The following is a 144,179-nucleotide window of genomic DNA, read 5'->3' on the forward strand; positions in this document are numbered from 1 at the left end:
TTCATTTCACTTCATGCCATTTAGAAGTTTCCAATGATCATTTCTGATATTTTCCAGTGTCATATAATAAGTGATAAGATTTCTTTTTCTACTTTTTTCTTCTTCCCTCCCTTTTACTGAAACTTATGTAATTTTTATATGACTTTTCTTGCTAATTCTATATAAGAGCTACAAAGAGAAAACTTTGTTCAAACACGAAATTTTTTGTTACACTCAGAGCTGTTTGTTCTTTTGGCATTTTCTGAATACAGCTGAAGAGACAGTGTGTCTACCAGCATGTGATCTGTAGCAGACTGCCAGACTACAATGTTATTCCAAGCATTTGGAGATTTGAGTAAATGAAAGAGTTTTCCCTTTTTAGTTTCATGTATTACCTTAATTATTTGGATGGAAGAATGCAGTTGCCATATGCCAGTCACTTTCACATGCAATAAGATTCTCTTTATCACCTTTGTCTGCTGCTTGGCTATTTATATGCTCTTGCTTTGAGAACTGAAAACTGATTTGTAAAAGCCAAATATTATTAAATTATTTCAAGCTTCCAAAGTTATCCTATTTAAACTATAATACCCCTAAATATAATCACAAAAACCTTTTCTCTCACCCACAATTTTGAGACTCATTCTGTATATGCTGATAACAAAAACATCCCTTAAGTGTCCAGCTTTAGACAGGGAGACGTGTTTCATTTTATAGGTATGAGGAGCCAGGGGCGGGAGGGCTTTGTGTACAGAGTGCATATCCCATCAAAGGAAATCAGTTTGTTGAGGCTCAAAGAATGCAGACCAGTGGTCAACAGATTTAGGTTCTAGGCTGGACTCTGCCGCTCTCTTACTATGTGATGTTGGGCAAGTAAATTCCCTCGCCAAGTTTCACTTGTTTCATCATATATTAAAGCTCTTAGATCTACAGTAGTTTTGTAAATTTCTGTTTGTATTCATTCAAAATTTTGTTGTAAACATTCATTGAATGTCATTTAGTTCATAAAGACCAATGACTAAATCTTCACTGAGGAAATTACATATGATCAAGATAAAAGTATTCAGTGGTTTTTTTTTTACCATTTATTGCATTTTCTCTTGAATTCTACATTAGTATTACAATCACTTCTTTCTTTTTCTTAAACATTTTGATTGAGGTTTTTGACTCATTGAGGGTATAAACATGGAACAGCTTTATTATACAAATAACCATTATCGGCTAAGCTCAAGAGACTCTATAATATTTCAGTCTGATCTCATAACTTTCACTGTCTGTTAGGTTAATGAAGTTCCCCAATTATAATATTAATCTCTTCTCCTCCAGGCCCAGGCTAGAGTTGTGCTTGCAGTATGTTGGTGAGAAAGGGTCCATGAAAATGGAAGAAGGAGGAGCAGAGATCCACAAAACCAGAGTAACGCTCTCATGCCCTCTTCCTAATTCCTGTGCCTGTTCCTCAGCTGATTAAAAGGAAAATCATTCTTCCTTGAGTGACTGTGCAAGAGAAGGTGGAGGGCCTCTGATTTGTTGGCTGTAAATGTCATTCTTTTTTGAGAGCAACCATCAGTCAATGGTGACAAGGCAGCTGACTCTATTTTTTCTCATCCTGGCTGAACCAGCTCATTAACTATTGACTTGCTGAGTGTGCCCAGTGATGATAGTTGAAATCCCAAGAACCTCCCCTGAACACAGGTGAGCCCTTATAGATTCAAATGAACTTTCCCCTGGGCCCCAAACAGTATCCCACATCCTGTGACATGCATCAGATGCATGTCCAAGCTATCCAGTCTCTAGCAAGCTGCAGCTCCCAGCCTCTTCCACAGTCTTCACCTTCAACTCTGAGAACAAGTGGATATATATTCTGGATTCTCAGGAACTCAAGGGGCAGCCTTCCAGAAGTCTCTTGTCCCTTCTCAGTTTGGCTCTTTTATCACTTAAGGTAGGTCAGTCATCACTACAGATTTCTGGACTTTCAATTAGAGAGCAAGATATGTCTCCTTTTTATGCAAAAAAACAAATCTGAAACCTTATAAATAATTCCATCTTGGGTTTCTCTTCTTTGTCCTTGGAAAGAGGAATTAGTTGAGTACTCCCTGCCTTTACAAACACCCAGGCTTTCCTAAAAGTAAAGCTTCTAATACCCCTTCTCTACCTTACAGCCCTCTTTGTTGAGGGGATAGGGGATGGGAAGGCTGGAGTGTCAGTTCTACTGAAATGAAATTTCTCAGCAAGCCTTGTTGGGAGATGGCTAGCACATGAACTGGTGGTGCTCTTATACAGAGATGAGGAGCTGTGGGTGCTAGACTGAATTACAAAAAAAAAAAAAAAAAAACAAAACAGGAATTGTTGTAAAATCATGTTTTTGGGTTTTTTTTTTTTTGTAAATATTTTATTTATTTATTTGACACAGAGAGAGAGAGCACAAGTAGACAAATCAGCAGAAAGAGGGAGAGGGAGAAGCAGACTCCTTGCTGAGCCGGGAGCCAGATGAGGGGTTCTATCCCAGGACCCCAGGATCATGACCTGAGCCAAAGGCAGATGCTTAACCAACTAAGCCACCCAGAGCCCCCACGTTTCTTTTAAATTCTTTTTTTAAATTTTGTTTTAGAACTGCCTCTAATAATTGCATATATATTTTTTAGTTCATCTGAGAGTGTTTACTATTTAACAAGAGAATTTAACTCTCTTACACCTATTATCATAATTGGCATGCTTGGTCTCACTTTCACTGTCTTTTTAGAATGCTTCCTTACTATTTCCTCTATGTATTCTATGATTTATTTTTGGTTGTTCCACCACCCCCTTTCTCTTGTGATCTGAAAGACAGATATCATGTGCTTTATTTTTTAATTTTTTACTAGTGACTGCCACTGTAATAATACAAGTATTTAAGCCCATATAAAAATTTGAACTATTGATTTGAAACAACAAAATAAAAAGCACCAATCAATAGAAATATTTGGAGGGGGATCCCTGGGTGGCGCAGCGGTTTGGCGCCTGCCTTTGGCCCAGGGCGTGGTCCTGGAGTCCCAGGATCGAGTCCCACATCGGACTCCCGGCATGGAGCCTACTTCTCCCTCTGCCTGTGTCTCTGCCTCTCTCTCTCTCTCTGTGTGTATGACTATCATAAAAAAATTTAAAAAGAAAATATTTGGAGGAATCTAAGATAACTCTATTTTTTTTTTTTTTTTACTGTGCCTGGTAAACTGTTTTGTTGTTTTGCCTAGAGAAGTATTGAATTCTTTCTTTATATTTAAATTTTTTTAAATGTCACCAGCCTTCAACAAGTGAACCTTTAAACAAACTGTGGTACATACATACCAGAGAATATTACTTAGTAACAAAGAAGGATGGGATCCCTGGGTGGCGCAGCGGTTTGGCGCCTGCCTTTGGCCCAGGGCGCAATCCTGGAAACCCGGGATCAAATCCCACATCGGGCTCCCGGTGCATGGAGCCTGCTTCTCCCTCTACCTGTGTCTCTGCCTCTCTCTCTCTCTCTCTCTCTGTATGACTATCATAAATAAATAATAATAAAAAAAAAAGAAGGATGAAATTATTGATACACAACAACAACTTGGAAGAACCTCTAAGGAATTATGCTGAGTGAATAAAGGAACTTCCAAGAGATTACATACTGTATGATTCCATTTATACAACATGCTTAAAAATTTATTTTATTTTATTTATTTAAAGATTTTCTTTATTTATTCATGATAGACGGAGAGGAGAGAGAGAGAGAGAGAGAGAGAGAGAGAGAGAGAGAGAGAGAGAAGCAGACACAGGCAGAGGGAGAAGTAGGCTCCATGCCCGGAGTCCGATGTGGGACTCGATCCTGGGACTCCAGGACCACGCCCTGGGCCAAAGGCAGGCGCTAAACCGCTGAGCCTCTCAGGGATCCCTTTTGTTTTTATTTTTTAAAAAAGATTGTATTTGTTTACTTGAGAGAGAAGATAGTGAGAGAGAGCGCGCAAGCGGGGTGGGGCGGGGTGGGGGGTGGGTGGGGGGAGAAGGAGGTTCCCCACTGAGCAGGGAGCCTGACACAGAGCTCAATCCCAGGACCCTGAGACCACAACCTGAGCCAAATGCAGATGCTTAACAACCAACTGAGCCTTGTAGGCGCCCCTTGAAAAAATTTAGACCTGGAGAAGGGATTCGTGGTTTCCAGGAGTTAGAGATAGAAGGCAGGGTGTAGGGGTGGGAAGGATGTTATTGTGGTTATAATAGGGCAATATAAGGGATACTTGAGGTGATGGAAATGTTCAGCATCTTTACTGTGGCAATAGATATACAAACCTGCACGTGTGATAAAATTGTACAAAATATATACACATACAAATTGAGCAAAACACACATACAAATGAGTACAAGTAAAACTGAAGGAATCTGAATACGATTGGTGGATTGTATCAATGTCAATATACTGGTTACAGTATTATACTACAATTTTGCAATTTGTTACCATTGCAAAAGCTGGGCAAAGGTATATGGGATCTCTCTGGCTTACTTATTACAACTGCATATGAATTTACAGTTTTCTCAGTAAAATTTTTAGTTAAAAAAGATTCACTAGGATTTGTATAGGTCTTGGTAACTTTATAAAAACATTTCCTTTATACCACTATGAATGAATCACTTTCATTTGCAAACTTTAGTCAAGCTTCAAATCATATATTTTTGAAACTGCTGTTTCAGTTCCACTAGCTTTTTTTTTTCTTTTCTGTATCTTCAGATCTCTCTTCTTTACTCTCCACACCTGACATTCTTTTTTATCGCATTCTCTGAGTACTTTTCCTCTGTATCCTAAAAGACTTTGACATTGGCTCTCTAGTGTCTACATATGGATTTGATTTCCTGTAGTGTTAATTCTTTAGTATGGATTCTGATTATTTTGTATCTTATATTTACATTTTTACTTCATTTGGACATTTTTCTTAATCCAAGGCCTTTTCTGTTTATTATTCAATAAGCTCCTTTTCCATTTTAGTGTTTTAACTTCCCATCTTTGATCTTTTGCTTTGTGTAGTCCACAGTTTTCACACTTTTAAGCATATAAGTGATTCCTAAAATTAACTAGCTCCTGGTAGTAAATCTTTATCCAAAGTAAGTTCTTTTTCAGACAGTAGTGCATTATGTTATCATCTTTAATGCTAGAGACACATTTAGTTTTGTTTCATATTATTTTAACCTTACTCATCCCTGAAAGAGGAGAGTTTCTTTTGAGTCCCACATTTGTCCATAAACCAAGTATGTAGTTTCTCTTAGTCTCTTTTTATTATTCACCTAGCTACCATCAAAATCTTTCTCTTTGCTCATAACCTAAAAGGCCATTTCTAGATAACTTTCTAGATTTTTGTGCCTTTTACTTGGTATAAATTTGCAATCCTTAGGAAATGTTTTTTGATCTTTTTGCCTGATTATCTTTCCATGAGGAGTGGCGTTCATTCCAGAATTCTTTGACATCTTTTATGCTTTGTTCCCTTCCAGAAATCATTCTTTCAGATTCAGTCCCTTGCCACTACCAAATTCACAACCCACATGTCAGTGCTCCTGGCCACTTTACATTACCCAGAGCCCTATTCCAAATAATATTAGTTAATAAGCTGGGGTACCTGGGTGGCTCCGTTGGTTAAGCATCTGTCTTTGAGCCTTAGGCTCGGGTCATGATCTCAGGATCCTGGGATTGAGCCCCACATGGGGCTCTCTGCTCAGCAGGGAGCTTGCTTCTCCCTCTCTCTCTGCCTGCTGCTCCCCCTACTTGTGTTCTCTCTCTCTCCATCAAATAAATAAAATCTTTTTAAAAAAATACATTAGTTGATAAATTTATAGTGCTATTAATTTATCTGGATTACTTTCTATGTTTTTCAAAACAGTGGTGAATAATCCAGAAATACCCACTATGCATTGTAAGCAAGGGAATAACATGACTTGATTAATGTTTTTAAAAGACCACTCATCGGAGAAGGACAAACATTATATGGTCTCATTCATTTGGGGAATATAAAAAATAGTGAAAGGGAATAAAGGAGAAAGGAGAGAAAATGAGCGGGAAATATCAGTGAGGGTGACAGACCGTGAGAGATACCTAACTCTGGGAAACGAAGAAGGGGTAGTGGAAGGGGAGGTGGGTGGGGGATCGGGGTGACTGGGTGATGGGCACTGAGGGGGGCACTTGGCGGGATGAGCACTGGGTGTTATGCTATATGTTGGCAAATCGAACTCCAATAAAAAAAATATATACAAAAAAAAAAAAAAGACCACTCAGACAACATTGTGGGAAAAAAGTTTGAAATTAGGAGGGTATTGTAAGAGTGCGAGAAAGCAATGTTAAGACTTGGACCAGGGAAGCAGGAGTGGAGACTGAGGAAGCAGAGATCCATAGAGGTTTATAAGGTAGAATTGACCTGAATGACTCCCCTGTGGTAAACAGGTTAGTTCAAGATAAACAGTGGTAACTGTTCTAAATGGAGAAATCGGAAGCTCCTATGTGACTTCTGGTGAGTATGTTAAAATGTTAAACTATTTAATTTATTGGGGAAAGGATGCTAATACCAACAACCCTTCCTAAAGGTGTATACAGGGTTTTTTTCTCCCCTGTTTGTTATCAATTCTAGAATATTATGTTTATTTAATTCTGTCTTAGCCAGGTAACTTTTTAGGAAATTCTCTTATTTTGTGATACAGAGTCAATATCATTAGCTTGTTCTATGGGTAATCAAACCTGAAGAAATCACAGGATCTTTTGGTGCTGTTGTCTGGGGTGCCATCTAGTGACCAAAATTCTGCACAGCAGACAAGGAGGCCCGAGAATGTCCCAGCAAGGAATAATCCTGCTACTTGAAATTCATGTAGATTGATAGCCTCACATAGCCAGTCCAGAAGGTGAATGCTTGCCAAATACAATTCAATTAACCATCTGTGAGATTTTAAGTCACTTTATCTCAATTGGTCTGTTTCCAAATCCATAAAATGTAAGGTAAATGCTAGCTCATTTCTAAGGCACTAAAAAAGTTTAATACTTCTAGGTCTTGTCTTTTTTTTTTTTTTTTTTCAAACAGGTCAAAACAAAAATCCAGGATGACACATATATATTTTTGCTTTAATTTATTCACCAAAATCACGTATTGTATAGCTAGCTTAAGGTCCCCTGAATGGTCTCAAATTTTAAGAGTTCATATTCAGCCATTTCATCTCATTTCAGGTCCTTCATTGCCTCAAGTAATTGTCCATATTGCTAACCCTAGTGATTTTTCTAAGAGCCAAATCAAATAATAAAATAATATCATATCACCATTTGAAACACTCCAATTGATCTTAATATGCCACAGCAATCATCTCCAAGATTTTAAGCATTCATCCTTATCTGAAAAAAATGTGAGCATGCAACTCCTATATATAATATATAATAGTGAAGTATTATTACCTTTTCATATTATACATGCCTACTACACTAACATAAAACCAGAGGTGTTCAAAGGATAAGATAAAGATGAAATAAAATGTTATTTTTGATTTCAGGGGGAAAAAACTGTTTTCATTAAAATATCCTGACACTTTTATTTTATTTTATTTTAAAGATTTTATTTATTTATTTGTGAAAGACACACACAGAGAGGCAGAAACATAGGCAGAAGGAGAAGCAGGTTCCCCCTGGGGAACCCCCAGGCTTCCCATGGGAAGCCTGATGCAGAACTTGATCCTAGGACCCTGGGATCACACCCTGAGCCAAAGGCAGATGCTCAACCACAAAACCACTCAGGTGCCCCCATCCTGGCACTTTTAAAAGGTTTTTTTTTTTAAGATTTATTTATTTATTCATGAGAGACACAGAGAGAAAGAGAGAGACAGAGACACAGGCAGAGGGAGAAGCAGACTCTTCTCAGGAGCCCAATGCAGTATTCAATCCTGGTACTCTGGGATCACAACCTGAGCCACCCAAACACTCAGCAACCAGGGTCCCAAAAGATATTTTAAAATAAGAAGAAAAAAAAAAAAAGAGTCTTTTGTATTAGCTAACATATTTCCCATTTTAAGTGCTCTTCATTCCTTTATAAAAACCCAGATTTCTATCTAGTTCTATTTTCATTTTACATTAAAGTCTATCTTTGAGATTTCTTGTAGTAATGGTCTGCAGTCAGTGAATTTCTTCAGCTTTCATATGCCTGGAAAAAAAATCTTTGTGTTGGTTTCATTTATTGAAGGATATTTTTGCTGGGTATAGAATTCTAAATCCACACAGGTTTTTTTCTTTCAATACAGATGTTGCTCCACTCTCTTTTTTGTTGTTGTTTTTTTACTCACATTGTTTCCAACGAAAAGTCTGCTGTCCTTCATATTTTTGTTCCCCTGTGTTTGTGTTTTTACTCTAGTTTCTTTAAAAAAATTTTTCTCTTTATCACTTATTTTAATCAATTTGATTAGAATGTGCCTTGGTGTAGTATTCATTTTTCATCTGCTTGTAGTTCATTGAGATTCTTGAATCTGTAGATACATAGTTTTCATCACATTTGGAATCTTTTCAGACATAATTTCTTCAAAAATCTTTACCCCCAACATTTCCACTCCTTTTGAAACTCCAGTTGTGGACATATTTCCAAAGCTTTCTGATAATCTTTAGTATTTTAATGGAAAAATTTCCATACTGTATTCAAGTTCACTAATTGTTTTCTTCTGAAGTATCCAATCTATTATTACTCTAATTCAGTGTATTTTTTATCTTAGACATTGTGTTTTTTATTTTCAGAAGTTCAATATGAGTCTTTTTGATATCATTTCGATCTCTCCGAAAACTGCTGTTTCCATGTACATGCTTGAACATATGGAATATATTAATCATAGCTATTTTAACATTCTTCTCTCTTAATTTTATCATCTGTGCTGTTCCTGAATCTGTTTCTAATTGATCATTTTCCTCCTCACTGAAGTTTATCTTTTCTGCTTTTTTGCATGTCTGGAATTTTTTGATCGGATGTCAGACATGGTGAATTTTATATTTTGGCACACTAGATTGTTTGTGTTTTCAATATGCCTCAACTTTGTTCTAGAGTGCAGCAGAGTTCCTTAGAAATAATGTAATTCTTTTGCAACTTGCTTTTAAGCTCCATTAGGCAGAACCAGAGCCACTTTTCATCTCAGCAACTAATCTCAACCAGGGACAATTCTGACTCTAAGGAAGGGTGCATTGGCAATGTATGGAGATACTTTCAGTTGTCACAACTAGTGGAGTAGGTAGGCAACTGGCATCTAGCAGATAAAGGCTAGGGATGCTGCTAAACATCCTATGACACATAGGCAGCACTCCATGATAAAGAACTATTTGGCCCAAAATATCAATAGTATCAAGATTGAGAAACTATTGTCTAGACTATTTGGGCTCCACTATTGAAATAGTACCCTTCTCTCTTTTTTTTAAGTTTTTAATTTATTCATTCATGAGAGACTCAGAGAGAGAGGCAGAGACATAGGTAGAGGGAGAAGCAAGCTCCCTTTGGGGAGCCCAATGTGGGACTCAATTCCAGGACCCTGGGATCACGACCTGAGCCAAAGGCAGATGCTCAACCAATGAGCCAGCCAGATGCCCCTGAAGTAGTACCCTCCTGAGTGCTCTATGTGATGTCCCCATTTATTAAGAGATTTCTCCATTCTGGTTGTTGGGAAGGCAAACTATTCCAAGTTCTTTGGGATATCTGGGAATTGTTTTCCCTACTCCTTTCTGTTGGCTTTGGGTCATTTCTTCATATATACAGGCCAATCAGTTTTTTAGTTGAATAGTGAAAGAGGACCCCTGTCTCTGTGATGCTTCTCTTCTCCAGTACTTTGCATGGTAGATTCACTTTGGCCTCTCCAAATTCTCAACTCTTTGTCCTAAACACAGAGGCCTGCAAGCATTGGTTTGGGATTTCCTTCCCTGTGTTTTGGCCTGGAAACTCTCTGTGAGTAGTAAACTGGGGTAACTGTCGGGCTCAATTCATTCATTTACCTCTTTTCAGGGATCACTGTTCCACACCAGCTGCCATCCAATGTCTGAAAGCCACTCTTTCATATGTTCTGGCTGTTTTTTTAGTCAAATGATTTTTAAAACAGGTGAATTATATGAAGCAGTGGCTTTGATCCTTGAGTAGTGGTTAATATCCTAAGGCACAATATGCAGTTAGATCAGGATTCATCTTTAAACATATTTCAAATAGTCCTGGTAAATGAGATTTTTCCCAGCTTCACATCAGCTCTAATTAGATTATCATTGTTTTTATCTCATTAGATGGCTGATAAAAGGCTTACAGTAGGAGGAATATGTCAGCTCTGCTATTTTGTTGTTGGTATGCGCAGTATTTGTATTCTCTTCAATCTGTCTTATCTGTAAAAATCTATTTTATTTTTATGATAGAAAAATTCAATCAGATACAAAGGTAAAGAGGATAGGATAATGAATCTTGATCTGCCCTTCAGTCAGCTTCAACAATTATCAACTCACAGCCAATCTTGTTTCATCTACATTCCCACCCACTTCTCAGAGCATTCTCCTAACCCTGGATTACTCTGAAATAAATCCCAGGTATCATATCATTTTATCTATAATTATTTCAGTGTGTATATATAAAAAAGCAAAGCATAGTTCTATTGCCATACTTAAAAATGTAACAATAACTCTTTAATACCACAAATATATAATCCAGACTCAAACTTCTCTGATTATTTCAAACTTCTTGTTTGTGTGTGTGTGTGTTTATTTATTTGAATTGTCATCCAAATAACACTCATACATTGTGATTGGTTATATGTCTCTAAAGTTGCTTTTAATTTAGTTTCTGCTCCATCTTTACCCATCCCCTCCAAGTTATATGTTAAAGAAATAGAGTCATTTGTCCTGTAGGGTGTCAGGTATCATTTAACAAATTCCTCAGTTCCCTGTATTTCCCACAATTGGTAATTATATGTAGAGATTTTATCAAATTCAGGTTCAATTTATTTGGGTAAACTACTTCATAGATGGTGTGTGATTCTGTCAGAAAGCACATTTGGGGATGCTAGCAGCTCTGGATAATCATTGTATAAATCCACTAATTCATTAGGGATATAGTGTCTAATATTATCATTCTTTCTTCATTATTAGCTGGAATAAATATATAAAGGCAATCTTTTCTTCATGGTTATTTCTAATTCTATCATGCCTTCTTCACTTAGTAAATTGAATACTGCTACAAAGTTAATACTTCTTAACTTCAACCATTTCTTTTCCCAAGGGATAGAAATTGTATAGGAAAAGAATAAATGCTAATCCTTTCCCTTTAGTCACTAGTTTGTTAAATAATAATTATTTTCCTATCGTTCTCCAAAGGTAACCAAAGCTTTCTGCATCATTATGAGCTCATTGATTTAAATATATTTGATGTATATCAATCCATTGCAGTTTATTCTTGTTAATGCTTGATTTGTCCCATCTTTCACCACTGGGAGCCTATTTAAGTTAACTCTTGTGGCCTTTGATGACCTCAGTAGTCTCATGGCTTCCTTGCTAATTGGTTTCACAAGATATTTCAGGCATATGTGATTTTGCTAAATAGTATCAAGTTCTCTTCATTGGAACGGTACCATATTGCATCCCCACTCCCCTCCAACCCCTACAATGTGATAGCACTGGTTTCCCCACAGCCTCACCAATTGAGTATTAAGTCAAACTTGAATATTTGCAAATCTGATAGGTGACAAATAATATCCTTGTGTGGTTTTAATTTCCATTTATTGCCCATGAGTTAGACTGATCATCTTTACCATGGTTAAAAGCCATTTGCTGTAAGCTGTCTGTATTTCAGCCCATTACACAAAAAGCTCCTTAGTAATCTATAGTTTCTTTGTAAGACTATCTCAAGCCATGTGTCTGTCCATCTTGTAAATTCACCTTAATCAAAATGTAATAAAATCTATCAGTCCATTTAACCAGGCAATATAAATTTGAATATGTGGTGTATGCTAAGAGGAAACAAAAACTGAAGGCCCAAGTGATAGACACTGAACTATAAAGCTCCCATCTAGCTCCGTCCTCCTGATACTTCATGCTCCATCTGTGATACACTGGACAGCTGGACCAAGTGAAGGGGCCATGGTCAATCTACACAGTATAGTTGAGAACCATCTCTTTTTAAATTTTTAGATTAAAAATATAATACAATTACCCCAATAAGGTTAATTTTTTTAGTGAATATAAGTAGCTCTAGATTTTCTTTCCACCCTCCAGTAGCTCACTTTGTACATCCCCAATGCATAGACAGAGCCCACTTTGGATAGCACTGACTACGAGATAAAGTTTAAGCCTTCTGGCTTGGCAAAACAGAAAGACTATCAGAAGGTGGCCCCTGCCCATGTTCCAGCCTGTCCCATGCCTCTAGTCCCCTTGCTCTAGCTCTGTCTACGTTTTTGTAGTTCTCCCTAAACTGTTATTCTCTGTTTCAGACACACTACATCCTTCTCTCCTCTAACTAGCAAGCTCCTACTATGAGCTGCCACATAACCTGCACAAATATGCCAAGAGCTCTACTCCTATTCCACCAGGGACAGACAGTTCCTCTGGGAAACCATTCTGACTTTTTCAGTCTGACTTAGGTCTTATCTTCCTCTAGATTCACCATGAACACTGTGGCAAAACCACTGACATCTTTGTGGAGAAGCTAGCAAGCAAGCACTATTGGGTCTCTTCCCTTGACTTGAGAATCACTCTCCAACTCTCCTCGACTGGGAAGGCAACTTCAGAGGAGGCATAAGAAGAGGTGCCTGAGAATGAGATCCAGCCTGCTCCTGACTTTCTCGCAACTCCCCCCATTGATAGTGATCTGCCCAGAGAAATGCCTGAGGGGTCAGAACCTGGGTATGGTTACTCGAAGGCAGGCCATAGGCAGAATTCCTCACTGAATACAGTGGGAGAGACTTAGCTGAAAGAAAGAACTAAGCCAAAAACTGGGCTTGATAAGTGAGGTCAAAATTCATGGAAAAGCCTGGTGGAGTCCAACTGAGAGTAGCTCAAGGAAACAGAATAGCAAGCTATTCAAACATTGAATAGCAATGTAATTCTAGAAGGGAACTCTTCTGTCAGTACCTGCCTTCTCAGGGATAGTTGAGAAGAAAGAGGGCCTCACTATTCACATCTGTCTACCAGGCAGAGTTACCATTTTCCAGCAGAGCCCTAATGTATCTCTTGATTCCTCTGAACCTGCCCAAATGTACCAGAACCTGTCCCCATTCTCCATGTACAAAGGTCTCCTTGTCAGGGCCTCCCTGCCATTCTCCATTTCAGACTTCTAAAAGCCCCCAAATCTAAGATCTAATAGAGAGCTGGGAGGTCCCAGCCCATCTGTCCACCTAAGCCTGACCAGAGAGGACAAAATAAAACCAGCACTTAGATCCCCATTTGACTTCTTAAACTGATTATTCAATGAATAAGAACCCAGAGAGGAGGAGAGATGAGCTCCTGGCTTCCTAGACATCACACAATAAGTTTAACTGAGCAAACCCAATCAACCAAGTGGACTTCACTTAAAGACTGAAAAGAAAGTGAATGATCAACGTAAAACTATGTTTAGGTTTTATACATCCTATGGAGAATTGATCAAATGCAGATTGCAAGGTCCTTCCCTTCAGATTTTGATTGAGAAGTCTCAGTTGATACCTGAGAATCTGAATATTTAAGTTCCCTGGTGAATTTGGATGCAGGTATTTTCAGACCAGACCCTGAGAAACAGTGGTCCAGATGATAAAACAGGGAAATTTAAAGCATCTAAAGCAGCTAGGGTCATCGAAGTCACTGCCCAGGGGCTAGTCATTCTGTGTCGCTGCATCCTGGTTGTGAATTACATAGCAAACTACCCTTGTTCTGGTTGCAGGCTCATCTGCAACCTTTTGGCCACCATTTGACTTCCCTAGTCCCTTGCCTGCGGGAAGATAACCTACAGATCTGCACGCATGAACATTCTGCTCCGTCCACAGCTGTCTTTCTCATTACAAATCGATACATTGGCATTTGCTTCTATTTTCATTTCTGTGGCTTTGCTCACTACGGGTCCCTCCTGAAAAGCAGAGCTTCTCTCCCGGTACAGATGGAAACCATTTTCCGCCAGTGCAGACACGGAGCCTCACCATGAGCTAGCTGATGAGTCTCGCACCCTGACACGTCCAGAAGAACGTGCAGAACACTAACTTGCTGCTGGAACCATCTGCTCCGATTCCGACAGCGAGGACCGCGCGCAGAGCTCCGCCCCCGCCCGGCCTTTGTTCTCTCCTGCGGGGCCACCCACACCGTCGCTCCTGTCCCAGGGCCCGGGGGAGCCCCCGCCCTTACCGAGCGCTTCTAGTTCCCCACCACCTCCTGTCTTAAATTCCTTGGTCCCTGGCTCTCTGATCTTATCTCTTCCCCGCCTGGGCTTTTTGGTCTGTGTTGTCAATCATTCCTTTCCTTCTGCTTTTTGTTCTTTTCTTCCCCGAGGATGGAGCTACGGAGTTTCCCCATCCCTGCTGGCGGCGGAAGTTCTGGCACAACAAAAGAACCCTCTCGGCCGTCCTGGCCCAGCGCGCGCCCGGGCCCAGGGCCCAGTGGGGTGTGTGCCAGGCCCGGGGCACAGGGGAGGGGGAACTCGTCTGCCAATCGGATTCAACCAGGCCCCTGGCTGTGTTCAATTCACTACAGTGAATGTCACCCTGCGCTGTGTCTTGGCAGCCAGCTGGCTTTCCTGGGCCATTCCCCCTGCGAAGTGCCTGAACTGCAGCATTAGCATTCACACTGCATCACCATTCAAGGAAAAGAACCAATGAAAAGCTCAACTAGATTAGACCAATCTTCCTTCCCAGGCGCTCCTGGGCTCCTGACAGAGGCCCTGAAGGACAGGCTGCCCTCCAAGCTATTTACCTCAATAGAGGAGGGACAGCCTCACACAGCTTCTCTCCTTTGGTAACTTGTTATTTAAGCCTCTCCTTTATTCCCTCTGTCAAATTTGTCATCATGCCCTGCCAATTTCTGTTGCCACCATCGTCGTTCTCTCATATCCTGGCTCCAGCGAGGGTCTGATTTCTGTGATGTCTTCCCACACCGCCCACTGAAGCCATCTTCAGGACTTTCATCATCTCACTTGGTGGCAGAGTCCTACTGGGAATAGGGGGATCAGACTCCCCTTCCCAGATCTCAACTGCCTGGCTCTACCTAATTGGCCCCTCTTCCCAGCACACAATCCCCTCTTCGTTCCAGGCCATGCTGGCCCAGTGTCCCCAAGACTTCACATTCCTGTCTGCCCGCAGTGCCCCCACCTGTGTTTTCTTTGAAATCTACCACTTTTGAAAATGCCCACCTCAACCCTTGCTATTTCAAGTGGGCAAAGGGGCTACGATGAGGTGGCACTGGGCCTGTGAGCTTGGGATGGGGGCCGGAGGCTAGGGCGGTGAAAGGACTCACCCAAGGCAGAGCAAAAGAGAAAGAAATTTATTGAATACACCCGCAAGGGAGTGGTGAGCAAGATGGCAAAGGAGAGAATGTCTGTGGTCAGAAGGGGTGGTGAGAGGCCACAGTTCCTGGGCCAGTGAGGGAGTATGGGGAAGGTATGGAGTTCTCCCTTTTTGGTAATCTTAGGAACTGTGCCTGGGTGTAATTGGTCAGTTAGGGCCTATGGCTATTTTGAGGTGGGTTGCTTCATGAACCTGTTTGCATTAAGCTCCGTGGTGTCTTGGTCGCTGTGACCCCTTTAGCCTTGATCAGGTTTCCATTGCTCAAGCCTGTTGCCTAAAAGCAGCCTCCACAGGCTGGTAACTTAATGTCTCTGAACAGCATTGTTATTAGACAATAATCATACTGCACAGGAGTTCTATACTCTCTGTTAACCACCTGAACTTGATGAAGGATACATAGGACCTGGTTTTCCTCCAGGTTCTTGCCTTCTGCCAGGTTATATAATTCTCCTCTCCTGGTCCTTGACCAACAGGTTTCTGGAAACTTTGGGTTGTAAGAGCAGATCTCACTTCCAAATATTAAAAAAGTCCAGTCCAACCCAAACACAAACCTAAAAGCTTCCCCTATGCCCTCACTCTTTCCCCTCCCCATCAACTCAGCTTGACTCATGGCTCAGGGACCTGATGGCATCTACCATTTTTTCATGCTCTTCTACTCCTTTTCTGCCTGCTTCTGGATCTTCCAGAGTCAGAAACAAAAGAAAAATGGTAGTCTTTTTACTTTGCTGGTGCTGCCTCAACCAACGATGCCCTCTGTTGTGATGGACAGCTGAAGCCTGGCTCTCCCCGTGGCAGATGTGTGTGTTCTTTGAGGCCCCCCAGGGACCTCTGCACTGCACAGCTCTATGACCATTTAGATGGACCTTCTAGGCATTTTCTTCTGTTGTAGCAAGCACAGTGTTACACATCATCAGCACAGGACGTTGGAGGGACTGGAGAAGAAAGAAGCTTCTCATCCTACTTCCAAGATACTTTCATTTGCTTCTTTTTGATCCTACTGCAAAGCCATAGGTGCTGTGGGGTGTAGAACATCCAGTGGTGCTCCAACCCCAGCCAAGTGCCCCGACATGCAACGCCTTGGCATATTTGTACCCCTGGCCTGGTGACCACCTCATTGTGGCCCTCCTGATGGAGTACATGGGGTATGTTTTACTCATACAACATATATCCACATGCGGAGGATGTGTGCACCTGTTAGCAATCACCATCTCTGTGCTGTGGGTGTATGGGTAATTTTTATTTAATTGCTATGTATACATCAGGAAGCAAGGCCAAAGAAAAGATATACAAATTCTCAAATTTTAAAATATAACTGACTTTCTCCTGTCTTTTAGAAAGAAAAATTCTCTAAGCTAAACTGGTATATATCAGTAGGTTAGTTTTCCTTATGTAAGTGCACAGAACTATTACCTTGAGCTCTTTTATTGGTTTGGGCTCCATAGAAATATACAAAAATAGAGCAATCACTCCAAGTCTATTCACCTGCTACCAAGGACAATGGCAGCGCACCTGGGAAGGATATTTTACCTAGAAAAATACATCTTGTATTTCTTTCTTTAAACTCGGGAAGTAGGAGAAATTAAAAGGAATAAGGAATGCAATCAAATATGAGTAATTACATGTGCAAATGTGTAGTCACCTGTTCATTTTGGGTGTTTCGTTTTGCCCTGGCAGCAAATATATATTCTGAAACCTACAGGATGAGTATTATATACCCTGAACTTCTACCTTAATTGCTGTATTGATTTGGGGGTTCCAGGAAGGAAAGCCCAGGAAAGACAGAGGGGTAGTATGCTGGGGGCGGGGAGGTGGTTGCATTTGCAACGATAATTCTGTTATAATACTTGAGAAGCCCAAACTGTCTGTCCTCTTCTCTGTGGGTTAAAAATGTTTGTCTCTAATATCAAAATAAATCTATTCCTTGGCATTTAGAAGAAACACTCAAGTAACATAATCTCAATGTGTTAAATCAATTTCAATTTCTGGGAGGTGAAGGAGTGTGTGTGTGTGTGTGTGTGTGTGTGTGTGTAAATTCTTTTCCAAGTCTCTTGGATTGTGCTGACACCATTGTTATTTCTTGAAAATAGATCCTTCCGAAGTCACCCACTCATATTTTGAAACTTGCCAGGATTTGAAATAATTTGATGCATTTTCAGTGCTAAAATTATCCTTGGAGGAAAAGTTCTACACACCAAACGTTCACCCAGAAAAAGGACTTCTAAAAATGCTAATGGCGCGGTGGGGGGGGGGGGTTCATGCCAAGAAACAAGGCAGGAGAAGTGAATTCATCCCTGCACAAGTTAGGGAGGGGGAAAAAAATATCTGCTGTGCCTCTCGAAACACAACTCCTTCACCATCACGGCTTGGAAGCCTGCTCACCATGCTGCTGCGTGTGCTCCTTTACCTCACTATTGGCATTCTGATTTTTTTTAACTCAGCAAGATGAGGAGTGTATCCAAGATGTCCACATTTGGTGAGTAGCTGGGGTACAGGGGTGGAATGCACAGAGTGAATAAATCATGTTGTTGGCTAAGAAAATTTTCCTTCTTTTTAAGGCGGTTGTTGTAGTCTAGAAAATCCAGGAGTTTCTTTGAGGAAAAAATACATCACACGAATATTCGTGTTTATGAAATAGTACTGGCACCATGATTTCGTGAATAATTATTGCTACTCTGACTAGGATTAGAGACACTGCGGTGTAACTAATAGCTTTGATCTGGTGTCAACTAGCCCATGGAGGAGTTATTTCAGGTACAGGAACCTGTTTTTCCAAGAAGCTTCAGTTACCTGGGCTAACAAAACCCATTCATTTCACCATATCACATTCACCAGGCACATAAATAGATGACCAAAATACAATGATCTAGAGGGTTCATTTGATCACAAATATGGATTTTGTTCTTCTAGCCTCAATAATCTGTGCTTTCTCTTTCTGGAAAAGTCCTCTCTCTCCATCTTCACCACTTTCTGTCCTCTCCCCCATCTTCTTACCCACCCACCCATCCCCCATGCATACTTCCTTTCATTTCCCACAGGAGAAACTATTATCCTTCCTGATTCACTTCAAGTGGAGAGCCCACTTCAATCCAAACACCAGCTTAAATTAGATGCTCTTCCTCTGGGCTCATTTAGCACCCCCACCCAGATCACCCACAGCACTTACTAAGCTGAATTGTAGCTGATTTTCTCATCTGCCTCCTTGCACCTGACTAAAGGGCCTCTGCAGGGTAGCAATGGATGCTTTCATCCCAACGTTTTATTTGGCATAGAGTAGACCTTCAATAAATGATGGGCAAGAGATGTTACAATGCTGTGCTTCACAGGGTTGGCTGCCGATCCAATGAAGTGACGCAAAGGAGATTGAGTTTCAAATGGCAAGGCCCTTTTTAAATGTTAGGTAGTTTTGACAAAATGCAATACACAAAAAGTGTTGTTCTACTGTGCTCATATTTATGTGGAAGTTTGGAACAGCTTACACTTGTTCCAATGAATAAAGGGAGTTAGGAAGAGAACAAATCTTCACTGATCATTTTCTCTGTGCTGCATACTTTTCACACATTCTTGTTAATCCCTCCAGCAATCCTGGAGGTAGAAACTAATATCTCCATTTCATAGAGGAGGAAACTACAGCTCAGAAAGGCCAAAACATGTGCCAGCATCACATAGCTAATAAGCAAGAGAGCCAGGATTGGACCCAATCTATCTGCCTTCAGAACCCATGTTTGCTTCTCTACAGGATCTTGCTTTTGTAGAGGAAAGTATCTTGTGTCATAGATTATATTACCTTAGTCATACCTATTTTGCTCATCCCATTCCACAGATCTGACAAAAGAGGAGGGAATGGTGGGCACCAGGAGAAATTGCCTAAGGCATGCAGCCCAGTGGTGGCTAAGCTGGGGATGGCCCATGAATCTATGCTAGTGTTGACTGGATGCACACCCAGAAGCCAGGAAGGTGTTGCATTTTTTGCACAGCCAAAGGAGAAGAAGCCCACAGAGCAGGTCAGCAAATCCACAAACCACTGGAGTCTGATAGTTAAATAAATGTATTTTTCAAGCTCTGTTTTTATCCCACAAATTAAGGAATACAGGAATTTTAAAAGGGATGGTAAAACAAAGTATTTACATACACCCAAGAAGGGGAGGGTGAGAACCATAGCATGTTTTATAAAGTAGTCTGGATTATTATTAAGAACACAATCATTTATATATAATTATGTAAAATACATACATATATAATCATAATAGATAGAATCATGGTAGAACAAATTCTTGGCTATGATATAAAGGCCTATTTAAGTAGTTTGTCCCTATCTTTCCAATATAAAACCTGCAGGAACTTTATGCAGTGTTTTGTGCGTACCACATGGAGAGGTAGGATTATATTATCAGGCTGAAGCACATTTGAATCTCACATGGAAGGCACCTAGCCATCACCGGAACACACTGTGTTTTTTAATGATGAAAGACTAGCTTCTTTTATTCAGACTGCTCCTTCAATCATAAAAGCAATACACACACACACACTGCTGGAAAACTATGCATTTTTCAAGATGCTTCTCAAGTGTCTGGAAAATCCCTTCCAGACACACTTAGGGAGAATTAATTATTTTTTCTTCTGCATGCTCATAGATCTTTGTACATACTTCTGCTGTAGTTCCTACACTGTGCTGTAGTTAATGCCTCAACTGCTGGACCAAGAAATCAGCAAGAGTGAGAACCAGCTCTTAACATCTCACTATTCTCAGAAGCTGTCTCAGTGCTATACAGTAGATGCTCAATAAATGTTAAGACTACCTGAAAGGAAATGTTTACTGTACTTTATACCCTCTTGACACCACTAGAGGGCAACGTAGTCAAGATTACTGAACACCACTGCTATAGTTCGGGATGAATAGCTTGAAAAAAAATATCCTTTTTGAGATGTTCTTTGGTTTTTGCTTTTTTGTTGTTTTGTTTTGTTGTTTTTGCCATACCTTTTGACAAATTCTGTACCTCAGTTTAAGCAAACATTCCACAAATGTAAAAAGAACACTTGAAATAGAGGCTAAGTGCCTGAGTGCCAAGGCATCTAGGAATTAAGTCCCTGGCCTAGAGAGAAGAAACCAGTCACTGCAAATGCGATTAAATGCTCCTTGTTCCTCTCAGACATGAAACAGGGATCTGAAACACTGGTGCTCCATCTTTTCATATTTAAAAATGCTTGATCCTGGGGCACCTGGGTGGCTCAGCAGTTTGGCGCCTGCCTTCAGCCCAGGGCGTGATCCTGGAGACCCGGGATGGAGTCCTGCATCGGGCTCCCTGCATGGAGCCTGCTTCTCTCTCTCTGCCTCTCTCTCTGCCTGTGTCTCTGCCTCTCTCTCTCTCTCTCTCTCTGTATCTCTCATTAATAAAAAATAAATAAAATCTTAAAAAAAAAAAAAAAAAGCTTGATACTCCACATTAATCCCAAGTGAAGTCAAGCATCACTTCACTTCAGGAAAATCTACAGGACATGGGAATTACATCTGTGGGGTGTATGTTGAGGGGATAGAGCACAATTCTCCATCTAAATAGTTTCAGTGTATCTATTTCGAAGGAACAGCAATTCCACAGCTGGTTTTCCTTCTGTTCACATTTCAGGCCCTTGACAGGACAAGCATTCAAGGGGGAAGTTTCTAATGAGACATTTCCTCTGTCTAATGTAATGAACTTTGGAGGAAACCACTCAGTGACCATCGTCATGGTGCCAGAGGACACCTCCATGAAGCCTTTCCAGCCCTTCCAGCCACAGGGAAGCTCTCCACCCTGTTAGCTCCCATAGTCCTTTATTTACACCCAACAACCCCCACAGACATTCTACCCTGTATGCATTTATGTGGGTATGTGCCTCTTTGCTCCCCTCCTAGGCTGTTACACCTGTAGGGTCAAGGCAGGTTTCTGCATCCTCATAATCCAAAGAGTGTCTACCAATACCTTATGTATAGTAGGTGTTCTGTAAATTTAGTTTCATGAAACTGAATGGAAATGAGTGTTTCACTATGAATCTAAAGCCTGCTTTTTAAATTTTTCTATTTATTATTTTTTTAAAGCCTACTCTTTCTTTCAGTCTATTTCCACTTTCTTTTCATACAACTGATCGAGCAGCAGCACTTACTAGTTTTAAACTTGGATTGTTTCTTGTTTGATTAGAAAATTTTCTATCATAAACATTTAGAACTGGTGCCATGGTTTAGCTAACAGTTACATACTAATTTAGCATAACTAGTTCCCTCATCTGTATCTTTAAGGGTGGGATATGGACAAAAATAATAGTTGTTTTTTTAGACAAATTAATAACTAATGTCCCTTTATTGCTATCCCCTGCCCAACAAGCCTGTGTTTTGAATGATTTGACCAATCTAACTGCATTTCTACACAAGCAAGTTTATTATTATCTTTCTAATGAATTAAAAAGTATAATTGGCAACAGTTGAATAATTGTGGTTATAATACAGACTTGATATAATTCTAACTGAAATCTTTTATCATTTATTTATTTATCATTTATTTGTCCTAGGTTCTGTTCTTAATATTGAGCATAATGGGAATAACTTCTATTCCAGTAGGGCTGAAATCAGAAACTTGGTGGTTACCAAGATAAGTAAATCTGTGTGGAAGTATTTAATAATAAATGCATGGCTTAATGTAGGCTTTTTCAAGTTGGAAACTGCTTGTAGTTGCACAGTTTCCTGTGTCTAGAGACCCTCTTTGTCTAGGAAACCAGTGGCCTAAAAGCATTCTGAGGTCCCTTCTACCTTAAATATTCTGCTTGTATTTTTCTTGACCATATCAGTTTTCTATTACAATGTAAAAAATTGCCACAAACTTAGCTGCTATGATAACACCCATTTATGATCTTACAGTTCTATAGGTCAGAAGTCTAGGAGGCTAGGGTGGGTTCTCTCCTTAGGGTCTCACAAGGCTGGGGTCAAAGTGTTGGCCAGCTGGCTCGTGTCGTGGAAGCTCTGGGAAGAATCCACTTAGAAGCTCATTCAAGCTGTTGGTAGAATCCAGTTACTTGAGTTATAAGACTGAGGTCCTGCTGCCTGGCTGGCAGTCACTGAGGCCTCTCTCTCGGCTCCTCAAGGCCACTTACATTCCCTCTTAGGCCTCCCTCATCGTCAAAGCTATTGTGGCACATGAAGTCCCTCTCACACTTTGAATCTTTCTGATTTCCGCTGCCAGCCAGGAAAAGCACACCACTTTTCAAGACCCATGTGATTAGAGGAGATCCACCTGAATAATTGCCTTATCTTTTTTTTTTTTTTTTATTCATGAGAGACACAGAGAGAGAGAAAGAGAGAGAGAGAGAGAGGCAGAGACAAAGGCAGAGGGAGAAGCAGGCTCTATACAGGGAGCCCGATGTGGGACTTGATCCTGGGACTCCAGGATCACATCCTGGGCTGAAGGCAGGCGCCAAACCGCTGAGCCACCCAGAGATCCCCAATAATCACCCTATCGTAAGGTCAGCTGTGTCCCGAAACACACAAGAGAGATGTCATCACATCCATGGGAGCTGGATCGTAGGGCAGGACATCTTTAAGGATCATTTCAGAAATTCTGCCTACCATACTGACCAGCAGAATTTCTGCCTCAAGCAATCAGTCATTTGGAGACCTCTGCTGCCAAACAGGAAGATTTCACCCAAGCCACAGATAAGGTTTTTAGAATCATATAAGATTATCTTATGGGACACCTGAGTGGCTCAGTGGTTGAGCATCTGCCTTTGGCTCAGATTGTGATGCTAGAGTCCTGGGATTGAGTCCCACACCGGGCTCCCTGCATGGAGCCTGCTTCTCCCTCTGCCTATGTCTCTGCCTCTCTTTCTCTCTCTCTCTGTGACTATCATAAATAAATAAAAATTAAAAATAAATAAATAAATAAAGCAGCCGTTCCCAACTTCTTCCTTTTGTCTATAAAGATGCTCTCCTTTGATCTCCAGACTTGCTTGTTTTTCCATAGCTTGCATGTCCTGAGTTGCAATTCCTCTGCTATTTCCAAATAAACTCATCTGGTGTTTTACTTTTTTTTTTTTTTTTTAAGAAGGCTCCACACCCAGCATGGAGCACAACATGAGGCTTGAACTCATGACCTGAGGTCAAGATCTGAGCTGAAATTAAAAGTCGAGTGATTAACCAACTGAGCCACCCAGGCACTCCTGCTGTTTAACTTTTAAGGTCAACAGTCCCTACTCTATATAACAATATTAAAAGTAAGATTCCTGAGAAGAATACATGAACCAATCCTTGGAAAGTTCTTAGCACAGACTCTGGTACCCAGTAAGTAGTCATCAAATTAGATTTATTAAAATGCATCACAATTCACGGGGTGCCTGAGTGGCTTAGTCAGTTAAATGTCTGACTTCAGCTCAGGTCATGATCTCTGGGTCCTGGGATCAAACCCCACACTGAGCCCCACATTGAGTCCTGCATTGAGCCCCATGTTGTGCTCTGTGCTAAGCTAGGAGTCTGTTTCCCCCGTCTCCATCTGCCCCTCCCCTCACTTATGCTGTCTCTCTCTCTTTCTCTCAAATAAATAAATAAATAAATAAATAAATAAATAAATAAATAATAGTTTTAAAATGCATCGCAATTCACAAACCATTTTGTATAGTTTTCTCATTTTGCTTCACAATACCCATGTAAGGATAAGGAAACTAACTCAAAGACGGAATGATTTTGCCAACACCACATAATTAGCTAAAAATTGGAAGAACCAGAACTAAAAGCCAATGCTCAAAAACTCCTAATTTTACTCTCTCCAATACCTTGAGTTGAAACACAGAGGCATCTTCTAACTCTGAAGGGAAATGTTCATGCTTGTACAAAGGTTATTGTAATTTCCAAAGTATTATTCTTAAATTAAGATGACACAGTTTACTTGATTAGGATTGTTTTCAGGGACACCTGGGTGGCTCAGTGCTTCAGCATCTGCCTTTGGCTCAGAGCATGATACCAGGATCCTGGGATCAAGTCCCACATCGGGCTCTCTGCAGGGAACCTGCTTCTCCCTCTGTCTATGTCTCTGCCTCTCTGTGTCTCTCAGTAATAAATAAATAATATCTTTAAGAAAAAAACAAAGTAGCAAAAGTTTGCCTAAAATACTCAGCTTACACCTCATTGGCTAGAATTGTCACTTTGCCATGTATAGCTAGCTACAAGGAAGTCCAGAAAAGCAACCACCTTTAACTGGACATCATGCCATCTCAATTGAATCAGGGTTCTGTTAGCAAGACAAAGCCGAAGAATGAAGAGCAACATTTGCCATTTTGACTTGTTTTGATATCTTCAGCAACCTTAGAACATACAATTTTTTTTAATTTTTAATTTACTTTTAAAATTTTATTTATTTAGGGGCACCTGGGTGGCTCAGTCGGTTAAGCGTCTACCTTAGGCTCAGTCATGATCCCAGAATTCCGGGATCAAGCATCATGTTGGGCTACCTGCTCAGCAGGAAATCTACTTCTCCCTCTCTCTCTCTCACACACACACACACTCTTTCTCTCAAGAAAATAAATAAAATATTTTTTTAAGTTTTATTTAAATAATCTCTACACCCTACATGGGGCTCAAACTCATGACTACCAAGATCAAGAGTTGCATGCTCTTCCAACTGAGCCAGCAAGGTGCCCCGACAAAGTTTCTTTTAACTTAGATATGAAAATTTGAAATGAGTGCATCATGCATGAGATGTTTTTGTTGTGCCATTGTTTTATTGTTGTTTTTGTCTCACATGAGTAGAAAACAAATATAAAATTGGGGTTAAGACTTAAAAGCAACATTTATGTACCTATATTGAGGTATCTAGGCATATACACCCATATATGTGTGTGTATTGATACATTGATATTTCTTTGGAAATATTTTAAAAAGACATCCAAAACCAACTTAAAACCACATAGAGACATTTTTATTTTACTGCCATTAATACTTTCTTCTACATTGCACTGGGCTAAGACAAGATGTTTGTTTCATCCATAAGTGTAAACTCCTATGAAAACAGAATAAAAAAGGAACTTAAAAAAGGAAGAAATTATTGAGGCTGTTAAGCTTGTTATCAGAACTCTTTTAGATCTGCCTTCATTATTTGGGGAAGATTTGCTTGCCATATCTTCTAAAGAATGAGGTTAAGATGAAATAAAGCTCATTAATAAAGATGCCACTAATTTGGGGGTACTTCAAGAAGACTTCCGAAGAGTTGAGATGTGACTCTAGAGCACTGCTGTGCACTAAGGTCACCACTAGTTACATTGACTACTCAAAAATAACTAGGGCAGCTCAGGTGGCTCAGTGGTTTAGTGCCGCCTTCAGCCTAGGGCATGACTCTGGAGACCTGGGATCGAGTCCCAATCGGGCTCCCTGCGAGGAGCCTGCTTCTGTCTCTGCCTCTCTCTCTGTCTCTCATGAATAAATAAATAAAATATTTTTTAAAAATAATAAAGTAACTAAAATTAACAATTCAGTTCCTCAGTCACAATAGCCGTATGTGGCTAGTGGCTATTGCATAGGACAGTACAGATATAGATATAGAACACTTTCACCATTGCAGGAAGTTTTATCAGACGGCACTGCTCTAGAAGATCAAGACTTTTAAGAAGCGATACAAGACCAAATTATCTGAATGAGTGCAGCCCATCACTCAGAGCATTTTTGTAACTCCTCTTTGGAAACTGTCTTCAGAACCTTTACAAGCCATAGTAAGAAAATATCTTATTTCATTTATTCTGAGCATATCAAGTGCCTTCTTAACAGCACACTCCAGAGAGTGTGCTGAATGTAGGGATTCAAGGAGTAATGAGAAATGCCCTTTCCTCTTTATGCCATGACCTACTGGGGGAAGAAAAAGCTAAGATGTAAAGTAATAGGTGTAGATGGAAGTGTGTTAGTAGGGCACGTGATGTGATGAGCACTGGGTGTTATACACAACTGATGAATTACTGAACACTACCTCTGAAACTAGTCATGTATTATATGTTGGTTAATTGAATTTAAATTTAAAAAATTTTAAATTAATTAAAAAATCAAAAAGTGTGTACCATATGCTCTTGGAGCAGAAAGAAAGAAACAATTGATTCTAATTAAGAAAATACCTTCTTTATAAAGAATTCAGGTAAAAGCTAAATAAGGGGTTTCAAAGTTTTGCCTTGACAGATCACTGAAGTATTTTTTAAACAAAAGACTGACAAGAAGTTGTGTATTTTTGAAAAGGTTATTCTTATAGGAATTGGAGCAGGTAAAACACTGAAGGCAAGACCAAGTGGCAAGCTAAGGAAATAATTTGGGTTAGAGATGCTGAAGGCCCGAGTAGGTCAATGGCCATGAGAATCCAGAAAGAAAGAACAGATTCAATAGCGATCTGATTCAGAATTCAAAGATTGGTAATTATCCACTCCATTCTTCAGTTTTGCCTCTACATAATGTTGTGCAATTTTTTTAAAAAGTCATCCTGGGGGTATTCTAAAGAATAAGTTGCACAGATTCAAAACAGCATTTTAGCATCTTCTGTTTTTATAAAAACAAATCAAGAAACAGTGTGTGTGTGTGTGTGTGTGTGTGTAGATAGAAGATTTTGTGAAGATACAGACGAAGTTCTTGGCAATTATCTGAACCTGGGCAGGATCCAGAGTTTATTTTTTTCATTTTGCTAATTTGTATTTTCTATCTTTTTCTGTAATGACAATGTATTGTTTATGTAATAAAGAAAAGTTTTTTTTTTTTTTTTTATTTGCATTTATTCTATGCAGAATTTACTCCCGGGCCATAAGGTTTTTTTTCTTCAGTTTCTTCTGGAATATCTTTTTCTTCTGTGAAACCTCCTCTTCTGGTTTAGGAACAATCTGTTCTTTTTCAGTCAGAATCATCTCGATGTGGCAGGGAGAGCTCATATATGGGTTAATCCGGCCATGAACTCTGTAAGTTCTATGTCGCATCTTGGGGGCTTTGTTCACATGGATGTGCTCAATGACCAGAGAATCTACATCTAAATCCTTAAGTTCAGTATTACTCTCTGCATTTTTAAGCACGTGCAGTAAAAATTCGCACTCTTCTTGGGCCACTGACCCTGTGTCCAGCCCCACTGTTTGGCCTGCACACACCTACCAACTCCACCATTGTAGCAACGGAATGGCACACACTGCTTCTGCAAAGTGACATCTTTCGGATACTTGGTGGCTTTTCAGAAATGCATACCCTTGATGGCCTCGGCAGCTTCAAGCGTGTTCTTAAAGTGAACACAAAGATCTGAACCTCTCGATTTGCAGGATTTTGTAGGGTATTCTGGGTCCAGTGAGTAGCAAACAATTTTCAGAGGTCACCTCAGGCCGCTCGGGGAAAGAGCGGAAAAGCTATTTTTTAAATAGTAATTTTTAAAAGCCATAGTCATTAAACCTAAGGAAGCGTTCTAACAATGTTTTTAACAATGTCAACATGGCTAAAATCGTGTCTTTTTCCAAGTTTACTACTACGTTAGGATAACAGTCAGTTGAAATGTGAAAGGACATTTTCTTTAACAAAACAAGCTTACTATTTCATAGCTATAAGTCACTCGTAAATGACCTGCCAAAACTTTGCTATTATTCACTAGATTAGTATTATTCACTAGATTAGTATTATTCTATGTGATAATAGAATTTTGTCTATAATTAGACTTTCCATTACCTTGTAATTTGGTCCTTCCTTTTCTCCCATGGAAATAACCAATTCTCTGACCTACCCTGCCCCCCCCCCCCCCCCCCCCCCCCGCCGCCTCAAACTCCTATTCTGCATAGATATAGTTAATGAGCTTGGTTTTCCACCTGGATTCAGGAAGGTGAAATGTTTCTCCAGTTTCACTGCCAGTCTTCCGGAGGCTAATGAGTTTATACTCGGAAGCCATCACTGTTGCACTTCCGGCTGACACTTACATAGCTGAAAAGCATCTCCGCACCTTTGCACAGAACGGCTGGAGCTCTCAGCACGTCCTGCTCTACAAGCCTTGTGGGGCCTGGAGGCACATTGGTGGTGGTTGGGAATGTGCCTCTCAAGCCCATTAGTTCCCCACGGGCCATCATTCTGCAGTGTTCTAGCAGCTCCATCTGGACTCCAACCCCCACCCTGGAGTTCATGTGCGTTAAAGAAGGATGGAGTGGTGCCTACAGAACAAAGTATTTGGTAGGAAGTAAAAGAAAACATCAGCAAAATATGATTTTTGGAACATAACTCACAGGTGAATTAATCAGTGGACTTGTTTAGAAACGGATTATCCATACTAATGCAGTAGCAGAAATTAAAATTTCTGACTTGCCTTGTTTTGCCAATATTTAGGCATTTTGTTCTATTGAATGTGACTACATGTACAGACACACTTTTATTTAGTCTTACACAGGAAAAGAGAAAGCATAAGGCATGTACTTTAAGTGGTTTCTCATCCAAGCATTTTTATCACAAATTACTCAATCTAGTTGAAAACAGTAAGAAGGAGAATACTTCTGCCCCTCCCCCCAGTATTTGTTCTACCAACCTAGCTTGGCAGCCCAGAATCTATTGAATTATAGTTAAAATAAAGGCTTCTCTTTCTAAAACAACATTTGAGTTGTTGCCATATCAAAAGATCAGCAAGCTGACCTGCTAAAAGTAGGATGTGATTGCATGTTCCTCTCTATAGGACGAGTATTTCAGAGGTTTAAAAAGGAAAGGAAATCCTGAGAGAGAATTCAAGAAAAATAGAAGAATGTTTCAAAGTAATGTCTGTATACATCATTTCCCTCCAAGGCTATTTGGCACATAAATACTTTTTCCTGACTATATGGCACTCACTCCATATTTTTAACTAATTAATATTTAAACAGGTGACGACAGCAACTATATTAAAACTAGAAAGCCTTTCAATAGATGAGTCAGAATTTATAACTTAGAAGTTAACTGAATAGGGACGCCTGGGTGGCTCAGGGGTTGAGCATCTGCCTTTGGCTCAGGGCGTGATTGGTCCTGGAGTTCTGGGATGAGTCCCACATCGGGCTCCCTGTGAGGAGCCTGCTTCTCCCTCTGCCTGTGTCTCTTCCTCTCTTTCTGTCTCTCATGAACAAATAAATAATCTTAAAAAAAAAAGAAATTAACTCAATACTAACTGCTATATTCATTCCATTGGTTGCTTCAGATGTGCTTGCTACAAATTCTGGGTTTGAAAAACATGCAACCTCATCCAACGATGCACTTTAACTAGTACTTAGTTATGCTAATAATTCTGAATTATGTAAAACAACAGGTAATTCAAACATTATCTTTGGCTTTGTTTCAGATATACTTTTGTTTTTGTTTTTTTTTTTTGGATTTTATCTATTCATGAGAGAGAGAGAGAGAAAGGGGGGGAGCAGAGACACAAGCAGAGGGAGAAGCAGACTCTACGCAGTGAGCCCCACGTGGGACTCGATCCCGGGACTCCAGGATCACACCCCCGGCTGCAGGCGGCGCTAAACCACTGCGCCACCGGGGCTGCCCCTAGTTGTCACATTTGGATCTGGGTATCCTCGATCTGAAATTCACTCAACCTCAAATAAAATAGCAAAGCCTAAAAACCTGAAGACTTGAATGTCGAGAAATTGCCTATTTTTAATAGGCGATACAGCGCATTCTCACTCTCCCTCCTCTTAGAGCTGCAGGTGTCTCCGCGGCTCCAGTAGACAGAGAAAAGGGAAAGGAGGGGGAGACCAGAAAGGAAAGGAAATCGTCTGTGTGGCTCGGCGGGCGGGGAGGGGGAGGTGTTAATATTATGATTAAAAGCTTTCCTCTTCAGTTTGGAAGTTCTTACCCATATTAATGTTCTGACATTAAGGAATAGGAGACTGAGCAGCAGCGGAATTCGAGTCTGTCCATCTGTAACTTATAAAAGGAAAGGAACAAAGCAGGGATAGGAGGCAGGAAAGATGCAGGGAGAGAGCGAGATGTAGGCGCGTGGGGACGGGAAGGGAGAGGCGGATTTGGCAGCCGAAGGGGGGACGCAAGGAACAGGAATGGAAAGTGTGGCCTGGCCGTCCAGCCCTGTGGTGGAGAAGGGGGAGCCCACGCCGTCTCACTTCCCGCCGCCCCCAGATCTTTCTTCCGTAGGTGGAGGCGCTCAGGGCCTCTGGAAAGAATCGGTGGGCTAAGAAAGGAAAGGCTGTCGCCCGAGGATGCGCAGGCCGCGGGGCGCTCCCCGGGGGCGGGGGGCCGGGGGGCGGGGCCGGGTCGTGACCCCAAGGCGCGCGGCGCTGCGGCCGCCGGGGGAGAAGGCCGCCGGCCCACGCCCGCCCGCCGGAGCCCCAGGCCGCGGCCGCCCCGCGCTGACCCCGCCCCGCCCCCCGCGCGCTCTCGCTCCCGGCGCGACCCTCGGCGGGCCTCGCCTCGCCCCCCGCGCAGACCCCCCAGCGCACGCCCCCGCCGGCCGGGTCGGCGGCAGGCGGCGAACAACATGGCCGCCGGCGTCGGCCGCAGGGCCTCGGGTCCCAGCCCTCGGGGGCGGCCCGGCGCGCGGCGGCGGCGGGACCCGCGGCCCGCGAGCCCGGGGCGGGGCGGGGGCGGCGGCCGCGGCGGGCGGGGGCGCGGGCCGGCGCGCGGGGGCGACGGCAGGGCGGGGCATCCGGGCTCGCGCGCGGGGCCGGACGCGGGCGCGGGCGCGGGCGCGGGCGCGGGCGCGGCGCGGGGGCGGCGCGGCGGCGGCGGCGGCGGCGGCGGCGGTTGGAAGCGGCGGCCCAGAGCCCTCTCGCGGCCGCGGCGGCAGCGGCAGCAGCGCCAGCCCCACAGCCTCCCGGCCGCCGCCGCCGCCGCCGCCGCCGCCTCGCGCTCCCGCCGCCCGGCCCGACATGAGTGAAGCGGGCCGGGTGCCCTCGCCCGCCGCGCCGCCCGAGCTGGCGGCGGCCGCTCCGGAGGACAGGAAGGGAAAGGAGCCGGAGCGCGAGAAGCTGCCGCCCATCGCGTCGGCGGGCGCCGGAGCGGCTGCGGCGGTAGGTGCGGGCGGGGGCAGCGGGGCGCCCCGACGGCTGGCGTCGGGGGGGGCGGGGGCGCCCGGCGACCCCAGGCCGGACCGGAGCTGCTCCCAGCGGTCCTCCGCCGGCTGGCGCGGGCTGTGCCTCGTGGACAGCCGCCAGCGCTGCTCGAGCTGCACCTTCCACGAAAACTGGGAATGCTGGGGGGGGGGGGGGGGGGGGGTCGCGTCGGCTGCCCGTTCGCGGTTCTTGTCGGGGGGGGGGGGGCGCTTTCTCTAAGGAAGTGACCAGCGTCCTGGAGTCGACTTATCACATCTGTTGGGTGAGGACAACGTGTCAGGCAGGGGACAGTGGGTTTTCCGCGGAGGTGCCTGCCTGCCTGCCTGCCTGCCTGCCTTTGGGGCGCGGAGATTTCCCCCCGGAATCTCTTCGCTTTTCTTTCCCTTCCCCCTCTGATTGAACAGGCTGTGCGACGAGTTTCCACTTAATTGTGACCTTTCCGTTGCTGTCAGGATAGTGGGAGGTAGATAGATGCCTCAGTGATGGTTTTATTTTTCATAAGGCACAGACATGTGACGTAAGGTGGGGAGGCTTTTTTAACCTTTTATTTAAACTCAAGTTATCTAAGCTTCACAGGGATGATTTCCCAGCTGGATTTTCTTAAGGATTATTTGGAGAGGGCTCTGAGGCTTCAAACTACATATTGCCAGATGATGTAATGGGACAGCTCCCCCCCCCCCCCCTTCCCTGTTTCTACTGGTGGTTATGACTCTCGTTACTTTGGAGCACACACACACAAATTAATCTCTGATTTTTGAGATTTTTATTTGACTTATCATTTAAATACTTTTTGAAAGTTTGCTTTCGTACATTTAAAGGCCATGACTTGTCATGCATCTGTGCTTGACAAAATAGTAAAAGTTTAGAGAACATGATACATTTTTTTTTATTCCTACTTGCAATTCATTTCTTGAAACCTCCCTCTTAAATGACTAAGAAGTTACTAAAATAGCTCACTCTTTAAAGTGTTAGGAATAATGTTTTGATTCTGTAGGTTTTTCGAAAATGTCTAAGGACTGGAAATTGTTAGAACAAGCTCTGCTTATTAAATTAGCAAAGTGTGGACAATAATAAAAGGACATACGTATTAAAATATAGCTGCAATTGAGTGGTCTATTGGAGTTGTGCACGGTAAAGAATCACTTAGGGAAATGCGTTAAAGGAATTTGTCACCCAACTTCTGCAGACTTGGTTCCTGCATTTGTACCCTAGGCTTTCAGAGTTTATTCAGGACATTCCGAACATGCAAAAAAGGCAGTGTTTTAAAAGTTCATTTCTAAATCAGTTGTTTAAAACAATGAACGTATATGCTTATAAGAAACAGTTATATGAAATGGTTTAGGTCCCCAAGTTAGCACCCTTCCCAAAACGTATTTATCTCAGTGTAACTGAAAAATTGAAGGTTTGGAATAAAAACTTGGAAAATTTGACACAATATGGACCCAGGTCTACAGACTGTTTCCTGACGCCCTTGGAGTTTAGAGTTTTGGAATCCAGAGTTTTTCAGAGTTTAGAAAGGCAATTCGATGCATATGTTATATATAACATCCACAGTGAGGTCCTGGCCAACTAATTCTTTGTAGTCAAGCATGTCAGTAGCTCTGGAGTGAAGTGTATGTGTGTGTTCACACTAAGTGAGGTAAAGGCAGGCTTAAGTGTCAATAGCTTCATATCAGTTCACATCAGGTTGGATTGTCAGAGTTTAGGTCAGGTATATGTTTTGTCACCATATGAGTTATAAAAACCTTTCAGTTTTAAAAGCTTATAGGATTTCAGAAGTATGAATGAAGGTTTATGGATTTTTTACTACTAGCTAAACAAGAGTAGAGTTTTAAGTTTTTAAAACCTTGAATGGAAAATATGTGTTTAGCCCTCCAGAGGGCAGGAGAGTTGGGATGATGTCTGAGTTCAGCAGCAGGTGACTTGGAAGGCCTTGGTGTGGAGGAGCAGGAAAAGACAGTTTGTGGCCTGTTTGGTTGTTTTTCAGCCTATGGTGCGGATTAGATGAAGCTTCTGGAGGTTTGCTTAGGAACCTGATTACCATCAGTAACTTTGTCTTTGGGCCACTTTAGTGATTCTTTTTGCCCCAGGTGAACAGTTCTATGTAGACTAGGTTTATGACTCAATTAATGTGACCCTACATTATTGGCTTTTTCCAAAAATCATTCTATTACATTTTTATGGGAGTTTGGAAATAATTTAGAGTGACAACTCCCTAGCATAAGAAGAAAGCCAGGTTACGATGACCCAAATTAAGCTTGAAGAGCTGGGACTATATTCTAGAAGTATAAAGAAATGTGCAAGGGTGGGATTGAGGGTGCTGGAAAAAGCCGCCCTAAAGTGATTGATTCTAAGACCACTTTAGTGTGAGGGAAGTCCATTCTAGCCGGGAAGTGCCTAACAAAATGTTCTCAAACCTGACTGACCAGAGTTTCCCTGGTGGCACGTTAAAATCCTGATTCCTGATTCGAAGGTCTCACCTCAGAGCAACTGTTTTCAGCCTTTGATGCACAGTGGAACCACCTGGGGAACTTTTAGAGCCATCATTGCTCAGTTTCAATTGCAAACCAGTTGAATGAATTTCTGTGGATGGGGCTTAGACTTCTTTTTAATTCTCAGATGTAGCTAAGATTGAAAATTCATGCTTTATGTACTAAATTAAGTGCTCTAAGAAATCTGTATTTTATTTTATTTTTTTTTAATTAACTTTTATTGGTGTTCAATTTACCAACATACAGAAAAACACCCAGTGCTCATCCCGTCAAGTGTCCACCTCAGTGCCCATCACCCATTCCCCTCCAACACCCGCCCTCCTCCCCTTCCACCACCCCTAGTTCATTTCCCCGAGTTAGGAGTCTTTATGTTCTGTCTCCCTTCCTGATATTTCCCAACATTTCTTTTCCCTTCCTTTATATTCCCTTTCACTATTATTCATATTCCCCAAATGAATGAGAACATACACTGTTTGTCCTTCTCCGATTGATTTATTTCACTCAGCATAATACCCTCCAGTTCCATCCACGTTGAAGCAAATGGTGGGTATTTGTCGTTTCTAATTGCTGAGTAATATTCCATTGTATACATAAACCACATCTTCTTTATCCATTCATCTTTTGATGGACACCGAGGCTCCTTCCACAGTTTGGCTATTGTGGCCATTGCTGATAGAAACATCGGGGTGCAGGTGTCCCGACGTTTCATTGCATCTGAATCTTTGGGGTAAATCCCCAACTACATTTCTTCAAGTCTACTTAGTTTATGGAGCAACATTTGAAATGGACTGGTGAAAGGTATGGATTAAGTGAAAGGCACATCAGAAATCAAGGGGGTGGGGGAATGGAGAGAAATGGTGGTTCTAGCAGTTCTAGTTAAGAGATCCTCAAGAGGCTCAAGATAGAGACCTCAAAAAACCATCAGGGTGCATGGTTTGGCCTTGTTGCTGTGGAGAGGTGATGCAAGTCCAGAGAGTTGAGGAATTGGAAGCAGGACTTGGCTACAAAGGGATGGTGGTATGAACATTGAATCTACTGAGGTTGAGAGAGCGGAGGAGAATATTGTAAATTAGTTACTGATATAATCCAAAAGTTAGGGGGGAAATGGTGAATAAGGAAGAAGAAAATGGTCAAAGGAAGAGTAGAAATAATAATGGCTGGGTAGCTCAGTCGGTTAAGTGTTCGACTCTTGGTTTCGGCTCAGGGTTGTGAGCTCGAGCCCTGCATGGGGCTCTACATTCAGTGCTGACTCTGCTTAAGATTCTCTGTCACCCTCTCTCTCCCTTGGCATGAGCGAGGGCTCGTGCTCTCTCTCTCAAATAAAATAAATAAATAAAATCTTTAAAAAAGAAAAGAAATAATAGTGGCAAGTGAGGATGAGTTTGTCTACTTCAGCATTTAAACCAGGTGAACAAGAAGAGGGAGGAGGTTCTCCACAGGATAGGTTAGCAAGGAATGAAATGGGTTCAAGCAAGAGCCAGATTTAATTAAGTCAGGAAGGTGAAGGAAAATGGAGAAAATCAATTTAGGATTTCAAAGGGAAGTTTGCCCACAATGAAGGTCAGAGGACTTGTCAAGGAGGTGGAACAGAAGGTGAGCAGGAGGAGGTTTTGAGGGCAAGCATAAAGTTTGGAGAGGATTTGATAGGAAGTAGCAGGCATGAGAAGTTCATATACGTTGTGTCAGGTGTGTATACATGGGCTTGGTGAAGCCACTAGCCAAAACATTATTGAACATCTGTTATGTTTAGCTTTGGACTAGATGCTACAGAAAACACAAAAACATGGTTTAAGAGAATTCCAGCCTCAGAGGAGGCAGGGCTAACACATGGAAGCATAACAAAGGAAAGCAAGTCACAATGAGCTGTAGAAACAATTTGCACTCTAGGAGACCAGAGAAAGGAAACCATTGTGTGCAGAACTATGAAGAAAGGCCTTCAAGAAAAGGTAATTATTTAAGCCAGCTGGCCATTGGAGGATGATAGGATTTGGATGGGCAAAAGAAAGTGGGGTAAGTGATCCAGTGGGGAAAACAACATGAACAAGGCTTAAGGAAAAGCATTAGGGAGTAATACAGTGAGCCCAATGGAAGCGTGCTGGGAACTTGTGGGAGGTAAGTAAGATTGCATGGGGGCTGGAGCCAGATCACTAGGCACAGAAGTATGGACTTCTTTTTTCCCCCTGTGGTTAGTGGGAAGCCCCTGGAGTTGCCTAAAATAGAGGAACGACATAATGAAATCCACAGTAGTGATTAGCGGTAGTTGGCCTGGAGGGGGAGGAGGAAGGGCACAAAGGAAGGAGCTTTTAGCTTTGAAGTTGGTACCCAAGGTGACAGGTGCATCCACTCAGGTGGTGGCCATGTGATAATGGAAAGAGATGGAAGAACCCATGTGATGTGGAACCTTATTAGAGAACAGAATAGAAAAGAAGGAAGATTGATACGGAAAAAGATTCTATAGTTTCCAGACAAATTCTCTGAGAGAAAAATGTTTACATCAAAAGGCAATCCAGCCAACAGCATTCCAAGTACACATACGTGTGTGTGAACTCACATAAACACTGATCATGTAGGCATTTGGAACGATCTTATATATGAAGACTCTTGTGCCCTTTGTCCATTGTGTTTTAAATAAGAGGTGAGACAGGAAAGAGTGAAGGCTGTGATGCCGTAGGTGTTTTAGGCAATTTAATAAACCACAGATGTTATAAAAATACATCATATATGTATATGTTAAATATATATAAGTAATATACAAGCTAGTATTTGAGTACCTACTGTATGCTAAGCATCTTCCCTGTATCTCTTGCTTAGTCAGATTGCAATCAAAAACAATCACAACAACCACTGTGATGGTGTGGAAGCTATTCTCATGTCACAGAAAAGGAATCCAAGAGTCACAGAGATTACCTGTTACTTGCTGAAGGGTAAATGGCTAGTAAGGAGAAAAATTTGGTTTAAAATTGAGATGTTTCTGACTCAGAAACCCATGTTCTTTCTATATACCGTATCTATGGTCAGGGCAATGTGGTTCAAAGAGCCTGCACCTAAAGCAATATTTGTTATTTTTGAGAAGAGGATGTGGTCCAGGGACAAGTTTGTTCAAAATTTTGTTAACAGAGACAGAACTATTATGGAGGAGAAAGTGTGTTCTAGGATATCTGATAGTGTCAGTTTTAATGGTATGAATGAAAGAATTTTCTATGTAAAACAAAGCGATCTCTTTAAAGAAAAATAATCAGAGTTTTAAGACACAAAAAGGAGGGTGATAGCTATATTAATACATATCCAGGGTGTCTCTAATTTTGAGTGGGTTGTAAAATCTGTCAATTTTTTTTTAACTGCATGGCCATTATGTAGTTGCCTGCTTATTCTCTCAACTGTAACTAATTCAGGATGTTGGGACACAAGTGATTTGACTCTATTTAACAATTGGAGAAAAGTGGTCATTGTAACTTATGAACCAGGGAACCTCCAAGAGTACCCTGTAAGATACTGAACCATAGTGAGAAGATTAAATTAATATACATAGGCATTTTTTAGGACATAGTGAGCCCTTGACATAGTGAGCACTCAATAAATGTTGGATGATGATATTATTAGTGTTATATTCAAACCAACCTCTGTAGCTGGAAATCTGTTTGTAAACCAGCCAGCCCTTTCTAATTCTGTCCTGTGGCTTTGGTACTTTCCTTCCTACTGTTCTATATCAAGCCTCCAGTCCTGTACCACCCCCATCTTCCTTTCCCACTGTGGCGAGCACACACATACACACACTGAATTAGAGGACATCATGCATTTTCTGAACTCTTTGGGGCTGGTGTATGCCTGGGGTCATATACATTTCTTTTTGAAGAGGAAAACAAATAGCTTCAAAAGGGTAGAACTAGTGTTGCCAGAGTAGCAGCTTATTTTGGCAAAGAGTTTGGAAATTAACTTGCTTATTTTTTGTTTAAGTTGAGGAAGACAGAGTAGAGAAAGACCAACAGAAGACAAATAAGGAAGTGGGTGGAGCTGAGAAAACTCTGGGAAGATTTGATTTCCCTACTTTTTCTCCTGTTTTTGTTTTGTTTTGTTTCTAATATAAGTTTACTCTGTGGGTGAAGGATTCCTTCTTGCATTGCAAAAAGGTTAGACTAGTAAGCCTTATATGAGTAACTAGTTGTTCCTAAGTTGGTATTTGTAACTTAGTAACATTTTGGTAAGCAGTCAAAAAACATGTTTTGGGGAATGATTATAGTAAATGAATATGCCTTTTAAACATAGAAATTACTGAAATGTTACTAATTCAACTGAATTGAAAAGTCTGTCGGAAGTCTGAGCCTAGTCATTAAAGAAAGCTCTATTTCAAAAATCACTTGGTTTTGATCCACATGTTTTTATTAAAGAACAGCAGATTGGTTGAGGAATTGTGATTGCATCAAATCATACATTTTTAAAGTAGTATTTTACTATATAATGATAATCTATTGCTGCAATTTTTTCCTTTTCCGAGGTTGTAAAATAAGTGAATAGACTCTCCCCCATGCCACCTTGCCTTCTTGATGAGTGAATACTGAATTTTCTGAGCTTCGGGACTAACATTTCTTTTGTATTAAGTTTTCAGTTCTTTGTAAGATTAATTGCATTGTAACTTTCTTGGTGTCGAAATTTTGTTTCAGAATCCACATCCTTATTTCCTAGTCTCCTTTGAAAGAGGTGGTTTATATCACTTAAAGAAAAGCAATTCCACTTGGACTGGTGCTACTTAGTCTGAGAGGGAAGTTCACACCTTGCAAATAGCTAACTTTTCACATCTTAATAGAAGGCTGTCCAGCAGAGTTAGCACTTCTGATTTTATAACCCAGCACCCTAATAGGGAACTGTGAAAAAAACATACAAAAAAGAAAATGTATCTTTACCCAGTGACAGGGCCTAAAATAGTCCCCTTTGTAAACTAAATGTAGTTGAGCCCTCTCATCTGATATGACCCTACTTGGTCAGTTTCTATAAAAAGTTGGTAAAGCAGACTATCTTAAATATTTTTTATTTTAACTTAAAACATATAAATGTACTTTTTTTTCACCTTTTGACACACTAGCCTTCACTCAGTATCATAGGAAGCTACTCTCTGTACTTTTTCTGTGCATTATAGGTAGTCTCTGGATTCGTTGATACTGAATGACACATGCATTATGCATTATATTAGGAGTACTTAACCTGTTGCTGAAATATTTATCTTTAGATTTGAAAAAGAAATTTGGTGAGGTATGCCCCAAAGTATAGATTGCTATTGTCCCTATATCCATATCAGAGATTACCAAAGCAAGAAACTCAGTTTTTATTCATTTAGAGATCTCTTATGCTTTGTGGAGTATTTTTTACCATATTTAAATTCACTACCTTTCCAGCAAATCCCTTCTTCCAAAAATTATGTGGGGATATTCTGAATCAGAATAATTCTCTCCTTTTTCCTAAGTTTGTATGCTATATTGGATCTAATGTAGGAAAATATGTTTTCATCTGTCTAGATGAGCTCTGTCCAGGAGAAATACAATGCGAACCACATATGTAATTTAAAATTTTCTAATAGCTACATCAAAAAGAATGAAAAAGGAGGTAAAGTTACTTTTAATAATATATTTTATTTAGCCCAACATATCTGGAAATTTATCATTTCAGTATTTAATCAATATAGACACTGGTTGATCTACTTTACCTCTTTTTTTCATACAAAGCCTTTGAAAATTGTGTATTTTACACTTAATATCTGTTTGGATTAGCACATTACAAGTGCTGCATAGCCCCCTCTAGCAAATGGCATATTAGACAGTGTAGATCTAGATGATATCATCTTGTCCTCCCAAGATATCTTTAATTCATTCGTAGTTTTAATTATTGTTTATCCCTATTGTATCAGTCCTCAAAGTGTTGTCTTCCACATCCTTACAGAGGTCCATGAGGTCGAAACTACTTTTATATGAAGATGTCATTTGTCTTGTCTTATTGCTACTCATTCTCCTGGGTGTAGAGTGTAGTTTACTAAAGGATACCGTGACTTGGTATTGCAACAAATTGAACAAAGAAGCAGATAGAAAGATCCAGTTGTCTTCTGTGAAGTCAGATGTTAAAAAATTGATTTGCAAAATGTAAATGCCATTCTTCTCACTAAGATTTTTTTGTTGTTTGAGAAAATATATTTTCCATAAATGGGTTTATTGTTATCTTAAAAGGAATTAATACATGCAATAATTTTTAAGAGTGTAAAGGGATCCTGAGACCAGAAAGTTTGAGAGCCACTACCGTAACATATGTTGAATTTTCTTTGTTTGCTTTTTATTGGGCATTATTGATGACCAGTATTCTACATAAGTGTATTTTCCAACCAACCAAGTGTTATTGAACATTTTAGAATGCCTAATCATTATTTATTGTATGGAGCATTTTCTAAAATACTTTATGTACTTCTCAGAAGATACTAAGCACAATTTAACATGTCCTGTTAACTAGATTCCTGTGACAGCTTTGCATCCAGAGCTGACCTCATCACAGAGCTCTATGCAGAGTCCACCTATCTATATATATCTATATCTAGTGTTTGTCTCTTCAATAAGTAAAACTTCTGCCAATTGACCTTCTAAATAGCTGGAATGTAATATTAATTTTCACTTGATATGGTTTAAAATGCAAAGATTTCCCAGCTTGTTCACAAAACTAGTAATTTAAAACATGAATAATTAATTTTGTAGATATAGGAATTCAATTTAAAATATTTTAATTCAAAAACTCTAAGATAGTGAGATACTATGGTTTTAAAATGTGTTTCATGATGTAACAGAGAGCCAATGTATTCTTTTATCAGTGATTGGTTTAGAATGTGAACAGAAATGTTTTATCTTTTGCAGCAGCTTTTGGGGGATAGAGGATAAGCAAGGTAAATTTTACCAGAATCCTGAATATGATGGAACTTGGTATCCAGTACAAAAGTTATCACGGAAAACCATGAATATCTGTCTTTAGTAAGATACTAAAAGGCACCTGGTGAAAAATATGATAAAGGGGCGCCTGGGAGGCTCGGCTTAGTTGAGAAGGTATCTGCCTTCCACTTGGGTCATCATCCCAGGGTCCTGGGATTGAGCCCCCATCAGGCTCCCTGCTCAGTGAGGAGTCTGCTTCTCCTTCCCCCTCTCCCTCTGCCTTGCTTATACTCTCTAAATAAATAAATAAATAAATAAATAAATAAATAAATAAATAAATAAAATACATATTTTTAAGGTTTTATTTGTTCATGAAAGACACAGAAAGGCAGAGACATAGGCAGAGGGAGAAGCTGGCTCCCTGTAGGGAGCCTGATGTGGGACTCTATCCCAGGACAGTGGATTCACGACCTGAGCCAAAGGCAGATGCTCAACCATTGAGCCACCCAAGTGCCCCAAATAAAGTCTTTTTAAAAATATGATAAATCAGAAATATAACTCAGGTGTAGTTTGATCCTTAGTAAAGGTTGGAAATAGAAGTTTGTATTAAAATTTAAAATAAGATTGGCAATATTATATGTTAACAATAGCAGAACATACTCTTAAGTCTTTGTCTATATTTTTTTAAATTATTTATGATTATGAATAGTCAAAGAGACCACTGAGGTCCATTTTAAGTACTTGTGAAATATGATCTTTGATTAGTTACGTAATTAGTACATGAAAATTTTTCTGCTATTTGTTGAACCTTTGCCTAGAGAGTCAAGTCTATTATTTATTATGCCAGTTTTAAATATTTTTGAGGGTTTTTTTTTCTTCAATGAATTCTTGATTTTTTTTACCCCCTGTGTTCCCTATTTGTGCTTATCCTCAATCTGTAACAGCTGGTTAGGTATTCTGCTACTCTCTATTCTTCAACACATCCAGCCCACTGCTTGTAGGCTGGCCACATTCCAGGGCTTCATCCTTAGTGTTCTTCTGCTGTAGGACTCATAGATTGCATTTCCAAAACTCCTCAGGAAACCAGATGTAATAAACTGTGGTAGATCCGATTCTTAGAAGACTCAGTAATGTTCTCTAACCTTCAATTTAGTCTGATGTTTGATGTCAGTACCCAATAGCTTCTTGAGTTCATTCTCTATTTTTTAGTTTACCATGGCCAAACAATGCTGCCCTGTTTTTCTCTTGTGAAAGTATTAGGTTATGTGTAAGATTTCTCTTCTATGAGCTAGTCTGGGGCAACGGCAGTTTTGCAAGTTTGCTTTTATTAATCATCTGTAGTGTGCTGCCAGCCTCTGAAATTGTACATGATTTGTTTCATGTCATTTCAGATATAAAGTATCGGGAACATAACCATCTTAAAAGACTTACTAGACCAAGGATTTTTCCCCATTGTCTTGTAAGGTTTTTGTTTTTTAATACAAGAAACAGAAAGCCAGCCCATATATGCCTCCCTTAGGAAAAGGGGGTTTATTGGAATGATACACACACATAGATCAGAACCAGAGAGCAAACTGGAACAGAGATTGGCTGCTCTCTGTACCTCTGCTGTTCTCTCACTCTTGGGCGGGCACTCGTTTCCATATTCCTTCATTTAAAATCTGGAAAGACCTCTTTCTGATTACATACTAGAAAGCATCAATGCTCTTTATGCCAGGCCACCTAACATGTGGCCACCCAGGCTACAGATGGCTGCCTTCTGGTTGAGTGCCTATCTCTGCTCCCATCTGTGGCCATTCCTGCACAAAGAATAGCAGTAATGCTGTGGGGACCACAGAAGCAAACATTGGATTTGGCAGCCATGAAATATGCTCAGTGTTACCTTCCCTCAAATCTTTGTCCCCTTCCAGCCATTTAGCCTTTCTCCTCCTCTGTAAAACTTCTGGACAGAGCAATCCTTGCTCTTTGCCTGCATTTCCTAATTTCCCACTCATTCACTAGTCCAGTTCATATAGTTTCTGCCACCAGCATTCTACTGAATCTGTTGTCTCCAGTGTCCCCAAGATTTCACAGTTGATCATTCTAGTAGGCACATTTTAGACCTAACCAGTCTCCATTCTTTAACATCATCGACCCACTTCTCTTGAAACTTGGTCCTCCCTTCATTTGTAACACATCACCTTTTCTTGGATTGCACATCTCTTTGGCTATTGATTCTTTATCTTCTTTGTCAGCTCATATCATACATGCCTCAGAGATACTCCAGGTTCAATTCCAGACCACTGCGATAAAGCAAGTGTCACAATAAAGTGAGTCAAATGAAATTTTTTTCATTTCCCAATACATATAAAATTATGTTGGTACTATACTGTAGCTTGTTAAGTATAATAAAAGCATAATATCTTGAGAAAAATGTACATACCTTAATTTAAAAATGCTTTATTGCTTAAAAAAATGCTAACCATCATCGGAGCATTCAGTAAGTCATAATTTTTGTTTTGTTTTGTTTTTTGCTAGTGGAGGGCTTTGCCTTGATGTTGATTGCTGACTGATCAGGGTGGTGATTGGTGAAGGTTGGGGTGGCTATGGCAGTTTCTTAAAATAAGACAATGAAATTTGCTGTATCAATTGACTCTTCCTTTCACAAATGATTACTCTGTAGCATGTGATGTTGTTTGATAGCATTATATCCACAATAGTACTTCTTTCCAAATTGAAGACAGTTGTCTCAAACCCTGCCTCTGTTTTATCGACTAAGTTTATGTTGACTTTTCAACAGTCTTTACCAGGACTAGATTTCATCTCAAGAAACCACTTTCTTTGCTCATCCATAAGAAGCAACTCCACATCTGTTGAAGTTTTATCCTGAGATTGCAGCAGTTCAGGCATATCTTAGGCTCCACTTCTAAATCTAGTTTTCTTGCTATTCCTACCACATTAGCAGTAACTTCTCCACAGTAATCTTGAACCCCTTAAAAGTCATCCATGAGGGTTGGGATCCACTTCTTCCAAACACCTGTGAATATTGATATTTTGACCTCTTCCCCTGAGTCACAGATTTTCTTAATGTCATGTAGAATGGTGAATCCTTTCCAGAAGGTTTTCATTCCAGAAGGTTTTCATTGGACTTTGCCCAGATCCATCAAAGGAATTCCTATCTAGGGCAGCTACATCCTTATGAAATGTATTTTTTAAATATGACTTAGAAGTCAAAATGACTCCTTGATCCATGAGCTACAGAATGGATGTTGTGTTAGCTGTATGAAAACAGCATTCAGTTCATTGTACATCTCCATCAGCGTTCCCAGGTGACCAGGTGCATTGTCAGTAGCAGTAATATTTAGAAAGACGTCTTTTTTCTGAGCAGTAGGTCTCAACAGCAGACTTAAAATACTCAGTAAACTATGTTGTAAACAGATGTGCCGTCACCCAGGCTTTATTATTCCACTATTAAGAGTACAAGCAGAATAGATCTAGCATAATGTTTAAGGGCTCTAGAGTTTTTGGAATGGCCAGTGAGCATTGGCTTCAACTTAGAATCACCATCTGCATTAGCCCCTAGAAAGGGAATCAGCCTGTCTTTTGAAACCAGGTATTTATTAACTTCCCCTTTCTATGAAAGTTTTATAGTTTACGTGAATCTTCTTCCAATACGCTATTTGTCTACACTGAAGAACTTGTTTAGTGCAGTTGGCTTCATGAATTAGCTAAATCTTCTAACTTGCTACAGCTTCTGTATCAGCATTTGCTGCTTCCCTTGCACTTTTATGTTATGGAGATGGCTTTTTTCTTTACACCTCATGAAGCACCTTCTGCTGGCTTCCAACTTTTCTGTAGCTTCCGCACTTCTCGCAGCCTTCATAGAATTTCAGTTAGAGTCTTGCTCTGGATTAGGTTTTGTCTTAAGGGAAATGTTGTGGCTGGTTTGATCCTCTATGTGGACCACTAAAACTTTCTATGTATTAGCAATAAGGCTATTTTGTTTTCTTATAATTTGTGTGTTCACTGGAGTAGCACTTTTAATTTCCTTCAAGAACTTTTCCTTTGTATTCACAACTTGGCTGTTTGGAGCAAGAGGCCTAATTTTCACACATTTCATACATCATCATATCTTCTTCCCTAAGCTTGAATCACTTCTAGCTTTTGATATAAAGTGAGAGTATGCAACTCTTGCCTTCATTTGAATACTTTAGAGGCCATTGTAGGGTTTTTAGTTGGTCTAATTTCAATATTGTTGTGACTCAGGGAGTAGGGAAGTGGGAGAGGGAGAGAGATGGGAGAACAGCTGGTCATGAAGCAGTCAGAACACACACACTTAATCAAGTTTGCCATCTTATATGGGTGTGATTTGTGGAAACAATTACAATAGTAACATCAAAGATCATTGATTACAGATAATAATAATGAAAAAGTTTTTTTTTAATGAAAAAGTTTAAAATATTGCATGAATTATCAAAATGTGACACAGAGACCCGAAGTAAGTAAATGCTGCTGGAAAAGTGGTGCTGATAGATTTCTTGATCCAGGGTTTCCACAAAACTTCAATTTGTAAAAATGCAGTATCTGTGAAAAATAAAGTGTAATAAAAGGAAGTGTGTCCGTATTTCCCACAGTTCTGTCCTTATATTAGTTTTGTATAACAGTTGCTATGTGACAGTGGCATGATGATAACCTTGTCAATTAGGAAAAAAATCCATTATTTTGGCACAAGAAACATGATTTTACCTAGTGTGCATTGATTCCTTTTCCGGTCACTCGCAAATCATATTCTTATAAAACCCAGTCTAGAATTTTCGAGTTTTTACATATTCTTAAGTCATACACCCTCTTGTTTATCATGAGGTGTCAAAGAGTGCCTGTTCTCTTGAACTTTGAAATAAAGCATTTTATGTTATTTATTTTGTAATTGATGGAAACATTTTGTGATTCTTATTATGCTTCACATTTGGAACTGAAGTAACTGTTATATCATGCCATTTCTTTGGCCCAGCCTTTCATGACTCCTCATTCCTTATTCCTGTTGTCTTGGTTCTTCAGACTTTATGTTCTCTGATAGGCCTGGTTTAGCTTTTAGTATTACTTCCTTCTAGCCTCTTCCTTACACTGCTGACAGAATAATTTTGCTAGGTTACAGATATGATCATGTCACACCCTGCTTAGAAGTCCTCAGTGATTTTTCCCTTTTCTCCTTCTAGCACATCATTTCTACTCCATGGCTTGAGGGCTTCATGATGTGGTTTCTGCCTGTCTTTCAGTCTCATCTCACTGGGCCATTCTCCCTATCTGATTCTCTGTTTCAACTACACTGCTCCCTAAATCCTATTGTTGCTCAGTCCTAGATAGCAGTTAACTGTTTCTGACAGTTATCAATGAAAAAACAACACTGCCCTTGGTATATTAAATTATTGCAGATATTTAAGCTACATTACTGAGAGGTTATTCATTGATCTCATTTCACAAATTGGTTATTTTATTAATTACTATGTATAAATGAAATATAATTCATCAAATTTGGCTTTTGTTCCCACTAGTATTTAAGATGTTCTATAGAACAAAACATACAAGTAAGCAAACATGGCCCTAGTAGTTAACAAAATTTTTAAGTATCCTCATATTTATAGTAAGGAATGATTTACTTTTTCAAATGTATAGTTTATTTTGATTTTCTTTTTTAAGATTTATTTATTTATGAGAGAGAGAGAGAGAGAGAGGCAGAGACACAGGAGGAGGGAGAAGCAGGCTCCACGCCGGAAGCCTGATGCGGGACTCGATCCCGGGACTCCAGGATCGCACCCTGGGCCAAAGGCAGGTGCTAAACCGCTGAGCCACCCAGGGATCCCCCTGATTTTATTTTTCTAATCAACATACTTGTTCTGTGAATTTGAGTGTATTGCTATAATTTACCAAGAAAAATACTGGATATCACTGTCTTCTTATCGCATTCCCCAGTTTTCTCTTTCCTCAGGAATCTGTTAGAGATTAGAATTGATTGGCTGTTAAATGGATTTGTTGATTGAATTAGTTATTTTTTATTATTCAGAGAATCCACAAGTGAACTAAGCAATGTTCTTTAGGAACTTCTTTTATTGAGAAGGGGTAGAAGAAGCAGGAGGAAAATAAAATATTGAGTCTTTCCTGGATTGCTAGGACCTAATTTCCTTAAAATACATTTAAGTTTTTCTCCTTATGTTGATTTCCTCTGCTTACGTGAATTGCTTCTAAAGCTATAGAATTTTCATTCAGCATATATCTGTAAAAATCTAGAGTAGCCACAAAGTGTTGCGTAAACAGGCTGATACGTGTAACATACCTACTGTCACAGGATAAACTCTTAATAGTGATAGCTACTATGGAGAGATTGATATATGGTTATTTAAGGGTACAGACTTCAGGGTCATTCAGAGCTTGAATTCCCACTTACCAGCTCTGTGAACTTGGGCTTGGTCCTTCAATTTCCTTATTCGTATAGTGAGGTATAAATACATATCTCAGAGGAATGGTATATTAAGGTACTTAATACAACACCATGCCTATATAGCAAATAGTCAATAAGTGAATTATATATTATAGGCATTTGTTGAGCCACTCATCACGTTGTAGGTTTTGTACAGGACTCTAAATGATACTGTTTATGATTGTGGTACCAGATTCGTATATTACATCTATTAGAAGATTATTTTAGTTAGGCAACATGTCTAATATACTGGCTCATGTAGACTAATCCTAACACGTAAATACTAATGAATCTTCGCTGAACCTAAATCTAGTCAGTAGGCAAGCAAAATTTATACTTGTGGCCCTATGAAAATGAATCAGATGATCCCACATTATCTATAAGAGAGTCGGGAATGTGGGAGAGTCAATCCTTGGTAATCGTGAATGTTTTTGCTACATGGTATATGAGCTAATTCTGAAAAGGCAAATGGAAATCAGTGAATTAGGAAGGAGGAGAGGAAAAGGAAACTATTCTGAAAGCAAAGAAATTACCTTTAGAGTAAAGGAGTGAATATCAAGGAAGTAGTTATGTTCTATTAAGCATCTGTAAGCTAGAAAGATCTAGAGCTAGGAATAAACCCTGCGGTAGCTCCATAATTCAATATTGCCCTCATAATATTTTACTTATAATTATAAAGTACAGATGAATTACATGTTATGGACTATACAGTTACTGTTTTGTGGAAAGTACACTAATGGATAGATTCTGTGCTATAGAAAGATTGTGCTGTTATATGCACCTAAGGATCCCTAAGTGCTTTGCCTTATCTTTTTTCTTATCCCATCTCCTGTTTAACCCAACCCATCCCCCCATCCATCTCCCTTCTGGTAACTGTCAGTTAGTTCTCTATAGTTAAGAGTCTGTTTCTTTGTTTGCCCCCCCCCTTCTCTTTTTGCCCTTTGCTCAGTTGTTTTGTTTCTAAAATTCCACATATGAGTGAAATCAGTGGTATTTGTCATTTTCTAACTTCACTTAGCATAATGCTCTCAAGCTCTATCTACATTGTTGCAAATGGCAAGATTTCACTCTTTTATGGCTGAGTAATACTCCTGTGTGTGTGTATACCACATTTTCTTTATCCATTCATCAGTCAGTGGACATTCAAGCTCTTTCCATAATTGAATTAGTATTTTTGTATTCTTTGGGTAAATACCTAGTAGTGTGATTGCTGGATCATTGGGTAGTTCTGTTTAACTTTTTGAGGAACTTCTATACTGCTTTTCAGAGTGGCTGCACCAATTTGCATTCCCACCAGCAGTGCAAGAGGGTTCCGCTTTTTCCACATCCTCGCCAACACCTTGTTTCTTGTTTCGTAGATTTTAGCCATTCTGACCAGGTGTAAGGGAATAGCTCCATTGTAGTTTTGATTTGCATTTCCCTCATGATAAGTGATGTTGAACATCTTTTCGTGTGTCTGTTGGCTATCTGTATTCTCCTTTGGAAAAGTGTCTATTCATGTCTTGTGCCCATTTTTAGTTGGATTATTCATTTTTGGGGTGTTGAATTTTAAGAGTTCTTTATAGATAGATTTGGGTACTAACCCTTTTCAGGTATGTCATTTGCAGATATCTTCTCCCATTCTATAGATTGCTTCTTAGTTTTGTTGATTGTTTCCTTGCTGCACAGAAGCTTTTAATCTTGACGAAGTTCCAGTAGTTCAGTTTTGCTTTTGTTTCCCTTGCTTCCAGAGATGTGTGTAGTGATGGCAGCCCCAGTGGCTCAGTGGTTTAGCGCCGCCATCAGCCGAGGGCCTGATCCTGGAGACCCGGGATTGAGTCCCATGTCAGGCTCCCTGCATGGAGCCTGCTTCTCCCTCTGCCTATGTCTCTGCCTCTCTCTCTCTCTCCCTCTCTGTGTCTCTCATGGATAAATAAATAAAATCTTAAAAAAGAAAAGAAAAGAAAAGATGTGTGTAGTGAGAAGTTGATGCTGAGGCCAAATACGTTGCTGCCTGTGTTCTCCTCTAGGATTTTTATGGATTCCTGCCTCACAGTTATATCTTTCATCCATTTCAAATTTATTTTTGTGTATAGTGTAAGAAAGTGGTCCAGTTTCATTCATCTGTGTCTAGCTGTCCAATTCTTCTAACGCTATTTGTTGAAGAGACTTTTTTCCATTGGATATTCTTTCCTGCTTTGCTGAAAGTTAGTTGACTCTACAGTTGAGAGTCCATTTCTGGGTTCTCAGTTCTGTTCCATTGATCTATATGCATGTTATTGTGCCAGTACCATACTGTCTTGATCATTATAAGTTTGTAATATAACTTTAAGTCCGGAATTGTGATGCCTCCAGCTTTGCTTTTCTTTTTCTCAAGATTGCTCTGGGTATTCAGGGTCTTTTGTGTTTCTGTATGAATTTTAGGATTGTTTGTTCTAGCAGTATTATTGCTATTCCATTGGTATTTTGATAGGGATTGCATTAAATATGTAGGCTGCTTTGTGTAGTATAGACATTTTAGTGGTGTTTGTTGTTCCAGTCCATGAGCATCTTTCCCTTTCTTTGTGTCATCTTCAGTTTCTTCCATCAGTTTTTTCAGAGCACAGGCTTTCATATCTTTGGTTAGGTTTGTTCCTGGGTAGCTTATTATTTTCGGTATAATTGTAAATGGGATTGATTCCTTAATTTCTCTTTCTGCTGCTTCATTATTGGTGTAGGGAAATGTAACATCTCTGTATATTGATCTTGTATCCTATAACTTTACTGAATTTTTCGGTTCTAGCAGTTTTTTCCTGGAGTCTTTCATGTTTTTTATGTATAGTGTCATGTCGTCTGCAAAAGGTGAAAGTTTTACTTCTTCTTTGCTGAGTTGGATGCCTTCTACTTCTTTTTGTGGTCTGATTGCTGTAGGTAGAACTTCCAGGACTATGTTAAATAACCGTGGTGAGAGTGGACATCCCTGTCTTGTTCTTGACTATAGAGGAAAAGCTCTCAGTTTTTTCCTAATTAGCTATGGGTTTTTCATCTATGGCCTTTATTATGTTAGCATTACCTTTTTAAATCCTGGTACACCCAAAGTATAGTCACAGTGCTTAAAAAGAAATGAACTCTAAAAAGTTTATCTTTTTACCTGAACTGTTAAAGTTGCATCAAAATGCAAGAAAACCTTCAATGAATCAATGAAGTGTCTATCACATGTGTGTTAACTATAGAAAATAATATTTGTGGTGCTCATAAAAATACTGTTATCTAAATACAAAGTCAAAAGAGCCATTAACACGAATGGAGCATGTACGATGTATGAGGAGCTGTGCCAGTGATTTTATATGCATTATCTCAGTGAAACCTCACAGTAACCCTATAAGGAAGATACCATTAATATTTCTATTTCCAAACTTTATCAATTTGTAGCATGATACAACCATTTTCATTTTATATTTAAAATAATTTGGTCCTAGAAAAGGTAAGTCAGTGTTATATATTTTATTTATATATCATATCTATCATCAAATTAAAATCTCTGTTATAAGTGTCTATGATTCCTGCGATAAAATAATTTAAATATAGCTAGTGAGAATTATGCTGCAATGTTAACTTTTCTGTTTTTAGGGTTTGGACAGAGGATCCAAAGGTCAAACTTCCACTTTTAGCAGTTTTATTTCAACTGTTAACCAGAAGAAAGAAGCTGCTGAAAACAGAAGTTCACCTACACATCTCATTTTCCCTAACATCAAGAATGGTAAAATAATAATAATTATTATTATACACACAGTCTGTATATTTTGGCTGAAAATGTATTATCAAACTATTAAAAAGTAGTTTTTTGGTAGGTGAAGTTAATATATAGTATGAAAAAGAAATAAGCTGTATAAATATTTACAGAAAGGAGCAAAATTGTTATTTTTAGGTGATTGTTACCTGGGGTAAGGTATGAATGACATACAAAGCTCATGAATAACAGAATTTGGTTAGGCAGCCAGACACAATACAAATATATGAAAATTCAATAGCCTTTTTTTATTTGAGGAATAATCTATTAGAAGACTTGATGGAAAATAATGAAATACTTAGAAATAAACCTAAAAGAAGGTAAGCAAACCTGTATGAGGAAAACTGTAAGACTTTATCAAAATACTAAAAGGTCATGAGAGGGAAAAACAAGATGTCAAGTATATCCAGTTTACTCTCTGCATTTAATACATTCTTCAACAGTTTTGGGGTGGGGGGTGTGAATCGTAAGAAAGTGATGCCCTTTGTGCTCTATAAGAATTAGTGTCCAAGAAGATGCAAGTAAAAATAATGAAGGAACCTTTTCCTCCATAGTACGTATATTATAGAGCTATTGTAATTGCAGTACTGCCACAAAGACAGCCAAATAGAGATAAATGAGTAAAAAATATAGTACGTAAGTGGTATTCATTTATTCAAAAAAATAGAGTTAGGATGACTGAATAATTTATTGCTAATAATAACCTGAGATTTTTTTAAAACTACAAAGTACTAGAAGAAAACACAGGTGGTTATTTATATAAAAAAATCTCTTGGCACAATAACAATGTCAAGAGCCATAAAACAAAAAATTGACAAGTTTAGATACATAAAAAAATGTAAAACTTCCACAGGAATTCCTTAAAGTCATAAAGTATAAACATCTACAAATGTCATAGTCCTTGAAAAACATATCATTGATCATAAAGACTATTAATAAATCAGTAAAATGAACATTCCAATAAAGAAAAGGCAAGGGATCTGAACAGACCAATCAAAAGAGGAAATGTAAGCAATTACTACACATATGAAAGGATGCTCAATCCTTTTAAATACAATCTTATATAAAGTACAAATAACAATAAGTTAACATTTTCCTCTGTGGTTGCAGAGAATGAGAAGATTTGCATCTGTGATGTCTAGGGAGTGTGAAAATTGGCACTTTATGAATGAGTAGCTTGGAGTACTATGCCTGGCTATGAAAAATGTGATACGTGTATAAAGTGTCTAGGAGAAATGCCCACAGTACACTGTAAAATGAAAAACACAAGTTATACATAATAGGTGCAATATGACTCCAGGTTTTTAAGAGTAAGGAAACCTTTTATACATCTTTGAGCATATAAAGAGGTATGGAAGGATGCCCACTAATCAGTTTTATGGTTTCCTCAGGAAAGTAGAATTTAAATATGCTTTATTTCTTCATACAGCTCTGTATTGTTTTGTCTCAGGAAACATCCATTACTTGCATAATTTTAAGTTCCCCTAGCCTATAACAAAACAAATCTGCAAAGTTTTAAATGTCCCTGCATCCAAATGACACAAAACAAACCTAGAAATGTTTAAGGACATAGGTTTTGGTAAATTGCTTGTGTCCATAAGCTGCATGTGGCATAAATTACTCTCACACAGATTTTCAGGTGACACTCCATGCTAATGCTAGACTTATTCTGTGCTTTTGCAAGTTCATCTTTACATTATTTCATTTATCAACCTTTGCCTTTGATAACTTCTTTCTTCCTTTATTTGTACATTCACAGTGTGCACACACACACACACACACACACACATTCTATCACTTCAGTCTCCCTCCAAGGAGGCACTAGTGCCCTTTATTTCAGTCCCCCAACCCACAACTAAACAAAACAAGCCTGTAATTGTGGTACCTTTAAAGAAATAAAGAAAATGAGCCTATTTGATGAGTTGAGAGAAATGACATGTTCACTGAAAAACAGCTATAAATTATATTTATGTATATACATTTTTTTGAGTCTCGCAACAATCACGTAAAATAGAGTAGATATTAGAATCCCTGCTGTATTAGTTTTCTATTGCTGTCTAACAAAATCACCACAAACCTAATGGTTTATAAGCAATATCCACTCCTTAGCTGATAGTTCTTTAAGTCCGAGATCTTGGTGAGTGTGGCTGGGTTTTCTACTCAGATCTCACAAAGTGTTGGCTGGGCTGTACTCTGGGAAAGAATCCTCCTCCAAACATCTTCAGGTTGCTTAGGTTGCTTCAGGAACCTCTGCTGGCTATCAGGCAGGGCTGTTCTCCGCTCCTAACAAGACCACTTGGAGTCTGCCACGTCCACTCACAGACTGTATTTCTAATACAATACTCTTGGAGTATTGTCGCTTCCTGTTTTAAGGCTGGTTGCAGGAGCCCTTGTGTTGAATCCCCTTCATGCTTCTAGTCTCCCTGACTTTGTCTTTTGCAACCAATGGGAGAAAACTCTGCTTCTCAAGGTCTTGTGTCATTAGGTTTTGCCTACCTGGATAATCTCCCTGTTTTAAGGTCAACCAATTATTTATATCTGCACAGTCCTTTTGTCATGTAATGTAATGTAATCCTGATGGGACATGAAAAAGTTGAGACTCATGGGGGCCATCTTAGTTTCTGTTTACCACACTATTTTATAAGGAAACAAGTTCAGAGAGGGTAAATGACTTGGCTGAGGTCACTGCTAAATGTCCAATGTCCAAACCAATATTCAATCCACATTTTCTGACAAAACTTTTGTTCCTCTATCTGACAGAGGAAATTCCTGATTGACTTGTTTCTCTTGCCTGATTAATCATATCACATTAATCATACAACTCTAATTACATCATCTTCATACTCCCTAATGCTTCCAAAATTAAATAAAAAATTTTTACCTTGACACTCAAGGACATTCAAAATATGACAGCTTTTCAATGTTATCTCCCACTTTTCTCCTACATATAACTTATATTTCAGCTGTTCTCTTGGATGCCTCATACCTTACCTCAGAGATTTTGCCAGTTTATTCCCACTGCCTGGAATGCACTCTCTCCTCTTTTCTACCTGACAGATCCTGTCCTTCAACGCTACTTCTTTATTGAACCTTTGCTGATTCTCCCCAACCAGATATAGTTCTTCCCTTCTTTGACTTTCCATTTAGATTTTCCTTTGTTATTACTTCTTATCAGTCACCTAGTCTTACATATTATCATTTGAATACTATAATCTCTTAGACTGTATCCCATGAAGGAATAAATATCTTTATAATATTTGCAGGCCCTAAGCAGTTTTTACCTTGTCCATTAGAGGTTCTTAGCAAGTACAGTTGACCAGTTGACTCTTGAATGGCACAGATTTGAACTGCATAGGTCCACTTATATGCGGATTTTTTTTTCAATAAATACAGTATAGTAAATGTATTTTCCTTGTGATTTTCCTAATGTCTTATTTTCTCTAGCTTATTATAAGAATACAGTATATAATACACATAACATACAAAATACCAACTGTTTATATTATCATTAAGGCTTCCAGTCAATAGTAAGCTATTAGTTAAGTTTTGGTGTCAAAAGCTATACATGGATTATACCTCAACTGCACGAGAGGTTGGTACTCCTGACCCCCATATTGTTAAAGGGTCAACTATGTTTATTGCATAGAGTAAAAAAAGAGAGAACTCAAGGCAGAGGAAATAGCTGTCAGAGTGTTTGTGCCAAAGCAATAAAGGCAGCAGCCACAACAGCAACTTCATGTAGTTCTTACTATGTGCCATTCGTGTTATGAGCGCTGTGCATATATGAATTCATTTAGTCCTTATAGTAGCCAAAGGTTGGAATTAGTTTCTCATTTTAAAGGCAAGGAAACTTAGGCCATAGAGAGTTTTAAGTGACTTGTCCTGCAGGAACTTATATAGCTAATGAATGGCAGACAAAGAAAAAGGAAAAGTGAGCCAAAGGTAGTTTTGGATAGTGCCTTCATTAAAAGAGTTGGTAAAAGAAAAGAAAGTGAGTCCTTTAAGAGGGTAAAGAACCATGTTGTGCTGTGACTTGGAAATCAAGGGAAAAGAGGGGTGCCTGGGTGGCTTAGTCAGATAAGCATCTGACTCTTGGTTTTAGCTCAGGTGATGATCTCATGGGTCATGAGGTCAGGCACCATGTGGAGCCCTGCATTAGGCTCTGCACTTGATGGGGACTGTACTTGAAATTCTCTTCCTCTGTCCCTCCCCCAACTCATGCATCGTGCCTATACCCTTTTCTCTTCCTCTACATTAAATAAATAAATCTTAAAAAAAAAAATCGAGAAAATTTACAGAAGAGGATTTTGTCTACAGTGTCATTGCTAAGTGAGAACAAGATGAGTAACCACCGAGACAAAGCCAAGGATTTGTTGTTTAATGTGTATATTGGTGACTTTTAAGATAACAGTTTTAATAGGATGGTATGAGAAGAATTCAAGTTGTAGAAAGTTAGGGGAGAGATTAGTGGCAAGGATATAGGGACAATGTAGACTGCCTTTAGCTTAGCTTGAACTGAAAGAAAAGCGGGATCTTGCAGAGTAGGGTGGTCAAGGGAAAGGATCTAATACAGAGGGAGAGACTAAAGTTGCAGTGGGAAAATAGAATAATAAAACAAACTAGTAGAATAGAGAAGTGGTATGAGGATAGGATCAAAGAAAAAATGCAAACCACAGTGGTTAAGTTGTCAGCTCTAGCAAAGAGAGAAGAGCACTTCTTATACTATGGAATGAGAGGGAAGAGAGGAAGTAGGAAGAGGAAATGGAAATAGGAAACTTACTTCTTCTTGCCTTGAATTCACTAATCTCCTTGGAGGGTGTATTAATTTCCTCCTGTTGCTATAACATAGAACACAAACCTGATAGCTTAAAACAGCAGAATTTTATTCTCTCATGGTTCTGGAGGCTAGAGGTCTGAAATCCAGACATTGGTGGAATTGATTCCTTTTGAAGGTTCTTAGGGAGAATCTGTACCATGCCTCTGTCCTAGCCTCTGGTGATGACCAGCAATCCTTGGTGTCTCTTGGCTTATAGATGCCTCTCAACAATTGCTATCTCTGTCTTCAGGTGGCATTCTCTCCTGTATGTCTGTGTCCAATTTGTCCTCTTCTTGTAAGGACACCAATCATTGAATTAGGGCCCATCTGGAGGAGGGGCAAGATGGCAGAAGAGTGGGGTCCCCAAATCACCCGTCCCCACCAAATTATGTAGATAACCTTCAAATCACCCTAAAAATCTATGAATTCGGCCTGAGATTTAAAGAGAACACAGCTGAAACGCTACAGTGAGAAGAGTTTGGGCTTCTATCAAGGTAGGAAGACGGGGAAAAAGAAATAAACAAAAGGCCTCAGAGGGGGAGGGGCCCTGCGAGGAGCCGGGCTAAGGCCGGGGCGAGTGTCCCCAGGACAGGAAAGCCCCGTCCCGGAGAAGCAGGAGCTGCACCAACCTTCTCCGGCGGAAAGGCCTCGCAGGGAGTTAGAGCAGGACCCCAGGAGGGCGGGGATGCCCTCGGGCTCCCTGGGACACTAACAGGCACCTGTGCCCGGGGAGAGTGCGCCGAGCTCCCTAAGGGCTGCAGTGTGCACGGTGGGACCCGGAGCAGCTTGGAGGGCTCGGGCGGCGGCTCCGCGGAGGGGGCTGCACGGCTGGGAGCGCGAATCCAATAGCGCAGGCCAGGAGCATTGGGCGCCGGGACACAGCCCAGGATCCGGCCTCCCCCAGGACAGGCAGAGGCCAGGAGGGCCCAGGACAGCCAGGACGCTCCTGCCCCGAGCTGAGCAGATCAGCGGCCCCACCCTGGAGCCTCCAGGCCCTGCAGACGGAGAGCTCCGGAGTTACTGCGGGAGCTGACTCCAGGGCTCCAGAGCTGGCCACCGCCACTGTGGTTGTTCCTTCTGGGGCCTCACTGGGTAAACAACCCCCAATGAGACCTGCACTTGCGGCAGAGCAGCTCCCCCAAGTGCTAACACCTGAAAATCAGCACAACAGGCCCCTCCCCCAGAAGACCAGCTAGACGGACAAGTTCCAGGGGAAGTCAAGGGACTTAAAGTATACAGAAACAGAAGATACTCCCCCGTGATTTTTTTGTTTCTTTCTTTCTTTCTTTTTATTTTTTTTTTTGATTTCTGATTGCTTCCCCCACCCTTTTTTTCCCCTTTCTTTCTTTTTCTTTCGCTTTTTTCCTTCCTTTTTTCTTTTTTCTTTTTCTCTTTTCTTTCCTTCTTTTTCTCCTCTCTTTTTCTCCTTTTCCCAATACAACTTGTTTTTGGCCACTCTGCACTGAGCAAAATGACTAGAAGGAAAACCTCACCTCAAAAGAAAGAATCAGAAACAGTCCTTTCTCCCACAGAGTTACAAAATCTGGATTACAATTCAATGTCAGAAAGCCAATTCAGAAGCACTATTATACAGCTACTGGTGGCTCTAGAAAAAAGCATAAAGACTCAAGAGACTTCATGACTGCAGAATTTAGATCCAATCAGGCAGAAATTAAAAATCAATTGAATGAGATGCAATCCAAACTAGAAGTCCTAACGACGAGGGTTAACGAGGTGGAAGAACAAGTGAGTGACATAGAAGACAAGTTGACGGCAAAGAGGGAAACTGAGGAAAAAAGAAACAGACAATTAAGAGACCATGAAGACAGATTAAGGGAAATAAATGACGGCCTGAGGAAGAAAAACCTACATTTAATTGGGGTTCCCGAGGGCGCCGAAAGGGACAGAGGGCCAGAATATGTATTTGAACAAATCCTAGCTGAAAACCTTCCTAATCTGGGAAGGGAAACAGGCATTCAGATCCAGGAAATAGAGAGATCCCCCCCTAAAATCAATAAAAACCGTTCAACACCTCTACATCTAATAGTTAAGCTTGCAAATTCCAGAAGATAAAGAGAAGATCCTTACAGCAGCAAGAGACAAGAAATCCCTGACTTTTATGGGGAGGAGTATTAGGGTAACAGCAGACCTCTCCACAGAGACCTGGCCGGCCAGAAAGGGCTGGCAGGATATATTCAGGGTCCTAAATGAGAAGAACATGCAACCAAGAATACTTTATCCAGCAAGGCTCTCATTCAAAATGGAAGGAGAGATAAAGAGCTTCCAAGACAGGCAGGAACTGAAAGAATATGTGACCTCCAAACCAGCTCTGCAAGAAATTTTAAGGGGGACTCTTAAAATTCCCCTTTAAGAAGAAGTTCAGTGGAACAATCCACAAAAACAAGGACTGAATAGATATCATGATGACACTAAACTCATATCTGTCAATAGTAAATCTGAACGTGACTGGGCTTAATGAACCCATCAAAAGGCGCAAGGTTTCAGACTGGATAAAAAAGCAGGACCCATCTATTTACTGTCTACAAGAGACTCATTTTAGACAGAAGGACACCAACAGCCTGAAAATAAAAGGTTGGAGAACCATTTACCATTCAAATAGTCCTCAAAAGAAAGCAGGGGTAGCCATCCTTATATCAGATAAACTAAAATTTACCCTGAAGACTGTAGTGAGAGATGAAGAGGGATACTATCTCAAAGGATCAATCCAACAAGAGGACTTAACAATCCTCAATATATATGCCCCGAATGTGGGAGCTGCCAGATATTTAAGCCAATTAATAACTAAAGTGAAGAAATACTTAGATAATAATACACTTATACTTGGTGACTTCAGTCTAGCTCTTTCTACCCTCGATAGGTCTTCTAAGCACAACATCTCCAAAGAAACGAGAGCTGTAAATGATACACTGGACCAGATGGATTTCACAGATATCTACAGAACTTTAGATCCAAACTCAACTGAATACACATTCTTCTCAAGTGCACATGGAACTTTCTCCAGAATAGACCACATACTGGGTCACAAATCGGGTCTGAACCGATACCAAAAGATTGTGATCATCCCCTGCATATTCTCAGAGCATGATGCCTTGAAATTAGAACTAAATCACAACAAGAAGTTTGGAAGGACCTCAAACACGTGGAGGTTAAGGACCATCCTGCTAAAAGATGAAAGGGTCAACCAGGAAATTAAGGAAGAATTAAAAAGATTCATGGAAACTAATGAGAATGAAGATACAACCGTTCAAAATCTTTGGGATGCAGCAAAAGCAGTCCTAAGGGGGAAATGCATCGCAATACAAGCATCCATTCAAAAACTGGAAAGAACTCAAATACAAAAGCTAACCTTACACCTAAAGGAGCTAGAGAAAAAACAGCAGATAGATCCCACCCCCAGCAGAAGAAGAGAGTTAATTAAAATTCGAGCAGAACTCAACAAAATCGAGACCAGAAGAACTATGGAACAGATCAACAGAACCAGGAGTTGGATCTTTGAAAGAATTAATAAGATAGATAAACCATTAGCCAGCCTTATTAAAAAGAAGAGAGAGAAGACTCAATAAAATCATGAATGAGAAAGGAGAGATCACTACCAACACCAAGGAAATACAAACGATTTTAAAAACATATTATGAACAGCTATATGCCAATAAATTAGGCAATCTAGAAGAAATGGACACATTCCTGGAAAGCCACAAACTACCAAAACTGGAGCAGGAAGAAATAGAAAACCTGAACAGGCCAATAGCCAGGGAGGAAATTGAAGCAGTCATCAAAAACCTCCCAAGACACAAGAGTCCAGGGCCAGATGGCTTCCCAGGGGAATTCTATCAAACATTTAAAGAAGAAACCATACCTATTCTACTAAAGCTGTTTGGAAAGATAGAAAGAGATGGAGTACTTCCAAATTCGTTCTATGAGGCCAGTATCACCTTAATTCCAAAACCAAAGTCCCCACCAAAAAGGAGAATTACAGACCAATATCCCTGATGAACATGGATGCAAAAATTCTCAACAAGATACTAGCCAATAGGATCCAACAGTACATTTAGAAAATTATTCACCATGACCAAGTAGGATTTATCCCCGGGACACAAGGCTGGTTCAACACTCGTAAAACAATCAGTGTGATTCATCATATCAGCAAGAGAAAAACCAAGAACCATATGATCCTCTCATTAGATGCAGAGAAAGCATTTGACAAGATACAGCATCCATTCCTGATCAAAACTCTTCAGAGTGTAGGGATAGAGGGAACATTCATCGACATCTTAAAAGCCATCTATGAAAAGCCCACAGCAAATATCATTCTCAATGGGGAAGCACTGGGAGCCTTTCCCCTAAGATCAGGAACAAGACAGGGATGTCCACTCACCACTGCTATTCAACATAGTACTGGAAATCCTAGCCTCAGCAATCAGACAACAAAAAGACATTAAAGACTTTCAAATTGGCAAAGAAGAAGTCAAACTCTCCCTCTTCACCGATGACATGATACTCTACATAGAAAACCCAAAAGCCTCCACCCCAAGATTGCTAGAACTCATACAGCAATTTGGTAGCATGGCAGGATACAAAATCAATGCCCAGGAGTCAGTGGCATTTCTATACACTAACAATGAGACTGAAGAAAGAGAAATTAAGGAGTCAATCCCATTTACAATAGCACCCAAAAGCATAAGATACCTAGGAATAAACCTAACCAAAGAGGTAAAGGATCGATACCCTAAAAACTATAGAACACTTCTGAAAGAAATTGAGGAAGACACAAAGAGATGGAAAAATATTCTATGCTCATGGATTGGCAGAATTAATATTGTGAAAATGTCGATGTTACCCAGGGCAATGTACACGTTTAATGCAATCCCTATCAAAATAGCATGGACTTTCTTCAGAGAGTTAGAACAAATTATTTTAAGATTTGTGTGGAATCAGAAAAGACCCCGAATAGCCAGGGGAATTTTAAAAAAGAAAACAATAGCTGGGGGCATCACAGTGCCAGATTTCAGGTTGTACTACAAAGCTGTGGTCATCAAGACAGTGTGGTACTGGCACAAAAACGGACACATAGATCAATGGAACAGAACAGAGAACCCAGAAGTGGACCCTGAACTTTATGGTCAACTAATATTCAATAAAGGAGGAAAGACTATCCATTGGAAGAAAGACAGTCTCTTCAATAAATTGTGCTGGGAAAATGGGACATCCACATGCAGAAGAATGAAACTAGACCACTCTCTTTCACCATACACAAAGATAAACTCAAAATGTATGAAAGATCTAAATGTGAGACAAGATTCCATCAAAATCCTAGAGGAGAACACATCAACACCCTTTCTGAACTGGGCCACAGTAACTTCTTGCAAGATACATCCACATGGCAAAAGAAACAAAAGCAAAAATGAACTATTGGGACTTCATCAAGATAAGAAACTTTTGCACAGCAAAGGATACAGTCAACAAAACTAAAAGACACCTACAGAATGGGAAAAGATATTTGCAAATGACGTATCAGATAAAGGGCTAGTTTCCAAGATCTATAAAGAACTTCTTAAACTCAACACCCAAGAAACAAACAATCCAATCATGAAATGGGCAAAAGACATGAAGAGAAATCTCACAGAGGAAGACATAGACATGGCCAACACACACATGAGAAAATGCTCTGCATCACTTGCCATCAGGGAAATACAGATCAAAACCACAATGAGATACCACCTCACACCAGTGAGAATGGGGAAAATTAACAAGGCAGGAAACCACAAATGTTGGAGAGGATGCGGAGAAAAGGGAACCCTCTTACACTGTTGGTGGAAATGTGAACTGGTGCAGCCACTCTGGAAAACTGTGTGGAGGTTCCTCAAAGAGTTAAAAATAGACCTGCCCTATGACCCAGCAATTGCACTGCTGGGGATTTACCCCAAAGATTCAGATGCAATGAAACGCCGGGACACCTGCACCCCGATGTTTATAGCAGCAATGTCCACAATAGCCAAACTGTGGAAGGAGCCTCGTTGTCCATTGAAAGATGAATGGATAAAGAAGATGTGGTTTATGTATACAATGGAATATTACTCAGCCATTAGAAATGACAAATACCCACCATTTCCTTCAACGTGGATGGAACTGGAGGGCATTATGCTGAGTGAAGTAAGTCAATCGGAGAAGGACAAACATTATATGTTCTCATTCATTTGGGGAATATAAATAATAGTGAAAGGTAATATAAGGGAAGGGAGAAGAAATGTGTGGGAAATATCAGAAAGGGAGACAGAACATAAAGACTCCTATCTCTGGGAAACGAATCTGGGTGGTGGAAGGGGAGGAGGGCCGGGGGTGGGGGTGAATGGGTGACGGGCACTGAGGGGGGCACTTGACGGCATGAGCACTGGGTGTTATTCTGTATGTTGGTAAATTGAACACCAATAAAACAAATTATTAAAAAAAAAAAGAATTAAGGCCCACCCTAATCCAGTATGACCTTGTCTTAATTTGTTTGCATCTACAAAGACCCTTTTTCCAAATAAGGTCACATTCACAGGTCATAGAGTTTAGGACTTCAAAATAGCTTCAAACTTATTTATTTGACAGACACACAGTTCAGCGCACAACAGTGTTAAGAATCTTAAGAACATTGAAATGTCTGCTATGGAGAATGGTAGTCAAAAAGAAAGTCGTGAATAGGTATAACCTTTTGTTTGGACTGTTGTTCACATTCATTAGCCTTTGCTTCCACTCTGATCCCTATATTCTATTCTGTCTGTACTAAAATCCTGCTGTCTGAACCAACGTATTTGCCCACAACCTACCTGCCTCCTCCTTGGGTGGATGCACTGACTCTGAATATGGTCCGTCTGTTTGAGCTCCCACCACTTGTCTGTTTCCCTCTCATCTGTGCCAGTCCTGTGGAATCTGGACTCAGCCCCAGTCTGAACTTGGGAGTATGTGTTTACACCACTCTCAAGGAGCAGACTCTTAGCAAACTTCTTTTACTTCATTAGAACTCCTAGTGTTAACTTCTAGCTATTTCATCTGGATGCCACCTGGATTCAGGTGTGACTTGGAGTTCATACACTATGGAACTGTCAAGGCTGTTGCAGAAAGAATTCTTTATTGAATGGGAAATTAGACTCAGTCTTCTAAATGTAAGCATGGTTATACCTCCTTGATCTTTTGGAAAGCCTCTTTTACTTGCCAGTTAGATTGTTTCTTCAAAGATGTACCATCTTTGGCAGTTATTATCATTTCCTCCCTCTTCTCTGGTAGCAGGACCTATGCTGTGTATTCTCTAACAGCTTGTCTCCCCATCTGATCTTCAAGTGGTATTAGAGAAGCTGCAAAAGCCCAGCGTGGGTTTACCTAACAGCTGAGGGATGCCTTTCCTCCCTGTAGATCACATGACTAGGTATGCCTGTTGAGTTGGCTGTCCTTTTGAAGATCACAGAAGTGTAGGAGTTTTACCTACTACAACAGCTGCTAGGGATGATACATCTTCAGAAAAACAATATAAACTGGTAAGTAATGGTGGAAGAGGATTAGCATTACATTCTCTTATTCTTTTGTATCTTTTTTTCTAAACTGTTATGTATCCTGCATGGCTTAGCAGTTGGGAGCCTGCCTTCAGCTCAGGGCATGATCCTGGGATCCGGAATCGAGTCCCACATCGGGAACCTGCTCCTCTCTCTGCCTTTCTCTCTCAGTCTGTGTCTCTCATGAATAAATAAATATTTTTTAAATGTCTTTAAATAGCACAGAATATCTTTAAAAGAGGTGAAGCAGTTTCTCCCCATATCCTTTATAATGTCTTTGCAGTCCTGATAATTCAGAAAAGAGTAGACAGGAACTCTGACGCTTACCTCAGGGACACTGTTCCTCTCCCAGCTCAGTGCATTTCATGAGTTTGCTCTAGAGGAGCCCCAATGGGACATAGTGAGCACTGCAGTTTTCTGCGTAACTCTGGAGGAATGCAGATCATGATCTTTACCATTCTGAAATAGCTCAGGGAAAAACAAAGTGGTCTTTAGCTCAAATGGCAGTTGGATCTCTGCGTGGTGGGGTCCTGCAATTCTACACAGGTGAGGTACCCGAGAGTTTTCACAGTTCCTCCAAGAGCAACTTTAGAAGCAGACAGAGAAGCAAGCTGTTAGAAGAAACTCAGCGCAGGACTTGCCATCTGGGAAGATGAAAAGGTCTTGAAATAGCTGCTTTAGGAATCTTACCCTAGAAGAAGTATCAACAAAGCCTCAACTGACCCCATCTCCAGGTTTTTGTGGAGAATGAACTGATTTTAGACTCAATCTCCAAAATCCTTTCCCTGGGTCAGAGTAAGTACATTGGACTTGACTCTTGCTAACTATGCCTATGGGAGAAATGTATCAAGAACTTAGAGTACCCTGCTGCATTTATTTGTTTACTTACATGTCTCTACTAGTTTTTAGGCTTCTTAAACCTCTATTTTGGAGAGGGAAAGTCCTATCCTTTTTATTTTTTATATTGAAGTTAGTTTTTTGAATAGGTGACACACTTGTGTGTTTCCAAAGTCGAAACTGTTTTTAAAAATATGTTTCAGATGTCTCATCTTTACATTCTTCTCTGCTGTCTATTATTTCCTGTGTTTCTTTATGCAAGTGAAAACAAATATACATTCTCATTTTCCACCTCTTCTTAAAGAAAAGATAACTGTATATGCCTTGTCCAGCACCTTGTTGTTTTTAGTTAGTACATCTGGATTTTTTCTTTATTGGTATATAAAGAGATTCCCTTATTCTTTTTTATAATTCCACTGTATTAGATATACTATAACTTATTTAATAAGATCATATTAAAAGAGGGTTGCCAGGGTGGCTCGGCGGTTGGGTGTCTGTCTTTGGCCCAGGACATGATCCTCGAGTCCCAGGACCAAGTCCCGTTTCAGGCTCCCTACATAGAGCCTTCTTCTCTCTCTGTCTGTGTCTCTGCCTCTGTCTCTCTGTGTCTCTCATGAATAAATAAATAAAATCTTTTTAAAAAATCCTATTAAAAGAAATGAGTTGTGTCCATTCTTTTACTAAATGATGCCACAGTGAATGAATCTGTACATACATCTTTTTGTGTTTCTAAGATATTCCTAAAAGTGGAATTGTTGGGTCTGAGAGTAAATGCATCTACAGTCTCCTTGAGTTTTTAATTCATCTGTGTATCTCCAGGTTCTAGCCTCTATGGTACATAGGGTCTTTACTTGGTAAATAGTTTACTAAACGAGGAAATATATCTGGGTTTCTGGTCAGTTTTCCCTGTTGGAATGTTAGACCTTTCTCTATAATAAATTCTCTAAGATACATCCAGTATAAGGCATCTTTTCCACTAGAGGTAACCTTTTGTAAAAAGGACTTTTGAATATTTTTATAACTAGATCCGTAAAGAACATTTCACCTGTGTTTTTATTGCAGTTTTACAAACATAAACATCATTAAACTAAGTAAAAAGTACATCTTCAAAAAACTAATGAAAATATTGCAATATATTTGGCTCTGGTGACTAAAGTCCTATGAGTCAGAGGGGTTTTTTTTCTCCCTCTTTCTTCCTTTCTCTCTCCCACCTTCAATTTTATTTTTTGCCAAATGTTTAGAAAATCACCCTATAGACAATGATGTAAACACCACCTGTTATGACTAATCACTCTGGCCTCCCTGTTTTCAGTTTCCTCCCTGCCTGCCACTACTGACATAGTCAAAAGCAGTAAAAGTCCTCAGTTGATAGAGGGATCCTTCAGTTTGTAGCTCATTTATTACCTGTCTGATACCCACACATTGTAAATTATGATATTAAATAAGAACTGAGTATTTGAGCTAATTACTACCAGTAACCGTCAGTTGCGATCTTAGACATTACACTTAGCCCTCATAAGCCTCCATTTACTCATTTATAGAATGAGGAATTGGAGTATTATGAGTTGTAAAATATCCTCTACTTCAAAGTTTTGTGACTTAAAGGGTTCATTTTCTAACATAGTGATTTTGTTTGATCCTTGTTGAACTTTGTTTTGATATTTCATAGTTTACCAAGTCCTACTTCCATGTAAATTTAGGGTTCAGTTTTGCTACTTGTCCTTATACATGGTGGAAGATTTGGCATTATTTGATTGTGGAAAAAACATGGTGGTGTAACTTATCCAGATGGGTTTGAATCCTGACTCTGTAACTGATGATTCTGGAAAAGTTAGATCTCTGTGCTTGTTTTTCTGTCTGTAACAGAGCATAACAAAGAAGCTACCTCATAAAGCTGTAAGGATAAATGGAAAAAAAGCATTTAAAAGTATTCAGTTTCATGCCTTATGAAATTCAGTAAATGTGATAATATTATGGGCAGCTAAGTTGTAGGGAAGGGGCTGTGGTGGCAGGAGTTTTCTTTCTCTTGTTTCAGTTTTCTTTCTCTTATTTCATGAGTAATTGCACAAATGTTTAAAAATTTGAAACATCACAACATATAGAAGAATGTAATCAACAGTTGTATACGGTTTTAGAAATAAAAGGAAAGCACATGAACTTAGTGCTCGAATTAGGAAAAAGAACATCACAAGCTTCTGTGAACCCACCCAGTTGCATTGCCCTACCTTTTTGTCCAGGGGTAACTACTGTTCCTGTGATTTTTTAAAAAATAGCTTTGCTGTCTTTATACATTGCTATAAGCAATATACTGCTTAAATTATATATGTAATCACATACACTGCTTAGTTTTGAAAAATGGAATAACAAGCATAAACTTTGGGTGTTTAAGGGACAGTATTCCCATTATTAGGTGAAGAGATGATAGTCTGAACAGTCTCTTGAGTCAGATCTAGCTTCAGCTTCCATAAGAATGCATGACTCCTTTCTGGGGAAGTTAGTGAGCAAGGTCATGAGTGAGTCCGGAGGAACAAAGCATGTCTGACAGAGCTGTGATTTGTTGGACTATGTATGTATTAGATGTCAGACAGAAATACAGCCCCTCCATCTGTCAGGAGTACCAGGTTAAAGTGCCCTGAGGTGACCGGAGTGCCCTCAGCTGATTCAGATAGCACAGCAAGAAATGGAGAACAGGGATTTCATCACCCCACTGGCAAGACAAGCCAAAGTACAGATAACAGTCTGGGCTGGGCTCACCTCTTCCTTCTATCTTCAGTTTAAAAAGAAGAGTACAGAAGTAGTCAGGATCTTGGTGTTGGCAGGCATCAAAATTACTCACTCTTGGGTCATTCTATTTAAGTGTGTGCCGGGTACAGCTCTCACCTTCCAGGTCCTTTGTATAAGGACAAAAACAAAAACAAAAAACCCCTCAAGATTAAAATACATGCATACATACATAGAATGATCTTGTTGCCTTGGGGCTTTCCCTAAAATTGCACAGAGCTGTGACTTGGTGTGGGTCTAGTTTCATCCCTTGTGCAACATGTTTGGTAGGCCTTTTTCATCTAGCAGTTCATGTCCTTGGATTCCAAGAAATTTTCTAGAAACTTTTCATTGATGATTTCCTCTCATCTGCTGCTTCTCTTTTCTTGAGTAATGGGATCTTCTATTACTCAAAAGCCAGACTTTCTAATTTCCTAATTTCCGTATTTTTTTTCACTTCTATTTTCCATTTCTTTATCCTTTTGCTATACATTTAAGGACATTCCCTCAAAACCCTTCTATTAAATATTTTGTTTCTGCTAATATACTTTTAACAGATAGGAATTCTTTTTCCCCCTCTCTAAATATTTCGTTTTTTATAGAACCCTCTTGTTTCCTGATTGTACTGTGTTTTATCCCTCTAAGTTAGTGATAGGTTTTTATTTTATGTATTTATGCATGTATTTTAGTCTCAAGGGGTTTTTTGGGGGGGTTGTTGTTGTTCTTTACATTTATCCTGCCATTAATTCATAGGGAATGGGTTCCAGCAGCGGAGGTTCCTTTCCATTGGTTCTCACAAAATGTGCTTTGCTGGGTGGGGCAGGCTGGTGCTTCAGTTGAACCCAAATGCCTTCTTCTTCAGCTTCCTACTTTCTCTGATCATTTTCCTTCATGAACTTCAAGAAGCTATCTCGGCTCTTGAGTGCTTAATATGCTCCATATATACATTAATTCTCTTGGCAAGAATCTTGCCTTTAACTTGCTTGTTTACAGCAATACCAACAGCAAGCTGGGTAACGTTGTAGACTCTTCCAGTTTTGCCATGGTAACATCTATGGGGCATTCATTTTTTAACAGTGCCCATTCCTTTGGTGGCGATAATATTACTTTTCTTGTAGATTAGCATCTATGTGCCCAAAGGAACAACTCCATGTTTTCTAAAAGTCTTGGAGAACACATAGCAGGTGCCTTTCCCCTTTCCCTATGAGTTGATGATTTTGGCAAATTACTAGAAGATGGTAGTTCTGGCCGAAAGTCTAATGATAGGTTTCTACATTTTTTTCCCCTCCTTGCATGATTTCTGACTCTTCAAGGTTGCTCTTGTTTATTTGTTTTGGTTTCTACAATATTGAAATCCCATGAAGTCTGTTCACTCACATGCTGGTTGATTGATACTGGCTATAGGCCTTAAACTTAAATAGGTTCTAGCTGTAACACCTACAGCTGGCCTTTTCATGGACTGCTTGCCTTCTTCACAGCATGGTGACTGAATTCCAAGGCGGAGCACCCCAAAAAGAGGCAGCCAAGCAGAAATTTTATTACCTTTTATAACCTAGTCATACAGCATCACTCTGTCACATTTTTTTATTAGTAGGGATCCATTAAGGCTGACCCATATTCCAAGGGAGAAAAGTTAGACTCCATCTTTTCATGGAGGAATCTAAAAGAATTTATGGACTGACCTTAAAATGACTGCATCATGTCAACGTAAAATCCCAAAAGAGAACCCAGATCTTTTGACTCTTATTTTAGAACTTTTTCTTATACCCTGTTGTGGGGATAGGAAGTCGTAACTAAAATCAGGCGTTTAGATGACATTATGCATGGTAAGTTTCCATGCTGCTTCAGTTTCTCTATTATATGTCTTCACTCTAATAGAGAATTTTAACTTTTTTGATTGGTTTGTAAGCCCTACCCATTTTGTTCTTAAATAGTTGTAAAGATGGAAGTTAGAGATTATTAAACCAGTGGTTTTCAAACCTATTTTTATTTTTTACTTTCATAGCAAAACACTTTTGAAAAGTAAAATTTTTCTTAGAGCATCATTATATTAAACAGAGGAAAGCTGAACTGCTCTAAGTAAACATACCCGTCATTACCAGTCCCATGAGGTAGCCCTTGAAGTTCTCTGGAGTCTTGGGAACAACAGACTTAGGTCACCTCTTTCATTTTATAATGTCAAAATTGAGGTTTAAGGAATTTCAGTGACCTATCTAAGGTTATGAAGGTTAGTGACCTAGCCAACAACAGGACCAAGCCCCTTACTCCCAAGGCTGGTGCTTTTTTTGTTGTTGTTACTACTTATTTATTATTTACGTAATTATAACTTAATTCAGGATGAAACGTAGAGTATAGCATTTTGCAACAGTATGTTACCAGCCGCAAACCTTTTAAAACAATATTTCCTTCAGCAATAGAGGTATAAGGAACGAACACCTAACCTCCATAGAGACTCTTGTTTACCTGTGATGCTGTCATTGCCATCTGTGCTAGATGGCCAGGAACAATCTTCACTGTTCTAATCATGTGGCCAATTTAAAATGTCAGTCTTAATTTTGGTGGCTACAGTTGTGGAAAACCACATATTACTAGTTTTCAAGCAGAGTCAGCTTCTGATAGCTTCTTGAAAACAGTGAGTTGGCTGGCAAAATTTGACTGATAATCTCACACTCTTATACACAGTTGTATTATGATCTTCATGGTTTTTTTCTATATACTTTCAGCTTCTACCAGAACCCTTATTCTTCTTGCACTGGCTTCAAGTGTTTTACTTAATGTTTCTAAGCAACCAACTAAAATTGGCAGCACTATATTAAAAGCAAGGGAAAATGATTACTGCTTATCAATTTAGCACACAGTGTTCCCAAGTATTGGCTGAATGAAACCATAATGACAGGTTTTCGCTGATAAATATATTTTGGCTTTTTTCAGTGAATTTACGGTATTCTATGTTGCAGAAAAAAACCTGTATGTAATGGAACAAAGAATTGCCTGTTCCATTTATAATATCAGTTTGAGATTTAATTAATCTCACATCACTACATTTATTGATTTTCTCTTTTGAATTAGATTTTAATAACCATCTGTGAGAACAGACTGAAAGCTTGTCTCTGGAAACAATGCTTTGATATTTAGGGACATGAGAGCAGCTGTGAGCTGTTGTTCTTCCTTTCTTAATAGCTGAGTGTCACATCCTGTAGTTTGGCTTTCATTCACTAATGTGAGCAAATGATCTGCCTTTCTTTCTGACTCAAGTTCCATTTACATAGTACATTAGCATTCTGTGTTACTTTTCAGTCCAAGTTACCTTCTGACCTAAAAATAAATCCTGTCTGGGCCTCTGGTTCTAATCTCACCCTATAATCCTCTTGGCCTTACCATTACTATTTCTCTTACGTAAGAATCTTCCCACTCTCAGGCATTGCCAAAATCTAGTTCTCTTGCTAAAATTTCACTCTTCTTCCACCTCAGCATGGTATTAATAAAAATGAGTGGGTATAAAAATGTGTATATATGCTCTTGTGAGTGAATAAGTTAATTTATATTTGAATGAGTCTGTGTGTATCTAATAGTGGGTGTTTATAGCCAGGTTGGGAAAGGTGTGTGGGAAGGGATAGGAAAGGGTAAGCCTGGTGAAGAGGAAGAGAAACTGTAGAGGAGCCTCAAGACAATAGTAACAAGACTAGTGTTGGAGAGAAGAGACTATCATCTGTTTCTTTGCTGCTGAGATGCCCTTTCTTTCTTAATAAAGATTTCCAAACATAATAAATCATTTGTAGAGATATCTAATCTTACTTGCTAATGAATTGAACCTCTGTCTAATATGTGCCTTAAGTAAAAATTACTAGAAATTGGATATTTCCATACTTAATAAAGGATATAAAAATCAGTTATATAGAAGTGAATGAAAGAAACTTAATGTTTTTACTGTCAGCACCATGGTTCTTTCCTGTTACCACTGAACAATGTTTCTCAGTGTGACCCTCAGACTAGCAGCGTCAGCATCATCTGGTAACATGTTAGAAATACAAATTCTCAGGCCCCACCCCAGACCTACTGAATCACAAACTTTGGGGAAGGGCCTAGTAATCTGTGTTTTAACAAGCTCTCTATGTGATTCTGATATATTGTGAAATTTGAAAATCATTGCTTTTAATTATAAGAAATTGGCATCTCTGTAGTATCTTCTAATATGAAACATATTTTAGTATAAAATATACCCTAACATTAATGAAATTTATCTTAGTTCATTGAAGTTAGTGATAGATCCAGGAGTAGATATTTACTGGGAGAGTGGATAAGGAAATACCTTATAGCTGTGTTACTACTGTCATGATTGATATAGCTATGTTTGTTTAGTTCGAAAATGTATCTTGATTACATAAGAGTAGAATTAAATTCTACATATGTACATTCCACTGTTGTAGAATTTAGAATATGTAAAATATTCACCTATCCTATTGGTTTGAAAGTATTAATAATTAAGAAAATACAGGGACCAAAATAAAGTGCTTAGTAGATGGGCTCAGCAGCAGAATGGAGGAGACAGGAATAAATGAACTGGAATACAGAACAATGGAAATTACCCAATCTGAGCAATAGACAGAAAATAGACTAGAAAGCATGAATTATCTCAGGGACCTGCAGGACCATAACAGAAGTTACATTCTTGTCATTGGTGTCTTGGAAGTACAGTAGAAAGAGGGTAAGCTGAAAAAGTACTCAGAAATGACTGAAAGCTTTCTATATTTGGCAAGAGACCTAAACCTACAGGTTTGAGAAACTGAGCAAACCACATCCAGGATAAGCCCAAAGAAATCTATGTCAAGACATATGATAACTTAAATCTCTAAAAACTAAAGACCTTTGAAAAGCAGCCAGGGAGAAACACCCCCTTACTTACAGAATAAGGATAATCAATAATTATAAACTGAGAACTGAAGAAGAAACGTAATAGGTACAATTTCTACACTGATAAAATGATAACTCACCAGTAGGCTATGATAAGTTATGTATATATAATATATTTAGAGCAACAGATGAATCAAAATGGAATTCTAAAAAATGTTCAAGTCATCCACAAGACAATAGGAAAAAGAAAACCAATGTAAAATAAAAAATAAAATGACAAACTTAAGCCCTAATGGATCAATATAGCCAGGTTACATTAAATGTAAGTGGTCTAAAATACATCAACTAAAAGAGATTGGCAGAGTAGATTAAAAAACATGACCTAACTATATGCCGTCTATAAGAAACTCAATTCAAATATAATAATATAGGCAGGTTGAAAGTAAAAGGATGGGAAAAGATATATATAGTAATGGCTGTATTAATATCAGATAAGGTAGACTTAGCACAAAGAAATTACTGGAGAGAGAAAGGGATATTATATAGTGATAAAATCAAAATTACAAGGAAACAATTAGAAATATTTTTTAGAATTTAAAAATGAACCAGAAAGAACACAAAAGCAAACAAACACACATACCAGATAATGCCTTGAGAGAACTAGAAGATGAATGAAATGTTTAAAATTTAAAAAGAAATGAAGAAAGCTAAAAATTTGAGAGAAATTAAAATTGAAATAGGTAGAGTCTAACATCTGGATAATTGGAGCAGGGAGGAACTTGGTAAGACTCTATTCCTCAACTGGTTAATGGTTTCAGAGGTGTTTATCTTATAATAACTCATTAAGCCATAGGTTCCTTCTGTGAGATTTTTTTTGTATTTTCTTTTTTTTTTTTTTAAAGATTTTATTTATGCATGATAGACATAGAGAGAGAGAGAGAGAGAGAGAGAGAGGCAGAGACACAGGCAGAGGGAGAAGCAGGCTCCATGCCGGGAGCCCGATGTGGGACTTGATCCCAGGACTCCAGGACCGCGCCCTGGACCAAAGGCAGGCGTCAAACCACTGAGCCACCCAGGGATCCCCTGTATTTATTTTCTTTACAATTAAAAGATTATGAAATGCAACAAAAAGGCAAAGGGTAAACTGGCAAATATTTACCAAAAAATATATTAAAATGTCATACAAATTGATTTTTTTAAAGAGGCAAAAACTGCAATAAAGAGTTACAGAGAATGTAAATAAATGGTTTGCTTATATTCAGAAAGATAATAACACTAAAAACATTGAGTCTCACTAAAGTACTTCCTGGAAGACAACTTTTGGGAAAGGAAAAAGGGAAAGAAACTTTACATTACCTCTGGATAACTTTTAATATAAGATATGGCCTAATATCTGTTGTGGATGAAGTTGGGGTTAGGGAGGCCTGGTGGCAATAGAGCCTTCAGTAAGTACCCTTCCCTGTGGTAGGTTTTTTGTTACATGATCTCAAGGGGAATGCAATACCAAATAATTCATTTGCTTTCTGTTCATGTTGAGTTAGCCTGACATTTTATGATTTAGAAAAATTTTACTATTAATTACATTGAATGGGGGATCCCTGGGTGGCTCAGCGGTTTAGTGCCTGCCTTCCGCCCAAGGTGTGGTCCTGGAGTCCTGGGATCCAGTCCCACATCAGGCTCCCTGCATGGAGCCTGCTTCTTCCTCTGCCTGTGTCTCTGCCTCTCTCTCTGTGTGTCTCATGAATGAATCAATAAAAAAATTTTTAAAAATTACATTGAATGCTTTTTTTATACTTCCCAGTGAGAGACCTACCATCAATTTGCCTTGATGTTAGACAAAAACAGCGCATTTCTGTAGATCCATTATCATCTGAAATGAAGGCCCCAGTTCTTCCAGAACCTGTCCTTCCTCGCCAGCCCAAAACTATGAAAGACTTTCAGTAAGTTTCAGCTCACTGTTTTGTGTAAACGTACAGTCATCTGCATGCCAGTACTTTACATAATTTAATATTTTTGTGTGAGAAATTGATTGAACCTGCGGCTCTTTATAAGGCCTTGGTCAAGAGTGAAGATACAAAAGATTGGATATCTCAAGTTGAAAGTGAAAACAAATATATAAATAACCGGTAAGGGGTAGCTAATGCTGCAGCAAAAGAAGCAACACTAAATAAGAATATGAGTTAAAACAGACAAAAGGAGGTAAAGGTGGTGATAAAATAATGTTTCCTTTTTAAAAAATACAATTTCATCTACTATGTGACACATAAACTGTAAAAGCTATGTGACTACCAAAAATAATCCAAATGGGTACTTGAAGTACTAAGTGATAATAAGAAAGTAGAGACAGAGAATGTAAACAAAATCTCTCAAGAAGTTTGACTATGAAAAGTATTAATTGTAAGGAGCATGTCAAGAATGATCTTTTTAAAGAGCAAGTGAATGGAAAGCTGAATTAATATCATGATCTATTTAAGAATTATAAGTTCATAAACTATATTTACATTAACTGGAACATACTGTATTCAGCTTCAGTATTTCAGATTACATATTTGGTGACATTTATTTTTAAAGAAGTAATGCTATTTTATCTGAATAATATTTCTATCTGTTATAGTTAATGTATGTTTTCATTTTAGGGAAGATGTAGAAAAAGCTAAGTCAACAGGAGATTGGAAAGCAGTACATGATTTTTATCTAACAACATTTGATTCTTTCCCAGAACTAAATGCTGCATTTAAGGTAATAACACATAAAACACATTTTTCAGTTTTAGTTTTAAATTTTCCAAAGAAGATATAACTTAGTTCTTTTTCTACCTAATAATGACTTAAGCAGCTATTTAACAAACATATGTGTATATTAATTTCTGAAATTATACCCATCACAAATAAATACTACTTAAGTGTTATCTCAAAGATTGTGTTTGTACTAATGATGAAGTTTAACTCCATTCTTTTTGTTTTAAAAAACAAACTGATTAAAATAATTCTTATATATTCATTTTTATTTCTAGCTTTTTGCCTAAAAGTTCTTTTTCATCATCCTCGTAAAAAATATTAGAAATTGCGAAGGAATGGTTATGTTTCAAAATTACTAAGAACAGTCCTTAAATGCTATATACACTTAATTTATTAATTGCATTTGCAGAAAGATGCCACCGCCTCATTTAATACCATTGAAGACTCTGGGATTAATGCTAAATTTGTGAATGCTGTGTATGATGCCTTACTTAATACTGTAAGTATTATTTATGAACAGATGCAAATAGTATAGTTCTTTGTTTCTTTTGTATTTCAAAAGCAGCCACACAAATATTGTAATAATCACCTTGTAGCCTAATGATATAATTTTATAGTAAATTTAGTTGGAATTCTCAAAAGTTAGACTTTTTTGTTATTAAATGAGAATTAAGGAGAAAATACTTTTATGTCTAGTCCTTCTTTAGGAAAGCTTGCTGAAATAAAATCATGCTTCATTTAGTCAGCAAAAGGAGATAAATTATTTGATTGTATTGACATTGCACTGAATCCATAGTGGTTCTCAAATTTTAGTATGTATCAGAATACAGGAAGAGCTTCTTAAAATACAGAGTTTCAGATTCATTGGGTCTGGCATATAGCCCAAGCATTTATGTTTCTAACAAGTTCCCAGGGACCACATTTTGAGAACCACAGTGCTGTCGATGAATTTATGAGGAGTTGACATTTTTTTAATCCATGAGCATGGTACATCTCTCCAATTATACTTAGACCTTCTTTAGATTTTCTTGGTAATGCTTTGTAATTTTTGGATAAATACCTTATACATATCTTGTTACATTTAGTTCTAATACTTAATTTTTTATGCTATTGTAGTTTCATTTTCTAATTACTAGGATATAGAAATACTTTCATATATTATTTTTATTTATCATGCCAAATTCACTCATTAATTCTAATAGCTCATCAGTCATTTTATTTGGATTTTCTGTATTGACAGCCTTATCATTTGTGAAAAATAAGACTTTCACCTCTTCAGTCCTTCTGTCTTGCATATATGGATGGATAGATATAAGTATTTGCCTCATTGCACTGGCTAGAATCTCTTGTACCATTTTGCATGAAAGAAGTAATAGTATCTTTGTCTTATTTCTAATCTTTGTACTTATTATTAAATACGTGAAAAGCTACATAATAATAATTGTCATGAGAGAAATGTAAATAACATTACACATCCATTTAAAATGAGTAAAAGGTTTTTTAAGTACCATGAATTGTGGGACAGCTGGAACTTTCATACCGTGATGAAGTAAGTATAAACTAGTACAACCACTTTGGAGAATTGGCGTTATTTACTAACACTAAGCATGTATATATACTGTGACCCAAAATGTTCCATTCCTAGGACATTTGTCTGACTTCTTTTGGCTTGAAATGATATCAGTGTTTTATAGACACTAAAAAATTAAAGCTACAACACAAGGGGAAAACTCTCTAAAATGGAAATAAGATTTTTCTTTTAATATTTGAATTATTAAACTATAGAGGAATGTTATTTTATGCCTTTTCCAAGTCCAGTTATGAAAAAAATTGTATTTTTTATTGAACATAATTTTATTGCACTTAATAATGAACTGTGGATTTAACTGCTAATTGTAACTTGTTAATGGTAGTAATAAATTTATTTAAATATATGCAGTTGTGTTCTATTGTTAAACATGCTACTCTTTGACTTGTGTTCATGATTTTATCCTGCCAAGCCAGGGAAAGTGAAATTTTTTTCAGTTATATAAAACTGATTGGCCATCAGAGGGCCACCATATACATTTTGCAGGGTTTTTTTGTGCACAGCACATCCCAGGGAGCATTCTCATTGTACTCTTATGACATTGGTGCTCTAGTGCTTAGATGTGAAAATCATACTGCCATAAGTGGTAGTCCTCAGTCATCAAGCCTTATTTTAGTTATTAAAACAACTCTGTAAATACAAATAACATATAAAAGTCACCTAAGTACCTAATCCTGATTTTTTATTATTTTCTTTTGTCCGCAGCCTCAAGACATTCAGAAGACAGTATTAAAGGGAATCATTAACAGCTTATTACGAGAATGGAAAGGGTAATTTTACCTAATATTTAGTTAATCAATATAGATAATTTCTATGTCCCATACAATATATATATATATGTATTATAAATAAGTGTATACTTATTGGTATATATATAAATATATACCAATTTATATATATATAAATATATATTTATAATATATATATTTTTTTACTCTCAGATTTTAGTTGATTTAAAAACATAGATCAGAAAGAAACTATAAACCATTTATGACCAAAAAAACCCTACAAAACACTTATGACAAAACTTTTTAACTTGAGATTTGTGACTTCTCAGAAGGCTCCATAAAGGGTGGGCTTCACAGAATCTGTGAATTCTTTAAAATTGTATATAAAATTTGTTATGTACAGATATATGTGTGGTATAAAAATGGGATGGATAGTTACATCAGTAACCTAGAATTAAATTATATGGACATTAAATTTAGTCTTGGATTTCTTAGTAGAGCAAAATTTTTCTTCTTTCTAATATAAGGAAATATAAGTTTGGCTACTGAAATATTTTTTTTCTGGAACTAAATCTTGAATCATTATATAAGGAATGATGAGCAATGTAATTAATATTATTTAAGTAGCGTATAACTTAAATAATAGCTTCTACCAAAGCCAAAGAAATACCATTGTTATAATTCAAATGTTTATATTAAGTCCCATTTAAAAATAATAGTAAGCCCCATTTAAAAATTATTAAATGTTAAGGGGCACTTGGGTGGCTCAGTCAGTTGAGCATCTGAGTCTTGGTTTCAGCTCAAGTCATGATCTCATGGGTCATGGGATCTAGCCCCACATCAGGCTTCACACTCAGGTGGGGATCTGCTTGAGCTTTTCTCCCTCTGCCCATCCTCACTCACATGCGTGCACTTTCCCTCTCTTTCTCTCTCTCTCTCAAATAAATTTTTAAAATTATTACTAAATGTTAAATGTACCCTATTTTTTTAAGAGCATTGCTCTGATTTTCAAAGAAATTCATGGTTATTACAGAAAATTTAGAGAAGGCACTACTAGTATTATTTTTTTTTTAAAGTAAACATGTCAATATTTTGCCATCTTTTTTCTAGTCACCTTTTTAAAACAATTGAAACTATACTATGTAGTTTCATGTGATTTTATAACAGTATTTTTCCTAATTTGTCATTATTGTAATAAATTTGCATTTTCCTTAAATTGTATGGTTTTGAGGTGAACCATTTTTAATTCAAGAAGTTACTTCAGAGTATTTATGAAAGGGTATTCGGTAGATCCTGAGAGGGCAAGAAAGAAACACTCGGCAGCTTTGAGGATAACAAAAACTCTTGGTCAAATTTGATAATGTGAATATCCAGATTAATATGGAAAAAGATTACATATTAGTTACTTCCCAGAGGTATTCAAATACGAATTTAATTTCAAATTTAATTAGAAACATACTAGATGCATTTACAGTGTGTTTGTTTTGCAGACTTTTCTATATCATTTCAGAAATAGATGTATAAACACAAGCGTATTTTCTTTCTTCAATGCATCAATATTTTTAAGCTATCAACTATCCTCTATTAAAACAAAAATATAAATATTCTAAAATTGATTATTCTTCAGGCTTTCAACTCTTTCCTGAGTTAGTCTTACTATTTACCTTATAAAATGTTATAGCCCACTTAATTCATTTTTTTCTTTTAAGATTTTGTTTATTTGAGAGAAAGAGCATGTAAGAACATGAGCAGGGGGAGGGGCAGAGAGAGAGAATCTCAAGCAGACCCCATGCTGAGTGTGGAGCCCAACACAGGGCTCCATCTCACAACCCTGAGATCATGACCTGAGCTAAAATCGAGAATAAGATGCTTAACCGACTGGACCACCCAGGCGGCCCTACTTAATTCACTTTTTAGATGTCTTTAGAACCAGCCAAGAATAAGCACAGAAGAATCTATATATTTCTATGTCTCAGTAATTATACATATTAACTTAAGTCTCATTTTTGGCTTTTACCAACTGAATTCTCACAAAAACATGTGCTGATCATTTTTTGTTAGATGCCATAAGATTAAATACTAATCTGTAAGCAATTATTCTTGTTTCTTTTACAGTCCACGAACAAAAGATGATCTTAGAGCATATTTTATACTTTTACAGGTAAGAAAGCAAGAACTAAAGTTGTCTAATTCAGATCTCAATCTATGCATGTGTTAAGGGAAATGATACCAAGTACTAGGTATTATTTTTTTGCAACATTATTGATATTTTTTAGATTATAGTGTTACTAGAGCATGAAAGTTATAACAGATAAACAATGAGAAGCTAAATTATATTTGGGATTAAAATTTTAATGTAGTTCTTGCCTTTCTGCTGTGGTATTCAGGAATAAGCAGAATGAAAGCACCTTTTCTTCCTCTAATCACCCTCTTATAACTAGCTTTACTGGGCTCCAGAATTTTCTTTTATTTCCCAACTAGTAGGTTTCTAACTTCTCTAGGTATTTTTAATAATTGCTTACATTACATTTCAATGGAAAAATCAAGGTGGTTGCTTATGTTTGCTGAAGGAAAGGTGATGAACTTTCTCCTCTTGAACGATACAGATTTGTAGATACAAATAAAAAGGTCCAAACAAATGAAAAGCGATTTTTAGTTTGTATTATTTTTTTGAGAAAGAAGTATGTTATTACATAACTAGCATACTGCTTTTGTATTAGCCTTTACAATTTACAAAAGGTGTTTGCATATATTATTATCTCACTTAAAGGTAAGAAAAATAAGATACAGAGTTTAGTTAAATATTATGTCCAGTAAAAGGAAATATGCATGGTGAAAATAAAAGAAGGGGGAGAAAGGAGAAAAATAAAAGTGGAGAAAAAGGAGAAAAATAGACAAGAGGTAGTTGAGAGATATAAGAAGGAGAAATAGGAAGGACAAAGGCAACACTAAAAGGACAGACATCTATGTAGACAGTAAAAGCTAGAGAAATGACAGCTGAAGTTTGGATTTTGTGAGTGAGTCTGTGGGTCAGTGGTAAGCTCTGCCCATGATGCCTTCTCATGAGCACCACTAGGTGAGGCTATCAGCTGGAGGCACTCTGATTTTGAATTTGTCCTTGCCACTAAGTCAGTTTTGAAAAATAGATGGTGCTTAATTCCCACAGCTTATTTTTCAGTAATACTGATTTTTTCCAGGAAATTCTGAAATACACATTGTGATGAGAGTATAGGTTTTAGAGATGTAACTAGAGACTCCAAGCACTCCTTCAGTGTCCCTTTGACATTTGAAAGCTGCCAGAAGCTGTGATGTGGTTCTCTCCTTATTCTTTGTAAGACATGCACCGAATTCATTTCCAGTGGCAAAAGTTTCACAACCAGCTTTTATTTCATTTTTCTAGCATTCTTTTTTTTTTTTTTAATCAAGGAAGAACTAGGTTTTTTTGTTTGTTTGCTTAATTGGATCATAGTGACTACCATGGAACAAGGTGCCTTACATACACTTTATTTTTACTACTTAAAAGAAATAAGATAGATATTATCATTCCTATTTTACAGATGAGGACATTGAGAATCAAACTTTAAGGAATATGCCTGCAGTGGTAGAATCAGCCCTCAGACCCAGATCTGTCTTAATTTCAAAGCCCATGCTCTTTCTGCTATACCACAGCCAAAATCAAATCTCTGTTAATTAAATAATTAAACAAATAGATTATTGTTTTTTAGGATTTCACCCAGTATTTCATAGTCTCAAATTTAGTTTCCGAATTTACCACTTAGCTCATTAAGCTTAGTGTCTTTCCTTTTACATGTTAACAAAATTTTAACACAATTATCTTTAATATCTTTTTCAGAATCCTCAATTTAATAATACATCTACGTATGTCATCTATGCTCACTTGCTACGGCAGATAGCTACCTTAGTGGAAGCTGATCATCATTTCCTAGTTCACTGGTTTAAAAAGTAAATCATTCTATCATATTAATAAGAACTCTTATAATCGTACAGTATCAAGTTTGATATTAGTTATTTTATAATAAAATATATTTAAATGTTTTCAGGTCTTTAGAAATGATCTACTTAACCATATTCAAAGCCAATTATAAACATATACCTTAGTACCACAGAGAAGATAATTAAACATCTGTTTTGAAAGCAAGTAACCATTTTGCTGGTGCAGACTGTTGTTCAAGTTTCTGTCCACAGCTCTGGCTTATTGCACAGCACCTTCCTGTCAGTGGTTTTCATATGTCACAAAGGTGGTGACTGGATTTTCTCAGATACTGCTACTTCAATTTGTGTCTTCTTATTTCCTGTTCATCATTACTTCCATTGTACCTTTTCCTTACCTAATGACGGCACCATAAAATATAGGGTAGCCATCAATATCAACTTATAAAAAAAAACAGTCTGTTTTTCCATAGAAGTACACTCCCATACACAATGACTTTTCTCCATTTTTGATAAAATGTTAGAGGGAATGTTTTCAAAATTAATTTTAAAGACAGTTGGTTCTCATTATTCATATTTATGTTCTGTAAAGTCACTGCTAACACTGAATTAACAAATACTGAATCACTGATCCTATGGGACATAACAGGGTTAGGTTCCAATGAGCTGTTGGTCATAGCATTTCCATCAACCAATAAATACATGATCTTATTTTATCTGCATTGTACGTAAAGACATCTTATTTAATAGAAGCTGTTGATTCGTTAACAATGACCTCACAACCAACAGCACTGTGACTAATGTCTGAATGAATTTTATCTAACAGAACTTTATTCTGAAAAAAAAAAAAAAAAGAACTTTATTCTGCATAAGCTACCTCATGTTCCTCTTGTGCTTGAAACGCTAGACAGAACTTTAGCACTACATCCTGGGAGCCATTTTAAAACACCAGAATTACTAACAAAAAGCACAAAAATGTGAAAAACACGACTCTAAATAAACTGTGTAAAAGATACTCATTTACCATCTGAGAGCTAAACCCAGAAGGCAGAGTGTTTCTTTGTTCCACCTCATCTGGGAGGTGCATATCTGGCAACTCCCATTTTTGGCCATTCTGCCCATCTGCAGATGCCTATGACTGAACTCCACTGACCCTGAGTTTGGGGTTACAATTAAATTTTAGCAGGGAGGGAAATTTGCAAATACTGAGCCTAAAGAACAAGGATTGACTGAATATTAAAAGCCTTAAAAATGAAATGCTTAATGCTACCACTATAGTAATTTTGGTGTTTATTTCTTATTTAAGAAACAATACTCCAGGTAAGATTTTGCATCTTTTCAAACATTTGGCAACTTTAAAGGAATAGAATTTGGGGGGATATTCTAAAACTTTATGTGTACAGGATGCATTTTGATATCTAACAAACATATTGCCAAAATAGAAAATGTGAATTTGATTGGAATTATTTCAAAATCTTTACCAGAATATCCCAGAAGAGGTTCAAACAATTGGTAGAGAGATTGCTGCAGTTTATTTCTTTGCGCCTGTTTCCTGCAAAGCCTGAAGAATTTCCACCTATCACAAAGTGTTCCTGGTGGATCCCATCAGCATCTAAAGTGTTGGCTTTACTTAGTAGGTTTTATTATTCTATCTTCTCTTTTGTTAAATATTAGGGACTTTTCTATAAAGATCTCAAAGTGCTGTAGAGATTCTTAAATTTTAACTTTCTTTAGAGTTAAGAGTTGTAATTTGTTTCCTGTTTTGATAATGGATTTCACATTTTTTATAAGCATAAAAAAGCTTTATGCATTTTATTGGACAGTATTCTGCGTCCATCTGTTGCATGTGACCTGCTAAGTAGAGTCCCCTAAGAAAGCAAGAACTTGCATTAATTTATGAGAACTCCTGCAGGGGAACATGCTGACAGGAAAGTGTGTGAAGAGGTGCTCATCTGTGTACTCCCTTCTCTATACTGTTCTAATCCCCACCATAAGTTGTTTTTTTTTTTTTAAGATTTTATTTATTTATTCATGAGACACACAGAGAGAGAGAGAGAGAGAGAGAGAGGCAGAGACACAGAGGGAAAAGCAGGCTCCATGCAGGGAGCCTGGTGTGGGACTCGATCCTGGGACTCCAGGATCACGCCCTGGGCTGAAGGCAGCTGCCAAACTGCTGAGCCACCCAGGGATCCCCACAACTTGTTTTATAAAAGCAAGAACTTATTGGCTACATCTGAACCATATTTTTTTTTTTTTTTAAGATTTTATTTGAGAGAGAGAGACGGTGGGGGTAGAGAGAGCATGAGCAGGGAGAGAGGCAGAGGGAGAAGCAGACTCCCAGGGCTCCGTCCTAGGACCCTGAGATCATGACTTGAGCCAAAGGCAGACACTTAAGCAATTGATCCACCCAGGCATCCCCTGAACCACAATTTTAAAACTACTTTTTAAATTTGGAGCTTAAAATAGGAATTTTTAGATAAAGACTATCTGGTGAACATTAAAATGTTCTTATTAGAATGAATCATGCACGTGTTGGAAAAGATCATTGTTAGAATTTATCTTTACAGATACGGCAAACAGTTTGATTCATCCTTCCCTTATTCCTTATACTGATTTCTATAATTCTACATTGGATCACATTGATCTTATGGAAGAATACCACACCTGGCAGAGCTTTGGAAACTCTCACAGGTACAATCAGAAGCTCATTTTGATTAGTTACCTAAATGAAATACTATTCAAAATAGTGATTGGATGTTAAATTTGTATAAATAAATTTAAGTATGCACATAACTTTATATATAAACTTACAGTTTAGATATCCAGCCCTGAAATATCATTACATTTCTTAAAACATTTTCTTTTTCTTACATTTTGAATTTATGTACATGTTAATTTGATTTTGGTTTGATTAACAACATCTTTTTAAGAAGGGAAAGGTTCTCTCTTAGTATGCAAGTTTCTTATATCTCCTTTTTCTATATGCTATCATCTAGTACAGGGGCACAGACTTTCTCTGTAAAGTACTAAATGGTAAATATTTTTGGAACTCTGGTGTACCATTGTAACACAAAAACAGCATTAGGCAATATGTAAATAAACAGGTGTGTCTGAGTCCCAGAAAACTTTCTGTATACAGGTGGTAGGCCGTATTTGTCCCATGGGCCCTAGTTTGCCAATGCCTGTTCTAACACAGTGATCATACACATGTGCACATACACACATACGTTTCACTCCTTTTCTCCTTTATTCTGTAGAAAAAGTGATTGTCCCTTATACATAATATAAAATAAAGAATGGGAGTTACAGCAAAAGGGCTTCACACAAATTATTTATTACAGTAGTAGAATGGGTTTTCAGAACACTTGACCAAATTCTTTAATATACTACATCAATATCCATACTTCTAGTTTGGATTAAAACAGCATGAGTATCCCAAACATAATTTATTCCCGGACCATGTTGATATCTTAGTGTGTCTATTCTAAAGAAGTGTTAAGAGATATATTAGGGATATAAGAAACCTCAAAACCCTAAATTAGTTTATAAATTGGTTCAGTCTGCCAGGGACCCTTTCTATCAGAATCAGCCATAGCCATAGACTGGCCTTCTAGACATATCTCAGTCCACATCTGAACACTCAACTAAATAGGAATTGTTTCTAAGGACCTTGTTCTGTCAAATGGATATTTTCTTGACAAAGTATATTTATTTTACAAAGGCGCTTTTTTCTCCAACTTTAATATAATTGTGTTGTTGTAGGCAAAACAACTCCAAGAGCTACTGTGCATATTTCAGTGCCATCTTTTAATACAGAGCTCTTCTAACCACTGTGTCACAGCACTGGTGTACTGAGAATGAGTTACAAAGGAGTTTTGATCCTATGATCCTTTCAGTGTGGGGAAAACCAGCCTGGACTTAGAGGGGTACCTGGGGCCTGAGGGCAAGTCACCTCTGGTGATGAGCAGCCACATCTGTTTATTTCAGTGTGTCACACAGAGTATCACTTTTTCTGTGTGCATAACCAGAGAAAGGCTGAGTCACACCATTTTAAGATACATGATAAGACCAATATATATCCTACTGAGTTCGTTGTACTTCTTTCATTTCCAGATTTTTAGTTAGCCCTTATTGATTCAATACTATTACATATTAGTGCTGAACAACTCATTAAGTAACAATTGCATTCCGGAGAAAGCCATTTTATTTGCGATTCACACAAGGGCTCCTTTTTTTTTTCCTCATCATGCCTTCTTCACATCCAGTGAAGTTGACTAACTTGGATGGATTCTAGCTGTAACTGATGAATTCATTGAAGCCACTTCTGATGGAAGTTTGGCTTCTGTAGTGTCACTGTCACCTACTAGCTCTCGAAATGTATTTCTCTCTGGGTAGTTGGTGGCTTTTTACATAACATAGGATCAGCTCTGACCCAGAAAGGAAGTTACTTTCTTGGCCTTCAATCATAATGTTATATTTTACAGATACATACCATTTCATACTACTACACCATTAAACACAATACAACAACAACATACTTTTCATCCTTTTATTTTATTGATCTTAAATTTATTACTTTTCTTTTTACTACTGTACTTATTGCTAGATTTCTTCATTTCTGAAGCTTGCACATTAGAAATATCCATGTAATCATGGATCTTTATAATAATTTCTGCACATGAACTTTCTCTCCTAATCCTCCTTTGTTAGTACTTCTGTCTCCAGGTTCTGGTGTTGGCCATATTTTCACAGGTAATGATCTACAGGTGACTACATAAACTGAAACTATTTGTATAAACCATCTAAATGGTTAGTACATTTCAGAATGTTAGATGTAGCTTTCTCTAGAGAATGAGCGCACAGTGCGTCTAGTAATGATACGAACTTCACAAGGCTGTGGGGATTAAAAGAAATGATGCACATAAAATAATTTTGTAGATGGTAAAACACAATACAAAAGTAATGTTTTATATTGTTAGGAGGGGTACCTTAGATATTCCCTTAGTATAATTTTGCTAAAAATACACCATTTTGCTTTTTCTGTTTTCACTTGTTGAGCAGGTTTTCCTTCTGTCAGTACCCATTCGTTATTTCTATAGCTGCAAAAAAAATCATTATTCAAAGAGACTCAGAACAACAGATGATAAGCATCGCAAGGGTAAGCCAGCTACAAAAACATATTTATGCTGACTATAATCAATATAGTAAATAATTTAATAAATAAATCAAATGTCTTGTGAATTGTTCTAGCATAATCAGGAAATGTTAAAAGTAAAATTCATTTCATAACTCCCTCCAAAAGTGCTTAAACCTGTGCACGATACAGGAAAGACATACATACCGCTCATCAAATTCTCATTATATTATAAATAGCGCAGGAAGATTAAATGCCTCTCACAGACCATCAAAGTACTGGGAACTTGTTGGGCATCATGTGAACACCATATTCCAGCTCCACGGTAGCCAACAGAGCACTGGTGAAGACTACCATAAAGGCAAGGAGTGTCCCTAAGAGCAAACCACTGAAACCACTGAAATCAAATAGAAACAACAAAAAAATTAGAAGATGTACAACCTTGGGAAACTGAGAAATATATCCAAAAGAGGTGAAAGATGTTTTATGGAGTCTTAGGAAACTAAAATGCATTGAGACCATAGAGACTAGGCTAGCAGTCAAGACTGGCTGTAGGCAGACCATGTAGCAGGATGAAATTTCTCTCTGGGCCTAGCCTTAACCACCCCCTACCACTTGTTTTTTGGCATGGCAGAGTAAAGTTGCGTATGTTACTAAGAGATACAGACTGAGTGAGCAGTTTTTCTTTTATTGGAGCACTAGACTATACATTTAAATGCTCCTGTATTTTGAGTATCTGCTTTCATGACACTAAACTACTTTAAAAATTAGAGGGAAGGCTGGCTGTAGTCTTCTTAAGATAAAAAGAGATTCTCAAATTTAAAAAAAAATGATTTCCATGTCTTGTCCAAGAATATAAAAACAACCCTAAAGTATAAATTATAATGCTTTAAAATGATTTTAAAAATAAGAAATGTTTATTCTTCAGTAATTCAGTTCCCAGAAGGTGAGTATTTTTTTCTATCACAGAGCAGGACAAAAGATTTAAGTGACTGGTGACATCCCAGAGTCAGCTTACACTGATTATGAGAATATTAGAAGAAACGTTATTGCCTGTGTGTACCAAGAGAGTCCCAAAGCCACTCTACCCCCCTGAAAAGTAAACTTAAACAGGTATATTTGGCATCAGAATTATTATTTAATCTTGGGTAGATACTAGCACAAAGATTAGTCTATACAACTAGTCATTTTGGCAGTTTCTGTTAGCTGCATTTATGCAATTTCACGTGCCTTTTTAGTACTTTTTTACTTTGGGCTATGACTTTTTTATATTTGTAAAACAAAACAAAACTCAAAGAGCTAGAAGTTTACCTCAGTTTCTCTGAGCAGTTTTTTGCCATGTCACTCACACTTAAAACGTCAAATATCTCCTCTTATGGAAGTTTTCTTCTAATAAAAGGAGAGTGGCAGCTGTGGACTCTGTCACAGGCTGTCTTGCACAGAAGATGGACACAGATGAGTAGAGATTGAAGAGTTAGGTGTCATCATCTGTTCTTACGGAGATCTCCCAACATTTTAACTTGTAAACTGCCACACCACTTGGAATTAATGACCGATGATTATTTTGACATGAGGACAGACAGCCTTACAGGTAGTTAATATAAACAAGAACTTATATGGTATCTGAAATTGCAACAGAAATTCCCCAACCGAAAAATAACTTCCTCATCAGATTGGGTCTAAATTCTACTTTTGGAGATTATTTCTTTCATTTGAGGCATATTCTATTAAATATTCCAGATGAGAGGAGTGGCTTCTAAGCCTTGTCTACCATTAGCATCTTAGTATGAATTTGTTTGCTGGATATTTCCGGTGTAGTGGCTTTCCACGAGTAGACTATGAACACAACATAGGAAAGGGTAGGACAATAGGTCCATAACATAAGATACTATCCCAGGAATACAGATCCATTTGAGCATCAAAGGGGGAGTCCTGAAAAGAAAAGAAAAAAACCCCACAATATTAAAAGCCTTTAGAATTGGAAATTGGAGAAATGAAGTACTCTGAATTAGAGTGTTTTATTATAGCAGTCTACAAAATCAAGAGCATGGCCTTCCACAGATTTTATTAAATTAAAATTTTACCTACTAAAGCACTTCTCTGCACTATTTAAAATGTCTGAAATGTTCATCTCTAGTATGTACAGTAATTTTTCTTTGTTAGCAAAGAAGATGAAGTAGTCTGATAAAATTATTTAATTAGATTCTATAAACTTAAATGAATTATACAAGCATGTAGATTTCTTATGATCCTGTATATTTCTAACAGATATTTTAATGTGCTTTTTACATACTCATTACTTATACTTTGAAAAACCATAAAAAATAGATTTTTTTAATTACTCACATTTCCGTTACCCAGACATAACAACTGTTAATATTTTAGTAAACTTTCTTTTGATGTTTTTTCTCTATATTATCTTTAAAAGGCAATAGGGTTGAAACAATTTTGTATATACACTTTTGTTCCCTGTTTTTTCATCTGTACCTTTCTTAAATATCTTCCATGTTATTTACATAATTATACCATCCATTTTAATAGTTGTATTATATTCTATTAGATGGATACATATATATTTCTAAAGTTTCACTCTTATAGGTAATGCTGTGATGAACATCTCACTGTATAAAACATTGTTTAGAATTCCCAGAAACGAAATTATTGGGGCAAAGGGTATGAACATTGCTAATGTTTCTGATAAATGTTAACAAATAACTTTCTAAAAGTAGACTAATTGTGCTTTTATGGTAAATTCAGTATCTAAAAAGCTTAAACCAAGTTTATCATCAGTAGTATATACCTCGTTTCAGATGTTCCCACTTTATATTTGTATTTATTGAACAAAAAGCCTTGCTGTTTAAGAGATGAGACATATGGAAACTGTAATGCAACATTCTTTACTATAGAAGGTGAATTTTTTTGGTCCTCCGTTTTGGACTGCCTTTGGCTACCATTGTTTCAAAATGAAAAGATCTATATAATAAATAACAAAAATTTGCATAATTGAGTTTATGAAAATACAGGAGAGATAGCATAGTGAAGGATTTAAGTAATTTTTACTATAGTGCTTAAATGTTTTAAATGAAATTACAGTTTAAGTAAAAGTAAAAATGCTTGCTTTCTTTTTTAATTAGCAAAGTCTGGTGGATAAAGTATCTCGAAGACAGAGACCTGATATGAACATGTTATTTCTAAATATGAAAGTAAGACGGACACATTTGGTTAGTGACTCGCTTGATGAGGTATATAGATCATTTATTCCAAAATGGCACTCATTGACTAAAACTTTAAATAAATTCTACAATATATTGTATTATGAAAATCTGTTTTTTATTTTTGTATGCTAGTAAGTGTGCTTCCTTATATTTTGGTACCATTGTTAAAATCAGTTGTGTATTCACAATTAAGCTGTATGTTCATTATTTATATGTTTATTAATAATTTGTTGTTAACTCCTCAGAAAAGGATTTTATGTAGAACACTTAAGTGAGCGATTCATGTTTCTGAATATGTAACTTAGATACTGGACCCATCTTTTTTACTTGTTGGGTATGTAACAAGCCATTTTAAATTCTCTGGGCCTGAGATTATTCATCTATAAAATTAGAGTTCTGTACTCCAGGGTAGACTGAGTGTAGAGTGTACTCAGGCCCCAATGTACTTTGATTGTGTGTATATTACTAACCTACATGTATTGCACGGTGCTTCAGCCAGTTCTTCATTACAAGATAATGGCTAATGTCATTATGTGATTTTTAAAATCAAGAAGGAAATTAAATATTTTATTATATAATCTGCTAAATTGAAATCTTGAAGGCAATATGATACCAGGATACAGTAACTTTGAGCAAGATACTTGATATTTGACCTAATTCTCTTGATCTCTACAGCAAACATAATAATGCTTAATTGATACAGTAACTGACAAATTATTGAATGAATGGATGGAGTGAATTTTGTGACATTGTAAATAAAGATAAAGATTGCCTAATACATCTCCCAGAATTGAAAAAGTTAATTTCCCTTTTTACTGCCCTTTGTTCTTCTCTTCGATATAATTTCTTTAAATAGTTAACCCGGAAAAGAGCAGACTTAAAAAAGAAGTTGAAAGTTACATTTGTAGGGGAAGCTGGTTTGGACATGGGTGGCTTGACTAAAGAATGGTTCCTTCTTCTAATTCGCCAAATTTTTCATCCAGATTATGGTGAGTATTCAATTTTTATGAACAGTGTATCTTCATAATTATTAGATTAAGTAGGCAGTCTCATTTGCAACCTACCATATGACTTTATGGATTTTTTTGTCCACCATAAATGTTGAATAATTTAAGGATTGTTATTTACCTCTTTAAAAGTGCCCAAATTGATGGTCAAAATGTTCATTATCTTACTGTAAATCCTACACTATAAAGACTGAAAGTATATATTTGCAAGGTAGCATCCCCATCTTTCCTGAACAAACCAAATGCAAGAAAATTTGTCATTGAAATAAAGAACATTCAGAATTTAAAAAGAAGACTGTAGCTTGTTCCGCACTAATATTTGAAGCCTCTTTCATTAGATTTTGAGCCATTTTGATAAATAAGAATTCATTAATTTTTAAGACACGAGTAAACTTTTGAATTTTGTTTTACCTTATTTAGAGAAAACACTTATATAATCCTTAGTATCTGTAAAAGATCTTTCTTTAAAGAGAGTTTTAAGTGTTTTTCTTACTCTTTGTTTTGTATACCTGTATGTATGACCGCTTTCTGGGAATGGAGAATAGCGATGACATAGATAAATTAAAATCTTTAGATAATTCTCAAACTTAATTTTGATCATGTTATAAAACTTATCATTTTTATAAAAGAAAATCAACTCATTGAGTTTTCTGTCTTTTTAGCCCATTTATACAATTGGTTCAGGATACCAGTAAAGAGTAAAATGCTCTTACATATCAATGTGCTTATATTTTATATATTTTAACATGAAAAATGGTTTATAACAACTACTGCTGAAATGTTTTGCTTCTAACAGATGAGATACTATGTACATTTTTAATACTTTAATTTTTTTTTAATCTGTCATGTTAATGTTTCTTTTTTTCAGGCATGTTTACATATCACAAGGATTCACACTGCCATTGGTTTAGCAGTTTTAAATGTGATAACTATTCTGAATTCCGATTGGTTGGAATTGTATCCTTTAAACTTTCCACTAGGAGGTGCTAGTACATTAGAGATTTTAAATTTTATCTGAATTTTGGAAAACTGTTCTCATTAAGCCTTTTATTCAGATTTAACATTCTTGTCAAATTTACTAATAGATTTTCAATTATTTGCAATATCACAGCTATATAATGTCACCAGAGTTAATTAATTAAAAGGAATTGTGAGTTTTCTCTATTTTTCTCTGAAAATGTGATCTCAAAATAAAAATAACTATTGCCTATTTCATATATTATCTGAATTATCAGAAAATTAAGACATTTTTAAAATTAAAGTATCTTTTCCCTTCATAAGGAACTACTTTTCTGTTCTTTTACTTTGTGCTTATTTTGCTTAATTTAATAAATTGAAATTGTGGAAATTAAATCTAGGTCGTTAATATGTCCCTAAATCGAGATATCCGTAAAAATTAAAAATGGAATGGAATGGCAATATTTAAAGTATATATTATTTTATAGTATATTTTAAATTATATAAATCCTTGTGCTGTCCCTATCAGGTGTAGTGGAGAGGACATTCCTGCACTGGGTATGAGATTGGAAAAGATAACTCCACAGTATTTTTTTTTAATTCTAAGAGATATAATTGTCTATGGAAGAAAGAAGGGAAGAGTAAATAAATGAGCACACACTGGAGATCCATAGAGTAAAAGAGGGGGAAATATCCAGCCTTATGAAGGTTATGGTCTAGATCAGCAGAGGACTACCAGTTCAAGGTCATCAGTTCTCAGACTCATGATTTTGTGACATTAAGTACTAAGGAGTTCTGAGATGGAAGAGGATAGGTGTATTCCTCCCAGAGAAGGGAGAGGCTTATAAATGGAACCATTCTATCTGATTAGCACAGGGTTGGAGGTAGTAAGAAACAGCCTGGGAGAATGGCTGGAAAGCAGGCTACATTGTCCTAGGCCCCTTGGGTGAAGCAGAGGGCCCCCCCTGGGAGTCACGGAGGATACCTTCAACAAAGGGATCAGGAGTAATCCTGGAGAGGGCTTGGAATGCTCAGTTGCATTTGATGGAATAAATCCTGAGGAATGTATATTAAACTTGATGGGAAAAAAGTTAGCAGGGAGAAAACTGCACGTTAAGATGGTAAACCTTATTCGAAATGTTATATATGTCATCAGGTCCAAAGATCTAAATACCAAGTTCCACAATATGGAGTCCTGTCAGTTCTTAGATGTCTGGTTTTATTGTGTTCTCTACAATGATCATTTGTTGAATGTTTCCGTTTCATTGAAGGCCTGAGTCACCAGTACTTTCACTACATTACGAGCTATTTTAATTCCCTGACATATATGTTTGTCATACTTTACATTCTTAGCACAGTTTAGATTTGTGTGATATTTTGACTTTCAAATATTTATAATGCAGTATTAGATTTTACTTTAGCTATCACATTTTTAGAATGGTGTTATACGCAAAATCATAACTTTACTAATCGGCTGCTTTTGCAGTGGGCATTGGTTTCTATTCTAATCATTACCCAAAAGAGCAAGGTCATTAAGCATACTTAAATATGCTGCATATTTCAAGTTAGTTAATTAAAGCTAAAATTAAATTATTAAGGCCACTGCTATCTCATTATTATGTGTATTTATCTCACATGCACGCTCACAAAGAAACTGTAGGGCATGAAATAGGTGCCCAAAAAGCACGATTAATATATAGGAAAAATATGAGATGATAATGGATTATGATCATGTAAGTAGGTGATAGATCTATCACCGGTGAGGAGAAGTAAAAATTGAGAACACACATTCTATATTGAGAAAATATCATTGATTCTGTACATATTTTCACTTTCTAAATTTTAGGACCAAAGATTTCTCGTGCTAGTAGTTCTGACAGCATTGCATTCCTAATACCTCAATTTTAAATAGAATAAGCCTTTGGAGTTTACAAGAAATGTTATAGTAAAACCTGTAATAATAATTATTAAAATGTTTTGAAGATTGCATGAAGAGCTGTAAATATAACAGTTTTTTTAAAACTATAATCACAAAAAAATAAAAATAAAAAATAAAAAAATAATAAAACTATAATTACTTTTACCAAATGGGGCATTTGAAACAGGGTTTTCAAACTCTGGTTGCACCACGTGATGCTTCAGTGGCCCAGCGGAATTCCCCCGTCCTCTTCTCGTCCCTGCTTCAGCCAGCATGGATTGACTTAGTATGACATGAAACACTGTAGTCTGCATATGAAAATGCCCTGAGGCAAATCTTATGGGCCTACTCCTCAACTGCTCAAAACCTGCCTTTAGGGTTATATATTTTTTTTTAATAAAAAAATACTTAGAACTTGGCACTGTGGTGGATGTTTATAAGTGGTAACCATCTTAGTATTATGGCCACTATCATTGTTGCTATCATCACAGTATAGATGTATATTAGACCTTATTTTCAATATCTGTCCCTTGAATATACTGCTCAGTCCCTGTTGATATGGTTACCTATAAAGTAATATATCTATTCCTTAAATTACTATTAACTCTCATTCTGCCTTGACAAATTGAAATACTGGTTGTCTTCTAATTTTTAAAAATTATTTTCAGTAATTTATCCAGCCCATATATTTAGATTTCCTTTGAGCCAATAAAATTGATGACTTCTTTAATAACTTTGACAGCTGAAATATGACATTTAAAACCCCTCACAGCAAATGGATAAGTTACATATTGCCATATAAGTAATAAATAAAATATAATTGGGCAAGGTTTATATGTATAATATCTGTAGCTTTTAACTTCAACACTTTGTGTACACTTCAAGTAATTAAGGCCTTTCAGGTATTTCTGTAGGAGAGTAATTGTCTTGTTAGCCTATCAGTAGTATGTGTGTACATCTGTGTGTGTTCCTGTGTCCATATGTTTATTCAGTTCAGCTCTCTTTACATAGTCTGTATTTAGTTTTAAAATAGTTAAAATGATCACCAAAATTACTAGTGTGTTCTGTGTGGAGTTCTGAATAAATTGCTGCTGCTACCTATAAAGTCACCAACACCATTTAAATTTAGAAAATGTTTTTCTTTTGTGTCAAATAATTTATGAAATGCCTGAAATTGCTATCTGTTATGATCTTAGATAAAATTTTCTAGGGAAATCATCAAATACTATCAACCAACCCCTCCCTTTCACATAACTTTTGGTAATCAAGGAATTACATTATGTAAAATAAAGGGAAAATAAAGAAAAGGAAGTATGTGGGATTAATTAAAGTCAGTGTTAGATCTGACAGTATGCAAGAAGTAGACTGATGCATAATTCAAAACTCATTTTTTTGTCATGGATTTTATGTTAATGCTTAACATTCAGTATGCATAGCTTATGGGACTAGCTGTGTATAACAGCATCACCTTGGATATTCGTTTCCCTCCCTGCTGTTACAAGAAATTATTGAGCCCTCCCATCATTCCTAGTGATCAGAATATACCAGTAGGCATCTGCAGTGTGACCACTGACGACTTATGTCAAATTATGCCTGTAAGTATAAAGTTATTAGCATCTTATTCCTTAATGCTGAATCATCTGTCTTCTACCTGAAATATTTCTCCTCCTAATGCTCTTCTTATTTTTAAATATAATTTCTGTCTACCTATGTAACCCATCTCCTTTTTTGTCTAGCTTTCTCCTTCCTCATAGAGACTTAGCACCCACTTTGCTGCACTCTTGGGCCTTTACAGCATAGCAGAACAGGCTTTGAAGTGAGAGAGACAGAGATTAGAATTCAGGCTCTGCCACTTACTGGTTCTATAAACTTGGATAAGTTTTTTTAACCTTTCTGACCTCTAGTTTCCTTATGTGATCAGTGGGACAGCAAAACTTATATACTGGGGGGTTAGATGAGATAATAAAGCTCTCCTGTGGATTCTAATTAAGATGATACTGTGCCATATTGGTTAATAGTGTCTGCAAAACATCTCTAAAATAAATACAACAAATGAATTTCATAGTACTGTCTTTTATAGCATTCCTCCATTCAGAAATTAGATTTCTCATCATCAAATGTAATCGAAGATTAAAATTTAGCAGAAGAGTGGATACTATACATATACTTCTGACTATCCTCTATAGTATGTTTTACAGCTGAGTTTTGATAACTGTTGGTTAGCAGAAAATTCTTGGTAATATCTTTAGCAAATAGCCTAGATGTGAAGAATCTCTTTTGCTAAATATTCCTATCTAAATATCCCTGTGTTTTAATAATCTAATGAGTTTGATATAAGTTTGGTGCCTTCCTGTGGAAGTTGAGACTTAATAGTATTAGAAGACTTAATAGTTAGTGGGGTGCCTGGGTGGCTCAGTTGGTTGGGCATCAGACCCTTGATTTTGGCTCCGGTCATGGGGGCTCTGTCCAGCCAGAACAATAAGAAACCTTCCCAACCACAGCCTTGTAAGATTATACTTGAGGGTTTTAGATGAGAATAGAGACTCAAGCATATCCTGAAATCAGCAACTTATAATATTTCTTCTGCTTAAATCACTCCCAAATATGTTGTATTAAATAAGATTACGCAAAAAAATAAAATAAGATTAAGCAGGGTATTAAAATGGTGTGTAAAAGCAGTTTTCAGTGTCTTCAGTGTGACACTGAATACTGCCCAGTGGTTAATTAATCATATTTCAGAAATAGCATATTATAGTTAAGAGTCTAAGATTGACAGTGTAGGTAAACAACAAAAAAAAAAATCTCAACAAAAATAGGGGTTTCAAAATACAAAGTCTGGAAATAAAGGGCCTAATAGTCCTAAATAAAACAGATTTGAATACATAACTTCATAACCTATTGACTTTGTATTTTGTCATTAAAAATTTCATCTCTAAAAGATTATGACGGTAAGTCCTTTTCCATGGGTTCACCTGGTAGTCTGTGGAGTTCTTAAAAAAAATGGAAACTCAGGGCAGCCCAGGTGGCTCAGCGTTTTGTTTTGTTTTTTTAAGATTTTATTTTTTTATTTATTTATAGAGACACGGAGAGGGAATGAGAGGCAGAGACACAGACAGAGGGAGAAGCAGGCTCCATGCAGAGAACCTGACATGGGACTCAATCCAGGGTCTCCAGGATCACGCCCCAGGCTGCAGGCGGTGCCAAACCGCTGCACCACCGGGGCTACCCTGGCTCAGCGGTATAGCGCCGCCTTCACCCTGGGCGTGATCCTGGAGACCTGGGATCGAGTCCCACGTCGGGCTCCCTGCATGGAGCCTACTTCTCCCTCTGCCTGTATCTCTGCCTGTGTGTGTGTGTGTGTGTGTGTGTGTGTGTCATGAATAAATAAATAAAATCTTAAAAAAAATGGAAACTCAATTTTCAGTGTTCATGATTTTTATTAATAATTGAAGCAAATGATGACAGTCATACCAAATCTGTGCCAGCCTAGATTTGTATAAAAATTTCTGATTTTAAGAAATTGGAAAATTTATTACGTGTATAAATATGTAAGATCATTCTAACTATGCTGCTTACCTTTTTCCTCTAATAATTTAAAATAAAACTTTAATTTTTTTCATAAAACCTGAAAAATATCTTTAAATATTGGGTCAGGGGATCCCTGGGTGGCACAGCTGTTTGGCGCCTGCCTTTGGCCCAGGGCGCAATCCTGGAGACCCGGGATCGAATCCCACATCGGGCTCCCGGTGCATGGAGCCTGCTTCTGCCTCTGCCTGTGTCTCTGCCTCTCTCTCTCTCTCTCTGTGACTATCATAAATAAATAAAAATTTAAAAAATTTAAAAAAATAAATATCGGGTCAGTTTTTGTTTGTAAATCTTTGTTCATGGATAACATGAATTATAGGAATATATTTCTTCCACTGTTCCCAACTTTTTGGGGGGAGAGAAGAGCACTGTAACTGAAATGTAGAAACTACTTAACATGTATGAACTGTGTTTTTATGCTTAAAAGATCAATCCTAAAACAAAATTTTTAAAAATTATATATGGAGAAATACTACAAATTCATAAATAGTAATGTTGCAGATGGCAGTAAATTATGGTGGAAAGCTGTGCTCTTAGCTTGCTGCATAAGAATAGGTCCCAGAATTATGCCTCTCTCATTTGAACTGGATGTTTTCCTCTTACATGACTTTTCCCAGTGAGTTTTTCCAAGCCTTTTATGTGGTAGAAATCATTAACAAACATTGTGTGCCCTGGAAAAATATATCTGAAATACTATCTTTAGTTCAAAATCTGAGTCTATCTACCCTATCTCACATGTGAGCTCACTCTAAGATCTGCTTAACTAGTTTTAGGTAATATTTTTTGATTAAAAACATAGGTAACAGATTTCTTTTTACAGGAGTTGGCCCATGGGTTAAGTGAACTCCTGTCATATGAAGGCAATGTTGAAGAAGATTTCTATTCAACATTCCAGGTACTGTTAAGGGCAAATGGCTTTCTGTTAACCATGTATTTCATATATGAAAATTGCCATTTGTTATTCAACACCTATTACTAGAAAAGATGACCAAGAATTGATCAACACACATCATACCATCCCTTATCATAAAGAGTCTTAACCTGATAAAGTAGAGACAGTGCAGCAGATACTTGGAGATGAACAGTCAAGGAAAGTGCCTAAAGAAATTCCCCAAGGGTGAAGGCACCCTGCTAGGCACCTAGCATATTCCCTTGCTTCAGTTACTTTCTCAGAGCTCTTCAGCTTCTAAAAATAAGCCTCTCCTATAGCTTAAATACAAGAAGTTAGGAGCAGAAACTAATGGATCAGACCAAAACAGTCTCATTTCCTTTCCCTTAACAGTAATTGGGAAATGGAAGTCAGAGTAATCCACATAGCTGCAAAGACCTGAGTATTATCTCAATGGCTACACAAGTTGATGAACAGCAGTAAGGTATTTAACTGTATTCAACAGAGCGGGCTCAGTCCCTGTAGTTTGTATGTTGACAAGTGGGAGGAAACCCATGCTTAAATTTTACAAACTTGTTCATTGAAGTCTATTATTTTTAACCATACCAGTAAATATCTTGTGTTGGAATCTTCCATTAGGTTTTTCAAGAAGAATTTGGAATAATTAAGTCCTACAATTTAAAGCCAGGAGGTGATAAAATTCCAGTTACCAATCAAAATAGGAAAGGTAAGTAAACACCATTTCTTAATTAAAATGCATTAATGTTTACCATTTACTTTTACCTATTAATGGATATAAAATTGCTTTCCAGAATATGTACAGCTTTATATTGACTTTCTTCTCAACAAATCCATCTATAAGCAGTTTGCTGCATTTTATTATGGATTTCATAGTGTGTGTGCTTCAAATGCCCTGATGGTGAGTTTAAAACTAAATTATGCTTTCAGTTAGGTTTTGTAATACTATAATATTGACAAGTCCTTAAATAGATAAGCTTCTAAAGCAGAAAATACGTTTTACTTTTTAAAAGTAGAGCTAGAAATAAAAATAGTTTTCTCATTTTAGCCTTAATTCTCTAATGGAAAAAAAGACCAGTCAACTCGATTTTTCTTTCCTTGGACTGTGTCTTATTCTGTATCTTTTGGGGCTTACGAATTTTCCTTAAGAGTAGATGAAGAGATCCCATAGGCTCAATGTCTTAATCCTGAGGGACAAAGCACAGAAAACAGAGTTAACACGTAAGCTCCAGGGCCGAAGCCGTAAGTTCTGATTAAGGAATATATTTATAACTGCTTCCTGAGTCACTTTTTACCCATCGGAAGTAGTATGTCTTCAGAGTCATGATAAACTCTGTTTGGTTTGACTTGCCTTAGTCATGTGAATACCGTGTCAGAATTACCCTTACCCTAAGGTATAATTCTTCTAAAGAAGTACTGCTCTCCGGCCCAGCTACACAAGGGGCATTCCATCATGCTACTTGTATCTCCCCTCAGTTTTACTATGAGGGTATGGAGTAAGGTCTTCCCTTTGATTTACTATTATAGGAGAGAGCTTGTTTTAAGGTAACTTTTGTCACGTATTTGTTATTAGAAGCACCTTTGAAAAAGGAGCACTTTATTGAGCTCTAACTGGGTTTTTGTCTGTGAAGCACTGGTAGTTGTGGGGGTGGAGGAAAGGAAAATAAGAAGTAAATGGCATAGCATAGTCTCTATTCTTAAGTTTTAATCTCTTTAGGTGAGAGACAACTTATGTAGGTGAAAAACCAGTGAATGACATGAGGCAGAGTATAACCAAGTATCCAAACTCTGCAGTGCACCTAGGAGGCGTGTGGGATATTGGAAGGAGGCTGAAATAGCTAGGAGAGTTTCAAGCAGGCTTTGTGGGAAGAGTTGTAATTTGGATTCATGCTTAGTCATATGCTTGTTTTTCTGGCAAACTGCTAATTACTATTTGCAAAAGGGAGAGCCTAATAGTTTGACAAGATTTATAAATTTTTAGAGGCAAAAATACCTTAGCCTCAGTAGAAAAATAAAAATGGAGATTTTTTTCCCTCAGTAAAAATGGTTTGATTTACTATAAGAGAAGTCATGTGTTTTATAATTTGATTCAGTGAAGATAGTTCCAATTTCATTTTTTTAATCATCTCTTTTTTTTTTATCATTTTTGGAAAATGATTATTGGCAGCTGCTTCGTCCAGAAGAGGTTGAAATTCTGGTATGTGGAAGCCCTGAACTGGATATGTATGCTCTACAGAGAAGTACTCAGTATGATGGCTATGCCAAAACAGACTTAACTATAAGGTTAGCTCATTCTACTTCTGAAAGTGAGATTGCCAGAGAGGGAATGAAAGAGAATGTGACTTACTTGTATAATTTAGTCTTTAAATCAAGTTAGCTGAAATATTGTAGAGTCCTACCTTGCTTTATCTTAGAAAGTAATGTGAGAATATTAAATATGAAATCATTTAGCAATCCCCTTGGGAGAAAGTGATATAAATAAGTTTCTATGAAAGTATAAAAAGTTTTTGTTTTTAGAGTGTGGGGTGGGTAGGGCAGAGAGAGAGAGAGAGAGAATCTTAAGCAGACTCCACATCCAGCACAGAGCCCAACACGGGACTCAATCTCATGATCCTGAGATTATGACCTGAGCCAAAATCAGAGTCAGATGCTTATCTTACTGAGCCACCCATGTACTCCAAGATTTTTTTTTTAAATGGCTTTGAAAAAAAAAATGGTGTTGGTTCTAGAATTTCAGGGATGCTATACTTATAAATAGCATTTTTAAAATACTGTGCTGAAAAAAAATAAGACTTGTGAATTATATAGGAGATAAGTGACTTTTGTACTATACACTGTTGGATTACTTATGTAATTCTATAAAGTAACATGTTACTTTTGAGATGCTTTGGTGGCTCAGTTCACTAAGTGTCTGACTCTTGATTTCAGCTTAGGTCTTGATCTTAGGGTCTTGAGTTCAGGTCCCATGTTGGGCTCCATGCAAGGCATGGGGTCTACTTTAAAAAAAAAAAAAGTTGCTTTTATAATAATGTTAGTCAAAAATCCAATTCATATGTAGAATCTTATGGTTCCTTAACTTCACATTAAGGGCTATTGTGTATGTTTAAGGGAATTTTTTTTCCTTAAGAGTTTACTTTACGTTACCTTATTCTGATCTGTAGGATTTTTAACAAGACATTTTTATATAAATTTCCTTTGATATTCTTTAGATATTTTTGGGATGTTGTGCTTGGATTTCCTCTTGATCTTCAAAAGAAGTTGCTACATTTTACTACAGGAAGTGACAGAGTACCTGTAGGAGGAATGGCTGACTTGAACTTTAAAATCTCAAAGAATGAAACTTCTACTAACTGGTAAACTTCCAGATTGTAATTTTATTTTTAATCTGTAAATTTTGCTAATAATAATGTGTTTGGAGGGGATCCCTGGGTGGCTCAGCAGTTAAGCGCCTGTCTTCAACCCAGGGTGTGATCCTGGAGACCCTGGATTGAGTCCCACGTCGGGCTCCCTGCAGGGAGCCTGCTTCTCCCTCTGCCTGTCTCTCTGCCTCCTCTCTCTCTGTGTGTCTCTCATGAATAAATAAAATCCTTAAAAAAAAAAAAATAATGTGTTTGGAATTAGAGGATTCTTTCAATCAGAAGTCATTTTTGTAGGAGAAATCTTGGGAGTAAATAAAGCCTTGAAATGAGACAAAATATGCATTCAAATTCTCTACTAATTTTGAACACTTATCAATGCCAACTATTAATTCCTTTCTATTAGCTTTTTACTTTGCTAACTCAACTGTTCCATAGTCTCTTTTAGAATCTAGCTGGCTTTTTGTAGTACACTGTATAATGTTCTTTTTTATTTAAAGGTGTTTTCTATTAAAAATATTAAGGTGAGTTTTTTTGGCTACTGCAGTTAATACAAGTCCTCTAGTAGTAGTTCTCTCTCTCTCTCTCTCTCTCTCTCTTTAAATCTAGTATGCTTTGCCTATGAAAGTAACAATGATGGCTTTATTTTCTAATAGTATTGATGGGTTTAATGCTTATCTACTTGTTTTCTCAAACACCTTATAATTTCCAAAGCTGATTTGAGTAGTCACTATTTTTATTAGAATCATTTTTTTTTCTCCCACTAAGTATATTCCCTGAGTTTTGTCAGCTTTTCCTTTCATTTTAGAACTAGACTCTGTTCTTTCCTTTCCTACTGCCACCACCCTGGTGTAGTTACTTTTTGCCTCATTCCTAGCTTATTGAAATGGCCTTCTTCCTGGTCTAGTTGCTCAGATTCTTCCCTTTTTAGTTACTTTATCTTACTAAATTCATTGTCCTTAACACTGCTTTGTTCATGGTTATTTCCTTAGGCCATAATAGCTTTACTGCTCTCCTTCAGTTTAAGTTCTAGACTCTGGAGCCTGTCAGATAAATTATGCTCTACAGTCTTCTCCCCAAGATTACATATCAATTTTCCTTTCTTGTCTTGCTTTAGTCAGCAGGCTATTTTGCTATTCCTTAGATACAAAGACACATTTTGTCCTTTCCTTTTTTCATATGTTTAAGTAATTCTCTTAAAACATGGTATTCACTTCCTATCTCTCTATTCATGAAAGTTCTACCCCTCCTTAAAGATCCAGTTTCACATCAACTTCCTCTGTAAAGCCAAAAATCATTCCTTTAATGTGCACCTCAATTATTTTATAGAAGTCTTAATGTCACTTAGCATTTTGCACCTTTATCCTAGTCATTTAGCCCCTCAAGACAGAGGCCATGCGTTATACATCTTTGTAATTTTCAAGTAGCCACACACATATTAGGTGCCCAATAAGTGTTTCTTGAAAGAATATTTAAGTCAACATCATTATATTAAAATACAAAATAAATATTCATACATATGTATATATAATGAAAAAATGTCTAAGATTTACAACTAAAGACCTAAAATGAAAAAAATTCAGAAGAAGCTTTTTTAAGGTTATATAGGCTTTTTTACTTAACAGAAATTAATTTTTTAGAATATTAACTATTGTCAATTTAAAAAGAGTAATCTAAAAAAATAAATAAATAAATAATAAATAAATAAATAAATAAAAAGAGTAATCTGAGGGGTTCCTGGGTGGCTCAGTTGGTTAAACGCCCAACTCTTGATTTTGGCTTAGGTCTTGATCTCCATGTCGTGAGTTCAATCCCGCATTGGGTTCCATGCCCAATGTGGAGCCAACTTTCAAAATAAGGAAGGAGGTGAATGAATGAATGAATAAGTAATAAAGGATAATGTGAGTAATGCAATTTAAAACAAAAAGTGACATTACAACCAAACTTTTCTGTTATCATTTTAGGGATTATTTTGTCGGCACACATGGTTTAGGCATAAATCTTTCACAACTCTAGAATTTGCAGTAGGACATTCACATAGATTAAATATAGTTGACTATCAAAGATGGTCATCACCATTGTAGATCCATTAGATTTTTGTTCAATAAGAGTGTTCAATTTTCACATGGCAACAGTACTGGTGTAAGGTCAAACAAATCAGAGTTTGATTATTGGGTCTACAGCTTTACCAGCTCTATAACGTCAGACAGATTGCTTAACCTGTATGTTCCCATGTTTATTTTTTCTCATCAGTAAAAGGAGGATAACAAAAACCACTTTTTAGGTTGCTTTGGGGCTTAAACACTGCATATAAAAGCACTTAGCACAATACTTGTTGTAGACCAACCATTCAATAAATGCAAACTGATTATAACAATTTTAAGTCTCTTAATACCAAGGGCTGTCGAAATTTAGTTTCTAATCATACAAACTTCTTTAAAAATGTTCTCCTTTTCTCTGGTACCTTCCCTATTTTTGTTCACTGCCTTCTCTGACTGACAGCTATTCTGATGCTGCGAAATCCATAAAGTCTGAAGAAAGGGCATAAGAAATCAGTAGCAATCTAAGGTGAAGATGAACAGTATCATCAGGGAAAGGGACTGGGGGCTGGTCCAGAAGATTCAGAGGATGAATGCTGCATGTGCCCTGAGGGCATCAAATATCCAGGAATGTTCTTTCAATTATTTTTGTATAGTCAAGACTGAAATAATAGTAACAGCTCTATTATCTACTATTCTGCTGGGTGTTTTATACACATAGCTCTTGAAATCTTTTAAACAACCTACTTGGATAGGTTTACCCTGTCATGGTAACAAAGACACTGACATGTGGAGACCTGAAGCCACAGCCAGTAAGTTGGGGAGACAGCATTCAAATTCAGGTCTGACTCCAACAATAAAGCCGCCAGGATGCAAGTTTCACAAGAGCATAGGGACATTGACTGGTCTGTAAACCAGCCCTAGTGTCTAGTACAACAGTGCGCATACATAGGAGGTACCCTGTAAGTATCTGTTCCATGAAAGAAATTAATGAGTCACCTCTTGGTACAGCAGAAGGGATCTGAATTGGCCATATTTGACAGTAGCTTAGCTCTTAGCCTATATGTATTTTGAGACTTAGTGTCTTTAACAAAAATTTTTTTTTCCCTAGGTTGCCTGTGGCCCACACCTGCTTCAATCAACTTTGCCTTCCCCCCTACAAGAGCAAAAAGGACCTAAAACAGAAATTGATCATTGGAATTTCAAATTCAGAAGGTTTTGGACTTGAGTAACCTAGAAGACTTGAAATATATTTTATATGTAGCATTCACTTCCCTCTTATTGTGCCTTTAACCTTTTCATGTCTCTGTCTCACAGTACCTTGATAAAGCTCACCAACTTTAAAATACTGATTTTTTAAAAATCACATATGAAATATGTTCACTGGAGGAGGCATAATTTTCTAAAAACACAGAAATTACTTGAGTGAGGAAAAGACCAGATGGCAGAGACAGGTGTGGGTCCAGCCCCTCTTTTTTATAGCACTTTATGATTCTCCATAAGTAGTTTCTCACAGGTGTTCCACTGGGAAAGCAAAGCACAGTGAAGAATGCATTGACCACACAGTGGAGCCCAGTGGCAGATTGTGTGCTGCTAGCACACGGTAGCAACACACATAGCTACATTCTCATTAATGTAAGGCATGTAGCCATATTTTCATATAGAGGTGAACAACAATAGTATAAAATGCAGTTTACAGGGTTTTTTTGATATACTGGCTTGGTCCTATAAGATTCTTTTCAACTGTTGCTGAAAAGCATGTAAATAACTACATAATAGCCTGAGATTAATGGGATTTTGATAGTGCCATTTATTGCTAAAAGATTTATTTTTACAAAGTAAATTCAGGGTTTTAGACGTGTATACAGCTTTTACAAATCAATAAAGATGATTGTACAAGAGTGTTAACTATTTTCAGACTAATTGGATTTGAGGTTCTGTTCTTTTAAGTAATGTTAGTCTGCATGCACATTGGCAGTAAACTAGTTACTTTGAGTATTCTGTAATATTTGTATAATGATCATTTCTTCTTAAGGGTCAGGACATTAAAAGGAAAATCAGATCTAACTAATTGTTGATAAATTAAGTCAATTACAAGCACAAAAGAACTGTTTTTATATATACTTTGATGTACAAGGCTTATTTCTAATACTTTTTGATCACCAGTTACACTGAAACACTAATTTTTGAGAAAGGCTAGGATAAGATATTTGACAAAAGTGAATATAATGATGACATGTGTCAAAATGATGTAGCTTGGTGTAAAAATAAAGTTCAACATTTTGGCCAAAATGTTTGTATTTCACTGGATTCTGAATGTAGTAAATTCAAAAGTACCCTTCTTGGAGTTTCTAAAAAGTAGCATGTAAAAAGAAACTACATTTTAAGTCAGACTGTAAATGGTTTTCTTTTTATTTACAGCAAATGAAGCAGTTTTATTGGCATGTTACAAATATTTCCGAATCGAGACTTCTCTATTATACTTTGATAGCTTTTCTTCAGAAAACTCTGAAGATATATTTGCAATAATAATTAAGCCAGCATTTGGTACCAGCATATGGTTCACAGGCAAATAATACTGTCCCCCAATTTTTTCTTAGTTACACTGTTTTCTTATTGCTATGCTTCCTGAACCCCACCAGCAGAATTTTTTCAGGGTTGGGGAATGAACCCGCTTGTTCTCCTGTAGTGCTAAAGCCAATTCAAGAATCTTTGAGGAATAGGATTTAGATTACCATTTGTTCTCCTTGAGACAGCGGTGACTCTGCTTTCCCACTGACTATAAAGGATTTTTCTCTTAAAAATCTTGGAAAAGCCTAAGAGAGTTAAAGGCATGTTGGTTTTGTTTTGTTTGCTCAGTTTTTTTCCATATATGCAAATAAAACTGCTTCTCTGTTACACTGCTTGAATTAGAACGTAAGATGTTTAACGTAGGTTACTACTTACTAATAAGCACAAAAGAATCATGTATCAGAAATCAGATTTAAGTATTTTAAATAAAATGTAAACAGTTTTTATTTGGTAGAGATGGAAAAATTGTGTTGGCTTGGTCTGCATGTTTAATGATGTGCTTGTATATCGATAGCTCTGTCACTTTTAGATAAGTACACAAGCCAAATTTTTAAATGACAAAGTCCATAAGTAACTAGAAAATTATTGTTGTCTGTTGTTATTAAGTTGAAATCTGTAACCATTTATCACTTAATTACACATTGCCTTTATTTATTTATGTTCTGTTTTTGGTTTACAGTGTATTAATACCTCATTTTCTTAAAAAAAACAAAAAAACAAAAAAACCCCACTACTGTTCTATTTCGTAAATTTAAATAGCTAGAAAATTCATGTAGTTGCTTTTTCTAATATAATCTGTTAGAGAATTCTTAATTTTTATATCTGCCACAGTAAATTAAAGCATTGTGCAGTATTAGTATTTACAAAATGTCCTATCCTTTTTAAATCTTTGCTTAATCATATTTTTGTCTGTATCATCAAAAGTTTTTAACAGTCTGTCTTTTTTGTACAAATCTGTATTAAGTTCATTTCTGGATAAATTTTTTCAAATATTAAAGTTATACAGTCAGGTTTCAGCTCAATTTTTTAACATTAGGCAATTAATTAAAACCATAAGTTTAAAATACCTTATAAAAGCAAACCATTCTCTTCATTATACTCTTAAACTAGTGCTTAGGACAACTTCTAATACATACAGCTTCAAAAGATACGTGTTGATATTGACACCAAATAAAATCAGCTTCCTTCACATTTTCACAGTATGAAACAATGTCTATCCAGTGTCTGGATGGTCCCAGACCATTCTGTCAAATGAACGTTACAACGCCACAGAGGCTACCCAGAAAGGAACCAAGTATGACATTTCATTGGGCAACTTCAGATCTTTAGTATTCCTCCCCAAAACCGTTAGTTTGGCCTTCTTTCCCTTGCCCACATCTCCTATGCTTAAGGAAAGAGAGGGTATTATGAGAATGTAGGGAAGAATGTCCTGGTGATTCATGGAAGAAGAGAGGTGACTGATTAATGGAAGATAGGTAGCTTAGTAGGAGGAAGAAAGACCAGGGTAGGTTTTCACAGTGGGAAGTACAAGATCAGTTCACAGATGATGTGAACTGACAGTTCCTAGATGCCCACACAGCCACACAGCCTTTGGTCTGATGGTCTGGTGTGGTGGTTACGAACCACACTTAGGAGCCAGAATACCTGGGTTTGGGTTTGCTATTCACTAGCTGGTTTCCTCCGGCAAGTTACTCTCCCCATGCATCAATAACCATGCAAAAATAATTTGTAAATGGAAATATACCTATCTATCTCATAGGTAAGCTTGTAGGAGGATTAAATGAGTCAATGTGTGTAAAGCACTCACAGCACCTGGCATATTGTAAATAATATGTGATGCAAGAGGGACCGTGGTGCTAATGTGATAACGTCTTAAAAACCACTGCTTTTGAAGCCTTCTGCAGAGTTTTGATTATCAGACACTGGGGACAACCACAAATTAACACAAAGTGCTTCTGAGGCATTAAAATTGTGTTAGAATATTTCTTATTCTAGAAACAGTGCTTTAGAATTTATCCTTCTAGATATTTCACTAGACAAGGGTTTGGGTTTTTTGCATCAATTTCTCTTTGTATTTTATTTTCTTTGTTTAAATTTAATTGGTGTATTTATTAGCTTCAGAGGTAGAGGTCAGTGATTCATCAGTCTTATATGACACCCAGTGCTCATTATATCACGTGCTCTCCTTACTGTTCATCATCCAGTTACCCCATCTCCCTTCCCCTCCAGTAACCTTCAGTTTGCTTCCTATGATTAAGAGTCATTTATGGTTTGTCTGTCTCTCTCTCTCTCTCTGGTTTTGTTTTATTTTACCCTCCTCCTATGATCCTCTGCTTTCTTTCTTAAATTCCACATATGAGTGAAATCATATAATTGTCTTTCTCTGATTCACTTACTTCACTTAGCATAATACCCTTTAATTCTGTCCATATCATTGCAAATGGCAAGATTTCATTTTTCTCTGATGGCTGAGTAGTATTCTATTGTGTGTGTGTATATATATATATATATATATATATATATATATATATATATATATCACATCTTCCTTACCCATTCAGATGAACATCTGGGCTTTTTCCATAGTTTGGCTATTGTGGACATTACTGCTATAAACATTGGGGTGCAGGTGCCCCTTCTGATCACTATATTTGTATCTTTGGGGGTAAATACCTGGTAGTGCAATTGCTAGATCATAGGGTAGCTCTGTTTTCCAACTTTTCAAGGAACATACTGTTTTCCAGAGTGACTGCACCAGCCTGCATTCTCACCAACAGTGTATGAGTGTTCCCCTTTGTCCACATCCTCTAGGCAAGGGCTTCCAAGACTATTTTACAGATGTGTAAATGGCATAATTTTAAAAGTCATAGATGAGTTTATTTTTAAAGAAATATTTCAAATACAGAGATTTCAGGGATTAATAAAACCATGTCCCTACATTTGGATCTAACAAATGTTAACATTTGGTCAGTTTTATTTAAAAATAAAATATTCGTGTCTAAATAAATACTTATATTTATGCCTGAGCCTTAATCATATGTTTGGTATTATGACTATTATTATCATAGTTTATACATTTAGAGATATTTAATATGAGGCCTGACTTTCATAATATGAATTTTTTAATTTTAATGTAGTTCATGCAATGAAACATGGTTGATGTTTGTTTAGATTTAACCATATATTTACAATTTCCTTGCACATTCCCTCATCTTTTGTTTCTCACATTTACCTCTGGGATCAATTTTCTTCTTAAATTACAATTATTAGAAGCTCCTTTAATGTTTGTTGGTAGTAAATTCTTTTTTTCATTCATCTGAGAATGACTTTCACTTTTATTCATGAAAGATAGCTTTACTAAGCATACATTTTTATGTTGATGGTTATTTTTCTCTTAGGACTTTTTAAAATTTTTTTTTATTAATTTATTTATGATAGAGAGAGAGAGGCAGAGACATAGGCAGAGGGAGAAGCAGGCTCCATGCACCGGGAGCCCGACGTGGGACTCGATCCCGGGTCTCCAGGATCGTGCCTGGGCCAAAGGCAGGCACCAAACCACTGTGCCACCCAGGGATCCCCTCTCTTAGGACTTTTAATACATTAATCTATGTTCGGGTTTCATTATTGATATGAAATAAGCTGTCAGCATAATTGCCATTTCTTGGTAGATAATCTCTTTTTCTATTTAATATTTTCTCATGACACTACTGAACATCAAAGATTATATATTTATATAGTGTGTGTGTATGTATGTATTTATATAGTGTATTTTTATCCCACTTAGAATTCATTATGGTTCTTAAGTCTATGGATTTGCATCTTTCAATTCTAGAAAATGCTTCAGCCATTTCCTCTTTAAATAATGCTTCTTGCGTGTTCTCTCTAATGTCTCTTATTACGCATATAGTGGAACATCTCATTCAACCATTCCATCTCTCTATGTGCCTAATCTGTTGTTTAGCCAACCCACTGATTTTTTTTTTTTAATTTTCAGTGGCTCTGTTTTTTATTTCTAGAAATTCTTTTAGTTCCTTTTCAAGCTCACCTGCCTTTTCTTCACACTGTTCTTTCCTTCATATGCCACCCAGGCATCCAGTTTTATTTCTTTAATAATTTTCAGCATATTTGTTTGATACTCTCTTTTAGATGGTTCTACTCTTCAGTTCTTGAAGTACCAATTATTTATTTTTATTTTTTTCAATAAAGATTTAATTTTTAAGTAATCTGTACACCCAACGTGGGCCTGAAACCCATGACCCCAAGGCTCAGAGTCACACGCTCCATTGACTGAGCCAGCCAGGTGCTCCTAATTCTTGTACTTCTTCATTTGCTGGCTCTCTTAGTGATTTGTTTCCTTGTGTGATTTGTGATTTTGTGTTTTTGCATTTTCTGTTTACTTTTGGATCCTGAATTGTGCAGGTGCCCTTAGCAGAGTAGTTCCATGTTGTTCTCAGCCAAGGCCCTCCAGGTTTCCCACACCATAGCAATTATACAACTCAATGTTTTCATGCCATTTAGATATTCTAACTGAACCCATGGGTGTACAGACAACAGGAGTATTAGTCCCCATTGAGTTTAGCTGCTGGATTTTCTAGCAACAAAACTTGGCTTTTTCTATATGCACATATACCCCCACACCTATACAAATCACAATAGAAAAAATATAGAATCATTTCAGTAGGATTTCTCAAGGGGCACAATCTCATGCTGTGTTTCCACATGTGTATAGGCCACCTCTCAATATGCCTCCCTTATTTGTCAGTGGCAATCTTACTCTCCTGATTGACCTGGCTTGTAAAGAATGCTCTCATTTCAACTTTTCCTACTCTTCAACCTCTTATCAGCAAGCTTCACCTGCATGATGTTTCTCCCATTTGACCCTTCTTTCTATTCCACTCCTACAGCTTCCTCCTTTGTTTAGACACTCAACCCCTGATAGTTAACTGGCCTCCCTGACTGTAGACTCACTCTTCCCTCAATTATCCGAGGGCTCCTACAGTTAATCTTTAAAAAAAAAAAAAAGATTTTGTTTATTCATGAGAGACAGAGAGAGAAAGAGAGAGGCAGAGACACAGGCAGAGGGAGAAGCAGGCTCCATGCAGGAAGCCTGATGTGGGACTTGATCCTGGGAATCCAGGATCACGCCCCGGGGCCAAAGGCAGGCGCTAAACCGCTGAGCCACCCAGGGATCCCTCCTATAGTTAATCTTTATAAAATTCTATTCTTGTCATATGCCTTGCTATCAAGTTGCTTACCTGACCACCTTCCAACTCCAAAACCTAACATGCATTCCACTTCTATTTTCCCCAACACCAACTTCCAAGAGGATAGATAGCTTCTTTACTGAACAGCCCTCTTCAGTCCCATCCCTGCTCAGCCTAGTGCTTCTGGCGTACTCTTCCTTGAACTCTTACCATCCAACTCCTCCCTTGGCCCTACCCCCTAATCAGCTCACGTCTCCTGCCCTCCATAGCCTCCCAGACTTGAATTTTCTCTCCCTTGCCAAACCTTGCCTGAACAATTACTAACCCCCTACCCAAACAAAAAAGCTAGCTGGAAGGTAAACTTCACTCTTTTTTCACACCATCCTACCTATCTTCATTTCTCAGGTGGTGCTCAGTGTTTTCAAACTGGTGTGTGGTTCAGCATATGCATTATCAGCAGCTTGAGAACGGAAGTATTTCCTGTGTCCCCACCTAGCACCTAGCACAATGCTGGGTCAGTAAACTCAGAAAGAATTCTCCCTGATGGGATCCCTGGGTGGCGCAGCGGTTTAGCGCCTGCCTTTGGCCCAGGGCGCAATCCTGGAGACCCGGGATCGAGTCCCACGTCGGGCTCCCGGTGCATGGAGCCTGCTTCTCCCTCTGCCTGTGTCTCTGCCTCTCTCTCTCTCTCTCTCTCTGTGTGACTATCATAAATAAATGAAAATTAAAAAAAAAAAAAAAGAATTCTCCCTGACTTGTTGACTGGGCAGGTGAAAGAGTCATCAAATCAGTGGAGTGAAGTGAACCAGAGAACTACTTGCCCTGCTTGCGTATATAGTTTCATCGTTAATCATAGTCTAGTGTTCTGACTCACACAAACCAGTCCACACCCTGGCTATCAAGACTCCAGTGTGTCAGCCTTGGGAAAAAGCTGGGAAAACCTTCTGAATCCCCACCTACAACCATGTTCCCATCAGCCTAAGCCTACCCTTCCACTCCAAACTATACGGAGCCTAAGCTTGCCTACCTCCAATTACCAAGTGGCTCTTCACCAAATGAAACAAAATCAATGAGCAGTGGCGGTCATTGTACATTAACTGTGAAAGGGGGGAAAATGCCCACAAAATAGTTTCATGGTATAATCCAAACTTTGGTTATGTGATTATATATATGTGTGTGTACATAAATGTATGTATTTGTGTGCATATGTTCTGAAAGATTATATTGCACTTGGTTACTAGTAGTTATCACTGGGATTATGCATGATTTTACTATTGTCTTTTTGCTTGTGTGTTTTTAATTTCTCTGCAATGAACACTTTGTAAGAAGGAAAAAACACTTAATTTTTAAAAACAGTTATCTAGTACTCTAATCATCTACAGAATATTAATTGAAGGAGAAGAGATGTATATATATTGATCACCTATGGTATATGAGACATTTTATGTACACCATTTCACATTTCATTTAATCTTTACAACAGCAGTACAAAATTGATAATTGAAACTCAGATGTCTAGACATTTGCCGTGCAGGAACCAAGGCAGAATTTGAAGCCATGTCTGTCTGACTCTAAATATGATTTTTCATTTCAAATGCTTCCCCAAACTAGTGAGGCTCTCCAGAAACTCCTAAGTTTAAACTATGCTGCTAGAAGTGTGTAACATTTGATGATTTCTTTATTTGCCTCCATTTTGTCTTCCAAAAAAATGACAGATATTCTTGGAATTTTAAAATAGAGTACAGAATAATAATTTCCTCTGGGTCAATGAAGAAATTTCATCTATAATAATACCTTAGGGAAACCATGATAGTAAAACACTATACATCTGATCACCTGGAATATAGGCAGAGTATTTGTGGGGAAACTTAACAGCTCTAAATATTTTTATTGCTAAAAGATAAAATTCATTAATTCAACAAATAAATTAAAATTTCAGTGAGAGGGGAACAGAAAACAAAGAATAATAAAGAGAAAAAGTTAAGAAGCATTAATAAATAGATTGGAAAACATAAAAACAGTATAATAGAGACATTAACCCAAAAGCAGGTCCCTTGAAGGGGCTGATAAAATTGATAAACTTCTATCAAATATTAATCAAGAAAAGGGGAAAACCACCCCAGATTAGAAAGGAGAAGCAGTTGCAAGTGGCAGGATGTGCTGCGGAGCCCATGTTCTCCTCAGCAGAGGCTGCCAAGTCCATCACGGTCACCATCTGGGAGAAAACATGGTTGACAGGACAGATGTCAGAGGCTATTCTCATAGCACCCTCCAGAAACATGGCTAAGGAGGAAGAAACTGTATTGGACTCTTTCCTGTTCTGCTCTGTCCCTCGCCATAACCTCTCTGAATTCTCTCCCAAATCTGCTCCCCTGAGGGTCCTAACAGCTCCTCCAAAATGTGGCCACTTAGATCTCCGATCTCAGATCCTCCCTTTCTCCTCTCATCCTCCCATTGTCCTTAATCTCTCTTCCTCCACCTTTCTTCTCTGGTGCTAAAAAATGATACCACCTACCTGGTAACCCCAGGTCTCCCTTGTCTTTGTCCTTGTCCTTGTCCTGTCCTTGTCCTTGTCCAAGCAGTTGCTGAGCTCCATCAATTGTCTCCACAGCATTATCTGTTTACTGGTCCAGGCCTTGACCACCAACTTAGGTGGTGAGCTCCAATCTGGTCTTTCTGTTGCCTCTTTCCTCCCAAATCCATCTACGCCCCAGCTATCAGCACCACATCATTCCCAGAAACCCTCAATGGCTCTCTGTTGCCCACAATACAGGGTCAAAACATGGCAGCAGATTGGAGACTTTCCGTTGTTCAACCCAATTTAATCAACCTTAGTGCGTATGCTTCTCCTTCAAATATATCGTAAACCTCCCAGACTTGTTGAAAAGCCATAACAAGAGTTCTGAGGGATACCTGGATGGCTAGTAAGTTAAGCATCTGACTTTGGCTCAGGCCATGATCCCAGGGTCCTGGGATTGAGCCCCATCATTGAGCTCCCCATTCAGTGGGGAGTCTGCTTCTCCCTCTCCCCTGCCCCTCTCCCTGCTTGTGCTCTCTCTCTCTCTCTCTCTCTCTCTCTCTCTCACACACACACACACACAAATAAATAAATGAGATTTTTTTTAAGTATTAAAAAAGTTCTGAGAGTGTTACTAAGAAATTGTGTAGACACCCAAGTTATTCTTTGAACAAAAATGCAATAAACATTTTTTTAATAGGCTATATGCCCAGTGTGGAGCCCACTGCAGGGCTTGAAATCACAACTCTGAGATCAAGACTTAAGCTGAGATCTAACTGAGCCACCCAGGAGCCCTACAATAAACATTTTTGAGCATGCAAGAATTTAGGGAACACAGCCCCTTAAATGCCCATCTTAACCAAACAAACAAAAAACTACCAGATGACAAAATACAAGCTACAAGTAGATTAATCCTAAATGCAAGAAAACAAAAGCAAACAAAATGTTTTATGCACAAGTGAAACCTGTGTATGGGGCAAACAAGACATGTTATGCATCATCCTCAGCAGAGAAAAGTATATGGTGCTTTTAAGTCCCACCTCTGAGTCAGACTAGACCTGGATTTGAATCCTCCTCTGTTCCATACTGGTTATAGGACTATGGAGACATACCTCAACGTCTCTGGGCCTTGATTTCCTACCTATCTACCTACTTACCTGTCCTTATCATCATCTACTCTTATCTATTCATTATCTATCTAATATCCATCTATAGGGATGCCTGGGTGGCTCAGTGGTTGTCTGCCTTTGGCTCAAGGCGTGATCCCAGACTTCCAGGATCGAGTCCCCCATCAGGCTTCCTGCATGGAGCCTGCTTCTTCCTCTGCCTATGTCTCTGCCTCTGTGTGTGTGTGTCTCATGAATAAATAAATAAAATCTTTAAGAAAAAAATATCTATATACCATCTATCATCCAGTTCTCCGTCTATCATCTATCACCTAGCCATCTATGAATTACAGAAACAACTGAATTAGTCCATTGTTGGGGAAATCCTCCTTCTTCTCCTGCATACCAGCCTTGGTGTGCATACACACACACACACACACACACACACACACAAGGCCTTTGATTCTCCTGTTCACTCAGTGCATGTTAGAATGAAAATATGCTTTCTCTCCACTCTCTCCACTCTCTGCCCCCAAGGGAGGGCAGCTGCTTTTGGATTGATGAGAGCCCAGGCTCACTGGGCTATGTTTCACTGGAGTATGGATCTATGCACAGAAAAGCTGCCCTAGGGCTTGTGCTTCTCTTTAGTCCTCTAGGAACCTCTGGCCTAGCCACAGTGGTCACCTGAGCTTCCAGTCTCCTCAGTCAATGGCCATGCCTATGAGGCCCATCATTCTTTAGCTCCTCCATTTGTGTCTGGGGAAGTAAGTGCGGAGGGGAGAGAAGTCAGGGATGACCAGCTAGAGAAACAAATAGATGCCCCAAACTCATGGCTTTGTAGAGTAGAAGTTAATTTTTAACTTAACAGTTCTGGGAGGAGATTCAGGTCAGCAGGACAGTTGTCTCTATCGTCATGGCCAGGCCATTGCCATCTTGTGGTTCCACCATCCCTTAGGGCATCATTGATGTTTGCATCCAGTGCGTTGAAGGAGAAATGGCAATCCACCCAGAAGATTTTCATGGGCCCAGGCCTAAAAATAGCATACACTGTGTCTGCTCATATTGCTTTGGAGAGAACTAACTCAGTGACACAGAGTCACAGGCTGGATTCTCAAGAACCAGATGCTGACATTGAAGTTCAGGGGTACACAAAAGTCATTCAAAAGCAATCCCTGTGAAAGGAAAGGGGGAGAAGCAGAACAGGGCAGAGGGAGAAGCCAGGCTATAACAACACAATCATACAACACAATGGCCAACCCAGTTGGGAACTCTGGAGTGAATATTACCTGTCAGAGTTGTCTTTTTTGGGTCAAAATGGCCAGGCCTTTCTGTCATGCCTCAGGCAATCAGGCAGACCTGGGAAGGGTGTGATGTTGGGTGAAGTGGCTCTCTGTAGCTTAAGCCCACACTTACCTGACCATGCTTCCTGCCTGGGGGCAGCAGGCCCTTCCTGGAAGGGGTGTCTGGAGGCACAGCTCTATGTCTGCCATACATGTCCACACCTAACTGCAAGAAAGTCTGAAAAATGTGATCCAGCCCTAGGCGCAAGAAGAGGGGAGAGCAGAGCATGGTGACAGCTAACAGGCAAGATCTCTGCATGTTCCCCAAGCCCAAGAGGAGCCTGTGCTTGGAAGTTCAATGTCACAGCAGATAGATACTCTGATCTCCATTTAGCCACATGTGTTTACTTTACCTGCTATAACCCTGAAGAGAGCAGGGTGATGGGCACAGGAACCTAACCCTGGCACTAATGTCTATAGAGTATCTGTACAAGGAGTGCCTGAACAATGTGGCTTCCATCTGCAGCTTTTCCTGCTGAATTAGACTTCTTTGAGGGTATGAACAGCCTCATTAGGTGCTCAGCTTATCAGTGTTTGGAGTGATTTATTAAGTAAAAGGAGGAGATGAAAATGGCCTCTGAATTACACAACTGCCCTAGATTATGTATGGGCCCATCAGCCTTGACCTCCGAGCTGCTGAAGGCCTATAATTGCTTTCTAGGTCCAAGAGAAAAATCTAGAAACCTAGAAATAAATCCCCCACTTTATACCAAATGACCTAATTTTCTCTTTTGCTGTCATTTCTGAGGTTCCAGTGGTCAAAGGAGAAGTTGGGAAGTTGTCTGTGCTGGTCATAGCTTAGGACACAGCTGCCAAGCTCTTCTCTTTGATCTCTCACATGAGAACATTGGGAAATTCAAGCCAAACACACATCCTGGCTGGCCATGGAAGCTACCTGGGTTAACTTCTAGTCATCTGGATTCACAGGCAACCAGCATTGGGTGCTCACTGCCCTGAGCAGGGAATCTGGCAGGTTGGTGCCAACGTCAGTGAGAGTAGTAAGGTTGCAAAGGAGGGCCTGGCGGGATGGGCAAATCTGGGCCTACCCTTCCTCCTCCTGTCACCCTTCAGTGATACCCTAAGCCTTGTGTTCCCTTTAAAGAGAAGAGAAACCATCACAGAACTAAGAGGAAGAGACCATCTCAGCCCTGCTCAGGCCCTTGCCTGCTGTGTGACCTTGAACAAGTGACCTCGCAGGGCATCCATATAACCATTAAATGAGGTGATAATATCAAGTTTGTAAACCTTGAGTTTGTAAACCTCCCAGCTCTGTGCACATCTTCCTTGAGGTTAATGGGTTCTTCTTTGTCACTTTTCTTTTTGATTTTGATAACCAAAAATGGTTTCCACAAGATGACTCTGGTTTACCTGAGGGCCATGTTATACTGAATCCTGGGTTAGTTCCTGGTCATCCAGAACCACAGACATATCATGGTTTCAGACATGGTGTTTATGTTTGAATCTAAGGGACCAACTGGCATCTCAGCAGGCAAGACGAATGAATGAAGGTGTATTAGTTTCTTATGGCGGCTGTGAGAAATTACCACAAGCTTAGATGCCTAAAACAACATGAATTTACTTTCCTATAGCTCTGGGTCTTAGCAAGTTAAAATCAAGTTGTCAGAAGGGCTGCATTTCTTCTGGAGGCTCTAGGGGAGAATCTGTTTTCCTTGCCTTTCAAGCTTCTAGAGATTGCTCGCATTCCTTGGCTTGTGACCACTTCCTTCATCTTCAAAGCCAGCAATGTAGCATCTTGTAATCTCTCACTCTGAGGCTCCCGCCTCCCACTTTCACTTATAAAGGCCCCTATGATTACAATGGGCCCACCCAGATTATCCAGCATAATCTGCCCATCTCAAGATCCCTCACTTTGTAACAGCTGCAAAGTCCCACTCCAGCTAAAGCAATATATTCACAAATTCCTGGGCTTAAGACATGGACATCTTTGGGGGACATCATTCTGTCTGCCACAGAAAGCTTTGCATTGCTCAACCAACGAAGTCCAATTGAAGACAAAATGGACATAAGAATAAGGAATGGTCAGAACAGTAAAGCGGGTCTTTTTCATTTACTCACTGCAGCAATGCAAGTGTCATTCTTGTGATGGTTTTTTTACTCAACTGTGTCTGAAGTATTTGAAAACTAATTTTAGATATTCTGCTCTTCCTAAATACAGCAGGAATAATATAGAAAATGAAAGAAAACAAGCTTTATATACATCATGGTTTCCTCCTTTTTCTAAAGTCCCCAAAGCATTAAGAAAACCTCTTCTTACACTAACATGGACCAAGGTCCAAAATATGTGGTTAAGTGTGAAAAGCAACCCTCAGAGCAGCATGTCTATTGTATTTCCATAAAATAATAGATTTGGGTTTGTTTCTACATAGAAAATACCTACACGCATACACTGAACTATTAACTGTGTTAATAGGGACTGGGTGCCACAGGGAGAAAGCAGCTACAGGATTACAGATTTTCTAAGTTATAGTTTCAATAATGTTCAATTGTACTTTTATATATATGCAAAATGTTATGTATAATACCACAATGTGTATAATAAACTCACATTATTTTTTATAAGTAGGAGAAAATAGGACAGTGCATGTTTGTGTTTAAGAGGCTCTTCTAGGGATGCCCGGATGGCTCAGTGGTTAAGCATCTGCCTTGGGCCCAGGGCGTGATCCCGGGACCCAGGATCAGGATCGAGTCCCACGTCGGGCTCCCTGCAGGGAGCCTGCTTCTCCCTCTGCCTCTGTCTCTGCCTCTCTCTGTGTCTTTCATAAATAAATAAATAAATAAATAAATAAATACTTTAAAAAAAAAAAAAAAAGAGGCTTTTCTAAAATATAGTTTTTTGCTGGAGAGCTTGAATTAAAGCTTCAGGATTCTGTCCAGTCAGTGAGAAACTTAAGTCTCACCTCCAGGTGCTTCCTATTATCTCTTTTCCAATTTCTCTTTAGAAATTTGAGGTCTGTCCCTTGCCATTATAATCACACAGAATGTAGGTCAGGTAATTAGTAACCAGGGCCTGTTTACTTTGGAAAACACTCAGTGCACTCAAACAAAATAGGCCGTTCCCCATTCCTCAGGACGGCGGAACCCCAGGGCTTTTGAGAGAAAAGAGACTGTGAAGTCAGGAAGGAAGCCCCTTGCCCCCTGAGGCCCAGATCTCGGTCACGAGCTAGTAAGGAGCAGTGCTGAGATTCAAGCCAGGTCTGTGGGATTCTGGAAGTCTTGTTCTTGCTGCTTGACTGCCCTCACTGCCCCCCCCCCACCCAGGTCAACTACTGAACATGGGCCTTCCTGGAGGGATTCAAACCTGGGTTCCAGTGAGTTCTCAGGGCCCACGTGTGCAGTAATGGCTGGCCGCCCATGCCCCCTCTCACCTGGACCTGGGATACCGGTGACCATGGGGAAGGATCAGAAGCATGGGTCACTCAAACGCCCAGAGATGCACATGTTGCAAATGGATGGGAGGTTGGTTGGCGGGCAGGAGGGACTGGGCTGCTCCTGCTGCAAAGCAGCATCTCTGTTAACACTACAGTCTTGACAATTTGTTAGGTAGCTCCCTGGCTCCTTAAATGTAGAGCTTTACAAGGCCATTCTCTTGAGTGAACTGAATATGATATGACTCATGGACTCCAGAATGGCTCTGGCCAGTGAGAATATCAGTGCCAATAAATAGGAGCAGCTTTTGAAAATTACTGGGGATGTTTACATCACCCACTAAGCATCAGGTGAACTGGAAGATTCACATGCAGAAAAGCCTGAGATTCACCCAGAGGGTCAGGACAGGAGGTCTCAGAATATAGCAGCATTGGCCCCCCAGCTCACCAGTAGGTGCGAGCCTATGAAGAAAGGAGGCCCAGTGAGTAGCCATCCTGGAGATACTACTTGGTGTTTCCTTACCAGACTCTTTGCTGGTGTTAATGTGGCCACCATACTCTCCTCCAATCAGGACAAGGCATATAGTAGAAGATGCTGGGGACACATAGCATTGGTGAACGGGTAAGAGCTGCTTCTGTTTGACACCTCCAGTGTGTCACCACCCATGAGCAAAGCCTGATCCCAGAAAGTCACTGGGCTTCATCTCCAAGGAAGTGGGATCCTGGTGCCATACATATAGATCCAGCTACTACATAGCTACATTCCCTTGAAAGTTGGAAACATGTGCTTTGTTCTATGGGGATGAGATGAATAAGGACTGGAGCATCTACTCCAACTCAGAATTCTGAACCATCCCCTCCAGAGCCTTCTAGAGTTGTTCTCATCATTTCCAATTTTCAAGGATTCACCAGTGGGGAAAGACAACTAGCTATTCTCTATTCCAGAGGTGTGGTCCTAGAAATTCTATCCAGAATGACAGGTTTTGGAATATAAGGTGGATGTGAGACCAGATCTCAGACATCAGGAAGATCTTTCTTCCAATGGAGGCCTTCTGTTCCTTCTGAGGTCCTGTGTTCAAATGCCTTGGGACTATGAGGAAGTCACTGTGTACCACTAAAGGTTGATTTGTTGAAGGCCTGCTTCTTTCTTGCCTCCTCACTGTAGACAGTACCATAGCCTGGCTACAAGGGAAGACAAGGCCACAGAAACAGAAATCTTCTAAGCAGGGTCAGAACTCAGAAGCCATCTAGGAGCATAGCCCTACCATCAGGAGCTTTGAATGCAAGGTTGCAAAGGAAATGGATGATCTTACCACATATAAGGCCCCAGACTTCTGGGAGTCACTCAGGAGAATGACCATATCATATTTCAGTTTCACTATCCAGGATGTGCCAGAAAACAAGAAAAGGCAGATGGTTCTGCAGTGCCCTGACCACCTTGACAGTCTTCCCTCCCTCCTCTACTCTGAGGAATGAAATGACTCATCACACCTTCCTTCCCTTCTCAAGACCTGATGATTTCCTATCTAAGGGTGGGCTGTGGAAGGTGAAATAGGCCAAGGCTCAGGGTAGGAGCAGAGGCGGATGGTGAGGAGATAAGAGGGGGCCCTAGAGAACTAAGCACAGAAATCAACTAGGAGAGGAGCTGCTTCATTTGACATGGACCCCAAGGGACTCAAGCCTTCCAAAACCCGAGATAGAGAAAGTCATCCATCTAATCCAGCCTCCTCAGGGCACAGCTGTGGGAGAAGTCGAAGAAAAGGAGAGGACAACCTGCCCCACACCAAACACATTCCTGGCTGGGCCTTCCAGGCTCCACCTTGGCTCCCCTGGACCGCTCTTTCTCTTTTCAGGGTTTCTTGGAGCTCTGACAACCATGTCAACTTGCAACAAAGCTTGTGGTTGCATCATTACTGAACCCAGACAGTTTACATTTAGGCTCCTCAATGTGGTATGGCCCAGCACTGAGGCACGTGGTAGGGATGGAGGCTGCCCTTCCTGTCTCCCAGTCACCCTGCCTGTTGCCTGTAACCAAGCCACTGCAGGGCACTGATGAAACACTGTGTGAACAAGGGGGTGATGGGATGGTCTTTCTGGCATCTCTGAAAGATCAGTTCAAACAAGAACATGGGAATGATGAGTGTCTCTGAATTCCTTCCTAAATCTTTGTCCAGGCATTTAATCTCCAAAGCATGAGGATTGTCATCCCCTATCCCCCACAAAAAGACCTTTGTCTCAATTTACTGGCCTTTGCCCATAAGATCCCAGGATTCTTCTGGCTCATCTCTGCCCCCAAAATTCCACCCAAGGACTCTACAGCTAAGGTTCTGTATAATGCAGCTCCAAACTTCCTTCTCTGCTTTGTTGGCATGAAGGCACAGAAAACACAGAGATGAAATAAGACTCTACTCTTGCTGAGATCACCGTCTGGTAGGGAGATGGGATCTAGGTGCTCTAGTCCCTAGAGGTGGTGTGTGCTGTGGGAGAGAATTCTCAGAGCCATGGAATCCCAAGAAGAGAGCCATCAATTCTAAGTGAGTAGATCTGGGACAGCTCAGGGAGGATCAGGAGAGTAGAAGGATGAAGAATAAGGACTTGGGCTGGGCAGACCAAGTATAAATCCTCCTGCTGTGTGACTTGGTGCATGTTAACATCTCTAGCCCAGGGTCACATGTAAAGTGGGGATAATAATACTCATCTCACCGGGCCATTGAAAGTTATTGAAGATTGTGTGCTTGATGCTTGCCCGTTGCGCTTGCTCAGTATACATTATTTCCAAGAAGGAGGAAACCATCTGAGGCCAAAGGCTATTGCAGTTTAGGTCATGGGCTGTGTAATCCGAAGACCTGGGTTCAAATTCTGACAAAGTATGTGGTTTATCTGAACATCAGTTTCTTCATCTATAAAATAAGAATAATAATAGGACCCAACTCAGAGGGCCATTGGGAGACTAAATAGAACACACGTGTAAGATGATTAGTGTAGGACCTGGTATTTATCAAGCACTTAATAAATGTTGGCTACTTTCACCACTGGTAGACTCATGCAGCCTGGGTTGAGTGGTACACATCACTCACTGGCCCAAATCCCAAATGGCCTACAGTGAGGACAGGGCATGAGGGTCTCTCAGGGGCCACGGAGAGAGCAGCCACGATCACATGCTTCAAATGAGTGAGTCCTTTCACCAAGAGACCACAAAGTCACCAAAGCTTTGTGGAAACACCTGTTTGCTCAGTGGATTTCAACACCCGGCCTATTGGTCCTAGCTCCATCCATGAATTCCAATCTGTTTGTCTGAAACTTTCTTCCTGATAGATGGTGTACGAGTTCAACTTTAAGTAGTCAGTGGTATTGTCAACAGTCCACCCACTCCTCAGTTTAGTTACTTTAAAGATGAAGCAGGTTGGACTTTGATCTTGCCTCTGAACTGTTATGACAACACAGTAGTAAACAATGTCTGTCAGGCTCATACAACATCTCTGCTACACACTCTCACACTCACTCCTCATGACTGCCTGTGAGTCTGATGGGGCAAGGGTATCTCAGCAGGTTAGGAGGAGATGGGCCTCCAGTGGCCACTCTATGTTTTGTAAATTATCAGCGGTCTGGAGGGGGATTCTCTTCAAACTGCATGTGCATGATAGCACCCTGTTGTGGGTTAATTTGTTGGTGGCTTGAAGAACTGAGAGCCTCCCCTGGGGACCACTAGACATTCAGTATAATCTAATTCAACTTTCTTATTTTGCAAATGGAGGAAGTTGGGGTCCAAACAAGGGAAGTAACTTATCCAAGGTCATGTGACAGGAACAGGAATTCCCATATACCAGTTCCCACTTTGTGATTTTTCTACTAAACCACCACACTGCCCAGCATATTTTGACTTAGTAATTTTTTCGTTAGAAAAAAATCATTTCTGCCGTTGAAGTAGTATAGTGAGAAAACAATCTTTTTAAAAAAGCTTTTATTTGATTTACTTAAACTAAAAAAACCAACAGTTTTTCTCCCAGCCCTGTCCCTGGCCTATTACAACCACTCATCTGTTTTCTATATCAGCTTATTTTTTGCTTTTTAATTTGATTCCACATAAAGCAAAATCATTTGGTATTTATCTTTCTCTGTCTGACTTATCTTACTTAGCATAATGTCCTCAAGGTCCATCCATGTTGTCACAAGTGGTAAGATTTCCTTCTTTTCATGGCTGAGTAATATCCCATTGTGTGTCCATATACCATGATTTGTCCAGTCATCCATCAGTGGGCACTTAGGTTGTTTCCATATCTTGGCAATTGTAAATAATGCTGCAACAAACATGGCACAGACACCTTTTCAAATTAGTGTTCTGGTTTTCCTCAAATAAATACCCAGAAGTAGAGTTTCTGGATTATACAGTAGATTTTTAATTTTTTGAAGGATCTCCATACTATTTCTGCAGTGGCTGCACCAATTCACGTTCCCACCAATAGTGCTGGAGGGTTCCTTTTTCTCCACATTCTTGCCAATACATTATCTCTTATTTTTTTTATTCTTGTCATTCTAACAGCGTGAGGTGACATTTCATTGTGGTTTTGATTTGCATTTCCCTGATGATTAATGATATTGAGCATCTTTTCATTTACCTGTTGGCCATTTGTGTGTCTTCTTTGGAAAAATGTCTATTCAAATATTCTGCCCATTTTTTAATTGGATTTTTTTTTTTTTGCTAGTGAGTTGTATGATGAGGCATTTGTTTTGTTTTGTTTTGTTTTGTTGGGGGGGGGTTAGTTGTATAAGTTCTTCATATATTTTGGATATTAGCCCTTATCAGATATATGATTTACAAATATTTTCTCCCATTCAGTAGGTTACCTTTCATTTTATTGATGATTTCCTTTGTTGTGAAGAAGCTTTTTAGTTCGATGTAGTCCCATTTGTTTATTTTTTACTTTTGTTCCTATTGCTTTTTGGTGCCAGATTTTAAAAATCCTCACCAAGGCCTACTATGTCAAGGAGCTTACTGCCTATGTTTTATTCTAGGAGTTTTATGGTTTCGGGTCTTATGCCCAAGTCTCCAATTCGCATTGAATAAATACACCATATGTGTATCAGAGTTCCACCCCAGCACTATTTTTATTTGAGCAAAACTGGGGCCCTGAAAGGGCAAGTGACTTGCCCCAGGCCATACAGCCAGGAAGTGGCAAAGTTGAACAGGTTTTCTTGTTCTTTCCCCTGCCCCACTGGCCCAACCCCTCAAACATAAATGTGCATGCCCCAGCCTGAGGCTCCAGGCTAAGCTCCTCTTGTGTGGGAGTGATCTTCTCACACCTCAATCGTTTCTGGCACATTTTGCAGTCTCCCTGATTGTTGAAGCACAAAACTGAAGCCTACATGGTTTTGGGAATGGATATGCTTTTGTTTCCTGGGAAAGCCAAAGCTCCCTTGAATAGACTGGACATGATAGAATGTGATAGAACATTAGGGCTGTGGCAGCGCCTGCCCTGAAATGCAAAGGAAAAGAAAAGTATTTAGCTGGTTAGGGTATGAAGGGTGGGGATGGTGAAGCAGATGAGATTAGGCATCTTCCACCTCACAATTTCTTATCACTAATATATCTTCTACATGATGGCTAGTCTTGGTGGCCTTCCCAAAGGTAATTTTTTCTAAGAAAAGTGGCATTTTGCCACTCCCATATGAGGGATGGGCTGGGTTTCTTATGTCTGCATCAGGGGGTACATGAGGAGAGTTGGCAGGGAGGTGGGGGGAAGGGAGGATACTGAGGTGGAAACTGCAGTGTTTGGTTCATGGTGAAGACATAAGAAAGAATAAGAGGACAGTTGATTTGCTGAAAAAGGAGGCTAGAGAAGATTAATAATAATATTATTAAATAATGATAATTTATTGGACATATTTTACATGCTGGCATTATTGTAAAGGAAATATTCAAATTACCACTTTATAGATGAAGAAATCAAGGCGTAGAAAGCTTCAGTCCATCAATGATCACCCAAGATAGAAATTAACATTTTGCTCACCACCTGAAAGTACCCAATTTAAATACAATTTAAAAGGTTTTTGTTGTTGTTGCAGGATTACTCAGTCTTTTTTATAATAATACAGGTTAATTTCTTGTTTTATTAGTTTCAGAGGTAGAATTTAGTGATCCATCAGTTGCATCTAACACCCAGTGGTCATCACTTCAAGTGCTCTCCTTAATGCCCATCACCCAGTTAGCCCATCCTCCGACCCACTTCCCCTCCAGCAACCCTCAGTTTGTTTCCTAGGGTTCAGCATCTTTTGTGATTTGTCTCTGTCAGTTTTTTCGTCTCATTTTATTTTTCCATCCCTTCCACTATGTTCACCTGTTTTGTTTCTTAAATTCCACGTGTGAGTGAAATCATACGGTATTTCTTTTTCTCTGACTGACTTATTTCACTTAGCATAATACCCTCTAGTTCCAACCACATCATTGCAAATGACAAGATTTCATTTTTTCTAATAGCTGATTCCGTTGTATATCTATCTCACATCTTCTTTATCCATTAAATTTGTAGATAGACATCTAGGCTCTTTCCATATTTTGGCTATCATAGACATTGCTGCTATAAACATTGAGGTGCAGGTGCCCCTTTGAATCACCATGTTTGTATCCTTTGGATAAATACCTAGTAGTGCAACCAGTGAGTCATAGGGCAGTTGTATTTTTAACCTTTTGAGGAAACTCCATACTTCCCAGAGTGGCTGTACTAGCTTGCATTCCCACCAACAGTGTAAGAGGGTTCCCCTTTCTCCACAATGTGGGTTAATTTCTAAAAGAAAAATCATTTGTAAAACTTTTTCCAAACCTTAAGTCCTTTTTCCCCAGCAAACGCTTCTTAGTATCTTCATAACTAACACAGGTGGGAAATGTTGTTCTTATCTTGTCTATTTGAATCTAAAAAAAAAAAAAAAATCACTTCCTAAGCCAAAAATCAATCATGACTCAGAAGGTAAAGAGAGGGGCCTCTTCTCAAAATGAAAAAAAGAAATCCCAACAAAGATTCATTATGAGCATGAGACTGCCTTGACTGCTGATCCTTGATGAAACATCCAGTAAAGGTGGAGGTGAAGCTGGAGGGAGTATGCCAGACTGTATTTTACAATGACAGCTGCAAAAATGCCTTCCCACTTTCTTTCTTTTTTTTTTTTTTTGTTTGACATTTTTTATGTATGTATATTTTTTATTGGAGTTTGATTTGCCAACATATAGTGTAACACCCAATGCTCATCCTGTCCAGTGCCACTCTCAGTGCCAGTCACCCAGTCACCCCATCCCACCCCCCCTCCCCTTCCACTACCCCTTGTTCATTTCCTAGATTTAGGAGTCTCTCATGTTGTGTCACCCTCTCTGATTTTTCCCACTCATTTTCTCTTGTTTCCCCTAATCTGTCCCACTTTCTCTTCTACAGTGCAACCTTGCCAAGCTGCCATTAGGAGGCAGGGCAGATTTCCCTTCTGCAGAAAACTCAGTCACAAAACCTTATGACTGTTTTGACCAATAGAATAGGGCAGGAAGTAACACTGAGTTCTGGGGGCTGAATCATAAAAAGTGATGCATCTTCTACTTAGGCTCGCTGAAATACTCATGTAAGAATTCCAGCTGCCCCAAGGTGGCCATGCTCTGAGGAAGCCCAAGTCACAGGGAAAGGCCAAATGTGGGTGCTCTGATCAGCAGTCCACATCTTCAAGTCATAGTAGCCAAGGCACCAAACATGAAAGTAAAGGAACCTCCAGGTGACTATGGCCCCCACCTCTGAGGTCACTCCTAGCCTTCTAGTCTTCTCAGCTGAGGTCCCAGATGGCACGGAGCAGAGATAAGCCATCTCCTTTGTGCTCTGTCTAAATCCCTGACTCAAGAAACCTGTGAGCATAATAAAAATGGTTGTTTTAAAGTCACTAAGTTTTGGGGTTGCGTGTTATGCAGCAATAGTAACTGGAAGAGCAAGTGTGTGTGATAGGGCACAGAGAACACATTTAACTGAGGATTTAGGTAGGTTTCAATATTCTCTTTTATGTTGATAAGTGATTCTCCTGTATGCCTTTTTGACTGGCATTCAGCCTTTTGATTAGGGACCCATTTATTCAACAATACCTATTCAGAGATGCCTGGGTGGCTCAGTGGTTGAGTGTCTGCCTTTGGCTCAGGTTGTGATCCCAGGGTCCCAGGACCGAGTCCTGCATTGGACTCTGCCTATGTCTCTGCCTCTCTCTCAGTGTCTCTCATGAATAAGTAAATAAAATCTTTAAGAAAAAATTACTGAAAAAAATGTTAAATATATATTCACATACAGCTATTTGTAGGATCAAAGGGGTACCATCTCCATGGAGCTTCTATTTATGTGGTTATTTAGTCAAATGCTAGTTTCACACAACTGGAAATACTCAACAGGAAGGAGGGACTGGGGGAGGAAAAAGGAAGGAGAAACTCCCTGGTAACCAGGAGATAAATAAAGCTCTGGGTGCTCAAAGCCCCAAGACAGTAAGTCAAATGGCTTGAAGCCGGAAATGGTTTTCCACCCAGCTGTGAATTTGAAAATCCCGTATGTGGTACAACATTAAGCTGCTATTTTGGAAATTCTTTCATCTTTTTCAGAAGCATCTCAGGAGCCCTTCCTTCCTCTTGAAAGGCAGCCAGATCTCTGCAGAAATCACTTCATCAGCAGGAGCCGAGGCATTTCGCATGCAACTGTATAATTCTGGAATCGTAGCTTTAAAAATATTCTCTCCGGGGTGAAGAAAGAAACATCGAGGAGCAGTGTTTCTGTAAGCACCAGCTGGGCAGCTTCGAATGCACTCTTTTTTCCTTTTCCCTTTGAAATGGCAAAATCCTGGCATCTGCATATGAGCGTAATGCAGCATTGTTGATTTTCTTAAAAGAATGATGATTCCACTTATGAGTAATTGAAAATTTTCCATTATCACCAGTGTCTAAGGCACTGGGAGCATCCTTAAATGTTCAACTGAATTTATACTTATTCATTATTTGTGCCAGACACTGCCAGGAGCTGGAGATGGGGTAATGAACAAGAGAGTCTCCCTCTTAGCCAGGCCACAAGAGGAAAAGCAAGGATGATGTTCCCTGGGGTGGAAGCGGTACTAAAAGCACCCTGCATCAGGATGAATGGGAACCCATCCTAATGAATACATTTTGGATGCGAGAAGAAAAAGTCATTGAGACTGAGAAATTTTAATGTGACGGGGTATTAGGAATTATTAACTATGTTTATATGATAATGGTATTGTATGCAGGTGGACTGTTGTTGCTTGGTTTTTGTTGTAGTCCTTTTCTGTTACAGGCACATACTGTATTTATAAGTGAAATAATCTGCTGTCTGGGATGTGCCTTTTGAATGTCCAGGAGCACACACACACACACACACACACACACACAGAGTAAAGCCCCAGATCCAGACTACTTTCCAAGAGTATTCTATCAACCCTTTAGGAACACATCATTACAATGCTATTTAAACTGTTCAGACGACTGAAGACAGATTCACTTATTTAGTCCCCATTCTCTCATTTAGGGACCCTATGAGGAAGAGAGCATCCTCACTTTACATATAAGGTCACTAAATCAGAGATGTGAAGAATCTAGGAGGTGGTGGAAACAGATTTGAAACCAATCAATGCAATTTCAGTGCAATGCCCCTAACCTAGGGCTGCCACATATGGTCCTTTGGGAATAGCACTCTCTGGAGTTGAGCAAAACATAGCACAACCTTTAGAATGTTCATGTGGACCTACCTTTATCACTGTTATTCAACCTCTCATAAGTGAGTAAATGAGAGAATAAATATATAATGAATGAATGAGTCCTCTTTGTTTCTTCTTACTAGTTTCACCCTTAGCAGATGGGTTCCCTAAATCTTTCTTTGTTCTCAAGAAGGCTAAATGAAGAGGTATCATGCTAAGACTACATTGATTGAATTACAGCAACTTCTTTGCTAACTGTGCTTTACTGCTTGGGAACAAAACAATTGTCAAAATTGCCTTTGGGAAATGAAGTGATGTTGACCTGGCTCCTTTTGGTTGCCCTGACTTCCACAAACTGAGAGGAAGAGCAGTTAGCCCCATGTCAGAAACCCTGCCCTGAGATAAAGGATAAAGTCACCAACACAGTGGGTGCAAAAGAAGCCAAAGGCCCAATGGCCCAAAAGTACTTATGTCCTTGGACCAACTTCTATGCTTCAGATTCCTGTCATTGACATTACTTGCTTAGATTAAGGCTCAAACAAAATATGGATCTATAAGGTGAGGGTAAAAGCACACAGAAACACATTCTTTCATCCACAAGCTAAGAGAAAGTAGGACCAAGAGAAATGAGATCCAAAAGAGTATCATGAGAAAACAGACAAATCCCCAAAGTCCCAAGTGCAGAGCTATTTGTTGAGAGGAACTTACCTCTGGTATCATTCTGGAGGGAAGGATGGTCTGGGAAGATGGGCCAGGCAGGGTATGGACATTGGGAGACCAGCCGAAGACCTGGGGGACCAAGAGCTGTAAAAAGAGAGAAGACTGAGAAAGGGTTGAGATGGATGTGTTGGTTTTTATTTCTGTGTGTACAGAACCCTTTCCCATACTTTTTCTTTTAGATCCTTTGAGGAATCCCTCTCCATTTCATAAGGTCTCCAGTGACTCTCTTAATCACAGTGTCCAACTCTCATCTCAATGAAATGAGAGTGTGATCCAGGCTAACCAGTTAGACTCTTCCATGAGATTGATACACAGACTTTGAGAGAGAGAAGTCTGACATCAACACTTTTTTAAAATTTGCTTTAGTTTATATTTTCAAAAAACTCCAAACGTACAGAAAAATGGCAAGAATAGTATAATGAACTGAGTATGTCCTTCACCAAGATTAACACTTTGCTATATTTGTTTATCATTTTTTCTCTTTTCCCTTCTCTACATAATCTTTTCTGTTCTATGTTGTTTTGTTCAATTCTATTCTATTCTGTGGTATTATAGTTTTATTGTGGTTATTTTGTAATTGTTACTGAACTATTTGAGGAAAAGTTACAGACATGATCCTTTATCCCTGCATACATTTATCTCTTAAGATCAAGAATATTCTTTTATATAACCATAATACAATGATCAAGTTCAGGAAATGTAAGGTTGAATCAATACTATTACCTTAGGTACAGTAAATTCCTTTATAACAACTTTTCTTCCCAGATCTAATCAAGGATCCAGGATGGTGCATTGCATTTAGTTTTCATGAATACAAATAAGACTCTGTGGTTTCATTTAGTCTGAAGAACTCCTTAGTCTTTCTTTGTTTTTCATGACATTGACATTTTAAAAAATATATAGGCTGGTTATTTTATAGAATATTCCTGAATTTGGGTTTGTCTGACTGTTTCCTCATGAGTGGATTCACTTTTGGCAGGAGTACCAGTAGCCTTATTGACAGATAGGGAGAGCCAGTCAGAGGAATGACGCAGTATGGAGATGAGATGAACAAAGAGGTAGAGAGAGACAAACCAACCCTGATGAGCCTCTTAATCCAGTGTACCTAACATCAGCTGCAGCTCTGGACCTTCCAGTTACAAAAGGTTACATAAGCCAATAAATTCCTCTTTTTTGCTTAATTTAATCTGAGTGGGTTGGTGGCTACTCACTCATCTCTTAGCCAATAATTTTGGGCTATGCAGTATGCTCAAAAGGCCTCAAAAGAGTAGGACCAAATGAAGTCTGACCAGAAGAACATATCCCAGGCATCCCAACAAAACTGACCATCTCCCCTAGTAGCAAGCCAGAGCAAGCTACTTTCTCTTGTTTCCCACCTAAAAGCCCTTGTCTCTGGAGAAAGCACATAATGTGCTATGGTCTGAGACCTAGTGACATAGAAAGGAACCTGGCTTATCCATAGTCCAAGGATATGGTCTTTCTCTTCTCTCTGCCTCTACTCCTTCTCTGGGACCTCCCCATGACGGGGGGGCCTCCATTTTCTTCTCCTATGTCCATCAACCTATAGTCACCAGATGTCCTATCTTCATTTACCATTCATGCCTCATTACCATCTCATTATATGGCACAGGCTCTTGGGCAGCGGCATGCCAGAGGTCCAGCTGAGCGATGCAGGGGGAACTGGAGACAAGGAGAATCACTAGGAGATCCTCAGCCCCCCAGAAAGGGAGGCCCCAGTTTTGAAAGCTGGAGAGGAGAGAGGCATCCAGAAAGAAGATGGGCTGATTGGAGAAGCACAAAGGAAGGCAGAAATGGCAGAGCTCCAGGATTAAGCATGGAGAATAGACACAGAAACCAGGAGATCAAAATCTCCCCTTATACAGGCTTGAGGACACACACAGCTGCTCTCCATCTGTGTTAAGCCTCATCCTGACACCCAGAGTTGGTTAGGAAATGGCTTGGCAAGGTCCCTCCTGGGTTTTTGGAAATTCCTCTAAGCTACTGGTCATTTCCCCTCCATCCCTCTTCCTTCCCTTTTTCCTCCCATCTTCCTCTTTCTTCCTCCCAACCTCCTTCTCTTTCTCCCTCTCCTCATTCTCTCTCTTTCCTCTTTGCCTCCTTCTCTTCTAACTTCCTGGCTTCTGGGGGAAAGTTGCCCCCAGCTATGCCTCCAATTCTTGGAGGACAGTCCCCACTCACTCACTGGACTTAGAAGGACGATGCCAGAACACTTTTGCTAATTGTTCCCACCAGCTCCAACTGCCTCACCCCCAGAAACCTGTCCATAGGAGAAGGTCCAGTCCAATGACACAGGAAGCCCCTTTTTCTCTCAAAACTCTCCAAGCTGTTGATAATCAGCTTGTAGGGAGAAGGGATGCAATGGCATTTAGAGCAGAAAGGCCATCAGCTCCTTAGAAAGGCTGGCTTCCATTGCAAGGGACCTTCCATTGCTCAGAGGTCTGTGGCCAGGTACGGCCAGCACACCCTGGGTCAATCTTGGCATGTGTCCTCAAGGGGGCAGGGCTGCCTCTTCTTAAGTGTGTATGTGCGCACAAGCACCCAGGTACACACACACACATACACACAGGCACAGTAATCCACCCCACATTAGGAAAGAGCCATTCTAACCCCTAGTTGGTAGAAATGGACTCTTGCAGCTCTAGATGGGAATTCGAAAGCCCAGGTCAGCAGGAAACCAGCTTTAACTCCTTCCTTGAGCCAGTCATCTCAGCTAATAAATCCTGGTGCCTGGGAAGTCCTGCTGACCTACATAGACTGAGCCTCCTAAGTGTTCCCTGTCCTTTGTGCAGCCATCCTCCCACGAAAACTACTTCCTCCGTCACACAGCACTCCGTATACTGGGGGTGTCCCACAAACACTGTGCAGGGGATGTGGATTTTCCCAGGGAAGGCTTTAAACCACCTGTGGTCTTGGCTGCAAGGCTACAGCCTCTCCTCCAGCGTCTTCCATTTGTGATTTATCCAGGGCCCTTCAGTTCAGCAAGGACCCCTGGAACAGGCCACACCTGCAATGCAGGAAATGTTTATGTCAAAAGTTTCAAGTAAGGTGAATATCCTTAAGAGTTCTTTCCAAACTGCAAGGTTTGAATGATTTGTACTGAAAGTACTGCTGTCACCTGAGACTTCATCCCCCATATACACACATGTACACCCACAGTCATGTAAACGCTTAGACATATACAGACGTGTATACACATTAATCTATTCACTTGCATGCATAATTACAGACTTTTTATTTTTTATTTTTTAAGACTTATTTATTATTTTTAGGGAGAGAGAGAGAGAGAGAGCAAGGAGGAGGGGCAGAGGGAGAAAAAGCCAAGCAGGCTTCCTGTTGAGCTTGGAGCCCAATGTGGGGTTTTATCTCACTACCCTTGAGATGGCAACCTAAGCTGAAACCAAGAGTTGGCCACTTAACCAACTGGGCCACCGAGGTGCGCCTCTTTTTTAATTTTATTTAGGATTTTATGGGGCACCTGGGTGGCTCAGTCGGTCAAGTGTCTGCCTTTGGCTCAGGTCATGATCTCAGTATCCTAGGATCTAGCACGGAGTCAGGATACCTGTTCAGCAGGGAGGCTCCTCCCTCTCCCTCAGCCTCTCCCCACTGCTCATGCTCTCTCTTTCTCTCTCAAATAAATAAATAAAATCTTTTTAAAAGATTGTATAATTACAAGGCATTTATAATTATAATAGGCCAAATATTACAGAGATTATACTTTAATAATTTCAATACTTCAAGTCATCAGTGTCAGCATTTTGGAATATATGCTCTTGTATCTTTCTCTGACCTGATGCAAACACATAGAAACACTCACCAGGGACTTTTAGATCTAAAAACAGGATCATTACTAAACTTGTTTTTCAGCAACCTACATCTTTTAACAATTTTTGGGCATTCCTTCAACTCAATATGGATCTGATCCTTTATAATAGCTGTACACCCACACTTAATCCACATGTGCTTATGTTTGCACAAACCTGTGTGTATAATTATACACATACACACACACACACACACACACACACACACATCCATCCCCAAGGCTAATCATGCTGGTACTGCCCCCAGTCTGCCAAACATGAGGTCACTGCCATGTGGTTTCCCCCTCATAACCACTTTCCAGACCTCACTGGCTTGACTCTAGAAGGTGGTTAAGGACGTTCCACCTGGCCCAGCCTGAGCATCAGAGAGCAGGCTGCTCTTGCATCTCACCAGCCCCTACTTTCAGAGGTAAAAACTTTATCCTGAGAACATGGACCATGCTCAGTCCAAGGCAAACACATTCAGAGGCTGCTATGGTGATGGGAATGGAGAGGGGAAATTGGCAGGCACAGCAAGAAGCTAGGAGTGTCCTGGAGCAGCAGCAAGAGACCCCTAAGCTTAGGGATCAGAAACTGGGTTCTAGCCCCAGCCATGACATTAACTCACTGTGTGATCTTAAGTAAGCCTTTACCCTCTCTGGGCCTCTGTTTCCTCGGCCATAAAATGAGGGCTTAGCACTGAAGTTCTGAAGGTCCTTCAGCACAAATACTGGGTTTGGTCAGTATTTGTGACCAAAGAAGAGAGTCTTGCTTCTTTCTCTGTGCTGGGAGCTCCCTCTTACACCATCCTCCCCTAAGACCCTGCTTCCTGCACCCCTGGGGCTGAGGGCTCCTGGGAGGGAGCTGGGGAGGCCAGGGCAGAGGTTGGGCCTGCTGAGAAAGGCTGGCAGAAAGGCTGCCCTGGAGGCCAGAAGAGACTAGAATTTCCTAGGCCTACGCAAAGCCCCACCACCTCCTCCTTGAGCAGGAAATGCCCATTCTGCCTAATTGGTCTCAGCCTTAACTGTTTATCTGGGCTGGTCTCTAAGTAGAATCTGTGGCCACCCTCAAATCAGGCAACTGGCACAGCCTCTGGGTATTGACTGATTCAAAGATTATAGTTGAGCAAACAGAAGCACGTTAATTTTTAATTTCACTTTGTTGATTGGTGATCAGGCTTCCTCTTTGTCCCATAACCGAAGATGACCTGGTCAGAAGAAACATGCGATCCTTGCCCTGAAAGTCCACTCATCTGGCCTTCCTGGTCCTAGCAGGGCTTTTTAAAGCAACTCCCATATTGATTTGGTCTCAGTCAACAGAGAAGTAAGGGACTTCTGAGTTGGGCAACCCTGGATCAATAAGAGGCCCAGGCTGAGCAGCATGATCCTCCAAGAAGTAAAGAGGTGGAGGTCTTTGAGGTTTGGGCTTTTGGGTAGGGACAGGGCCTTTCTTCTAACAAAGGAGAGACCGTGACAGAGCAGGGGTCTCTTTCCGGGGCCCCAGGTCAGGATGAGTCACCACCTACCATAGACAGCCTGCAGCACAGCACAAGGGCAGAGAAGACTGGCAATGTTCAACTCATCCTCACAGGGATGCTGCTGTTTGCCACATTCCTTTTTAAAAAAAAAAATAATATGGAAAATTTATTGGCTATATAACTAAAATGTCCAAAGATATAGTGGCCTTCAGGAAAGATTGATCCAGCATTGTCAGTATCACCACATTATTGTGTTTTTTGTTTGTATTTTTTTTTATTGGAGTTTGATTTGCCAACATAAATTGTAACACCCAGTGCTCATCCTGTCAAGTGCTCCCCTCAGTGCCCGTTGCCCAGTCACCCTATCCCCCTGCCCACCTCCCCTTCCACTACCCCATGTTTGTTTCCCAGAGTTAGGAGTCTCTCATGGTCTGTCACCCTCTGATTTTTCCCACTCATTTTCTCTCCTTTCGCCTTTAATCCCTTTCAGTAATTTTTATATTCCCCATATGAATGAAACCATATGACGATTGTCCTTCTCTGATTGACTTACTTCACTCAGCATAATACACTCTAGTTCCATCCACATCGAAGCAATGGTGGGTATTTGTCGTTTCTAATGGTTGAGTAATATTCCATTGTATATATAGACCACATCTTTATCCATTCATCTTTTGAAGGACATCGAGCCTCCTTCCACAATTTGGCGTCAAACTCTCCCTCTTCACAGATGACATGATACTGTACATAGAAAACCCAAGACTCCACTCCAAGTTTGCTAGAACTCATACAGCAATTCAACAGTGTGGCAAGATACAAAATCAATGCCCAGAAATCAGTGGCATTTCTACACACTAACAATGAGACTGAAGAAAGAGAAATTAAGGAATCAATCCCATTTACAATTGCATCCAAAAGCATAAGATACCTAGGAATGGGCAGCCGCAGTGGCCCAGTGATTTAGCGCCGCCTTCAGCCCAGAGCATGATCCTGGAGACGGGGCATGAGTCCCATGTCGGGCTCCCTGCATGGAGCCTGCTTCTCCCTCTGCCTGTGTCTCTGCGTCTCTCTCTCTCTGTATCTCTCATGAATAAATAAAATCTTTAAAAAAAAGATACCCAGGAATAAACCTAACCAAAGAGATAAAGGGTCTATACCCTAAAACTACAGAACACATCTGAAAGAAATTGAGGAAGACACAAAGAGATGGATAAATATTCCATGCTCAAGGAAGAATTAATATTGTGAAAATGTCTATGCTGCCCAGGGCAATTTACATATTCAATGCAATCCTGATAGGGATTGCAAATACCCATGGACTTTCTTCACAGTGTTGGAACAAATAAACTTAAGATTTGTGTGGAATCAAAAAAGACCCCGAATAACCAGGGGAATATTGAAAAAGAAAACCAGAGCCGGGGGCATCACAATGCCTGATTTCCAGTTGTACTACAAAGCTGTAATCATCAAGACAGTGTGTACTGGCACAAAAACAGACACATAGATCAATGGAACAGAATAGAGAACCCAGAAATAGGCCCTCATCTCTATGCTCAACTCATCTTCAACAAAGCAAGAAGGACTATCCACTGGTAAAAGGACAGTCTCTTCAATAAGTGGTGCTGGGAAAATTGGACAGCCACGTGCAGAAGAATGAAACTGGACCATTCTCTTACACCATACACAAAGACACACTCAAAGTAGATGAAAGATCTAATTTTGAGACAAGAATCCATCAAAATCCTAGAGGAGAACACAGGCAACACCATTTTTTAACTTGTCCACAGCAACTTTTTGCAAGATACATCCACGAAGGCCAAAGAAACAAAAGCAACAATGAACTATTGGGACTTCATCAAGATAAGAAGCTTCTGCACAGCAAAAGAAACAGTCAACAAAACTAAAAGACAACCTACAGAATGGGAGAAGATATTTGCAAATGACCTATCTGATAAAGGGCTAGTTTCCAAGATCTATAAAGAACTTATTAAACTCAACACCAAAGAAACAAACAATCCAGTCATGAAATGGGCAAAAGACATGAACAGAAATTTCACAGAGAGGGATCCCTGGGTGGCGCAGCGGTTTGGCGCCTGCCTTTAGCCCAGGGCGCGATCCTGGAGACCTGGGATCGAATCCCACGTTGGGCTCCCGGTGCATGGAGCCTGCTTCTCCCTCTGCCTGTGTTTCTGCCTCTCTCTCTCTGTGTGACTATCATAAATAAATAAATAAAAATTAAAAAAAAAAAAAAAAGAAATTTCACAGAGGAAGACATAGACATGGCCAACACGCACATGAGAAAATGCTCTGCACCACTTGCCATCAGGGAAATACACATCAAAACCACAATGAGATACCACCTCACACAAGTGAGAATGGGGAAAACGAACAAGACAGGAAACAACAAATGTTAGAGTGGATGTGGAAAAAAAGGGAGCCCTCTTGACTGCTGATGGGAATGTGAACTGGTACAGCCACCCTGGAAAACTGTGTGGAGGTTCCTCAAAGAGTTGAAAGTAGACCTGCCCTACGACCCAGCAATTGCACTGCTGGGGATTTACCCCAAAGACACGGATGCAATGAAATGCCAGAACACCTGCACCCCAATGTTTATAGCAGCAATGTCCACAGTAGCCAAACTGTGGAAGGAGCCTTGGTGTGTGTCCATTGAAAGATGTTTGCTACACTTCTTAGTTCCCATCGACAGCATGCCGTTCCTGGCAGGTCACCACCAGCACTCCCTGGCATAGAAAGGGAAACTGAAGATAATTAACCTGCCAAAATTCCACAGTTTTTCAGTATCTTACGGGGTACACTCACTTCATGTAGAGTTCTGCCACATGTTCTTCTTCTTCCTATTTTTGCTTGTTCGGGGCCAAAGTAGTTTCAGTTTGAAAACTATGTGGAATTTAGCATAGATCAAGAAAAATTGCAGAAGCAGTTTTTCCCACCTGTGATGGAGTAGATGCTTCTATTTTATGCCACTGTGTCTACCCTGTCACTCACTGCAGAGATAACATTCTGACATTTCCCTGAAGCTGTTGGACCAAAAACAACCCAGAGAAATAAAATATGTAGTCAGAACCTGAGCAAAACTTGGTATTGGGAACTCCTGAGTGGCTCAGTTGTTGAGCATCTGCCTTTCGGCTCAGGTCCTGACCTGGGGTCCTGGGATTGAGTCCCATGTCGGGCTCCCTGCATGGAGCCTGCTTCTCCCTCTGCCTGTGTCTGCCTCTCTCTCTCTCTCTCTCTCTGTGTCTCTCATGAATAAATAAATAAGATCTTTTAAAAAAAACTTGAATGTTAGAGACCCACTGAGTAAGGATTCATTCAACTGGCTTTTTAAAACAACTAACTCCAGAAAAAGATGGGTCAAAGACACGTGTATGTGTATATATATCTTGCCAACTTCAACTTCATTCACAGATGTTGGCAAGTGACTAAAAAAAAGAAGGGAAATTTTGTTCCAAGCTCAGAGATGAATGTATTAAATCCTACAAGCCCCACAGAATTTGAGAACCAGATGGAGGCTAAGAAATGAGTTAGGAGAGTAAGTCAGGGCTTGTAACCTTTTTCTGAAGAGCTACTTCCAAGTTTCCTTAAATGTTATGGTCTTGGGAGACATCATGGTTGGTGTGGCTGGGGAGTTAGGGGCAGGGCTTCCTGAGCACATGATGCTATCATCTGTCTGCTTCATGTACCATGAGTCTTCCAATCACCTGTACCAGTGTTTCTGTCGAAGGTCAGTCTCCTGGGGTCCTTCTCTATGCACATTTGCATGGTCATGCTTGTTTGGGAGATGCTGCACATCACAGGCTATTCTTGGATGTTTATGATATCCATCAAAAATAAAGGCTGTTGCACTAAGAAATCCCAGAACAAAGGAAACCTTATTAACTTTGTTTAAACCAAGCCCCCAGTCTTATTTCATGATTAACAGGTAGGATACAGCTGCAAGTAACAAAAATTCTGACTCAAAACTATGATGAACAAGAGTGGAAGTTGATACTTCACAAAACAGACGTTTAGCAGGGTAAACAGGCTTTGGAGATTTTTCTAGTCTGGCATTCTCCGTTGCAGCTTTCATGTCAGACCCACCATGAGATGGCAATTCGAGGCATCACGCTCAGGCCTAATACATGGGAGAGAAAGAAGAAAGATGATTCCTTCATGAGAAGAAACTTCTCTACAAGGACTCTGGCATCCACTCAGGTCTCACTGGCCAGAATCAGGTCACATAGCCACTCCTGAATCAATCATTGGGAGAAGAAATAGCATTCCCTTCTGATCAATCCCTCTCATGCTAGAAGTGGGTCAGCTTCCCTAAATCAGGTGGCTATATGGAGCAGAAATATATTTCTGAACAAAAGTGGAGCTCTAGTAGGAAGGCAGAGGAGAGCAGATTCACAGGCAACTAAAACCACAGACCCCCTTTACACCTAACACACTGTGATGGTTAATTTTATGTGTCAACTTGACTGGTTCACAGGGTCCCCAGAAATTTGGTTAAACATTATTCTGGGTGTGTCTGTGAGGGCATTCCTAGAGGAGATTAACATCTGAATTGGTCAGGCAGATTGCCCCACCTGATGTGGGTAAACTCATCCATGGAAGACCTGAATAGCCTGAAAGGCTAACTCAAGAGTGAACTCCTGCCTGACTGCCTGACCTATGACACTGGTCTTCCCCAGCCTTTGCACTTGGACTAAAACATCAACTCTTCTTGGGTCTCCAGGCTGCTGACTTTCAGACTGGAATTTACACCCACTCTCCTGGTTCTCTAGCTTGCTGACGGCACATCTCAGGACTTCTCAGCCTCCAATTCCTTATAATAAATATCTCTATACAGATACACACACACACACACACACACACACACACACACACACACACATCTGTTGGTTCTGTTTCTCTGGAGAATCCTAACTAATATACACATTTTCTTTCTTTTTTTTTTTTTTTTTAAGATTTTATTTATTGGGACGCCTAGGTGGCTCAATGGTTAAGCATCTGCCTTAGGCTCAGGGCATGATCCTGGAGTTCTGGGATGGACTCCTCGGGCTCCCAGCATGGGGCCTGCTTCTCCTTCTACCTGTGTCAGTGCCTCTGTGTCTCTCATGAATAAATAAATAAAATCTTTTTTTTAAAGATTTTATTTATTAATTTGAGAGAGAAAGAGAGCATGAGCAGGGGGAGGGGTGGCAGAGAAAGAGGGAGAATCAGACTCCCCACCCAGTAGGGAGTCAAACTCAGGGCTAGACCCCAGGACCCTGGGACCATCACTTGAGCCAAAGGCAGACGCTTAACTGACTGAGCCACCCAGGTGCCCCTACTAATATACACCTATTATTGTCCTCAGAACTTGGGCTCCTCCATGCTTTGGGAAAAACTAGAAAACTTTCCTGGACAGAGTCCAAATTCTCTCATATAGCCAATCAGAGCAAACAAGGTGCTATTCAGACACAGTGTGCTTTTGCAGGTTCCATTCCTTCTATTTGCCCCTTTCACATCCATCAAGTGCCCACTTAGTTCTTAAGCACGGTTCAAACACCACATCCTTCAATGAATCCTACTCCATCTTCCCAATCCACTATCAATTTGGTTTAAGAGCAATCAAACTGAGTCCTGGCTCTGCTTCTCACTAACTACTGGAAACTTGGGCAAGTTGCCTAAACTCTGTGCCTCAATTCTCTTTCTAGAAAATGGAGGTCACATCATCAGAATGACTTCCTATATTTACATGCCATGGCCTCCTAGGAGTAATGTGCACACTCTGGACTTTGTTTTTATTTCCACACCTTTGCTTATTTGGTGCCTCCCATCTAACAAACATCCTCTGCTCTCAACCTGTAACTGGTGTGACCCACTTTATTATTTTGGAGTACAAACATAGTCACTTTTTTTTTCCCAAATTAATCCCCTGGAGATCCTATTAGAATTATATTTTCCTCTTTGTGTTCTCCTAAAATTTGTATAAGCATACTAGGGGCTTTTTAAGTACAAATAATACACCAACTAGAAAATCTAATCTGGGGGCACCTGGATGATATGCAGATGGTTAAGCCTTGGACTTTTGGTTTCTGCTCAGGTCATGATCTCAGGATTGTGAGACTGAGCACTACACTGGGCTCTGTGCTCATGCAGAGTCTACTCTCACCCTCTGCCCCTCTCCCCACCTCAAATAAATAAATCTTAAAAAAAAAAAAAAAAGAAAGAAAGGAAAAGAAACTCTGTTCACTTTTTGTTACCTCATGCAGTTGAAGGGTTGCCCTGCACCATCTTGGGATACTTGTCTGCCCAGTGATTATGCTCTGTTCCAGGTCCTAACTCAGGTTGCAAGTTACAGCTCTTATAATCACAGCTATCTGCTGAGCCATGCCCTCAGAGCTTTATTCTAGTGACTTCCACAGCTGTCATTAGGCCATGTAAAGCCCAAGTCACAAAGCCAGATTCCTCTTTTCCTCGGGGTAAGTCCCTCTCTGGAGACTTTGGAGTGATATTCTGCTAGTCAGTTCAAAGTCCTGACCACCCCATTATGCCCCCATCAGATTCCTCTCATTTCCAAACTCTGCTCCTGCCCTTTCCCTTCTCAGAAGGGCCATGTGTGCAAATTGACCCAACCTTCTTCAGAGTGCTACAAACCAGAGGGAGAAGCCAATAAACAAGTCTCCATTATACCTTTCTCCGAGGCCATAGGTGTCTGCTTACATTTGCTTAACAAAGAGACACTACAGTGAATAGCTATGTCCATCCTCTCAGAGGTAAGCTGGTGGTTGCCCAGTCTAAGCTGTTTTTCTAGCTTGCTCCCTACCTAGTAACACATTATACAACCATCTCATATCTCATCCTTCAAAGCCCTGAGAAAGGGTAAAATATATTTCTTCTAAAATTCTCATAGTACTTATATATAGTCCATATCTTGATTTATTCATTTATTAAACAAATATTTATTGAGTACTAATGATGTACCAGGCCCAGGCACTGGCATTAGAGAATTAAATCGGCCACAGCCTCTGCTTCCAGAGCCTACTAAGCCCATGGATTCTATATTGAGCTGTGTTGGTCATTGTGACAGTTGCCAAAGCCATGTGCCCACAGCTGTAATGCCAGAAGGCCCACTTGCTCTGTTACAGTTAATCTGGTGGATAATAGATAAGGTTGCAGCTTCGAATTGCAGCCCAGTTTCTGCCTTCCCATGATCATGACTCTTTCTACCTTCAGCCCATCAGCACCTGCTCCATTTGAAAGGACAGTGAAAAAGGATCCCCTACCCTCCTACAGAAGTATTTGTAAGTGATAAGGCAGAAAGCATCTTAGCTGAGACACACTAAGCATTGGGTTGGGTTTCTGAAAACCATGTAACCTGGTATAGTCATCAAAAACTAATTCAATTCAAATGAATTGAATATATTTGAAAACAAATATACGAATGCTTATATGGCAACTGCCCAATGGCCTGCTGAGTAGTCAGTATCAATCAACATTTTGGACCTTCTTTGTTTTTGTTGAGACTAACAATAATCCTAATGTACATAGAGTTGTTTTGTAAATATAGATTCTTCTCTGAGTGAAGGGAAAGCAAAAGAAAATGGAAGGCCCAAGACTAAGTGCCTACCTGCCTACAAAAAAGATAAACATGTGAAGTTGAATGAGATGATGGACATTAATAAAACTTCTCCAGGCTCAGGATCCCAGGTGGAGGAAACATTACAGGTTCCTCAGTGAGTGTGGAATCCAAGAAAAGGAACCAATAGCACCCCAGTGGCTGCAGAAGAGCTGGGTGTGAGGTCCAGCCAGAAAGGAGTAGATTTCACTAAAAGCTGAGGCTGAACAAACTCACTGAACAGACCAGGTGATCACCAGAATGCATATAGCCAGGCCACTGTGGATTTGGAGACTTTGGAGCACACCTGTAAATTGCTTTCCTATACATCACATATGCCCTGAAATTCCTAGCAGGGGAGTGCAATTTCTGGGAGGGTCATATGCTTCAGATGATTCACCACAAAACAAGTTTAAGGCAGAAAGAGGAACAAGGAATCAAATTTTAGGTCTTAGTTCACAGGCAAGAGAAGGAAAAGGCTCCAGTTTCTTGAGGGCCTCGAAGTGACCAATAATGAAAAAGGTAGCCTCCCACTTGAGGATGTCATCCAGGAACAGACCACAAGCTAAGATAAGAATCATTCATCTGCAGGATGGACCACAAAATCTCCTAAAAAGGCCTAGTTGGCAAGGAGAAGCCAATCATACTGCACACTCAGCTCAGGTCCCAGGTACAGCCTCGCTCTCCACGAAGTGATTGATCCCATAGATGCCCATGCGAGTCCCAATTAATTGGCTGGCATCAGTGGGCTGAGAGTCAGATCCTGCAGGGATGAGTTTCAAGACAATGCACAGTTCTGAAATCGTAGCTTGTTGTCAAGGTGATCCTCACAAGGCACATTTGGAGCAAGGACTGCCCCAGGACAAGCCAATCCAGCTTCCATGGAGCTCAGACAGTAGGGAGGAACCATTTTGCCCACAAATATCATCTGGGGTATAGGATAGGCCAGTTTTCTGAGGCATTCAAGGAATTAAAAAACAACAACAACAAACATTTCTTGGGGGGGGTGATTCAGAGATGCTTCTAAGGACAAGAGAACAAAGTATTAGGAGAAGGAGAGGTTAAGAAGTAGGAATTATTGAATATCTAACATGTACCAGCTGCTTTATTTACATTCTATTTCTTAATCCTGAAAAAAATTCCATAAAAGAAATGTGACCTCTCTGCATGCAGCAAATGAGAAAACAGATTGAAAGAGTGTGTGAGCTGCCTGTGGATGCTAGGAAGTGGCTGGGTCAGGATGCAAAACCAGTTCTCATTTTTGGCAGAACCTATGTTTTCCTAATTAGATTGAAAATCTAATTCAATAACAACAAAATATTAAGTGTCTTTTATTTAATAAGGCATTGAGCTGGGGCCTGTGGGCGTACACAAATATGGACAAGAAACACTGTCTCTGCCTCACAGGCTACAAGGAAACACAAGAACTGTAATTATAAAGGCTGGAAACTGATAGCAGGTAAAATAGTCAATATTAACAGCTCCTCAACCTCACCTTGCTCACTCTCCTCTTAGTCACTAGGTCTGACTTAGACTGGCCATCTTCCTGGTCCACATAAGTCTAGCTCATTCCTGCTGCAAAGTCTCTGTATTTGTCCTTCTCATACCTTTCCTGACCTTCCCCAGCTCAATGTCGCTTTCTCAAGAATCTTTATCCATCTCCCTTGCCTCCTTTTGACACATCCTCACTCTCTTGCCTCCCTCCTGGCTTTATTTTCTTCCTCTTAA

At 39.1% G+C, this 144,179-nt stretch overlaps 1 protein-coding gene across 6 annotated transcripts; it reads left to right on the plus strand.

Annotated features, from left to right (window-relative positions):
• Positions 1-17,737: 17,737 nt before the first annotated feature.
• On the plus strand, positions 17,738-106,577 carry HECTD2 (HECT domain E3 ubiquitin protein ligase 2). 6 transcript variants are annotated; one of them, XM_025990654.2, is made up of 21 exons: positions 17,738-17,929; positions 50,901-51,030; positions 73,676-73,814; positions 74,511-74,613; positions 75,022-75,111; positions 76,906-76,970; positions 79,044-79,089; positions 80,782-80,891; positions 82,364-82,512; positions 83,447-83,570; positions 85,941-86,037; positions 89,148-89,255; positions 90,085-90,217; positions 91,104-91,192; positions 94,547-94,705; positions 97,516-97,590; positions 98,224-98,311; positions 98,397-98,503; positions 99,770-99,885; positions 100,812-100,955; positions 104,109-106,577. In XM_025990654.2, the coding sequence occupies exons 3-21, from the start codon at positions 73,750-73,752 to the stop codon at positions 104,227-104,229; spliced, it is 1,989 nt and encodes a 662-aa protein (XP_025846439.1). In that variant the 5' UTR covers positions 17,738-17,929; positions 50,901-51,030; positions 73,676-73,749; the 3' UTR covers positions 104,230-106,577. The 6 variants fall into 6 exon arrangements, 2 of the variants coding, with proteins under 2 accessions (XP_025846439.1, XP_072595597.1); XM_072739496.1 differs by lacking the exon at positions 17,738-17,929 and adding an exon at positions 31,149-31,431; XR_011997501.1 differs by lacking the exon at positions 17,738-17,929 and adding an exon at positions 31,161-31,431 and having other exon boundaries at positions 94,538-94,705; positions 104,109-106,224.
• The last annotated feature ends 37,602 nt before the right edge of the window (positions 106,578-144,179 follow it).

The sequence above is a fragment of the Vulpes vulpes genome, chromosome 15, assembly GCF_048418805.1.
Source record: "Vulpes vulpes isolate BD-2025 chromosome 15, VulVul3, whole genome shotgun sequence".
NCBI lineage: Eukaryota > Metazoa > Chordata > Mammalia > Carnivora > Canidae > Vulpes > Vulpes vulpes.

Bases quoted from the DNA above. Each gene is read 5' to 3' on its own strand.
- HECTD2 (XM_072739496.1), top strand. From the start codon at position 31,291: ATGAGTGAAGCGGGCCGGGTGCCCTCGCCCGCCGCGCCGCCCGAGCTG. The intron at 79,090-80,781 runs GTAAGAAAGCAA...TATCTTTTTCAG, and splicing joins CATATTTTATACTTTTACAG to AATCCTCAATTTAATAATAC. The intron at 82,513-83,446 runs GTAGGTTTTATT...TTATCTTTACAG, and splicing joins TAAAGTGTTGGCTTTACTTA to ATACGGCAAACAGTTTGATT.